The 144,179-nt window shown below is 39.5% G+C and overlaps 1 protein-coding gene across 4 annotated transcripts; it reads left to right on the top strand.

The window, feature by feature from the left end:
• Positions 1-34,055: 34,055 nt before the first annotated feature.
• Positions 34,056-121,700, top strand: LOC128654297 (retinol dehydrogenase 7). Of its 4 annotated transcripts, none has more exons than XM_053708156.1 (6): positions 34,056-34,085; positions 35,633-35,692; positions 90,856-91,191; positions 113,925-114,183; positions 114,633-114,796; positions 120,990-121,700. In XM_053708156.1, exons 3-6 carry the CDS (start codon positions 90,879-90,881, stop codon positions 121,211-121,213), a joined length of 960 nt encoding a protein of 319 aa, XP_053564131.1. In that variant the 5' UTR covers positions 34,056-34,085; positions 35,633-35,692; positions 90,856-90,878; the 3' UTR covers positions 121,214-121,700. The 4 variants fall into 4 exon arrangements, with proteins under 4 accessions (XP_053564131.1, XP_053564129.1, XP_053564132.1 ...); XM_053708154.1 differs by lacking the exon at positions 34,056-34,085 and adding an exon at positions 34,385-34,488; XM_053708157.1 differs by lacking the exon at positions 34,056-34,085 and adding an exon at positions 34,935-35,039.
• Positions 121,701-144,179: the final 22,479 nt, after the last annotated feature.

Below are 144,179 nucleotides of genomic sequence, written 5' to 3'. Positions count from 1 at the left end.
GGTGTGATTTCCAGCATATATCTATTCATCTTGTTTTTAGACATTATTGTTTGTTTTAGAGAGTGTGTGAATGGTTGTATGAGCAACTATAGTTGGGAGTGAATGCAATTTGTTTTATAATTTGATTATATAGTGTGGTTTTAGATATGTCTATTAAATAAATACATATAATTTTAATAAATTCCAGAGTACTTAACCTACAGTGCATTTGATATTATTCTTTTATGGTTATTTTAGAGATATTTCTTTTAACATATTAACTTAATCTCCCGCTTTAAGCGCCCACTGTTTTTTATAATTTTTGTAATGAAATAGCTTTAAAAAAACAGTTCTGTTTGGGACTTTCTGATCCTGTAAAGGATTTAATAGCAAGAGTCAACCTTCCTGAGACACTTGACACACTTATCAACCTAAGTATTCAGATTGACCGCAGGCTACGTTAACGCAAGTCAGAAAGAGAATCCTATGAGAGCACGTACAGAACCGGACATCCATCCTCTCCACCTGTATCTAGTTCTACAGAAGTGCCTATGGATGTAGGTTTTATCAAGGGTCCTTTAAACCTTGAAGAGAGATCTAGGAGAAGAAATAAAAACCTCTGCATATACTGTGCATCTCCTAATCATAGAGTAAATGAGTATCTTATCCTGCAGAAACAAAAGAAGAGTAAGTTTAAACCTCATAAAATCTGTTTGACTTCAAAGATTTCTAACGCATCTTATTGTATGTTGAGTCTCTCTTTACAGTGGAATCATCAGCTGAATACTGAAGCTATTGTAGATTCAGGTGCTTACAGCAATTTCATAGATCTAAGCATTGTAACCAAAAATTAAATTCCACTGATTGTTAAATCTTCACCTGTCTCAATACGTGTTATTGATGGTACACAGATTAATTCTGGTCCGATTATACATCATACAGTGTCGTTAATAGTAAAGACTTCGTCAGGACACACTGAATGCATGGTTTTTTATGTCATTCCTTCACACTTATTCCCCATAGTGTTTGAAATGGCTAAAAACTCATCAACCTATTATTAACTGGAAACAACTACAAATCAATTTGGATTTGGAATACTGTTCTACTACCTGCTATCCTCACTCCTCTGTACTACAGGTCAAAGAATTCATACTCCCAGAAGAATACTCAGAGTTTCACGACGTACTCAGCAAAAAAGAGGCAGTGGGGGGTAGTTATCAAGCCGTCTACTTTACCTGCCTTCGCCGGTCCAATACGCCCGCCTAAGCTCGCCTACCATCGCCGCCACGGACCTGAAAAATTTCGCCTACGTTATCAAAAAATCTGTCAAAAAGCCGCGCACCAAGTACGGGGCGATGAGCAGCGGACTGTGAGAGTTATCACTCATCTGATCTCGCTGCTCTTCGGATTTTCTACAGCTTTATTGATACCCCTGTCACTAAGCACCCACACTAACTACACTGTTCTACCCCCTATACCGGCGCCCCCCTGGCCCCCCGCAACTAAATAAAGTTATTATCCCCTAAACCGCCGCTCCCGGACACCGCCGCAATTCTTATAAATGTATTAACCCCTAAACCGCCGCTCTCGGACACCGCCGCCACCTACATTATACCTAGTAACCCCTATCCTGCCCCCCCTATACCGCCGCCACCTATTATAAAGTTATTAACCCCTATCCTGCGGATCCCGGACCTCGGCGCAACTAAATAAATAGTTTAACCCCTAAACCGCCACTCCCGGACCCCGCCGCAACCTATATTAAACTTATTAACCCCTAATCTGCCCCCCCTACACTGTCGCCACCTATAATAAATTTATTAACCCCTATCCTGCCCCCCCTACACCGCCGCCACTGTAATAACATTATTAACCCCTAAACCTAAGTCTAACACTAACCCTAACACCCCCTAACTTAAATATTAATTAAATAAATCTAAATAATATTTCTCTTATTAACTAAATTAATACTATTTAAAAATAAATACTTACCTTTAAAATAAACCCTAATATAGCTACAATATAAATAATAATTATATTGTAGCTATTTTAGGATTTATATTTATTTTACAGGTAACTTTGTATTTATTTTAGCTAGTTAGAATAGTTATTAAATAGTTATTAACTACTTAATAACTACCTAGCTAAAAGAAATACAAAATTACCTGTAAAATAAATCCTAACCTAAGTTACAATTAAACCTAACACTACACTATCATTAAATAAATTAAATAAATTACCTTCAAATAACTACAATTAAATACAATTAAATAAACTAACTAAAGTACAAAAAATAAAAAAAGCTAAGTTACAAAAAATAAAAAAATAAGTTACAAACATTTGAAAAATATTACAACAATTTTAAGCTAATTACACCTAATCTAAGCCCCCTAATAAAATAACAAAGCCCCCCAAAATAAAAAATTCCCTACCCTATTCTACATTAAAAAGTTACCAGCTCTATAACCTTACCAGCCCTTAAAAGGGCCTTTTGCGGGGCATGCCCCAAAGAATTCAGCTCTTTTGCCTGTAAAATAAAAATACAACCCCCCCCCAACATTAAAACCCACCACCCACATACCCCTAATCTAACCCAAACCCCCCTTAAATAAACCTAACACTACCCCCCCGAAGATCATCCTACCTTGAGTCGTCTTCAGCCAGCCGACCACCGATGGAACTGAAGAGGAGATCCGGAGCGGCAGAAGTCATCATCCAAGGGGCGCTGAAGAAGTCTTCCATCCGATGAAGTCATCATCCAGGCGGCGCTGAAGAGGTCTTCCAACCGGGCGATGTCTTCTTCCAAGCGGCATCTTCAATCTTCTTTCTTCCGGATCCATCTTCATCCCGCCGACGCGGAACATCCTTCTTCCCCGACGGACTAACGACGAATGAAGGTTCCTTTAAGGGACGTCATCCAAGATGGCGTCCCTTCAATTCCGATTGGCTGATAGGATTCTATCAGCCAATCGGAATTAAGGTAGGAAAAATCTGATTGGCTGATTGAATCAGCCAATCATATTGAAGTTCAATCCGATTGGCTGATCCAATCAGCCAATCAGATTGAGCTTGCATTCTATTGGCTAATCGGAACAGCCAATAGAATGCGAGCTCAATCTGATTGGCTGATTGGATCAGCCAATCGGATTGAACTTCAATCTGATTGGCTGATTCAATCAGCCAATCAGATTTTTCCTACCTTAATTCCGATTGGCTGATAGAATCCTATCAGCCAATCGGAATGGAAGGGACGCCATCTTGGATGACGTCCCTTAAAGGAACCTTCATTCGTCGTTAGTCCGTCGGGGAAGAAGGATGTTCCGCGTCAGCGGGATGAAGATGGATCCGGAAGAAAGAAGATTGAAGATGCCGCTTGGAAGAAGACATCGCCCGGTTGGAAGACCTCTTCAGCGCCGCCTGGATGATGACTTCATCAGAGGGAAGACTTCTTCAGCGCCCCTTGGATGATGACTTCTGCCGCTCCGGATCTCCTCTTCGGTTCCATCGGTGGTTGGCTGACTGAAGACGACTCAAGGTAGGATGATCTTCAGGGGGGTAGTGTTAGGTTTATTTAAGGGGGGTTTGGGTTAGATTAGGGGTATGTGAGTGGTGGGTTTTAATGTTGGGGGGGTTGTATTTTTATTTTACAGGCAAAAGAGCTGAATTCTTTGGGGCATGCCCCGCAAAAGGCCCTTTTAAGAGCTGGTAACTTTTTAATGTAGAATAGGGTAGGGAATTTTTTTATTTTGGGGGGGTTTGTTATTTTATTAGGGGGCTTAGATTAGGTGTAAGTAGCTTAACATTGTTGTAATATTTTTTAAATGTTTGTAACTTATTTTTTTTTATTTTTTGTAACTTAGCTTTTCTTATTTTTTTGTACTTTAGTTAGTTTATTTAATTGTATTTAATTGTAGTTATTTGAAGGTAATTTATTTAATTAATTTAATGATAGTGTAGTGTTAGGTTTAATTGTAACTTAGGTTAGGATTTAGTTTACAGGTAATTTTGTATTTCTTTTAGCTAGGTAGTTATTAAATAGTTAATAACTATTTAATAACTATTCTAACTAGCTAAAATAAATACAAAGTTACCTGTAAAATAAATATAAATCCTAAAATAGCTACAATGTTATTATTAATTATATTGTAGCTATCTTAGGGTTTATTTTACAGGTAAGTATTTAGTTTTAAATAGGAATAATTTATTAAAGTATAGTGTAGTGTTAGGTGTAATTGTAACTTAGGTTAGTTTTTATTTTACAGGTAAATTTCTCTTTATTTTAGCTAGGTAGCTATTAAATAGTTAATAACTATTTAATAGCTATTGTACCTAGTTAAAATAAATTGAAAGGTGCCTGTAAAATAAAAATAAATCCTAAGATAGCTACAATATAATTATTATTTATATTGTAGCTATATAAGGGTTTATTTTAAAGGTAAGTATTTAGTTTTAAATAGGATTAATTTAGTTAATAAGAGAAATATTATTTAGATTTATTTAATTAATATTTAAGTTAGGGGGGTGTAAGGGTTAGGGTTAGACTTAGGTTTAGGGGTTAATAATTTTATTACAGTGGCGGCGGTGTAGGGGGGGCAGGATAGGGGTTAATAACTTTATTATAGGTGGCGACGGTATAGGGGGGGCAGGATAGGGGTTACTAGGTATAATGTAGGTCGCGGCGGGGTCCGGGAGCGGCGGTTTAGGGGTTAATACATGTATTATAGTTGCGACAGGGACCGGGAGCGGCGGTTTAGGGGTTAACATATTTATTATAGTGGCGGTGGGCTCTGGGAGTGGCGGTTTAGGGGTTAACATATTTATTATAGTGGCAGTGGGCTCCGGGAGCGGCGGTTTAGGGGGTAATAAATGTATTTAGTTGCGGCGGTGTAGGGGGGGGCAGATTAGGGGTGTTTAGACTTGGGGTACATGTTAGGGTGTTAGGTGTACACATTTCCCATAGGAATCAATGGGATGTCTGGCAGCAGCGAACATGAACTTTCGCTATGGTCAGACTCCCATTGATTCCTATGGGATCCGCCGCCTCCAGGGCGGCGGTTTGAAAACCAGGTACGCTGGGCCGGAAAAGTGCTGAGTGTACCTGCTAGTTTTTTGATAACTAGCAAAAGTAGTCAGATTGTGCTGCACTTGTGTGCGGAACATCTGTAGTGACGTAAGCATCGATCTGTGTCGGACTGAGTCCGGCGGATCGAAGCTTACGTCACAAAATTCTACTTTTGCCGGTGTCTAGGGCTTCATAACTAAGGCGAATCAGCCTCGCCACAAATACGCTGCGGAATTCCAGCGTATTTGAGGTTGACGGCTTGATAACTAGGGACCAGTGTCTTTACCCCCTCATTGAATTTAGGACTGCCCAATTGAACTACAACCAGGATCCACAATACCGTATGGGCATATCTATCCACTTTCAGATCCAGAGCTTTCTCAACTCAAATCATATATTGACGAAAACGTGAGTAAAGGCTTCATTAGACCATCAACTTCCCCTGCAGGAGCAGGAATCTTTTTTGTAAGGAATAAGGATAACACTCTCCGACCGATAATAGAATATCGAGAATTGAACAAAAGAACCATAAAAAATTATACACACTCCCATTGATACCCGAACTTATTGAACATTTACATAACGCTAAAATTTATACTAAATTGGATTTAAGGGGTGCCTATAACCTTATCAGAATACGTGAAGGTGATGAATGGCTTACAGCTTTCAGGACCCGCTACAGCCTATTTGAGTATTTGGTCATGCGGTTTGGGCTCTGTAATGCCCCAGGAACTTTCCAAAACTTTATAAATTACATTTTTAGAGATCTACTCGATGTATGCCTGGTAGTATACCTTGACGACATCCTCATTTATTATAATTCTCTTCAAGAACACATTAAGCATGTCAGATGGGTCCTCTCCAGATTACGCACGCACCAATTATATGCTAAACCAGAGAAATATCTGTTTCATGTCCAAGAAATTGCCTTCCTTGGTGTCAGGATGCTAGGAATCAGACTGGGACGAAAAGTGCAAAAATAAGCACATCTTTATTAATAGCAAAAAATAATAAAAAGTCCACAAAACAAATAACAAGCCAGGAATCAAAACCAGAGCTGGTAGTCAGACAAGCCGAGTCAGGAGCCAAAGCGAGTAGTCAGACAAGCCGGAATCAGGAACAAGTAGAACAGCAGAGTCAGGAACAAGCCAGGGATCAGGAACAAGGAGGGACGTCAGACAGCCAGGTAATACACAGGAGCTCTCACAAACAGGTCTGAGACAACGCAAGGGCAAAGCATACTGAACAGAGGCCCTTTAAATAATAAGTTATGACATCACAATTCTGAGACTGCATCCTGACTCACACTGATGATGTACACCAGTCTGGCCATAAAAGGAAGTGCAGGAAAAGAGCAGCATCACACAGTATGCACCAGAGTCAGCAAGAGAGGTGAGTAAAATAGCTGCCAGCAGCACATGGCAAACAAAGGAGGGAAAAAACCCTGATACTTGGTTATCACATAAGTCCATCTGGTATCCAAATGGAGAAGAATAAGGTACAAGCGATAATAGATTGGCCTACACCTAAGAATAGGACGGATATACATAGATTTTTTGGATTCGCTAATTATTACCGTAAATTTATTAAGAACATCTCATCTATCACCAAACCTCTCAGTCGCTTGACTAGTAATACAACTTCTTTCCATTGGACACAACAGGCTCAGTCAACTTTTGATTCTTTAAAAACTAGGTTAACAGAAGCTCCCATTCTTCGTTTTCCAGACTCTTCACTGCAATATATACTGGAGGTGTACGCATCCGACTATGCCATCGGGGCAGAGTTATCCCAACGGAAATCTTTCTCTGAACCTATTCATCCTGTAGTCTTTCTTTCCAAGGTAATGAGTCCAGCCGAGTTGAACTACCCCATCGCAATCAAACTCTCTCTAGAACATTGGCGACATCTCTTAGAAGGAACTCAGCATCCTATTTTAATTTACACTGATCATAAAAATTTGGAATACCTCCGAATGAATAAAACATTAAGTGCACAACAAGTTAGATGGAGTCTCTACTTCTCTAGGTTCCATTATAACATCATATACCGCCCTGGAAACAAAAATGGGAAGGCAGATGCTCTGTCTCGAAAAGATAAAAGACTCAACACTAACACTACTCCTTCTACAGTGATACCATTAGAACATTTTATTGGCATAAACACTGTGTTTGCCTACACATATACTACAACTAGAATCCGAAAGGTTATATTATTTCAAGGGTCATCTCTACATTCCTAAAACCCTAACATCTAACATTATGAAAGAAATACATGACTCTTCTTTAGCTGGACATCCTGGTATACAAAAAACCTTGGAACTAGCTAGAAGAAATTTTTGGTGGCCTTCTATGCAAGAATCGATAACCAAGTACGTACAGTCATGCCCGGTATGCACAGTTTCTAAGTCAGAAAAAAGAAAACCTTATGGCCTTCTGATGTCTTTACCAGTCCCTTCCAGACCATGGAATCACCTTGGCATTGATTTCATTGTGCATTTGCCAAATTCTGACAGCCAAAACACCATACTTGTAGTAGTCGATCTGTTCACGGAGATGTAACATTTTATTCCCTACAGAAAACTTCCTACCTCCGCTGAAACTGCTCAATTATTTCTTACATACATTGTGGAATTGCATGGTGTTCCTGCTATAATCACAACTGATCGTGGAACACAGTTCACATGTAAATTTTGGAAGGAACTCTGCATATCCTTACAGATAGAACAACGTTATAGCACATCTTTCCACCCACAAACTAACGGAAAAACTGAAAGGGTGAACTAATGGCTTGAGATGTACCTATGCTGTTATTGCTCTTCCCAACAGGATAACTGGGCATCTCTTCTTCCCATGGCAGAGTATGCGTATAATAACACCATCAACTCCTCAACAAGATTAACACCCTTCTTTTCAAACTTTGGTTATCATCCTTCATTAAACTTAAGTTTTCAAGATACTTTCACCTGCCCACAGGTTGAAGATCTTACCAATAGCATTAAACAAAATTTTCATTTTCTCTCAAAGAATATACAGAATGCTCAACTGATACAGAAAAAAACACTTTGACATCAGACGTCGTCCAGCACCTCCTTATGTCATCGGAGACCGTGTATGGTTGTCCATGAAAAAATCTAAAACTTCAGATACCAAGCAAGAAGTTGGGTGATCTCTTTGTTGGACCTTTTGAAATAACTAAAATCATTAACACTAATGCAGTTACTCTTCGACTCCCACCTACCTACTGTGTACACCCCACTTTCCACGTCTCCTTGTTAAAACCTTACGTCTCCCCTTGTCTACAGGATTCTCATTCCCAACCTTCCATCGAGACTTCTTCGGAAGAAGTGTATGAGGTTCAAACTGTATTAGACTCAAGGATTTTGAGAAGTCGTCTACAATACCTGATTGGATGGAAGGGCTATCCTCCTGAGGAAGATTCTTGGGAACCCTTAACCAATTTGAATGCCCCTCATCTAGTTTCATTGTTTCATAGACGTCATCCAGACTGACCGAAGCCTGAAGCGCCTGAGCCGCTTCTTTGAGGAGGGGGATATGCCCTGTCCTTTTTTATATTTGCTGTAATACCCCTTTAAGACTTTGCTATAAACGTACCTTTCACCTGCACACAGGTGCTTAGTAATTTGAATCCTGATGAGACTGTCTCTGAAGCCTCACACATTCAGTTCGCTTTACAAGCTCCTAGCAAGTATTCCACCTTTCTTTTCTCCCTGGAAGAAATTCAGGATACATTTTCCTAAAGAGATCTCTGCATTTGACATATTTACTGAACCAGCAAATCTATTTTCTTTAGACTCATTGTATATATTGAGCACCAACCTTAGCCTTTACCTCTGCTGTACATACTGTTCCGGCTCACCCCAGCTTGTGACTCCACATCAGAGAAAGAGGTAAAGATATTATTTATCTTAGCACCGATCTGTTTTGTTCCGGATTGTTTTCTGCATTTTCTGCACACAAACCAAACAACCTGTTTGCCTGTCAGCTCCTGCATAACACTACAGGTTTCACAGACTGCCTAGCAATCAATCTAGGGTGTATGCTGCCAAAAATAATCTGATACCTCTAGTAACCTTTCTCAAATCTGTTTATGTCTATCAGCTCTTACAGGATATAAACTACCTAGATATTTGTTCTGCAGATGTGATGCACATCAGAAATAATTTAAGTGTGATAATTTTACACTTATTTGGGAGACTTTGTTTCCAAACATTCTACATTACTTTATTAATTCACTTCTGATTAATCAAACTACTTCCCAATAGTAGTTATTTAGTCGATAGTGATACATTCACTATTTAAAGGTATATTACCTTGATAATGTAGTTCTGCAGTTGTGGTCCACCAAATAATTGGGTGTCAATCATTACATATATCCATGAGATCTTTGAATATTTAATTTATGAAGAATTGGAAAGTAGTGGGAGCATTGCATTATCCAAACGGCATTACATTGTACTCAAAAAGGCCGTAACGGGTTCTAAAAGCGGTCTTCCACTCATCCCCACTGTGTATCCTGATCAAATTGTAGGCTCCCTTAAGGTCTAGTTTTGTATAAATGGTGGCTTCGTTCAATCATTCCAGAAGTTCAGGGATCAGGGGAAAAGGATATCGATTTTTAATAGATATGGTATTTAACGCTCTGTAGTTGATGATGGGTCGAAGAGTTCCATCCTTATTGGTAACGAAGAAAATTCCTGCACCAGCTGAGGAGGTTGAATGACTGATGAAACCTTTTCTCAAGTTTTCGTCTAAGTATTCTCGAAGGTGCTGTAATTCACGCTGAGACAAAGGAAATATTCTTCCAAAAGGAATCTTGGCATCAGGTTTTGTTTTAATAGGGCAATTGAAAGTTCTATGTGGTGGCAGATTTTCAGCCTCTTTAAGATTGAATACATCAGTAAAATCTTGATACTCTGCTGGCAACTGTTGTTCTGATTGAGCTATAGTTGTATAAGGAAAACAAGTTGTGGAACAAAAAGTTAAACTGAAAGTCAATTTGTTATCCACACAATCAATAGAAGGATTGTGTTTTAACAACCATGGATGTCCTAATATGATATGATGTAGGGAGCTGGGTATCACATCAAAAGATAAATATTCTGTATGACCATCTTTTGTAGTGATGTGTAGAGGTATGGTATGATGAGTGATAGGACCCTTTAAAAAAATAAGATCCATCAATAACCTTTACATGGATAGGCATTGTTTTTTTTCAATAAATGGAATTTTATTTGCTTTTACAATTTTTTCATCCATGAATGCTCCAATTGCTCCGGAGTCAATCATAGCCTCTGTCTGAAACTGATGATGGCCCACTGTAAGGATAACATAATGGAGTGATGAGTTTTCTGTTTATGATGGCTTAAAGAGAGAATAGATTTTATCTTACCCTTTCTTTGTCGATTCAAAATATGACAAGTTGAAAGTGAATGATCCTTTTGTCCACAATACATGCAGAGGTTTGATATACGTCTCCTAAGTTTTTCTTCTTGAGATAGTGGACCTCTGAATGTTCCTATTTCCATAGGTGTTGAATTATTGGGAATCTTATCCACATGAGTAGGTGTAGGTCTCTTGTAATTAGATTCATGTAATGACCTTTCTGCTCATCTCTCCCTGTATCTCCTGTCCATGTTTATACAGACCTTAATGAGATTCTCTATGGTCTCTGGCATCTCAATTCTAGATAGTTCGTCTTTCAAATTTTCTGAAAAGCCCAATCTGAATTGATTTTTAAGACTAACTGCGTTCCATAGTGAGTGTGCTGCCCATAATTGTAAATCATCTATGTTATCCTCTACGGGTCTTTTACCCTGTTTTAAAGCCTGTAGATTATTTTCTGCAGTATTCTGTTTATTAGTGTCTTCATATAGAATAGCCATAGCAGAAAAAAAATTATCAAGAGAGTCCAAGATTATATCATTAGTTTCAAAAAATCTATTAGCCCATGTTCTGGGTTCTCCACACAAATAAGAAATTGTAGTGCAAACTTTATTTTTTTCATTATAATAAGTTTGAGGTTTTAGAGAAAAAAATAAGTAACAGGCGTTTTTAAAACTTCTAAATTCAGAACGTACACCTGAAAATATTGAGGGTGGATTAATATGTGGTTCAGGATGATCTGTTGTCTTATGTGTTATAATATCATTAACAAACCTGTTAGTGTTGTATTCTCTCGGCGAGATTATGAGTTTTGCGGTAACAGGGGTGCGGTGCTAACGAGCAGTTTTCCCTCACCGCTCACTTACAGACAGCGCTGGTATTACGGGTTTTTAGAAACCCGGCGTTAGCCGCAGAAAAGTAAGCGTAGAGCAAAATTTAGCTCCACATCTCACCTCAATACCAGCGCTGCTTACGGTATTGGTGAGCTGGCAAAACGTGCTCGTGCACGATTTCCCAATAGGAATCAATGGGGGAGAGTCGGCTGAAAAAAAACGTAACACCTGCAAAACACCAGCGTTCAGCTTCTAACGCAGCCCCATTGATTCCTATGGGGAAATACATGAGTCTAAACACCCCTAATATTACACTAATTAACCCCTAATCTGCCGCCCCCGACATCGCCACCACCTACATTATATTATTAACCCCTAATCTGCCGCTCCGGACACCGCCGCCACCTACATTATACTTATTAACCCCTAATCTGCTGCGCCCAACATCGCCGACACCTACATTTTATTTATTAACCCCTAATCTGCCGTCCCCAATGTCACCGCCACCTACCTACATTTATTAACCCCTAATCTGCCGCCCCCAACGTCGCCACCACTATAGTACAGTTCTTACAAGTCTAACCCTAAACCTAACACCCCCTAACTTAAATAGAATTTAAATAAATCTAAATAAAATAACTACAATTAACTAAATTATTCCTATTTAAAACTAAATACTTACCTATAAAATAAACCCTAAGATAGCTACTAACTAATCGTTACATTGTAGCTAGCTTAGGATTTATTTTTATTTTACAGGCAACTTTGTATTTATTTTAACTAGGTACAATAGTTATTAAATAGTTATTAACTATTTAATAACTACCTAGTTAAAATAAAGACAAATATACCTGTAAAATAAAACCTAACCTAAGTTACAATTACACCTAACACTACACTATAATTAAATTAATTCCCTAAACTAAATACAATTAAATACAATTAAATACAATTATCTAAAGTGCGAAAAAAACCACTAAATTACAGAAAATAATAAAATAATTACAAGTTTTTTAAACTAATTACACCTACTCTAACCCCCTAATAAAATAAAAAAGCCCCGCAAAATAATAAAAAGCCCTACCCTATACTAAATTACAAATAGCCCTTAAAAGGGCCTTTTGCGGGACATTGCCCCAAAGTAATCAGCTCTTTTACCTGTAAAAAAAAGTACAATACCCCCCAACATTAAAACCCACCACCCACACACCCAACCCTACTCTAAAACCCACCCAATACCCCATTAATAAAACCTAACACTAACCTCTTGAAGATCACCCTACCTTGAGAAGTCTTCACCCAACCGGGCCGAAGTCCTCAACGAAGCTGTGTGAAGTGGTCCTCCAGACGGGCAGAAGTGGTCCTCCAGACGGGCAGAAGTCTTCATCCAGGCGGCATCTTCTATCTTCATCCATCCGGCGCGGAGCGTCTCCATCTTCAAGACATCCGACGCGGAGCATCCTCTTCAAACGACGTCCAACTGAAGAATGAAGGTTCCTTTAAATGACGTAATCCAAGATGGCGTCCCTTCAATTCCAATTGGCTGATAGAATTCTATCAGCCAATCGGAATTAAGGTAGAAAAAATCCTATTGGCTCATGCAATCAGCCAATAGGATTGAGCTTGCATTCTATTGGTTGAACCAATTAGCCAATAGAATGCAAGCTCAATCCTATTGTCTAATTGGATCAGCCAATAGGATTGAACTTCAATCCTATTTTTCTACCTTAATTCCGATTGGTGTCGGATGTCTTGAAGATGGAGCCGCTCCGCGCCGGATGGATGAAGATAGAAGATACCACCTGGATGAAGACTTCTGCCCCTCTGGAGGACCACTTCGCCCGGCTTCGTTGAGGACTTTGGCCTGGTTGGGTGAAGACTTCTCAAGGTAGGGTGATCTTCAAGGGGTTAGTGTTAGGTTTTATTAAGGAGGTATTGGGTGGGTTTTAGAGTAGGGTTGGGTGTGTGGGTGCTGGGTTTTAATGTTGGGGGGTATTGTACTTTTTTTTACAGGTAAAAGAGCTGATTACTTTGGGGCAATGCCCCGCAAAAGGTCCTTTTAAGGGCTATTTGTAATTTAGTGTAGGGTAGGGCTTTTTTTTTTATTTTGGGGGACTTTTTTATTTTGTTAGGGGGATTAGAGTAGGTGTAATTAGTTTAAAATTATTGTAATTATTTTATTATTTTCTGTAATTTACGGCTAGATTTAGAGTTCTGTGGCCAAAGGGGTGCGTTAGCTACGCTGGCTTTTTTTCTCCCGCACCTTTTAAATACCGCTGGTATTTAGAGTTCACAGAAGGGCTGCGTTAGGCTCCAAAAAGGGAGTGTATAGCATATTTACCGCCACTGCAACTCTCGATACCAGCGGTGCTTACGGACGCGGCCAGCTTCAAAAACGTGCTCGTGCACGATTCCCCCATAGGAAACAATGGGGCTGTTTGAGCTGAAAAAACCCTAACACCTGCAAAAAAGCAGCGTTCAGCTCCTAACGCAGCTACATTGTTTCCTATGGGGAAACACTTCCTATGTCTGCACCTAACACTCTAACATGTACCCCGAGTCTAAACACCCCTAACCTTACACTTATTAACCCCTAATCTGCTGCCCCCGCTATCGCTGACCCATGCATATTATTATTAACCCCTAATCTGCCGCTCCGTACACCGCCGCCAGCTACGTTATCCCTATGTACCCCTAATCTGCTGCCCCTAACATCGCCGACCACTATGTTATATTTATTAACCCCTAATCTGCCGCCCCCGCTATCGCTGACACCTGCATATTATTATTAACCCCTAATCTGCCGCTCCGTACACCGCCGCAACATACATTATAGTTATGTACCCCTAATCTGCTGCCCCTAACACCGCCGACCCCTATATTATATTTATTAACCCCTAATCTGCCCCCCACAACGTCGCCGCCAGCTACCTACAATAATTAACCCCTAATCTGCCGACCGGAGCTCACCGCTACTATAATAAATGTATTAACCCCTAAAGCTAAATCTAACCCTAACACTAACACCCCCCTAAGTTAAATATAATTTAAATCTAACGAAATAAATTAACTCTTATTAAATAAATTATTCCTATTTAAAGCTAAATACTTACCTGTAAAATAAATCCTAATATAGCTACAATATAAATTATAATTATATTGTAGCTATTTTAGGGCTAATATTTATTTTACAGGCAACTTTGTATTTATTTTAACCAGGTGCAATAGCTATTAAATAGTTAATAACTATTTAATAGTTACCTAGTTAAAATAATTACAAAATTACCTGTAAAATAAATCCTAACCTAAGTTACAATTAAACCTAACACTACACTATCAATAAATAAATTAAATAAAATACCTACAATGATCTACAATTAAACCTAACAATACACTATCAATAAATTAATTAAATACAATACCTACAAATAACTACAATTAAATAAACTAACTAAAGTACAAAAAATAAAAAAGAACTAAGTTACAAAAAATAAAAAAATATTTACAAACATTAGAAAAATATTACAACAGTTTTAAACTAATTACACCTACTCTAAGCTCCCTAATAAAATAACAAAGACCCCCAAAATAAAAAAATGCCCTACCCTATTCTAAATTAAAAAAGTTCAAAGCTCTTTTACCTTACCAGCCCTGAAAAGGGCCCTTTGCGGGGCATGCCCCAAATAATTCAGCTCTTTTTCCTGTAAAAAAAAACATACAATACCCTCCCCCAGCATTACAACCCACCACCCACATACCCCTTATCTAACCCAAACCCCCCTTAAATAAACCTAATAAACCTGAAGATCTTCCTACCTTATCTTCACCTCGCCGGGTATCACACCGATCCGTCCTGGCTCCGATGTCTTGATCCAAGCCCAAGCAGGGGGCTGAAGATGTCCATGATCAGGTTGAAGTCTTCATCCAAGCGGGAGCTGAAGAGGTCCATGATCCGGCTGTAGTCTTTTATCAACGGCATCTTCAATCTTCTTTCTTCCGGATCCATGTTCATCCCGCTGACGCGGAACATCCATCTTCACCGACGACTTCCCGACGAATGACGGTTCCTTTAAGGGACGTCATCCAAGATGGCGTCCCTCGAATTACGATTGGCTGATAGGATTCTATCAGCCAATCGGAATTAAGGTAGGAAAATTCTGATTGGCTGATGGAATCAGCCAATCAGAATCAAGTTCAATCCGATTGGCTGATCCGATCAGCCAATCAGATTGAGCTCGCATTCTATTGGTTGATCGGAACATTGATCCCGCTTGGATGAAGACTTCAGCCGGATCATGGAAATCTTCAGCCCCCCGCTTGGGCTTGGATCAAGACATCGGAGCCAGGACGGATCGGTGTGATACCCGGCGAGGTGAAGATAAGGTAGGAAGATCTTCAGGGGCTTAGTGTTAGGTTTATTTAAGGGGGGTTTGGGTTAGATTAGGGGTATGTGGGTGGTGGGTTATAATGTTGGGGGGGTATTGTATGTTTTTTTTTACAGGCAAAAGAGCTGAATTATTTGGGGCATGCCCCGCAAAGGGCCCTTTTCAGGGCTGGTAAGGTAAAAGAGCTTTGAACTTTTTTAATTTAGAATAGGGTAGGGCATTTTTTTATTTTGGGGGGCTTTGTTATTTTATTAGGGGGCTTAGAGTAGGTGTAATTAGTTTAAAATTGTTGTAATATTTTTCTAATGTTTGTAAATATTTTTTTATTTTTTGTAACTTAGTTCTTTTTTATTTTTTGTACTTTAGTTAGTTTATTTCATTGTATTTATTTGTAGATATTGTATTTAATTAATTTATTGATAGTGTAGTATTAGGTTTAATTGTAGATAATTGTAGGTATTGTATTTAATTAATTTATTGATAGTGTAGTGTTAGGTTTAATTGTAACTTAGGTTAGGATTTATTTTACAGGTAATTTTGTAATTATTTTAACTAGGTAACTATTAAATAGTTATTAACTATTTAATAGCTATTGTACCCGGTTAATATAATTACAAAGTTGCCTGTAAAATAAATATTAATCCTAAAATAGCTACAATATAATTATAATTTATATTGTAGCTATATTAGGGTTTATTTTACAGGTAAGTATTTAGCTTTAAATAGGAATAAGTTATTTAATAAGAGTTCATTTATTTCGTTAGATTTAAATTATATTTAACTTAGGGGGGTGTTAGGGTTAGACTTAGCTTTAGGGGTTAATACATTTATTAGAGTAGCGGTGATATCCGGTCGGCAGATTAGGGGTTAATAATTGAAGGTAGGTGGAGGCGACGTTGGGGGCGGCAGATTAGGGGTTAATAAATATAATATAGGGGTCGGCGGTGTTAGGGGCAGCAGATTAGGGGTACATAGGGATAATGTAGGTTGCGTCGGTGTACGGAGCGGAAGATTAGGGGTTAATAATAATATGCAGGTGTCAGCGATAGCGGGGGCGGCAGATTAGGGGTTAATAAATATAACATAGTGGCCGGCGATGTTAGGGGCAGCAGATTAGGGGTACATAGGGATAACGTAGCTGGCGGCGGTGTACGGAGCGTCAGATTAGGGGTTAAAAAAATTTAATAGAGTGGCGGCGATGTGGGGGGGACCTCGGTTTAGGGGTGTATAGGTAGTTTATGGGTGTTAGTGTACTTTAGAGCACAGTAGTTAAGAGCTTTATAAACCGGCGTTAGCCCAGAAAGCTCTTAACTACTGACTTTTTTCTACGGCTGGAGTTTTGTCGTTAGATTTCTAACGCTCACTTCAGCCACGACTCTAAATACCGGCGTTAGAAAGATCCCATTGAAAAGATAGGATACGCAAATGGCGTAGGGGGATCTGTGGTATGGAAAAGTCGCGGCTGCAAAGTGAGCGTTAGACCCTTTCCTGACTGACTCCAAATACCAGCGGGCGGTAAAAACCAGTGTTAGGACCCTCTAACGCTGGTTTTGACGGCTACCGCCCAACTCTAAATCTAACCTTAGTGTTTGTTTGTTTTCCTACTTTAGATCATTTTTTAAATTGTGATTAATTGTATTTAGTTTAGGTAATTAATCTAATTATAGTGTAGTGTTAGGTGTTAGTGTAGCTTACGTTAGGTTTTATTTTACAGGTAAATGTGTCTTTATTTTAGCTAGGTAGTTATTAAATAGTTAATAACTATTTAATAACTACTGTACCTAGTTAAAATAAATACAAAGTTGCCTGTAAAATAAAAATAAATCCTAAAATAGATACAATGTAACTATTAGTTATATTGTAGCTATCTTAGGGTTTATTTTACAGGTAAGTATTTAGTTTTAAATAGGAATAATTTAGTTAATGATAGTAATTTTATTTAGATTTATTAAAATTACATTTCAGTTAGGGGGGGTTAGGTTTAGGGTTAGACTTAGGTTTAGGGGTTAATACATTTAATATAGTGGCGGCGACGTTGGGGGCGGCAGATTAGGGGTTAATAAATGTAGGTAGGTGTTGGTGATGTTAGGGCAGGCAGATTAGGGGTTAATAATATTTAACTAGTGTTTGCGATGCAGGAGTGTGGCGGTTTAGGGGTTAATATATTTATTATAGTGGCGGCGATGTCCGGTTCGGCAGATTAGGGGTTAAAATATTTATTATAGTGTTTGCGATGTGGGGGGGCCTCAGTTTAGGGGTTAATAGGTAGTTTATGAGTGTTAGTGTACTTTAGAGCACAGTAGTTAAGAGCTTTATACTATGGCGTTAGACCATAAAACTCTTAACTACTGACTTTAAAATGCGGTACCAGACTTGACAGGAGAGGGTCTACCGCTCACTTTTTGGAAGACTCGTAATACCGGCGCTATGCAAGTCCCATTGAAAATATAGGATACGCAATTGACGTAAGTGGATTTGCGGTATTTTCGAGTCTGGCCAAAAAAGTGAGCGGTACACCTGTACCTGCAAGACTCGTAATACCAGCGGGCGTTAAAAAGCAGTGTTAGGACCTCTCAATGCTGCTTTTTAAGGCTAACGCAAGACTTGTAATCTAGCCGTCTGTTTGTCATGTGGTAATAGCTTGTCAGAGGAATTAGTATGTTAAATCCTATAAAGTAGAATGTAGACTACTCAGCTGCTGAACTTAAAATAAAAGGGATTTTACAATTAGTTGTGTTACAGATTTATTATTTTCATGAGATTACTTCTAAATCACTGAAAATGTTAATCTGTATAATTTGATATATTAAACACATGGTTATAGGTGTATGCATTAATCTCATACATAACCTAATGAGCAATTGCAGTTTAAATAGAAAATAACAAACTTGGCACCAGATATAACTGATTAAATAATATAGAAATAACGTTGAAATGTGGTCAAGCTTAAGTTGTATAAAGTTACCTGCAGGTTTATAGGAATTGCGCAAATACTTTACATTGAAAATGACTCCCAGATCAAGTGAGGAGTAAGAAAAAATAGTGGTGCTGCTAACCGCATCAGTTAGTTGTTATACCTCTGATCCGGATGGCGGTAGGCTGTGCGGCGTTCTCTGGTGAGAGTGAGCAGAGAAGTCCGGCCGTAGCTGATGACGTAAGCAGCGTCTCAGCGAAGAGTTTGTGATGAGAGTGGTTAGGAGGTGACTGGTATCCACAATCCACGGAGGAACAGCAGACAAATTGACAGCAAGGTATGTCTGAATAATTGCACAGGCGGTACTATTGCTAGTAAGGAACTTGAGCTTAGTAATCTAGGTAACAAATTAACAAGCAATGAGTGCTTGAATAGGTATTTATTTATATGCTAAGAGCTAGGGACACCCATAAGGGGCGGAACCATGACATAGCTTGAGCTAAAATATCTACCTTTTGGTTAAGGTTTTGAATCTGACTTGTTACTTCATTTGCATTCATTTTCACTCTTTCCCTTTAAGGTAATAGCCTTGATAATTATGTAAGGCTTTAACCACTTTAGATAGAAGTTAGTTATGGGATTGTAGCTTCTCAAGGTATTAAATTCAATATTGAAGGATTGAACCTTGAAAAAGAGAAGCATTTAGTCTCTAGATAAAATTAGGTTAAACGTAATCAGCACAAGCTGGGTTTATCAAGAAGTTAAGGGAAAAGAGACTTGAATATATTAAGTAAATTATAGAGTGAATGTGATTCTTCAGCGATTGCAATCTGTAACAAAGTGTTCATAAAGTTCGTAGCTTATACCTTGATGTCAGATTGTATTTAGAGAAAGCACAATAATGAATTAATGCAGTTCTAAGTCCTTGCTATTCAATTTACATAACCCAAGTTACCAAGATAAAGGGGCCAATTTATTAAAGGTCTTGCGCATTTAACATTGCACCAGCAGCTCACAAGAGCTGCTGGTTCAACACCGCCCCCTGCTGACTCGCGGCCAATCGGCCGCCAGCAGGGAGCTGTCAATCAACCCGATTGTACTTGATCGGATTGATTTCCGGCGATTCCTGTCCGCCTCATCAGAGCAGGTGGACAGGGTTATGGAGCAGCGGTCTTTAGACCGCTGCTTCATAACTGGTGTTTCTGGCGAGTCTGAAGACTCGCCAGAAACACGGGCCCACAAGCTCCGTTCGGCGCTTGATAAATGGGCCCCCAAGTGTTCAATGCAGTTACAACGTATTGTTCCAGATATGGATGAATAATAACATAGATAGTAGTTCACAGTAAGAACTAGTTTCACTTAATGCAAAGAAAATGCAGAGTACCTGTATCGGATGTACTGACTTGCTGTGACAGAGAGTAACTGTGTAAGTTGCGGCAGTGTGCGGAGTTGGAAGCGAGGCTCGTGACGTCAACACAGCTTAAGTGTATCTCTGTGAATTGGATAAGACCGCAGCAAAGTAGATTGAGTAGCAAGGGTAACTGAAAGTAATCTTGAATCAAATTAGCATTTGGTAACAGTTGAAAACAGTAGGTAAGCACATATGATGATGAACAAAGCATAAAACAATTCAAGTTGAAAAGGCTAACTTGTAATAGTGAAGTGTCCCATGAAGCAGGGAGGTAAACGTCTCAAAGAGTTCCGGATTCAAAGTAGTCGCATTTGACTCAGAGAGCAGTGAGAAACAGATGCACTGAATACACACTAATTATCAAGCAAAGAGGAAGGGGAATGAACATCCTTTTAAAGGTAGATGTGTAGGAGGAGATATCATCTTAAAGGTACATAGGTACATAACATAAGGATATGACACCTGGGTAGCGAGTAACTGTCACTAATCTTGTTGTTAACGAATATGATACAGAGTAATACTACTTATGGATAGACAATCAATCCAGTCACTCAATATTGCGGCACTTTCTTGGTCAACTTAGTCACTGAACACTGTGGGAAAAGTATATACTCGAGGACAGCACTAATACTCATATATTATCCATACACTGCCAATTCCTTAATCGGTCCAAAATTTAAGATACTGATTCCTCCTGCATTATTTGAGTATTCATTCATAAAGCACAGCCACACAACAGGTTAAATCATTACTCCTTATTATTGTTGATAACTGACATTTGTCAGTAACTAACACAATAGATGTAATAGGGTTCAGGTATATCTAGCTGCACTCTATATATTTTCCAATATATGCAACCCAGTATTAGTGAAACTGAGACCATGGGACCTATCAATCAAGCTCCATAACCTGTCCACCAGACAGAGATCGCCACAATTCAACCCGATCGAATACGATCGGGTTGATTGACACACCCCTGCTAGCAGCCAATTCAGTTGCTGGTGCAATGCTGAATGCGGAGAGGGTATTGCTCTCCGCATTCAGCGAAGTCTGTTGGACATGATCCGCAATGTTGGATCATGTCGGACCGGCCTTTCATAAATAGGCCCCTGTATTTGAGTAAACTTTCACGTACATTTCTCTCCATACAACGTCATTTAACAGGCATACAATTTTACTCCATACCACGATTCAAAATAAGTTTCACAATTAGCACCAGTAGAGCAGTGATTATATTATTTTTTTGTTGGGCAGCAAACAGTGCATCTGTTTTTCGCTTTTTTGCTGTCATTTTAATAGTTACAATAAAAGTTACATTTTAATAACAGTGTTATCTCATTTCCCTTGCTCAAACAAACTTTGTGCTCAGAGGCATTTCTCTTTAGTCTCACCCTGCTCTAGGGGTGGTTCTGTTTAATTCAATTGTTCTTAATGCCTATGCACAACTATTTGCCCGGCCTATAGCTAACTAAACAAGGCTCTCAAATAGGCTCTCAAATAGTAACACAATTTTTGAATTCAAGCTGCTTTATTTGTTTTGAATATTTATAATATCTTTTTGGCTTTCACAGAGGTTGGTAGGGCAATAATTGGAGCTGTGGAAGAAGAACCCCTGAGTCAGAGTAAGTTTAAAATTTTCTTGCAATTTTTACTAAACTTCCAATCTCTTGCAATGTTTAAAGGTAAAAGACTGCAAAATATTATTACATACATTTCACTAGAAGTCATCTTGCGTGAAATTTTGCAGCAAAGTATGAAACTGCATCATTTACAATTGTTGCATCTCATACAGACTCTGAAATCAATCTGGCCTATTTGTACTGCTCTGGATGAGCGGCCCTCTTGATGAGAGGGGCGGGACATGGAGGAGAGAGATATTCCCTTTTGCTCTTTATTGTAACCATATTAATTAGTAACTGGGCGTATTCTTACAGATAGACATGATTACCTTGGCCCCAAGCTAACCAGTATAACTCTTAGATACTGGTTAATACTAGTTTGGTTTAATATAAGTTTAGACTATAAACCCCCTTCTCTGTTGAATGCTTGTGTTTTTTATTTATTTTATCTTTCAGCTCAGCTCTTATCCTCTTGGAGTAAACGGCATAATAACTTGTGCATTAGCCTGATAATATATTGTTCTTTCATACTTCTAAAAATAACTGTTATACAACAATTTGATGAACTGCAGCAATTAATTCCTAATCTATTATTGAATGGAAACCTTTTTTTTTTATCTTATCAGATTGTAATTAGACATGTGCATGGCGAAAAAATTTGGTTCGGTTCGGATCGATTCAGATTTTTTCGAATTTCGGTTCGGATCGATTTGAATTCGGAAAAATTTGAATCAATTCGTTTCGGATTCATTCGGAATTTCGGTAAGTGTTAGGTGGGATTAGACTAGTATTATGTACTGTATATTAGGTGTAACCCATAGCAGAGTGATATAACCTAATATACTGTACAATACTAGTGTAATCCATGGCAATCCGAATCTACCGAATAAATATGAATAAATACGAACTAATTCGGATTTATTCGGTAGATTTGTCACTATTTTAATTCGGAAATTCAAATCGATCCGAATCCGAAATGAATCGCATATTTCTAATTGTAATCGCATTCATCACCTCTTTTTATTGGGGAGCACCAAAATTAGCTTTGTGACAGATAGCATGGAGCATGCTCTGACTGCAGTGAACCCGGGAATGCATTATTCTGCGGGCTACCAAAATCTTATATATCACCCTATCTTACCTTCCAACATGGTTGGCTTACTACAAGCCCTAAATTAGATGCTAAATAATAAGTAGATTGCATATGAATCCATATTTATAAAAACATATTTTATTATTCCATGACTGAAACTCGATGTTATTGCTATGGCTTGTTCATAATATGTATATTGGATATTCCAAATATATGAAAACAAATGTGAGTTTCTTCTAAATTATAAATCCTAAGAAGTTTTGTGATTTTCAAATTTACATTAAAATTTACTATGAAACACAAATTGTAAAAATATAGCTCTTCCAGATTGGAACGATTATATTATTGATGTTTATCGCATTCAGCAGCATATTTTGATCTCACTGTGGGCCAATGGTCAAAGGATTGTGATAAAAGCACTTTGTTGTAAAGGTATCCACATCCCAGATCAAAAGTACAGGTGAAATGTTCTACAGGGATTGAATTATTGTTTGGACATAGTCTCGCAAAGAGGCATTTTAGTACACTTCGCTATGTGATGAGAGGGTTTTCTGCCAGTAGCGGAATGTTCCCTGCAGCATTGCCATGTGCAGCCAGTTCCGTACAGTGAGAACTTACTTTTTAAGTTTTGTACATTTTTGGCGGCTCAATATTTTCAGTGCTAAAAAACACATCTTTTTTTAAAAAAACTAAACTTTTATAAAGCACTCTATTATAAACCAGAGAAGCTGCACCTATTTTATTCTGCAGGAGACTAATATTGTGTACACAAAAGCTTGTTCCTAAAAACAAACAAAAAATACTTACAAAATAAAATTTGTTTCCTGAGTATGTGTAAATCTGCCCTTCGGAATAATCTTTTTCCATGACGTGAGTTATTGCTGATGTAAACTATGCATATACATATTGATAAAGGCCTAGAGGGGCCGAAACGCGTAGACTGGTAAGCCTATTTTCTATTGGAGCTATTATTTAAGAATTTGCCACACATTGTCTTTATTTTTTTCTTCACAGGTATTTTTTTGCTTTTTCCTGTTTTTTATGAGTGTTTTTGTTTTGTGCACTACACCTTCATAAAGAAGAATCAGGGATAAGAAAGTTTCTACACTTCTTTTGATTAGGATTGGAAGACTTCACCAATATTTGTTTCTAGTACTAAGCACTTTTTCTAGTACTTGGTTTATAAGTACATTTTTTCACATTTTATTTTTTCATATATTTTTGCCTTTTTCTCACACTTTGTTTCAATTTTTCAATTTTTTCATTGTCAATTTTTTCATTGTTTTTTTGGATACGTTGGATACAAATTGTTTTGTGTGACACATTTTTTGGATTTGTTATATTTTAAGGAACACACTAAATTGGGATTGACTTTATTCACAGGACTTTTTTCCATCAAAATTTAGATCACCAGTATCAGGACTTTGAGGACACTTTATCTGGACATTTGCCATTATTGTTTTTATTAATTTTTTAACCATTGTTGTATCTGTTTTATACACTCAGCTTTACACAGCACCTATGGTTTTTATCTATGCAAGCCTTTGAACATACTCAGGCCATTTAAGCATATCTTTGTACTCATCTGTATTGTTCTTTTTTATACTGTATTTTCATGGATCCATGATTTAGAAGCTACAACCTGTTTAATCTTTTTAATAGTGAATCATTTTATTAGTATATTTTAATATTAGCTGTATTGTTTATTAAAGTCAACTTTTATATGTACTCTCGTCACACCTAGCCTTTGTTTATTGGCGCCTGGGAATCCCTTTGACTTGTAGTTACAATTAAACCTAACACTACACTATCATTAACTAAATTAAATTAATTAACTACAAATACCTACAATTAAATACAATTAAATAAACTAACTAAAGTACAAAAAATAAAAAAAACTAAGTTACAAAAAATAAAAAAATATTACAAGATTTTTAAGCTAATTACACCTAATCTAAGCCCCCTAATAAAATAACAAAGCCCCCCCAAAATAAAAAAATGCCCTACCCTATTCTAAATTACGAAAGTTAACAGTTCTATTACCTTACCAGCCCTTAAAAGGGCCTTTAACACTACCCCCCTTAAGATCATCCTACCTTTAGCCGTCTTCAGCCAGCCGACCACCGATGGAACAGAAGAGGACATCCGCAGCGGCCGAAGTCTTTATCCAAGGGGTGCTGAAGAGGTCTTCCATCCAATAGAAGTCTTCATCCAGGCAGGGTCTTCAATCTTCATCCATCCGGAGCGGAGCGGAGCGGAGCCATCTTCAAAGCAGCCGACGCGGAGCCATCTTCATCCACCGACGCCTACTCGCCGAATGAATATTCCTTTAAGTGACGTCATCCAAGATGGCGTCCCTCAAATTCCTATTGGCTGATAGGATTCTATCAGCCAATCGGAATTAAGGTAGGAAAAATCTGATTGGCTGATCCAATTAGCCAATCAGATTCAAGTTCAATCCGATTGGCTGATCCAATCAGCCAATCAGATTGAGCTTGCATTCTATTGGCTGTTCCGATCAGCCAATAGAATGCGAGCTCAATCTGATTGGCTGATTGGATCAGCCAATCAGATTTTTCCTACCTTAATTCCGATTGGCTGATAGAATCCTATGAGCCAATCGGAATTCGAGGGACGCCATCTTCATCCACCGAAGCCTACTCGCCGAATGAATATTGCTTTAAGTGACGTCATCCAAGATGGCGTCCCTCGAATTCCTATTGGCTGATAGGATTCTATCAGCCAATCGGAATTAAGGTAGGAAAAATCTGATTGGCTGATCCAATCAGCCAATCAGATTCAAGTTCAACCCGATTGGCTGATCCAATCAGCCAATCAGATTGAGCTTGCATTCTATTGGCTGTTCCGATCAGCCAATAGAATGCAAGCTCAATCTGATTGGCTGATTGGATCAGCCAATCAGATTTTTCCTACCTTAATTCCGATTGGCTAATAGAATCCTATGAGCCAATCGGAATTCGAGGGACGCCATCTTGGATGACGTCACTTAAAGGAATATTCATTCGGCGAGTAGGCATCGGTGGATGAAGATGGCTCCGCGTCGGCTGCTTTGAAGATGGCTCCGCTCCGCTCCGGATGGATGAAGATTGAAGACCCCGCCTGGATGAAGACTTCTATCGGATGGAAGACCTCTTCAGCGCCCCTTGGATGAAGACTTCGGTCGCTGCGGATGTCCTCTTCTGTTCCATCGGTGGTCGGCTGGCTGAAGACGGCTAAAGGTAGGATGATCTCGGGGGGTAGTGTTAGGTTTTTTCTAAGGGGGGATTGGGTGGGTTAGAGTAGGGGTATGTGGGTGGTGGGTTTTAATGTTGGAGGGGGGTTGTATTTCTTTTAACATGCAAAAGAGCTGATTACTTTGGGGCATGCCCCGCAAAAGGCCCTTTTAAGGGCTGGTAAGGTAATAGAGCTGTTAACTTTCGTAATTTAGAATAGGGTAGGGCATTTTTTTATTTTGGGGGGCTTTGTTATTTTATTAGGGGGCTTAGATTAGGTGTAATTAGCTTAAAAATCTTGTAATTTTTTTTTTATTTTTTGTACTTTAGTTAGTTTATTTAATTGTATTTAATTGTAGGTATTTGTAGTTAATTAATTTATTTTATTTATTGATAGTGTAGTGTTAGGTTTAATGGTAACTTAGGTTAGGATTTATTTTACAGGTAATTTTGTATTTCTTTTAGCTAGGTAGTTATTAAATAGTTAATAACTATTTAATAACTATTCTGCCTAGTTAAAATAAATACAAAGTTACCTGTAAAATAAATATAAATCCTAAAATAGCTACAATGTAATTATTAATTACATTGTAGCTATATTAGGGTTTATTTTACAGGTAAGTATTTAGTTTTAGATAGGAATAATTTATTTAATTATAGTGTAGTGTTAGTTGTAATTGTAAATTAGGTTAGTTTTTATTTTACAGGTAAATTTGTCTTTATTTTAACTAGGTAGCTATTAAATAGTTAATAACTATTTAATAGCTATTGTACCTAGTTAAAATAAATTGAAAGTTGCCTGTAAAATAAAAAAATAAAAAATCCTAAAATAGCTACAATATAATTATTAGTAATATTGTAGCTATATTAGGGTTTATTTTATAGGTAAGTATTTAGTTTTAAATAGGATTAATTTAGTTAATAAGAGTAATTTTATTTAGGTTTATGGGTTAATTAGTTTAATATAGATGGCGGCGGTATAGGGGGGGGCAGGATAGGGGTTAATAAATTTATTATAGGTAGCGACAGTGTAGGGGGGTCAGATTAGGGGTTAATAAGTTTAATATAGGTGGCAGCGGGGTCTGGGAGCGGCGGTTTAGGGGTTAAACAATTTACTTAGTTGCGGCGGGGTAAGGGATCGGCAGGATAGGGGTTAATACATTTATTATAGGTGGTGGCGGTATAGGGGGGGCAGGATAGGGGTTAATAGGTATTATGTAGGTGGCGGAGGGGTACGGGAGCGGCGGTTTAGGGGTTAATACGTTTATTAGAGTGGCGGTGGGCTCCGGGAGCGGCGGTTTAGGGGTTTTAACATGTTTATTATAGTTGTGGCGGGCTCCGGGAGCGGCGGTTTAGGGGGTAATACATTTATTTAGTTGCAGCGGTGTAGGGGGGGCAGAATAGGGGTGTTTACACTCGGGGTACATGTTAGGGTGTTAGGTGCAGACGTTTCCCATAGGAATCAATGGGATGTCTGGCAGCAGCGAACATGAGCTTTCGCTATGGTCAGACTCCCATTGATTCCTATGGGATCCGCCGCCTCCAGGGCGGCGGATTGAAAACCAGGTACGCTGGGCCGGAAAAGTGCCGAGCATACCTGGTAGTCATTTGATAACTAGCAAAAGTAGTCAGATTGTGCCGAACTTGCGTTCGGAACATCTGGAGTGATGTAAGAATCGATCTGTGTCAGACTGAGTCAGGCGGATCGAAGCTTACGTCACAAAATTCGACTTTTGATGGGCAGCAGGGCTTGATAACTTAGGCGAATCAGCCTCGCCACAAATACGCTGCGGAATTCCAGCGTATTTGAGGTTGACGGCTTGATAACTAGAGGCCCATGTCACTTTGGTTTTCTTACTTTTATACCCAGAAGTATTATTATAGCGTTCTGGTCAATTATAAAACAGCACTCTGAATTAAAATGTTACCATAGTGTCCCCCAAAGTATAATTAGAAGAAGATAATTTCAGTCATATGAATTATAAGCAAAAATGTAATTTAATGACAATAGTGTACCAATATTAAAGCAAATTATAGGAATATGGAATTAGTAACAGACAAAATAATTGTGGTGATAAATCATTGATCAACAACTTATGCTATGTCATAATAACGTAATAAGTGTGATTATATCATTTGCTAACCTATTATAATAACCAAGTGTTATATAGTAGGAAATATAATAATGCAAAATATAGAGTAAGTATTTGCTAAGATTTTATAAAGAGACAAAATACAATGCAATCCTTGCTTAGTGGCAGTGTACCTCTTACACTATGGGCTCCATATGTTCGCTCAGTGTGATTAACATGCCCTTCTCTCACGCTATTCGTCATGCAAGAGAAGGGGGCAGCAATACACGCTCACTTAAGTGTGTTATAATAAATATGGGCACTGGACAAACAGCAGCAAAGGCGTGTGGACAACTTCTCAAGTTGAAAATCTTGTCTGCATGTCATTTATTGCATAGAGGTCTATGTGTGATGCATTTTCAAGTGAGTTAGGAAAATGACTGCAATATAAGGCAATTAACAAGATAACTTTTACAAAATGTAGCTGTGACCATCCCTGGGGCCCTTAAGGAGAGACATGACATTGTAGAAACAACATAATTATAAATCACATTTCCCAAATAATAGGAAAGAATTAAACATGCTAAACCACCTGGATACTATGGGGCCAATTTATCAATGTCTGTCCAACATGATACGCTGTCGGAGCTTGATAATTTGGCCCAAATGTGTTAACACATTATGCAGCTAAACACCACAGCGTATAGGGTTCTCTCCAGCTGAGCATGAGGCCTACCTTGTATGCAGACAGGATTTGTTTGCTCTGGGGAATTCCCACATACTGCACTGTATTTACATTGTAATGCTTTTGCAGACCTTTTTGGTAGCCAGCATGTCACTACACTTCATTCTTGTTGATAGAGGTTCCAGTCTCAGTTCATATAAATATGGTATTGCAGGTGCTCTGAACACTTGCTGGAATGGCACATGCTACATCACGATCCATCCTGTGCCAAAGTCTTTGGGACTTGCCCCACTTTGTTTTAACTTGTTCTCCCCCAGCCTCAGATAACAGCAGGGACCACAGGACACACACCCTGCCACAAGTACAATGAGAGTAATGGCAATAACATTCCTAATACACCTGCTGTGTCTCTGCAAAGAAATGTCACAGAGATAAAGACACCAGGTGCATGAAGGGTGGAGGCATGTCGCTTGTATACATGCATACAGCCATGGTCAGCACTGGTCACAATACTCCTCTGACGCTGACACTGCATCTGTTGTTGGTGTTTTAGAAGCAGTTTCCTTTTAAGGCTGCTGGCACTGGGTCCCAGAGCTGCTCATGCTGAAAGTATGCAAAAAGTACCACCCCATCTATCTTTCCCAAATTTGTGCCATATGCACAAATCTTTTTGGCCTAAGCCATCATATGCCCCTGAGTAGTGCGTGAAATGCAGCAATTTTGGAGTCATCTCAGGTTAACACTATCTGGGTTGAGTGTAATATATTCATTATGTCAGGTTTGGTTTTGGTCACCTTGAATGACGTTTGTTGACATGACTAAGGGCCTAAGACAGGCCTGAAACATTGTATGTTTTTGTTCTCTGGACCCCATGTGAAACAATAAAGGTCTTTTTTATCTTGGAGACTGGAATATACTTTTTGTTACTGGATTACAATTGGACCTGGCAAGTCCTGCATTCCGTGCCCCTCAACAAAAGATTGGTGTGCTGTTTTCCAAACTGTTCGGAAGTTACCAGTAGTTCGGCAGCTGTCAATCGGCCTAGAGTAGTTTTGTCCCCCTTGTATTCTGTATACCCTTTTTTAGGAAGAAATCTTATAAATAAATCTTAAGACCAACTTAACCAACACTTCAAATGCAGCCTAATAATGTTTTAAGCAAAAACACAGACCCTGTGCATACAGCTGAAATGCGTTGTTGAACTATGTTTAAGTTCCACTGATTGTTTTCCTATTTATACTCACAACACAGAGCCATCTTTAGAAAGTTGGAGTTTTGCAAATAGTGCTGTCGTAACATTATATCACTTGAACTCTTCATCATTTTGTATCCGGAATACAAAGCGATAGATTTACACTCACAGTGCCCGGTAATCCAGCTTCCTGAATGGCCAGAAATCCACCACGTGACCCGGAAATCATTGCTGCACGATACAAGGTACACGCTACAACGCTGAAACACTAAAGATGTGTAAGTTTATTGGAGGGTCGACACGTGAAGGTTATAGGAGTCGCTAGGAAGTGGAGAAACCTACAGAAAAGGATTTCGCATTCTGGGTGAGTGTTCTCAATTTGATGAGCCTTTGGAGACGTTTTACATAGATGCACTTTCCACCGCAATCCACTTTTTCCCTCTCATACCCTCTTACAAGGTCTATATCATCTGACTGGTCACTGGACTTATTAGCTCTTCTGAACTTTTACTAACCTTATACATCCATTGTCTAAAGATCCGAGCATAATAGGTTTTAAACTGTCCACTATGAACCCATGGCCATTTAGGATTATATGTTGGTTACCACCGGTGTTATTACATTTTATTTTAAGCATTGTTATTTTAATACATTTCTTTATATTGTATGTGCATTTGAGTCCCTCAATAATACTTCCACTTAGCAACTTGTTTTAGTGCGCCTTTAGCTTAATTATGCAAAAAAATTTAAAAGTTATTCTAAGCATATATTCTTTTGGGGCTTCATATAGAGGTGCAGAGTCTCTAGTCTTAAAATTACATGTTCTTTAAAATAAGAGCATGTAATTTTTCGACTAAAATGGCTTTTTAGCTACTACACTATCATGCCATTTAAACTATGTATTTAAATCATTTGTGAAGTTTAAATAGAAGCATGTGGTAGTTTAATAGAAAAATCTCTACAGCTGACTATGTCCAAACCCCATTTGTATGACTTAAAAAGAAACCCTTGGATAAAAATATTGACGAAAAGGGAATTTGACCCTGCATTTGCCTTACTGGAGGGGACAGAGTTAGTGAATGGGGTGGAGTTAATACAAGTTGTTTGGGTTTGTTATCGTTGTTCCTCTACCTCAATACCTCAATTTTTGTGCAGGATCATTGTAGTTGGTAGAGTCTTTTGTATGTTGCATTCCTTGGCTACAGCAGGTGTTTAGGTGGCACACCATAGGATCCGGCTTTCTGAGGAAAATAAAGATGACCTGAGAGTGTGGCCTGGGTTTCTGTAGGACACATTGGTGCAAGGGGTAGGGGGTGTCGCACTCTGAGCTTCAATTGTTCACTGATGTATCTAGTGTGCATGGCTTTGCTGCATATTTTGGGGGGAAATGGGGGGTTGGTGCATGGCCAGGGGAGTGGTGGGAGGAGGGTTTTACAGGTAACCTGGTGTTTCTGGCATGTTGGTTGCGAGATAGGAAAGTATTTTTTATTCCAACAATATGGGGTGGTGTGTGTCAGCTAATTCATTGCCAGTTGTTAAGTTGCTGATGATTTTGGTGTTGGAATGCTTAAAATGGAATTTATTTTTTAGGGCTGTTCATGTACCTGGAAAATGTAATGACTTTGCTGACGCCCTATCCCATTACCAGTCTGTGGCTCCAGAAGTGGAAGCATGTCCAGAGGAGTATTGGAATCTTGATTTGTGTAGATGGTGGAGTTAGTAAAGGGATTTTTAGCTCCATCCACCATGGAGGGCTTATGTGAAGGTGTCGAAGCAGTGACTTGTAAGATGTCAGGCTTTTGGAAATAGGGTTGGGGTGTACTCTGGTAATCATTTGTCATTTTGGGCAGAGTTTCATGAGTGAAAAAGGTTGGGGGTATCAAGGGGTATCTATGTCAGGTGGTGAGGAGGATGGATGCCTTAGCCTTTTTGTTTCAATTGGGTTGGGGAAGTTATTATTAAGCTTTTGTGGTGGGGATGGTAGTAAGGGGCATGAAGAGAGGGAATTTGTCTAGGGATGGCAGACCACCAGTGTTGATGAGGGAGGTCTTTGGGGGTTTGGTAGCAGTTAGATTTACCATTTTGAGTTTTTGTTGTTTCAGGCAGCATTTATTTTAGCATTTGTTGCTGCTTTTAGAATTTCAGAACTGGTTGGGAGGAATAAAATCTACGGTGGACGTTTACAAATGTTTTATGTATGGGTTTATGGGGACTCTCTTTGTCTGTGGTTGAGGTGATCCAAATGAAACAAAGGGGTAAGGAAAGGTTAATCAGGCTTTTTTCTATTGTTGGGGATTGCTGTCCTGTCTAGGCGGTCATTGAATTCTTGGGGGAAGGTTCTTCCTTGTTTATGAGGAGGGGTCCTCATTATCTTGTTTTCAATTTTTCAATAGTTTTTTGTGGCATTTGGGGAGCTTGGGTTTGGGGGCAGTCCCTTTTAGGATTGGGGCAGTGACTAAGGCAGCTAGCCTGGGGCTTGGGGGTGATGTGGTGAGGAATATTGGAAGGTGGAAGTCGGACACTTTTTGTTGTATGTTAGACCGTCTTTTTGTGTTTAGAGTTACATTGTTTTTTTGTGCATTGTTGGGTAATATCTTCTTTAGGGCCAGAAGAGCTGCAGCAGTTAAGGTAGATGGGGTTCAGCTGGGTTTCCCTACAGATTAGGTTCTGTTTAGATGCTTTGGTGTTAGGTGAATAGGGTGGGACCAGGTAGTGGTCAGTATGGTGGCTAATGCCAGGTTTTTTAGGCCCCCTGGTATTGGTTGTGCATGCAGGGGGTAACGATTTGGGATGTCACAAAAAGATTTAGTTCATAGGCTCCGGAATCATCTAGAGAGGCTGGTGTGCTTGTTTCCAGGGATGGTGGTGGTGCGGTCAGAAATTAAGCCCTGTGTGATCTGGAGGTCTGCATGGGATGTTTAGAGTTTAGAGGGTTCGATAAAATAGTAAACTGAATTATTAGCAGTTCTGTGGGGAAGTTGGGTTACATTGGAGTGAGACATGTTTTAGTTTGAAGGAAGTCTCGGAGATGCTTCTTTTTAAAGGATGGGGTTCACTTAAATGAGGTAGGCTTGCCGCTCTTCAACTTTAATCTGAAAATAGGGGTAATAAAGGCCTTAGGTTTGTATGGCGGAGCTCAGTGGTAGTTTTGCACTTTGGCGGGGTGCTGGCCCAAAGTTTTGGAAGTTTTGGATAAGTGCCATGGTTTTCCTGGGTACCCCTGTTTTGTTTAATGGGGAGATATATTTACATGCATTTTAGGTGTAAAGGTGCACGTTGGGATTCTGGGGGCATATACTTTGGGGTTTTATGGTTAAGTCAGCTATTTATGGTTCAAGTTATTTATTTGTTAATATTTTATATTTTAATAAATAAACCTGCAGCCTTTATTCCCCAATTATGGTTGTCTGTGTAATTTGTTGTAATTGAGTGCCAAGTGTAAGGGTCAGTGAAACCCCGGGATGAAAATATTGAAGAAAGGAGAATTTGACCCTCCATTGGACATAGTGGAGGGGTCAGAGATAGGACATAGGATGGAGTTGATACAAGTTGACAAATAGGTGTAGGGACTGGAACTACCATCTCTTCAGGAACTGAACAGCGAGGAGAAGCTCCTGCCCTCCCCACTGGATGTGGTGGTGTGTAGTTGCAGCTTTGTTGGGGTGCTTGCCTGAAGTTTCGATAAGTGGCATCATTTTTCTGAGTACCCCTGTTTTGTTTAACGCCGGAGATACATTTAAATATTTCATGTTATTTATTTGTTAGTATTTTATATTTAAATAAACAAAGCTGCAGCCTTTATTCCTCAGTTTCGGTTGTCTGTGTATTTTGTCGTAACTGGGTGCCAAGTGTAAGGTTCACTGCACGCAGTAGTTTAAAATTCATTTTAGTATTTAACCACTCTACTATTAATTATGCTCCTTTAACTATGCATTGCCCTAGCGTAAAATCTTCTAACCCATTAGGGCATTTTACTGTCACACTATTATGTTCCTCCTTCAGCAAAGTCGTTTGAGAAAAGGAATGGCTGACAAGCGACATTTTCTCTGCATTCTTTCTCAGTTTTCTGCTAACTTGAATCTCTTCACTAATCTATAATTAAACAAAAATCTGATAACAACAGTTATAAAGTCCATCTTTATCCAGGACAGGTTCTCACTACTCCTCTCTTAATTCTGTCAGTTTTCCAGTCTTCCAGAGAGGTAAGAAGCACTGCTCGCCATGGAAGTCTGCATTTTTCCAGGGGGAAATTAAATGTGCCAGTCAGTAGATAGATAGATAGATAGATAGATAGATAGATAGATAGATAGATAGACTGACAGAGAAACAGATAGACAGATATATAGAATAAAAATCAGTAATTATCACAGGAAAAAGCTTACTAGTTTACCAGTACACTATACATTTTTGAGTCACTATTTGCTAAATTTTAATACACATTTATACTTTTTTGTGTGTGTGTGTGTAATAAAATGATTTTTGTTTTCTATCCAGACTCATTATAAATGAAAATACAGGTGGAAAACCCTTTATCCAAACTGCTGGGACTGGAAACGGTTTGGAGTTTGAATAGTTTGGATTTTGGAATATTTGCATTGTAAAATGGTACAGCTTCTAGAGGGGATAGGACCAAGTGTTAACAGCAATATCTTATGCCATTTAGATAATACTTAAATCTCATAATACGGTAACCTAAAGGTAGTTTTATATCATGGTTTATACTTTTGTATACATAGTACTCTCAGAAAGATAGTACAGTACTATAATCAGAAAAGTAATATTTGTTGCTTTAAATAAATACAGTATAGACTATTATTTGTATTTTAGAACACTAAAAACAAACCAAAGAAACAAGCAGATTGTGATTTACAGTTGGGGGGAAAAAAATGTTTTTGATAATTTTATTTTAAAAAAAAATGAATTAAAAAGTTTAGATTTTAGAATAAGTTTGGGTTTTTATATTCTGGATTTGGGGATTTGTACCTGTAGAAGGAGCAAATAATTGTTTTTATAAATTTATTTAGGGCCAACTTACAAGTTGAGGACAAATATTGCAAATGTGAGCTGGTAATACAAGTGAGGTGCGATGCGAATGCAACCTCGCGTTTGAATTGCACGGAAGCATTGCACTCATGAGAACTAGCGCAGCGAAGGGGGTAAGTCGCACAGTGATGGACAGCAGATTGTAAATATATATGTATAAGAATAAATACATATATATTTATGTGTTTACATGTGTATATACACATATTAACACTTAAATATATATAAGCATATACATATATGTTTACTGGGAACACACACAGTTCCCATAGTCTGCAATGTAAAGGCAAATTTCAGTGCCGTTTTTTTTTCTTCAAACACCCCACAGTTGCACACGTTAGCCCCCCAAAGCCCCCAAAAACTGCCTAGTGCAGTTATTTTTTTATTTTTTTTTAAGATGCTAAATTGTTTTAATTTTTGTTTATTTTTCAAAAGGCAATACACATTTTTTTGAGGGGGCAGTTGGGGCACATTTAAAATTAATTGCTGCAGCAAGCTTTATTTATCGCACCCCCGTAAATGGACAAATTTGCTAATTTACGGGCAAGCAATAAATTAGCGCTCCACTTGTAATCTAGCCCTTAGTGTTTTGCTTATTTGGGTTGTTGTATTATGCAGTTATAAAAAAAGAAAACGAAAATCAAATTAAACACAACATAAGTTAACATATAAAGCCTAAAAAGTCTTATCCTTTTTGTTTTCCCAGCCCCTTTCACTGGGTGTCCCAGCCTAACCTCATCAACAGTGATAAACTGGGAGCTTCTAAGTAAGTTTTTAAAAGGTTTTATATCTGTGCATATTCTTTTTAAAGTAGTGTCTATTACATGCAGTTATATGAAAAATGGTGTACACTGTCCCTTTAAGAACTGTGTAATTCAGTGTTTAAAGCTGTGAGCGCTCGTTAACGTGGTAAAACTAGTTGGCACAACACTGATCACTGATGTTTCCAGCTTGGTTTTGTTGTGTGGTTTTAAGAAGCATTCAGTAGCCCTCATTGATATTTAGGCTAGGAAAAAATTATACAGCTGCCTTAAAGGGATACTGAACCCAAATTTTTTTTCTATCATGATTCAGATAGAGCATGCAATTTTAAGCAACTTTCTAATTTCCTCCTATGATCAATTTGTCTTCGTTCTCATGCTATCTTTATTTGAAAAAGCAGGAATCTAAGCTTAGCAGCCAGCCCATTTTTGGTTTAAAACCCTGGGTAGCGCTTGCTGATTGGTGGCTACATTTAGCCACCAATGAGCAATCACTACCCAGGTGCTGAACCAAAGATGGATCGGCTCGTAAGCTTACATTCCTGCTTTTTTCAAATAAAGATACCAAGAAAGCGAAGAAAAATTGACAATAGGAGGAAATTAAAAAGTGGCTTAAAATGACATGCTCAATCTGAATCATGAACGAAAAAAATTATGTTCAGTATCCCTTTAAAGGGATATTAAACAGTAGGAGAATGTAACATAATATGCCATTATTTATTTTGTATCCATTTTCCAAATTATGCTTTCAAATTTCTATAAAGTAATGGGCAGCTCTATGTTTGAACAATTTATTTTTATTATCCAATTTGCTTTACTCTCTTGGTATCCTATGTTTAAATGCATAAATAGGAAGGCACATAATCAGCAATGTACTACCAGGAGGTAGCTGCTGATTGGTGGTTGTACATATATACCTCTTGCAATTGGTTCACAGATATGTTCAGCTAGCTCCCAGTAGGGCATTACTACTCCTTCAACAAAGGATACTAAAGGAATGAAGTAAATGCAATAATAGAAGTAAATTGGAAAGTTATTAAAATGTAGAGTTTATTTTAAATCACAAATAAAATAACATACCTGAGAGAATTGCTCATTCTCTGCCCCCCCCCCCCCATGCGCCATCTGTACAGGGAATTATAGCTGTTTTGTATGGAATGACAATGAATGAGAAATGTGAATGAGAAAACAGAATGCCCATAGACTTTATGGGGAGACATTAAAGGGATAGGAAAGTCAAAATGAAACTTGCATGGTTCAGAATGAATATGTCATTTTAAGACACTTTTAAATTCACTTCTATTTTCAAATGGGCTTTCGTTTTCTTGGTATCCCTTGTTGCACAATAAGACGCACATATCCTACACTAGTGGAAGCTGGTCGCTGATTGGTGCCTGCACACATTTGTCTCTTGTGATTGGCTAACTAGATGTGTTCAGCTACCTGCCAGTAGTGCAATGCCGTTCCTTCAGCACTGGATTACAAGAGAATGAAGCAAATTTGATAACAGAAGTAAATTGGAAAGTCATTTAAAATGGTATGTTCTATCCAAATCATGAAAGAAAATGTTGGAGTTTCCTGTACCTTTAAGGGCTAGATTACAAGTGGAGCGCTAAATTATCGTACATCGGGCAAACTTACCTCCTTTGCTGCGCTTAGGTTCTGTGCGGTCTCTGGCGGCATCAAAATAAGGCTCACATTGGAGCCTATGGAAGCATGCTCTTGTGCGTACAAATCTTCCTAGCAATGCGAACGCAAGCTCGTTTTCATATTGCTGACAAGTTGTAATACCAGCACACATTAGCGTGCACTGGTATTACACAGTGGAGCGCAAATATCTATTTCATGAAATCGATATTTAGCTCTCTACTTGTAATCTGGCCCTAAATGTGGAACAGAAACAAAACTTGCAAACATATCACCTAGATACTGTATTTGGCACAAATCCCCCCAAGTACAGTTGCAGATTCTTAGAATGCAATAACATAACATTAAAGCTGTTCAATGGAATGAAAAGGGTGGCTGGTAAAATAGAATCCCCCTAGACTTTAACTGGGGGGGAATTAAATATGACAAAGAGACAAACCTTTGAGACATGGATGTTTGGCACATACAATCCCTAAACATTAGCAAATTCTAGTGTGAAATTACATGCGGTTATAGCAATTTTCTATAGAATGACAAGGGTGAATGACAAATAGTGCCCAAAGACATTAATGGATTTGTCACAATGACAAAACATGGAGACACATTGCAGTAGTAGATTCTGAGAGAGATTACGTGAGCTTAGAATTTGACACATTACATCCCAAAGTACAATAGCAGATTCTAAGAGTAAAAGTAGGTTTAATTATGCCTCTTGTCACTGGAATGACAAAGGTGAATGACCAAATGGAATGCTTTTAGAGCTAGATTACAAGTGGAGCATAAATTAATGCTCCCGCTTCAGCATTAATTGCGCTAGAAGTAAGATTTTTGTGCTCGTCGGGTTGCGCTCGTATTATGAGTTAAAATTAAACTCTTTTCGCTCTCTTGCGGTAACCGGACGAGTGCAAAAATCCGATGTTAGAATATCTGGTGCGCAATCATATTCCCCCATAGACGTCGATGGAGAAGATAAGTGGAAAAAAACCCCACTCTTGCGCAAACATTATCGCATATTCTCATGTGCGCTAACACTACATGAAAATATGAATATTTCACATTGCAATGTTCTGCACATAACAGAATGTGTTCTATTTATAAATAAATACATATTTCTACATATATCTGATGGGGTTTTTGGTACAACATATGTCTATATATACAGTATATATATATATATATATATATATATATATATATATATATATACATACACATGATTATACATAGGTATAGATAGAAAGATATATATAGGAATATCTATTTATAAATACTTAGAACTTATTCTTCTATATGCAGAACATTGGAATGCGATTTTTTTACAGTAAATACATAGTTAAAACCTTTATTAAAAATTAATATTGCATAAATATACTTTTACATGTTTTCATCTACTTAATTGCAAAGGGCTTAAATGCACAACTATATATATATATATATATATATATATATACATATGTATGTATGTGTTTATATGTGTATATATTTCTGTTAATGCATATATATAAATATATACACACATACAAATACATAAATATATTGTCACGAATACCTCATGATTTAGCTGCCAAGGGGTTAATTCTCTTTAGCCTGTGAGCTAAAAAACATTTGTTTTTTCAAGAAGAACTGCGTCCTGTGTTTATGTTGGTTGTTTTTGTGATAAAACCAGACCCCAATATAAATTGTTTCAGAGTTCCACTTGAATAAATGTTACCATATAGGCATTGGTGCATTTAGACCATAAAAGTGTCGGTTTTAGAGACACAGAACAGTGCCTCTTCACGGAAACTGATAAGGTCAATAAAGGGACATGGGTATAAGGTAGATATGACATTAGATGAAGGTAAATATGACATCCATGTCATATTTGGTACCAAATTGATTATCATGATGCAACTAAGAGATTGCCTTTCTGCTTATATGAAAATGGATGCATCTAGCAGAAATTATAATGTGTCAATAATTTCAGGCAAAGACTTAGAGGCCCATTTATCAAGCTCCGTATGGAGCTTGTGGGCCCGTTTTTCTGGTGAGTCTTCAGACTCACCAGAACCAGCTAAAGACCGCTGCTCCATAACCCTGTCCGCCTGCTCTGAGCAGGCGGACAGGAATCGCCACAATTCAACCCGATCGAGTACGATCGGATTGATTGACACCTCCCTGCTGGCCGCGAGTCTGCAGGGGGCGGCTTTGCACCAGCAGCTCTTGTGAGCTGCTGGTGCAATGCTGAATACGGAGCGTCATTCAGTGAGGTCTTGCGGACCTGATCCGCACTGTCGGATCAGGTCCGCAAGACCTTTGATACATAGGCCTCTTAGAGTCTATTGACGGTCATAAAAGTATAATGGGCTTCTCAGCCCCTGCAAAGAGGGTTGGGCAAGCAACCTGATCTCCTGAAAATTGTATAACGTTTTTGTGTTTTAACATGTAAAGTTGTCATTCTTACAAGGGAGGCTGTGACAAAACAGAGTAAGGACCCATTGCTTCATGCCATCTCTCTGGCAACAGATTCCAAAGACTAGTACAGTATATGGTTTCTATTTTCTTCTTTTTATTTTAACTTGTTTGCTGTGTGTAATTTAACTTGTAACAACTGTTTATTGATAATGCATTGCGCATTTATTAAGCTTTGGCCTTTGTCTAATAATTGAACCACATTACTGAAAGAGACTGGAGTAGAACTGTATATTTTAGGTTATTTTCTGCTAAAATGTATTCTGACAGTTAATGTGTAAGTCTGGGTTTTTCCTTAGGATTTTCCCTTTAATAAATCATAAGTGGTGGCAGCTTAGATATTATAGTTAGTTTAGTGTGGGTGGCATTAAAGGAGAGTTTTGGGCATTTCTTTTACATCTAGTACAGACTAAAGAGTATTGTTAACCCTTGCAACCTCATGAGCTTGCCTGACGTGGCAAGATTGTGACATATTAGTGACAGTAGAAGGGGTCTGATAACCCTTTCTGTGCCAAACAAGTGACTGGCACAGGGTTGGTTAACCTTGGGTGTCACATACTTGTGTACACATATATAGACATATATATATATGCCTTTTTTTCTAACACCTGAGACCTTGTATCTTTGAGCCTTTAGAATTTTTGTGTACAATATTATTAAAAAATCATTTGTATTAGATAGTGTTATTACGAGTGTAACTATACTTAAAAATGTATTTTTGATGTGGTTTGTGCAACTTTATGTTTTGCAAAACAGTTAACAGAGCTCTGAAGTTGCGTTAACCATTCTAGTGTAAATCGCGATTTTGCTCCTCCAATCTCGTTTACTTTCAACTCATAATACGAGTGGTAAGTCTGATGAGAACAAGCCTTCGCGATATACCATCTGATCACTCGGGGTGCAAACGTTTGCGCTCTACTCGTAATCTTGCCCTTAGACTTTATTAGGGGAAATGTAATATGGCAGATAAACGTTTGAGACATATTCATAAATGCTTGGCAGATATCCCCCTCAAGTACAGTAGCAAAGTCTAAGAGTGATATTACATGGGATTGCAGCTGCTTCTATAGAATGACAATAGTGAGCTACAAAATGGAATGTCTAAAGACTTAAATGGGAGAGAAAGTGAAATGTGGCAAATATTCGGCACATATTTTCGCCTTATACTGTAGCAGATTCTAAGGCGTGAAATCAAGTTAGATTATAGCTGTGAAATGACAAGAGTGAATGACAAAATGGAATGTCCATAGACTTTTACAGACACAATGACAAAACTTGGAGACATATCACATAGATATTTGGAACATTTACTCCCCAAGTACAGATGCAGATTCTATGGGGTAAATTTATCATAATGCGGACAGACATGATCCGCTATAGCGTGTCCGCCGCACATCGATAAATGCTGACAGCATACACTGTCAGCATTTATCATTGCACCAGCAGTTTTTGTGAACTGCTTGTGCAATACTGCCCCCTGCAGATTCGCGGTGAATCGGCCGCTAGAAGGGGGTGTCAATCAACCCAATCGTATTCGATCGGGCTGATTGCTGTCCGCAACCTCAGTGGTGGCGGACAAGTTAAGGACTTAGGAGGAACTGAAGCGGAGTGGGTCAGAAGCAGCATCTGCTGCTTTATAAATCGACCCCTGAGAGTAATATTACATGGGATTATAGCTGTTTTCCATTGAATAACATAATCCTCACAGATTTTTAATAGGGGGAAACTAAATGTGGCACAGATAATTATTTGAGACATATTGCATCATATTTGGCACATATCCTCATCAAATACAGCAGCAGATTCTAATGGCTCCATTTATCAAGCAGCAGTTGCTGCTTTAGAGGTTGTAAGAGACCTATTTCACCAGGAGTGCTTGTGCAATGATAAATGCGGACAGCGTAAGAGTTTCATGATTCAGATAAAGCATACAATTTGAAACAACTTTCCAGTTTACTTCTATTATCAAATTTCCTTGGTTTTCTTGCTATCCTTTGTTGAAAAGCAGGGCTGTAAACTCAGGAGTGTGCACGTGTCTGCAGCACTATATAGCAACAGTTTGCAACAATGTTATACATTAGCAAGAGCACTAGATAGCAGCACTATTTTCTTTCATGTAGTGCTGCTAGATATCTCTTCAACAAAGAATAACATGAGATCAAAGCAAATGTGATAATAGAAGTAAATTGGAAACTTTTTTTTTAAAATTGTACAACCCCAATTCCAAAAAAGTTGGGACGTATGAAAATGTAAAAAAACTAACAAAAAGGGTGATTTGAAAATTCAGTTCACCCTGTACTATATTGAAAACACATTAATAACACATTATTATTTGATGTTTCACTTTGTGAATTGAATGTATTTTCAAACCTGATGACTGCAACACGTGCCAAAAAAGTTGGGACAGGGGCAATTTTGGAATAGTAGCGATGTGACAAGTTGAAATAAGAAGGTGATGTAAAACAGGTGAGGCAATCGTGTAATCATAGTATATACGGAGCCTCCAAAAAAGGCCAAGTCCTTTTAAGAGCAAGGATGGGTTGAGGCTCGCCAATCTGCCAACAGATGCGTCAGCGAATAATCCAACACTCAGAGAACAACATTACCCAAAGACAAATAAGTAGGATTTGGGCATTTCACCTTCTACAGTGCACAATATAATTAAAAGATTCAAGAAATCTGGTAAAATCTCGCTGCGTAAAGGGCAAGGCCGAAAACCACTTCTGATTGTGCGTGATCTGCGATCCCTCAGACGTCACTGTCTCAAAATCCGTCATCAGTCTGTAATGAATATCCTAACATGGTTTAGGGAATACTTTGGTAAACCTTTGTCAGTCAGCACCATTCGCCGCTGCATCCACAGATGCAAGCTAAGGCCTAGATTTAGAGTTTGGCGGTAGCCGTCAAAACCAGCGTTAGAGGCTCCTAACGCTGGTTTTTACCGCTCGCTGGTATTTAGAGTCAGTCAGGAAAGGGACTAACGCTAACTTTGCAGCCGCGACTTTTCCATACCGCAGATCCCCCTACGCCATTTGCATATCCTATCTTTTCAATGGGATCTTTCTAACGCCGGTATTTAGAGTCTTGGCTGAAGTGAGCGCTAGAAATCTAACGACAAAACTCCAGCCGCAGAAAAAAGTCAGTAGTTAAGAGCTTTCTGGGCTAACGCTGGTTCATAAAGCTCTTAACTACTGTGCTCTAAAGTACACTAACACCCATAAACTACCTATGTACCCCTAAACCGAGGCCCCCCCACATCGCCGCCACTCTAATAATTTTTTTTAACCCCTAATCTGCCGCTCCGTACACCGCCGCCACCTACGTTATCCCTATGTACCCCTAATCTGCTGCCCATTACACCGTCGACCCCTACATTATATTTATTAACCCCTAATCTGCCGCCCCCGCTATCGCTGACCCCTGCATATTATTATTAACCCCTAATCTGCCGCTCCGTACACCGCCGCAACCTACGTTATCCCTATGTACCCCTAATCTGCTGCCCCTAATACCGCCGACACCTACATAATATTTATTAACCCCTAATCTGCCGCCCCCAACGTCGCCGCCACCTACCTACAATTATTAACCCCTAATCTGCCGACCGCACATCGCTGCAACCTACGTTATCCCTATGTACCCCTAATCTGCTGCCCCTAACACTGCCGACCCCTATATTATATTTATTAACCCCTAATCTGCCGCCTCCAACGTCGCCTCCACCTACCTACAATAATTAACCCCTAATCTGCCGACCGGATCTCACCGCTACTCTAATAAATGTATTAACCCCTAAAGCTAAGTCTAACCCTAACACTAACACCCCCCTAAATTAAATATAATTTAAATCTAACTAAATAAATTAACTCTTATTAAATAAATTAATCCTATCTTCTATGTTCTTCAATCCGATGATGACCGGCTGATTTTCAAGACCTCCAGCGCGGATCCATCCATCTTCACCAACGACTTCCCGACGAATGACGGTTCATTTAAGGGACGTCATCCAAGATGGCGTCCCTCGAATTCCGATTGGCTGATAGGATTCTATCAGCCAATCGGAATTAAGGTAGGAAAATTCTGATTGGCTGATGGAATCAGCCAATCAGATTCAAGTTCAATCCGATTGGCTGATCCGATCAGCCAATCAGATTGAGCTTGCATTCTATTGGCTGATCGGAACAGCCAATAGAATGCGATCTCAAGCTTTTCTATTTTAATTTTAGAATAGGGTAGGGCATTTTTTTATTTTGGGGGTCTTTGTTATTTTATTAGGGGGCTTAGAGTAGGTGTAATTAGTTTAAAATTGTTGTAATATTTTTCTAATGTTTGTAAATATTTTTTTATTTTTTGTAACTTAGTTCTTTTTTATTTTTTGTACTTTAGTTAGTTTATTTAATTGTATTTAATTGTAGGTATTTTATTTAATTAATTTATTGATAGTGTAGGTTTAATTGTAACTTAGGTTAGGATTTATTTTACAGGTAATTTTGTAATTATTTTAACTAGGTAGCTATTAAATAGTTATTGACTATTTAATAGCTATTGTACCTGGTTAAAATAAATACAAAGTTACCTGTAAAATAAATATTAATCCTAAAATAGCTACAATATAATTATAATTTATATTGTAGCTATATTAGGGTTTATTTTACAGGTAAGTATTTAGCTTTAAATAGGATTAATTTATTTAATAAGAGTTAATTTATTTTGTTAGATTTAAATTATATTTAACTTAGGGGGGTGTTAGTGTTAGGGTTAGACTTAGCTTTAGGGGTTAATACATTTATTATAGTAGCGGTGAGATCCGGTCGGCAGATTAGGGGTTAATTATTGTAGGTAGGTGGAGGCGACGTTGGGGGCGGCAGATTAGGGGTTAATAAATATAATATAGGGGTCGGCGGTGTTAGGGGCAGCAGATTAGGGGTACATAGGGATAACGTAGGTTGCGGCGGTGTACGGAGCGGCAGATTAGGGGTTAATAATAATATGCAGGGGTCAGTGATAGCGGGGGCGGCAGATTAGGGGTTAATAAATATAATATAGGGGTCGGCGGTGTTAGGGGCAGCAGATTAGGGGTACATAGGTATAATGTAGGTTGCGGCGGTGTACGGAGCGGCAGATTAGGGGTTAATAATAATATGCAGGGGTCAGCGATAGCGGGGGCGGCAGATTAAGGGTTAATAAGTGTAAGGTTAGGGGTGTTTAGACTCGGGGTTCATGTTAGGGTGTTAGGTGCAGACTTAGGAAGTGTTTCCCCATAGGAAACAATGGGGCTGCGTTAGGAGCTGAACGCTGCTTTTTTGCAGGTGTTAGGTTTTTTTTTCAGCTCAAACTGCCCCATTGTTTTCTATGGGGGAATCGTGCACGAGCATGTTTTTGAAGCTGGCCGCGTCCGTAAGCAACGCTGGTATTTAGAGTTGCAGTGGCGGTAAATATGCTCTACGCTCCCTTTTTTGGAGCCTAACGCAGCCATTCTGTGAACTCTAAATACCAGCGGTATTTAAAAGGTGCGGGGGGAAAAAAGCATGCGTAGCTAACGCACCCCTTTGGCCGCAGAACTCTAAATCTAGCCGTAAGGCTTTACTATGCAAATCAGAAGCCATACATCAACACTGTCCAAAAGCGCCAATGACTTCTCTGGGTTCGGTATCATCTTAGATGGACAGTAGCACAGTGGAATCGTGTTTTGTGATCCGTCGAGTCAACATTACAATTAGTTTTTAGAAAAAACAGCCACCATGTTCTCCAGGCCAAATAGAAAAAGGTCTATCCAAGCTGTTATCAGCATCAGGTCTAAAAGCCAGCATCTGCCATGGCATGATTGACCTGCACATCTGTGAGAGATCCATGAATGCAGAAAGATATGTATACATTTTGAGCAACAAATGCTGCCATCCCGACTTCATCTTTTCCAGGGATGTCCCTGCATTTTCCAGCAGGACAATGCCAAACCACATTCTGACCGGATTACAAGCACATGGTTGCGTAAGCAGAGAGTGCGGGTGCTAGCATGGCCTGACTGAAGTCCTGACCTTTCTCCGATTGAGAATGTGTGGTGCATTATGAAGCGGAAAATAAGGCAACGAAGACCCCATACAGTTGCCCAGCTGAAGACTTGCATAATGAATGAATGGGGGGATATTCTGCTTGCTAAACTTAACCAACTGGTGTGTTCAGTGCCCAAATGCTTAATAAGTGTTATTAAAAGAAAAAGTGATGTTACACAGTGGTAAACAGGCGACTGTCCCAAGTTTTTTGGAGTGTATAGCAGTCAGATTTGAAATGAGTGTATATTTTCAAAAATACATTAAATTCATCAAATAATGTGTTAATAAATGCCTAGATTACGAGTTTTGTCGATAAAGACCTGCGGGGCTAACAAGCCTTTTTTTTCCAGCGCTCACTTAAGACAACGCTGGTATTACAAGTTTTCTGAATGGCTGCGTTAGCCTCAGAAAAGTGAGCGTGGAGCAACATTAGCTCCACTTCTACCTGTAATACCAGCGTTGCTTACGGTAGCGGTAAGCTGGCTAAAACGTGCTTGTGCACGATTTCCCCATAGGAAACAATGGGGCTGAGATGGCTGAAAAAAAACATAACACCTTTAAAAAAGCAGTGTCCAGCTTCTAACGCAGCCCCATTGTTTCCTATGGGAAAACACTTTCTAAGTCTACACCTAACACCCTAACATGAACCCCGAGTCTAAACACCTCTAACCTTATACTTATTAACCTCTAATCTGCTGCCCCCAACATCGTCGCCACCTGCATTATACTATTAACCCCTAATCTGCCGCTCCGGACACCACCGCCACCTACATTATCCCTATGAACCCCTAATCTGCTGCCCCTAACATTGCTGACACCTATATTATATTTATTAACCCCTAATCTGCTGCCCCAATGTCGCCGCCACCTACCTACAATTATTAACCCCTAATCTGCCGACCTGACATCGCCGCCACTTTAATAAATGTATTAACCCCTAAACAGCCACACCCCCGCCTTGCAAACACTATAGTAAATTGTATTAACCCCTAATCTGCCCCCCCTAACATCGCCGCCACCTACCTACAGTTATTAACCCCTAATCTTCAGACCCCAACGTCGCCGCTACTATAATAAAGTTATTAACCCCTAAACCTAATTCTAACCCTAACCCTAACACCCCCTAACAAATCTATTTTTAATAAATCTAGATAAAATTACTATAATTAAATAAATGATTCCTATTTAAAACTAAATACCTATAAAATAAACCCTAATATAGCTACAATATAACTAATAGTTACATTGTAGCTATTTTAGGATTTATATTTATTTTACAGGCAACTTTGTATTTATTTTAACTAGGTAAAATAGCTATTAAATAGTTAATAACTATTTAATAGCGACCTAGTGAAAATAACTACAAAATTACCTGTAAAATAAATCCTAACCTAAGTTACAAATAGGGCTGCAACTAACAATTATTTTCATAATCGATTAATCGGCCGATTATTTTTTCAACTAATCGGATAAAAAAATAAAGAAATAATTTTTTTCCTATATTTAAAATAAAATCCACATACTGAATGTTATAAATATAAACTCCCGACTAAAATTTTACATTAAAACAACTGTTGGTCCAATTTTGTAAGCAGCAGAACAAATTTTTATAATTAAGCAAAACAAAACCACAAACTGTTTGATAAGAGGTAGAACTAGAAAAGGTAAACTATCACTGTTTATAACATTCTGTTATTCACACTTTCAGAAACATTGCATTTAAAGGCTAAAAATGTCATGTCCACATGCTCCTGGCTGAGGCTGGCTCTTTTTTGCAAGCTATTTTGCCTGCAGCAGATAAGAGGCGCTCAGATGCTGTTACGGTGCCTGAAATGCCTAAGTAGGGTTTTGCCAATTTCACAAAGGGGGGATATTTATCTTTGTTAGTTCTCCACCAATGCAAGGGGCCTCTCAACAAAGTAAGCCTGGACTTCATTTTAACATATAAAAATATCTTTAATATATATATGCAATGGTAAATAACCATCTATAAGGTTAGGGGGAAAAATATCTAACCCACTCTTAAAATAACAGATATATACTTAGAGGTTGAATTTGGTACATATTCCAATTAATTAAAAATAGAAGGAAAAAAAAAGGCAAAAGGACTAAAGACTATATATCAGTAAAATGACACAACCTTACACATTTATCTATAGAGTACATATATCAGCAATAGCAAGCGATCCGCTAAAAATTGTGCAAACAGGTAATAGTAACATCAATTAATATAACAAATGCCATCAATCTAGTTCTAGGTGTAAATAACAAGCTTGGCACTATATCATGAAAAGCATAGCCCCAAATCACCTGATTTTAGATAAACAATCCAAATTATGACTCCTATTTTATTTCTGGGTTGCACATAAGCCAGGAGTAGTTGTAAACTTAAGAAACTTATAGTGTCCTAAAAAAGTGAAAAGTAAAATGTCTGTAGACGTCCTTTAGGCTAAGGGCATAACCATAAAATACAATATCATGTGCAGGAGCTCATTGGAGTGAAGCAGCTGGTGTCATGCACAGACCAACTAATTGCAAACCAACTAATCGATTATGAGATTCGTTGACAACTATTTTCATAATAGATTATTATCGATTAGTTGTTGCAGCTCTAGTTACAAATACACCTAACACTACACTATCAATAAATTAATTAAATAAATTAACTACAATTATCTAAAATAAAATACAATTAAATAAACTAAACTATATTACAAAAAAAACACCAAACACTAAATTACAAAAAATAAAAAAATATTACAAGAAGTTTATTCTAATTACACCTAATCTTAGCCCCCTAATAAAATAAAAAAGCCCCCCAAAATAATAAAATTCCCTATCCTAAACTAAATTACAAAGTTATCAGCTCTTTTACCAGCCCTTAAAAGGGCCTTTTGCGGGGCATTGCCCCAAAGTAATCAGCTCTTTGACCTGTAAAAAAAAGAAATACCCCCCCAACATTACAACCCACCACCCACACACCCCTACTCTAAAACCCACCCGATCCCCCCTTAATAAAAACTAACACTACCCCATTGAAGATCACCCTACCTTGAGCCGTGTTCACCCAGCCGGGCACCGATGGGCCAGAAGAGGACATCCAGACAGGCAGAAGTCTTCATCCTATCCGGGCAGAAGAGGACATCCAGACCGGCAGACATCTTCATCCAGGCAGCATCTTCTATCTTCATCCTTCCGGAGCGGAGTGGAGCCATCTTCTATCCAGCCAACGCGGAGCCATCCTCTTCAATCAAAGTCCTAACGAAGAATGAAGGTTCCTTTAAATGACGTCATCCAAGATGGCGTCCCTCGAATTCCGATTGGCTGATAGGATTCTATCAGCCAATCGGAATTAAGGTAGGAAAAATCCGATTGGTTGATTTAATCAGCCAATCGGATTGAAGTTCAATCCGATTGGCTGATTGGATCAGCCAATAGAATGCAAGGTCAATTCTATTGGCTGATCCAATCAGCCAATCGGATTGAACTTCAATCCGATTGGCTGATAGCATCAACCAATCAGATTTTTCCTAGCTTAATTCCTATTGGCTGATAGAATCCTTTCAGCCAATCGGAATTAGAGGGACGCCATCTTGGATGACGTCATTTAAAGGAACCTTCATTCTTCGTTAGGACTTCTATTGAAGAGGATGGCTCCGTGTGGGCTGGATAGAAGATGGCTCCGCTCCAGAAGGATGAAGATAGAAGATGCCGTCTGGATGAAGATGTCTGCCGGTCTGGATGTCCTCTTCTGCCTGGATAGGATGAAGACTTCTGCCTTTTTGGATGTCCTCTTCTGGCCCATCGGTGCCCGGCTGGGTGAACACGGCTCAAGGTAGGGTGATCTTCAATGGGGTAGTGTTAGTTTTTTTTTTTATTGGGGATTGAGTGGGTTTTAGAGTAGGGGTGTGTGGGTGGTGGATTGTAATGTTGGGGGGGTACTGTATTTCTTTTTTTACAGGTAAAAGAGCTGATTACTTTGGGGCAATGCCCCCAAAAAGCCCTTTTAAGGGCTGGTAAAAGAGCTGATTACTTTGTAATTTAGTTTAGGATAGGGAATTTTATTATTTTAGGCAGCTTTTTTATTTTATTAGGGGGCTTAGATTAGGTGTAATTAGATTAAACTTCTTGTAATATTTTTTATTTTTTGTAATTTAGTGTTTGTTTTTTTGTAATATAACTTAGTTTATTTAATTGTATTTTATTTTAGATAATTGTAGTTAATTTATTTAATTAATTTATTGATAGTGTAGTATTAGGTGTATTTGTAACTTAGGTTAGGATTTATTTTACAGGTACTTTTGTAGTTATTTTAACTAGGTAGCTATTAAATAGTTACTAACTATTTAATGTTACTAACTATTTAATAGCTATTTTACCTAGTTAAAATAAATACAAAGTTGCCTGTAAAATAAATATAAATCCTAAAATAGCTACAATGTAACTATTAGTTATATTGTAGCTATATTGGGGTTTATGTTATAGGTAAGTATTTAGTTTTAAATAGGATTAATTTATTTAATTATAGTAATTTTATCTAGATTTATTTAAATTATATTTAAATTAGGGGGGTGTTAGGGTTAGGGTTAGACTTAGGTTTAGGGGTTAATAACTTTATTATAGTAGCGGCGACATTGGGGGCGGGAGATTAGGGGTTAATAATTGTAGGTAGGTGGCGGCGACGTTGGGGGCGGCAGATTAGGGGTTAATAAAATTTACTATAGTGTTTGCGAGGTGGGAGTGCGGCGGTTTAGGGGTTAATACATTTATTATAGTGGCGGCGATGTCCGATCAGCAGATTAGGGGTTAATAAGTGTAGGTAGGTGGCGGCAACGTTGGGGGCGGCAGATTAGGGGTTAATAAATATAATGAAACAAAATAGGCAGCACAACGTTGTATTTGCAAGATAAAATAGGATGTTTAATCCATCTCAATTCAAAGTACAAACATACACACAGGTAGGAGGTAAGAGGGGGGCGTGTCCTTACGTGTTTCGTGCCTCAGGGCACTGAGGCACGAAACGCGTAAGGACACGCCCCCCTCTTACCTCCTACCTGTGTGTATGTTTGTACTTTGAATTGAGATGGATTAAACATCCTATTTTATCTTGCAAATACAACGTTGTGCTGCCTATTTTGTTTCTTTGTTTATCCAGGGGACGGCTTGGTCCCCAACCAGTGCCTGCACCTTTCCGTGACCTCAACAGCTCTGTTTTTCCTAATTTTGGAACGAATTTGCTGCCTTTCTCACAGCACCGGAAGTCTGCACCCGGCGTCTGCAACGCTTACCCGGCTGGTTCACCTGGAGCTACGCCTTCACTTTCTACACGTTAATAAATATAATGTAGGTGTTGGCGATGTTAGGGGTAGCAGATTAGGGGTTCATAGGTATAATGTAGGTGGCGGCGATGTCCGGTCGGCAGATTAGGGGTTAAAAATATTTATTTTAGTGTTTGCGATGTGGGGGGTCCTCGGTTTAGGGGTTAATAGGTAGTTTATGGGTGTTAGTGTACTTTTTAGCACTTTAATTAAGAGTTTTATGTTCCGGCGTTAGCCCATAAAACTCTTAACTACTGACTTTTAAATGCGGTAGGAGTCTGGACAGGAGAGGGTCTACCGCTCACTTCTTCCAAGACTCGTAATACCAGCGTTAGGCAAATCCCATTAAAAAGATAGGATACGCAATTGACGTCGCGGAAGAAAAGTGAGCGGTGAGCCTCTACCTGTCAGACTCGTAATACCAGCGTTAGATAAAAAGCAGCGTTGGGACCTCTCAATGCTGCTTTTTAAAGCTAACGCAGAACTCGTAATCTAGCCGAATGTGTTTTCAATATAGTACAAGGTAAATTGAATTTTCAAATGACTCTTTGAGGCCGAATTATCAAATGTCTGTCGGACCTGATCCGACTGTGCGGATCAGGTCCGATAGACATCGCTGAATGCGGAGAGCAATACGCTCTCCGTATTCAGCATTGCACCAGCAGCTCACAAGAGCTGCTGGTGCAATGCCACCCCCTGCAGATTCGCGGCCAATGGGCCGCCAGCAGAGAGGTGTCAATCAATTCCAGCGATTCCTGTCCCCTGCTCAGAGCAGGCGGACAGGGTTATTGAGAGCTTTATAACTGCTGTTTCTGGCGAGTATGAAGACTCGCCAGAAACACGGGCCACAAGCTCCATACGGAGCTTGATAAATGGGCCTCTTTTTGTTTGTTTGTTTTTTGCATTTTTCATACTGTCCCAACTTTTTCGGAAATGGGGTTGTATTCTCCACATAAACATTTTTGTATTTCATGCCCCTTTAAGTGAGAATATATATTTTTTTTTTCTATAGAATGACAGTGATGGATGGCAAAATGAAATACCTGTAGACTTTAAAAGGGAGATATTAAGGGTGGCACTGAGCCAAAACTTTGATGAATATCACATAAAAGTTTATATCATCCTTAAATACAGCAACAGATTCTAAGCGTGAGAGCATTCTGCTCTAGACATACATAGTGCCGGTGGTACAGTTCCTATTGGGGGAAAAAAGACTTTCTGGAGAGGCAAATTAGTTATAATTTAACCTAGTTGGCACTACCCTCTACTTTACATAGGGCCTAGTAATAACTAGCAAAATATAGGTTGAGATAATTAATTCACAACCTGGTGCTACTCCCTCTCCTAATTACCATATTACAAGAAAAAAGATGAAGAGAAAAGAATGGAGGGTTTGGGTGCACTACAGTTGCCTAAAACATAACTTTTACTAAATAGATTAAAATCTATTCTTAAGTGCTAAGCTCTTTCCATGAGGAAATCTACAAGTCCCAAAAGGAGCAAAAAGTACTAAAAACCTCTCCTAAATGGCAAAAAAAAAAAAAAAACACCTACACTAGAAGAGGAACCACCAAACAAAATGGCAAAAAAAACACCTTCACTAGAAGAGGAACCAACAAACAAAATGGCAAAAAAAAAATTATGGAATGGGACCAAAGCTGGCAGCTCCTAATAAGGTGTCCACCACTTTCCTGGCCGATAACTGGAAACGTTGGCGTAAGGTGGGGAAACCCATTTCAGAGCTGCCAAAAAATAAAAGAAAAAGCAGGAGGGAAAAACACAGGATAACATGTTTCGGCCTGTAAATGGGCTTTTTTCAAAACCCCAAAAAATCATATATCTTCCGTCCAGGCTGACAAGAAATTTAAATAAAGCAGCGACCAATCGGAAAAGAGCAACTCATCTCCGATTGGTCGCTGCAAATAAGTTTGCATGAAAACCAACAAGTAAAGAAAAAATAATAGCGGCTTTAAAACAAGTACGCTGTAAATTAAATCATGGTGGACCAATCACAAACACATCGCTGAACTGCATAAAAACGAATGTATTTTACACGCAGTTAATAACCATGGTAGCCAATCAAAACAGCTCCTACAAGTGCCATAGAAAATAATTGCCTAAGAAAATAGGATGATTATTGCACATCAACCTCTATACTGAAATTAAACTAGAACGTATCTTGAATGGAATATAATCACAAGCATTTAATTGTTAGTTTTATTGGAAGCGGGGAAAACTTATAAAAACATAATGGGCATCTGAGAAAATGCAGTCTTTACTTTAATACACTTTTAATTAAAACAAAATCGTTTTTTGAGAAAAAATTGTTACAAAAAAACATGGATGTGATGTTTTTTTGCCCTTTTTTGTATCTTTCTTAGCATTTCTGATGGCTGGTGCCTAAGCTTTGGGTTAACATACCTACATAGTAAAAACCCTGACAGGAAATACAGTAGATTATATTTTTGTTTGGCAATTGATATGTTGTTTGATATCATGTTTATGGCAAAGTCTATCAGTTATTTCTTGTTTATTAACAATCAGCTAGATTACGAGTTTTGCGTTATGAGTGAAAAAAGCATTGTTATGCTTCATAATGATGCTTTTTCCCTAACACCGCTATTACAAGTCTTGTAGGTATAGGTGTAACGCACACATTTTTGGCCGCCACGCAACGTCAGTACCGCACTTTTAAAAAAGTCCTTTTTCATTGCGACAGTATTACTAGTTTGCCTGGGAGGCCAAAAAGTGAGCGGTACACTCTATAACCACAAGATCCGTACAACCACCTAAAGTCAGTAGTTATGAGTTTTACGTTGCAAAGCTGTAGCATAAAACTCATAACTAAAGTGTTAAAAAGTACACTAACACCCATAAACTACTACCCCCAATCTGCCGCTCTGGACATCGCCGCCATTTAATAAATGTATTAACCCTAATTCCGCCGCTCCCCGACATCGTCGCCACTATAATAAACTTATTAACCCCTAAACCACCGCATCGCAAACACTATTTAAATATTACTAACCCCTAATCTGCCGTCCACCCACACCGCCGCTATAATAAACCTATTAACCCCTAAACCGCCGCCCTCCCGCATAACTATATAAATATATTATCCCCTAAACCTAACTCTTACCCTAACATAACCCTAAGCCTAAATCTAACCCTAACCTTAACATAAGCCTAGCCCTAACACCCCCTAACTTAAATATAATTAAAATAAATCTAAATAAAACTTACAATTACCTAAATAACCTATTTAAAACTAAATGCATACTTACCTTTGAAATAAAACCTAAGCTAGCTACAAAATAACTAATAGTTACATTGTAACTAGCTTAGGTTTTATTTTTATTTCACAGGTAAGTTTGTATTTATTTTAACTAGGTAGACTAGTTAGTAAATAGTTATTAACTATTTACTAACTACTTAGTTAAAATAAATACAAAGTTACCTGTAAAATAAAACCTAACCTGCCTTACACTAAAAACTAACATTACAATAAAATAAAAAAATTAAATTAATCAAATACAATTATCTAAATTACAAAAAAAAATAAACATTAAATTACACAAAATAAAAAACTAAATTATTCAAAATAAAAATGAATTACTCCTAATATAATAGCCCTATCAAAATAAAAAAGCCCCCCCAAAATAAAAAACCCTAGCCTACACTAAACTGCCAATAGCCCTTAAAAGGGCATTTTGCGGGGCATTGCCCCAAAGAAATCAGCTCTTTTACCTGTAAAAATAAACAACCCCCCAACAGTAAAACCCACCACCCACACAACCAATCCCCCAAATAAAAACCTATATAAATAAACCTAAGCTAACCATTCCCCTGAAAAGGGCATTTGGATGGGCATTGCCCTTAAAGGGGCATTTAGCACTTTTATATTGCCCAAACCCTACTCTAAAAATAAAACCCACCCAATAAACCCTTAAAAAAAACTAACACTAACCCCTGGCAATCCACATACAGTTTTCGAAGACCGGACATCCATCCTCATTTAGGCGGCAGAAGTCTTCATCCAAGCGGGCAGAAGTCCTCATCGAAGCCGGCAGAAGTCTTCATCCAAGCGGGCAGAAGTCTTCATCCAGACGGCATCTTCTATCTTCATCCATCCGGCACGGAGCGGGTCCATCTTCAAGACATCCGGTGTGGAGCATCCTCTTCTTCCGATCGCCGCTGTAGCATGAAGTTTCCTTTTAAGTGACGTCATTCAAGATGGTGTCCCTTATATTCCGATTGGCTGATATAATTCTATCAGCCAATAGGAAATAAAGGTGAAAAAATCCGATTGGCTGTTGTAATCAGCCAATAGGATTGAGCTTTCATCCTATTGACTGATCCAATCAGCCAATAGGATTGAGCTTGCATTCTATTGGCTATTCCAATCAGTATTGGCTATTGGCTATTCCAATTTCTTAAAATATACCAATATTTCTTTAACATTGAAAAGACACAATTAGCATGGGAAGGCTGGGTATGTTGTGGTGATAGATCTAATTGTCTCCCTTTCTTACTGTCAGCCAGGAAAGTGGCTGACACCTTATAAGAAACTGCCAGCTTTGATCCCATTCCATATTTTGTATTTTTTTGCCATTTTGTTTGGTTCTCTTCTAGTGAAGGCATGTGTTTGCCATTTTGTTTGCTTCTCTTCTAGTGAAGGCATGTGCTTGCCATTTTGTTTGGTTTTCTTCTAGTGAAGGCATGTGTTTGCCATTTTGTTTGGTTTTCTTCTAGTGAAGGCATGTGTTTGCCATTTTGCTTGGTTCTCTTCTAGTGAAGGCATGTGTTTGCCATTTTGTTTGGTTCTCTTCTAGTGAAGGCATGTGTTTGCCATTTTGTTTGGTTCTCTTCTAGTGAAGGCATGTGTTTGCCATTTTGTTTGGTTCTCTTCTAGTGAAGGCATGTGTTTGCCATTTTGTTTGGTTCTCTTCTAGTGAAGGCATGTGTTTGCCATTTTGTTTGGTTCTCTTCTAGTGAAGGCATGTGTTTGCCATTTTGTTTGGTTCTCTTCTAGTGACGGCATGTGTTTGCCATTTTGTTTGGTTCTCTTCTAGTGAAGGCATGTGTTTGCCATTTTGTTTGGTTCTCTTCTAGTGAAGGCATGTGTTTGCCATTTTGTTTGGTTCTCTTCTAGTGAAGGCATGTGTTTGCCATTGTGTTTGCTTCTCTTCTAGTGAAGGCATGTGTTTGCCCTTGTGTTTGGTTCTCTTCTAGTGAAGGCATGTGTTTGCCATTTTGTTTGGTTCTCTTCTAGTGAAGGCATGTGTTTGCCATTTTGTTTGGTTCTCTTCTAGTGAAGGCATGTGTTTGCCCTTGTGTTTGGTTCTCTTCTAGTGAAGGCATGTGTTTGCCATTGTGTTTGGTTCTCTTCTAGTGAAGGCATGTGTTTGCCATTTTGTTTGGTTCTCTTCTAGTGAAGGCATGTGTTTGCCATTTTGTTTGGTTCTCTTCTAGTGAAGGCATGTGTTTGCCATTGTGTTTGGTTCTCTTCTAGTGAAGGCATGTGTTTGTCATTTTGTTTGGTTCTCTTCTAGTGAAGGCATGTGTTTGCCATTGTGTTTGGTTCTCTTCTAGTGAAGGCATGTGTTTGCCATTTTGTTTGGTTCTCTTCTAGTGAAGGCATGTGTTTGCCATTGTGTTTGGTTCTCTTCTAGTGAAGGCATGTGTTTGCCATTTTGTTTGGTTCTCTTCTAGTGAAGGCATGTGTTTGCCCTTGTGTTTGGTTCTCTTCTAGTGAAGGCATGTGTTTGCCATTGTGTTTGGTTCTCTTCTAGTGAAGGCATGTGTTTGTCATTTTGTTTGGTTCTCTTCTAGTGAAGGCATGTGTTTGCCATTGTGTTTGGTTCTCTTCTAGTGAAGCCATGTGTTTGCCCTTGTGTTTGGTTCTCTTCTAGTGAAGGCATGTGTTTGCCATTGTATTTGGTTCTCTTCTAGTGAAGGCATGTGTTTGCCATTTTGTTTGGTTCTCTTCTAGTGAAGCCATGTGTTTGCCCTTGTGTTTGGTTCTCTTCTAGTGAAGGCATGTGTTTGCCATTGTGTTTGGTTCTCTTCTAGTGAAGGCATGTGTTTGCCATTTTGTTTGGTTCTCTTCTAGTGAAGGCATGTGTTTGCCATTTTGTTTGGTTCTCTTCTAGTGAAGCCATGTGTTTGCCCTTGTGTTTGCTTCTCTTCTAGTGAAGGCATGTGTTTGCCATTGTGTTTGCTTCTCTTCTAGTGAAGGCATGTGTTTGCCATTTTGTTTGGTTCTCTTCTAGTGAAGGCATGTGTTTGCCATTGTGTTTGCTTCTCTTCTAGTGAAGGCATGTGTTTGCCATTGTGTTTGCTTCTCTTCTAGTGAAGGCATGTGTTTGCCATTTTGTTTGGTTCTCTTCTAGTGAAGGCATGTGTTTGCCATTGTGTTTGCTTCTCTTCTAGTGAAGGCATGTGTTTGCCATTGTGTTTGGTTCTCTTCTAGTGAAGCCATGTGTTTGCCATTGTGTTTGCTTCTCTTCTAGTGAAGGCATGTGTTTGCCATTGTGTTTGGTTCTCTTCTAGTGAAGGCATGTGTTTGCCATTGTGTTTGGTTCTCTTCTAGTGAAGGCATGTGTTTGCCATTTTGTTTGGTTCTCTTCTAGTGAAGGCATGTGTTTGCCCTTGTGTTTGGTTCTCTTCTAGTGAAGGCATGTGTTTGCCATTGTGTTTGGTTCTCTTCTAGTGAAGGCATGTGTTTGTCATTTTGTTTGGTTCTCTTCTAGTGAAGGCATGTGTTTGCCATTGTGTTTGGTTCTCTTCTAGTGAAGCCATGTGTTTGCCCTTGTGTTTGGTTCTCTTCTAGTGAAGGCATGTGTTTGCCATTGTATTTGGTTCTCTTCTAGTGAAGGCATGTGTTTGCCATTTTGTTTGGTTCTCTTCTAGTGAAGCCATGTGTTTGCCCTTGTGTTTGGTTCTCTTCTAGTGAAGGCATGTGTTTGCCATTGTGTTTGGTTCTCTTCTAGTGAAGGCATGTGTTTGCCATTTTGTTTGGTTCTCTTCTAGTGAAGGCATGTGTTTGCCATTTTGTTTGGTTCTCTTCTAGTGAAGCCATGTGTTTGCCCTTGTGTTTGCTTCTCTTCTAGTGAAGGCATGTGTTTGCCCTTGTGTTTGCTTCTCTTCTAGTGAAGGCATGTGTTTGCCATTGTGTTTGCTTCTCTTCTAGTGAAGGCATGTGTTTGCCATTGTGTTTGCTTCTCTTCTAGTGAAGGCATGTGTTTGCCATTGTGTTTGCTTCTCTTCTAGTGAAGGCATGTGTTTGCCATTGTGTTTGCTTCTCTTCTAGTGAAGGCATGTGTTTGCCATTTTGTTTGGTTCTCTTCTAGTGAAGGCATGTGTTTGCCATTGTGTTTGCTTCTCTTCTAGTGAAGGCATGTGTTTGCCATTGTGTTTGGTTCTCTTCTAGTGAAGCCATGTGTTTGCCATTGTGTTTGCTTCTCTTCTAGTGAAGGCATGTGTTTGCCATTGTGTTTGGTTCTCTTCTAGTGAAGGCATGTGTTTGCCATTGTGTTTGGTTCTCTTCTAGTGAAGGCATGTGTTTGCCCTTGTGTTTGGTTCTCTTCTAGTGAAGGCATGTGTTTGCCATTGTGTTTGCTTCTCTTCTAGTGAAGGCATGTGTTTGCCATTTTGTTTGGTTCTCTTCTAGTGAAGGCATGTGTTTGCCCTTGTGTTTGCTTCTCTTCTAGTGAAGGCATGTGTTTGCCATTGTGTTTGCTTCTCTTCTAGTGAAGGCATGTGTTTGCCATTTTGTTTGGTTATCTTCTAGTGAAGGCATGTGTTTGCCATTTTGTTTGGTTCTCTTCTAGTGAAGGCATGTGTTTGCCCTTGTGTTTGGTTCTCTTCTAGTGAAGGCATGTGTTTGCCCTTGTGTTTGGTTCTCTTCTAGTGAAGGCATGTGTTTGCCCTTGTGTTTGGTTCTCTTCTAGTGAAGGCATGTGTTTGCCATTGTGTTTGGTTCTCTTCTAGTGAAGGCATGTGTTTGCCATTGTGTTTGCTTCTCTTCTAGTGAAGGCATGTGTTTGCCATTGTGTTTGCTTCTCTTCTAGTGAAGGCATGTGTTTGCCATTGTGTTTGCTTCTCTTCTAGTGAAGGCATGTGTTTGCCATTGTGTTTGCTTCTCTTCTAGTGAAGGCATGTGTTTGCCATTGTGTTTGCTTCTCTTCTAGTGAAGGCATGTGTTTGCCATTTTGTTTGGTTCTCTTCTAGTGAAGGCATGTGTTTGCCATTGTGTTTGCTTCTCTTCTAGTGAAGGCATGTGTTTGCCATTGTGTTTGGTTCTCTTCTAGTGAAGCCATGTGTTTGCCATTGTGTTTGCTTCTCTTCTAGTGAAGGCATGTGTTTGCCATTGTGTTTGGTTCTCTTCTAGTGAAGGCATGTGTTTGCCATTGTGTTTGGTTCTCTTCTAGTGAAGGCATGTGTTTGCCCTTGTGTTTGGTTCTCTTCTAGTGAAGGCATGTGTTTGCCATTGTGTTTGCTTCTCTTCTAGTGAAGGCATGTGTTTGCCATTTTGTTTGGTTCTCTTCTAGTGAAGGCATGTGTTTGCCCTTGTGTTTGCTTCTCTTCTAGTGAAGGCATGTGTTTGCCATTGTGTTTGCTTCTCTTCTAGTGAAGGCATGTGTTTGCCATTTTGTTTGGTTATCTTCTAGTGAAGGCATGTGTTTGCCATTTTGTTTGGTTCTCTTCTAGTGAAGGCATGTGTTTGCCCTTGTGTTTGGTTCTCTTCTAGTGAAGGCATGTGTTTGCCCTTGTGTTTGGTTCTCTTCTAGTGAAGGCATGTGTTTGCCCTTGTGTTTGGTTCTCTTCTAGTGAAGGCATGTGTTTGCCATTGTGTTTGGTTCTCTTCTAGTGAAGGCATGTGTTTGCCATTAAGGAGAGGTTTTTGGTGATTATAGCTCATTTTGGGGCTTTTGGAATTCATCATGGAAATACTTTAACACTTATAAGAAAAGATTTGAATCTACTTAGTAAAAGTTATTGTAACGGTAGAGAGAGTAGCAATAGCACTACACATATAGTGGGGGGTAGCCCTATTATAATTCATTTAATAGTATTTTCTGAGCTAGAGTGCTTGTGCAAAAGAGCTCATTGTAAAGTTAGAGTCAAAAGAAATTCCTAAAGAAGGGATTTGTTGACTGTGAAGAATGCACTTTTATAGCACTTCTATGCCCCCTTGACTAGAAAACATTATACTAGAGAGGCCAAGAAGGTAAGAGTGGTGAACATAAAACTTAACTTTTATTATACTATATAAGTATTGAATAAAAATGTTGGATATGTGTATGTGTATTAGTTAAAAACACAAAGGAACTCGAAATTTCATTCATTCAAATACCTGTAGGTATTAGTTGCACAAATATAGTGAAAAACTTTAGCACTGTATTGGGAATAAGAATCTAGCTGACTAAATAATCCACATTTATACAGTATTTAGGAAATTGGAGTTGTATCTGGATAATAATTCCTGAGAGTAAATTAGGATTGATTACTGTGCTCAACTAGTTCAAAAACTTCTATTTATTATTACTCATATTGCCACATTGTACATTTGTATGGTTCTATTCCATAAGCATTAAGAAATACTGTTATATGCTAGTATATGTAGATCCTATAGGTAACACAATTCGGGATATCTTTTAATGTGAGAAAAAGGAAGGGATTGTCACAATATTGTGTCAGTTGGTGTGCCCAAATGGTTCAATTTACTTCCAAATGTTAAATTGTGAGCTTATAGTTTCTATTGTATTTTAGCTTTGCTCTTGGGATATTAGGAGCTTTGTAAAAAAATTCTAATGTGTGTTTATACAGCACTTGAATGATAGTATTTGGTGTGTTGGTGTATCACATTTTTGTCAAATAATGTAACCTTTATTATTAGGGTTAGTTGATAGTGATGCATACAAACATGTAACGACACTCCAAGCAACATCCAGGGACCCGGCAAATGAACCGGAAGTAGTACCGGTCAAGGAGAAAAAGTACAACCTACTAGGACAAACGGAGTGCCGTAGCAGTGGCGAAACCAAGCCACTTAGAACAGTCAATACATACGGCAAGAAGCAGGCACTGCATCAAGGAATCCTTAAAACACAAAGATGCTTTATTAAATCAAGTTAAAAAGTACACAGCAACATCCGCTGTAATGCACGCACAAAGTACAAGGCAGGAGTGTAGGAGACACAGAAGCTGTCTTAGTTGATAGTGATTTTAGACAAATCCAACACAATGAGGTGTTTCTGCTTAAAATTGAGAATACTTAATCTATAAATATCCTTAGTTACTGCAGCGCAGTTTACTTGAATCCTCTCTGTAATTTTTATGCAACCTGCCAGATACTAGTTATTTAAAAATATATAGATGACCTAAAATGGTTATTTTAATATTATTGGAAATAGTTATATGTTATAACATTGTATATCAATGCGATGGTGTTCCGGTGGGCGGGACTTCTGGATGGAAGCAAGCTACAAGAGCTCTGCTACCACCGGCCAAATAAGTGGCCTTTTCAGGAATATTTAGAGTCCATCCAGACCCCCACAGCATACATCTTTCTGGGAGACCCTGCTCTGGTCATCGCCAGTCGATACTTTCATTGTATAGGGCGCTCCATCAGCAATAGCCCCCGGTCGCAGCATAAGAATACGAAGGCCACCTGGCGCCGTGGCGTGTGCTCTGTTGCCACGTTGTAAATAGTTTTGTACCCGCATATTATTATCCTCCTCCCTGCAATGGAATCGTATATTGGTGAGGAAACAGGAGCTAACAATTACATCTTTGCCGAAATAAAGGCCATGTTTTTGCCCAAGTTGGACAGACTACTATTGTCCTGCGCGGATCTATACACAATAGTGAGGACACCAGAACAATCTTCCCGCCCCAAGAAATTTGTACCTAGTCGGCATGGATCTACCTCACAGTCTTTGATAATAACCACTTCTATATCCCAGGCCGGGGGGACAGACAACAGCCTCACAACCTCAGTTCCCTCACAGAGTGGGGAGGAGGTAACATCAAAGATTGAGATATCACCGCACGCCTGAATCTGGGGCAGCATGTCATAATACACAGGCTTTCTCTGGTTACTGCACTAGACGGGGGCCGTGATGATACAGTTGATGCGGTCACATAGATACATCAGCCAGAGCAGATGGAGAAATCGCAGTGGCGACAGACATGGTCACAACTGTATGGCCCTTTCTCACCGGACATTGACTTACTGAACATACAAAACCCCTACTATAAATCACAAGAAAGAGTGGATAAAATCAACAGGGGTACAGGGGACGCAGTGTCACTACAGAATATCATGGCAACAGGCATTACACCTTTCCTGCAATATGACTCTGACACGCACTTGTGCGCTCAAAAGTTACCGGAGAAGGCATGCTGCCAAAGTATGTGTCTACTACGGGGCAATGGATCATTCTGTGGAATAAGCCTGGAACATATGGAGGACATAATACTAGCCATCCACAGAATAAAGGGCATTGGTTGACTGACAAGATATATACCAATACGGGTCAATTCAGCTGCCCAAGTTACCCCTGTGAAAGATGACCCGTTATAGAGTTCATACTTTATATTTCAGGGCTGTGTTAGAAATATCCTCGAAGATGCCAGTACTACAGGGAAAACCCACAGCCCTAGTCCATAAAATACTTTTACTGCATCACATTTATTCATGTCCTTAATTTGCAGCTTGTGTATGAGTTTTCCTTTTTCTTTTACAGAAACAACTGCAGTTCATGAACTGCCGCACACGAATCTGGTAATATACTTCTGTTCACCCAGATCAGCTGTTTTAGTGTAACAAAGCATTCTGAGTCATAACACCATTCTATCCTGTTCCCCCTGCCGATACAGACAAATATATTAGTAGGCTCTGAGATTTGCAAAACCAGGATCACCTATGTTCATAGCTAGCTATAATGTATGTTGTTTGATACACCTATGTCTATTTCACAGCATTGTATTTGAGACTATCATACGAGTTTACCCAGGGACTCTGGTAAATGCTATTTGTCTTAATACATGTTCCCTAACTACCTTTAAATCTAGCTTCCAGGGGAGTTATGTTTCAGTTTCTATGTGTCACGTTCTGTTTTGCAATGATGTTGAGTATACTACTCTCTTAAACACATGAACACATTTTTCTCCTCTATTAGTTCCTGATAACACTACCTTGACAACACTGGGGCTGTAATTATCTAGCCAGCGAAGCAGCTTTTCTTTCACAATTGCAGATAGCAATTTATGGCATTTTTGTACCTCCATAGGATTTTTGCATATAACGCTCTCTATAATATATCACTGATTTATGAGTTACGGGGATGAACAAAATGACTGGTAATGCATCAATACTGTGACCTTAGGAATATCCACACTTTTAACTAGCATTGAGTTATGTAGCTTAGATAATATCTGTCTCCTCTTACTAAGAGCTCGGTGTTATCTCCGAGAGTCTCATATGTCTGCTGATTTATAGTTACTTTAAGGCAGCCCTACCAGCTCCACTTTCATTATATGCCAGCTAGGTATATCTTTGCATACAGTTATTTATTCTATGTTAATGCACAACAAGTTAAAGTTATGCTTTGATATTCTCACATTGTTTAATCTGCTTGACTTTTTATCTGATGGGGTTTTTTTGGGGGGTTTTTTGTACTTGTACAGGGGGATAGTAATTACAGCTGTCACATTAGGTTGCCTTAGATTATATGTTAGTGGAGACTAGTCTGGGACCATAGGTACCAGATATCTAGATTAATGACTATTGCCTCTGCACTACCTAAGGTTATTTGAGATTCAATTTTGTATATAGAGTTAACTCTCTACTTCTGAGACCCAGCACACTGGCTTTCGGTCTTAACCCCTTCTTCCTCACAGTAGGTAGATGCCTGTGATGCAGATATTTGGTTTAGATGAAGGTTAAAGGGCCAATTATTAATTATTAACTATTAACTATTCTATTCCCCTGCGACAACAAGTATTCTGCTAGATTGTGTACCTGCATTGAGGATATTAGGATCAAATACTTTACATGAGACTCTCATTATCACTCAAAGCCACAGGCTCAATTTGTTTTAGGATTTGAAAATATGTGCACAGCCGGCCATACGTACTCAGTCCCAAATTCACCTTTCTATAAAATTGGCTATAATATATAATTTCATTTTGCTTGCCTTTTAGGGTTTATGTTTGTTTGTTTGTTTGTTTTTTTATGTTTTATAATTTGTAATATTTGTTTAGTTTAATTATAGTTAGTTTAGGTTAGTACATAAAATAATAAAATCCCAACATTGTGGTACATACAATTACCCTGGACTGTTATTCAGTCCGAGGAAAACTCCCAGCATCTTCATTACATTTGTGACTCTTATATTTTATATTTTTTTATATATATATCTGACAATGGACATGGTTACATTTTATTGTCTCGTCAATTTCCTGCCTCCGCTTTCATGTCATGCCCTGCGAGGTATGTTGTTGATACGTTGTATATTAATGTACCCTTTGTTGGTTATAAATAAAAGTTTAAAAAAAAACAAAAAAAACATTGTATATCAATGCAAGCTAATTGGCTACTGTTGTAATTCTAAATTCCTTTACAACTGTTGTGAAATGGCTGACTTAACAGTCCAACGTAAGCTGAATATTTTACCGTTACCTTAATCGTTAGTATACTGTTACATGACAGGCTAAACAATCTATTATATATTGCTTTTTTTGCCGTTTTTTTCTAATCATTGGTAAGATGGTAACTGAATAGATAATTGCACAGCTGAGTATACATCCAATATTTTACCATTAACTATGATCGTTAGTATGCTACTAAATAGAGGACAGGCTGAACATTCTAATATGGAAAGAATATTTTACCGTTTAACATAATTAATACGAAATATATTGATGCATAGTAAGTTAAACAGACTAGTATAGTGTCATTACAGAAGTTCAACTGCCTTAATATTTGATTAGAAACACGGTCTCTACTTCCGGAAACGCAAGCGCTTTGCTGGATATCGTGTAAAGGATAGTACTGTCCAGAGTTTAGGATCTAAATTTATATTCGATAGCCAGCTATGAGTTGCAAACAGACAGTGTCTTTTTTTCTATTGCGTCTATCTCATTAATAATACAAATTGAGTTTCAATGCTCTTTAAAAACTAACTGGGTATTAAGGAATACCCTCCCTTAACATGTTTCGCCGATTTTGTTTTCGGCTTTTTCAAAAGGTTATGTTATGTTGTAGGAAACTGTAGTGCACCCATACCGTGCATTCTTTTTTCTTCCTCTTTTTCTTGGCTCTGAAGTGTGGCAGCCAGGTGTACTTAAAAACTGGGAAAAAGTGTTTTGCTATAAAGAAAATACTGTATATCCTCATAATCAGATAAAATGAACCCCCCAATGCTTAAGCTTTACAAACATGTAACTCTCTTTTAACTGGTTTACCATCACTTCAACAGGTGGAAATGAAATGCAGCAAAACTTTTAGACACATCGCATAGATGTTTGGCACATATGCTACCCAGGTACAGCAGCAGCTTCTAACAGTGACATTAAAGGGACATTAAACACCTTGTAATTGCAAGATATTTATGTTGTCTTATATAACCAAGTCTAAACATGTTTAAAACAAATTAATATGTTGTTTGCTGCTATTGTTTTTCAATACCCAAACTATGCCCACTATTTTACTTATTTAAAGGAGCCAATCTGGGCTTGAGTCTGCAGACAGCAAGACTAGTCCCTTCTGTAATGCTAGCATAAAATGCATTGTTTTGCAGTCTGTTACCTGTTAAAGCTAATTAAATAAATACATTTTGCAGGGTTAGCCTTGATAGGACAAAAGTCATTTCCTGCGCCAAGAATGATAAAACTCACAGTTTTCTTAGTTAAATTACAAGAAAAGGGTGCAAAAATAATGAAAGTATAATTAAAAGATTTTTATTGCACATGACAACATTTTATATTAAAAGCTCAAGGGACTTGAGAGGTATTTTGCTGTTTTCTATGGAATGACAAAACAGAATGCCCATAAACTTTAATAAGATAGAAAATGAATTGTGACACAGACACAAAGCTTTAATATATGTAATTCCATAGATAAAAAAAGGACATTCCCATTTAGTCTCACTCTTGGGGCCGATTTATCAAGTGTCTGGCGGACATGATCTGCTGTAGCGATCATGTCCGCCAGACATCGATAAATCGGCCCCCAAGAGTGAGACTTAATGGGACAGCGAATGCTGTCGGCATTTATCATTGCACAAGCAGTTCTGGCCGCTAGCAGGGGGTGTCAATCAACCCGATCGTATGAGATTGGGCGGATTGATGTCCGCAGCCTCAGAGGCAGGTGACGAGTTAAAGGGACAGTCAACACCAGAATTTTTGTTGTTTAAAAAGAAAGATAATCCCTTTATTACCCATTCCCCAGTTTTGCACAACCAACACAGTTATATTAATATACTTTTTACCTCTGTAATTATCTTGTATCTAAGCTTCTGCTGACTGCCCCCTTATTTCAGTTCTTTTGACAGACATGCAGTTTAGCCAATCAGTGCTCAGTCCTAGGTCAGTTTACGTGCATGAGCTCAATGTTATCTATATGAAATATGTGAGCTAATGCCCTCTAGTGGTCAAAATGTATTCAGATTAGAGGCAGTCTTCAAGGTCTAAGAAATTAGCATATGAACCTCCTAGTTTTAGCTTTTAACTAAGAATACCAAGAGAACAAAGCAAAATTGGTGATAAAAGTAAATTGGGAAGTTGTTTAAAATTGCATACCCTATTTAAATCATGAAAGTTTTTTTTGGACTTGACTGTCCCTTTAAGGAGCAGCAATTTTAAGACTGCTGCTTCTTAACTCCTGTTTCCGGAAAGCCTGAAGGCTTGTGCGGAAACAGTGCATTAGGCACAATACGGGCCGTGATAAATCGACACCCTAGAATCAGCTACTATACTTGGGAAGGATATGTGCCAAACATCTATGTGATATGCTTTAAAGGTTTGTCTCTATTTCCCATTTAATTTTTTCTCCCATTAAAGTCTATGGACATTCTTGTCATTGGTGATAAAAGTAAATTGGGAAGTTGTTTAAAATTGCATACCCTATTTAAATCATGAAAGTTTTTTTTGGACTTGACTGTCCCTTTAAGGAGCAGCAATTTTAAGACTGCTGCTTCTTAACTCCTGTTTCCGGAAAGCCTGAAGGCTCGTGCGGAAACAGTGCATTAGGCACAATACGGGCCGTGATAAATCGACACCCTAGAATCAGCTACTATACTTGGGAAGGATATGTGCCAAACATCTATGTGATATGCTTTAAAGGTTTGTCTCTATTTCCCATTTAATTTTTTCTCCCATTAAAGTCTATGGACATTCTTGTCATTCACCCTTGTCATAGAAAACAGCTTTAATCCCATGTAATCTGAGTTTCAAAATCTGATACTGTATTTGGGGAGTATTTTTTTATGAAAAAACAGTTATAATTGCCATGTATCTATGTGATATATCTCAAAGTTCTGTTGCTATGCCACATTTAATTTGACATCTATGTGCATTCCATTTTGTAATTCATCCCTTTCATTTCATAGAAAACTGCTATAATGTAATGTATTCTCACTTTCAGACTCTGTTACTAAGGGGATATACTTACCAAAACTTAACAGTTATGTCACTTTTAATTTTACATCCCATTAATATTTATGGGCATTCCATTTTTTTCATTCACCATTGTCATTCCATAAAAAACAGCTACAATTCCATGTAATTTCATGCTTTCAGAATCTGCTACTGTACTAGTGTTTCATTGTGTGCATAGTGGTGTCTTTGGCCTTATAATATTAGCTGATGATGTGCTTGATTACAAATGGCTTGCTAACGTTAGCACACACAATTTGGAAATATTGTGCCCGCAATCATTTGCATGTGTATTACAAGTTGTTAGATATATATAAATATTTAGCATACATACATATTTTGTAGCATCTTTGTTCAGTACAATAATAGTTAACAACTCTATAACTGGCAGTGATGGGGATAAAGGCAGATAAGGAAACAGAAGAGTAAAGAGATGGCTTTAGCCTTCAGGGTTCTGAGAGCTCTGGAACTGTTAATCATCTAGAAGGGAGAGGCTATAGTCATTTGGTAAGAGCTGCATGGAGATTAAACAGTAGTATAAAAAACTTCAGACTCATCATCCAAGCATAGTAACTTCCTGACCCTCTTACCTTATCTTTTTTATCTTGCTGCCTTCCTGTCTAAGGCTTATAATACAGCCAGAGGGTAAAGTAAGGGAAGGGAGGAGATTGCTAGACCAGCACTGTTAGCAATCAACAGACTCTGGCTGCCTGCTTTCTCAATGCTTAATGATAAATTTTGAAATTGCAGCTCTTCCATCATGCAGACCCCCCCCCCCCTCAGGCAGTGTTATTACTAACCTGGATTGGTAACAACTCTGTGTGTGCATTCCCCACACTCCCTCTTCCCCATTGGAGCAGAACAGGTTTGCTCAGTGCGTGGCATTCTTCTTAGGTGCTCACTGCTGTGGTGTCTGCCCCTGTCCCCACCCATATCTCAATCCGGCCCTGCCTGACTTGCACAGAAGCCTGCTACTGTGCTGCTTGATGCCCCCCCTCTCGGGCCCTGGTGCCACTGCACCACTGCATCCCTGGTAGTTCCGCACCTGACCCTGACCAATGATCATTTAAACACAGCAGTTATTGTGTACCATGTAATTAATACTGGTGATGCCTTCGACCCCCAACGTCTTTTTAAATTCAAAATATAAATTAGGTATTTTTGATAAATAAATGTAGCATTGTGTGTATAGTGGTGTCTTTGGCATCATAATATTCGATGATAATATGAATTAATGCTGTAGTATTTTCCCTTTTTACTCCACCTCTTTCCTTTTTCTACAGCTAGATAATTAGAGCTCCTTTGATGTGTATAGTTTAAGTCATACTCTGAGTTAATATTGAAAGATAGCAAGGTCAACATCAGGGGTGAAAGGGGTAACTGCTGTCAGGGGCCCAATGATCTCAGGGGGCCCGCTCAGCCCTAAACGCAGGGCTGCTCTAGAAGCTGCTTCAGAGAATCGGTCGCTAGCGGGGGGGTGTCAATCAACCCGATCGTATTCGATCGGGTTGATTTCTGTATGCCGCTTCAGAGCAGGTGGGCAGGTTATGGAGCAGCAGTCTTTAGAACCTGAAGGATCGCTGGAAAACGCGGGGCATCAAGCTCCATATGGAGCTTGATAAATTGACCCCATGGCTATAGTGATATAATTCATATCTCAGTGTGCCATCAATTTTCCTGTTCACTCTGCCTGTGGGTCCCTACTCACCCTCTCTCTTACTGAGAGTGGCCAGGGTGAGTAGGGACTGCACAGGCAGAACAAACCTGAAGCTGCGCTCTTCTGCCTGTGGGGTCGAGGGTGTGTGGTTAAAGCCTGGGGTGAGACTAAGACTGGAGACAAAGCAGATATTCAGGAAGCAAGAAAGATCGGCAGAGGGGCACCAACCACACACTGCATCCCAGCCTGTAGCTACTTTAGACAAAATAAGAAGTGATATACAACAATTATAGGATTGGACAAATGACTAGGATCTAAAGTTTAACACTGCAAGCTTTAAAATTATGCATTTAGGAAAGAAAAATGGAAATGTTAATTACAGACTCAATGACACTGACCATTACAAATGAGGAACGGAACTTGGTAATTATTAGTTCAGATGATTTAAAATTTAGTAAACAATGTAGTATTGCAGTGAGTAAGGCCAGCAGAATTCTCAGATGTATTGGTAGCAGGGGCGGACTGAAACTAATCAGGGGCCCCGGGCAAACGTTAGGGAAGGGCCCTCACTCTCTCACACTGACTCAATTTATTCAAATGTATGCAAATGAACATGGTAGTCCCTGCCCTGCCCAGCCCCCACCAGGCTCCCTACCTTTCAGGGCCAGGACCCCCAATGTCAAAGACCAGAGACAAGACACCAACCTTCAGGGCCAGACGCCACACTCCATGGCCCTCACAGTTACAGACCCTCGACAGGACCCCCCACACTTTAGGGCCCCCCAAGCAACAAGCCCCACATCCAGGCACAAGGTCCACACTCTGGGGCCAGGGCCCCCAATTAACACACACTTAACTGCTTAGTTACTGATAGGGCAGCTGTCAACCCCAGCTTAAGCAGCACACCGAGAACCATGGAGATACCATTTGTGGGCCCCCCTACATGCTGGGCCCTCGGTCCAGGTCCTATTTGCCGACTGATCAGTCCGCCCCTGATTGGTAGAGATATTTCTGGCAGCAGAAATAGTAAGGTCCTTATGCAACTTTCAAGACCATAAGTAAGGCCTCATCTTGAGTATTGTGTGCAGTTCTGGGGGCCATAGCTCCAGAAAGATATTAACAAACTTGTGTAAAGGAGGGTTACCAAAATGGTACATGGTCTAAAAAATAAAATGTACCAGGAGAGGCTCAATGACCTAAATATGTATAGCTTAGAGGAGAGAATTGAAAGAGGTGATGTGATAACAAATTTCAAGTATATTAAATGGCTTAGTAAAGCTGAGGTTGTGAGTATTCTTCATAAAAAGAAAAATTCAACAGCAAGGGATCATGATCTCAAGTTGAAGGGTAGTATATTCAGGAGTAATTTGAAGGAGCACCTCTTTACAGAAAGGGTGATTGATTCATTGGGGCCTATCTATCAAGCTCCGAAAGGAGCTTGACGGCCTGTGTTTCTGGCGAGTCTTCAGACTCGCCATAAACAGCAGTTATGAAGCAGCGGTCACAAAGAACGCTGCTCCATAACCTGTCCGCCTGCTCTGAGCAGGCGGACAGACATCGGTGGAAATCAACCCGATCGAGTACGATCGGGTTGATTGACACCTCCCTGCTGGATGCCCATTGGCTGCGAGTCTGCAGGGGGCAGCGTTGCACCAGCAGCTCTTGTGAGCTGCTGGTGCAATGCTGAATACGGAGAGCGTATTGCTCTCCGCATTCAGCGAGGTCTGGCGGACCTGATCCGCACTGTCGGATCAGGTCCGCCAGACTTTGTTAAATAGAGGCCATAGAATAAACTTCCACAAGAGGTGGTAATAACAAACACTATGGAGGACTTTAAGAATGACTGGGATAAGCATAAGTCTATCTTACTAACTAGATAATATTGGGCAGATTTGCTGGGTCTATAGCTCTTAACTGCCGTCAAAAAAAAGAATATGAGAGGGTAAGTAGGGGGCCGGGCTGGAGGGATCAGAGGGCAGCTGCAAGTCTGACTGATGAGTGCGTCTCCTGAGTGCCCGGGGGAAGGGGTGGTTAACAGTTCAGGGCAGGCTGACTGCCTCAGAGAGGGGCTGGAGCTCCAGGCAGAGGGCAAAGTAATGAATCTGCCTGGGTGGCTTCTGGCCTGGCACTGTGCCCTAAGTCAGAAATAAAGGGGAGTAGGGGCCCTGAGGGCACTGATGGGGGGTACCAGTGACTGCTTTTGTGGATTGCACAATAGACCTGTCTGATCCAGTCCAACCCAAGATGACGAACCAGCAGGACAGCCCAGACCATGCCCTATTTTGTTCTATAAGGCAGTCCCACTGACTGCTTAGGTATTTTCATTGGCTAGGCCAAGTTTTAATTTTTTGGCAGGGCAAGAAGTGGCACAAGGGCCTTTTCTAGAGAATCTGACTTCCAGAGCAAAATTCCAAAATGTGTCCCCCTACATTTTAAAGTGCATCCAGTGCAAGAATTATCATCCCTGCCCCAAGACCAGTTTCCTCAGCAATGCCCTCCTCGTGCTTACTGGTCTCAAAATAAGTTAATAAATAGATGCTTCAGCCATAAAAGGTCATAAAGCCTATGACATAAATAAAAATAGATTACAGCTAGATAAAAGATGTGATAACAGAATTTAAAAAGATAAGTAAAGTTAGGACAGAGTATGACTGTAGTGGCACTAAGTAATTCATAAACTTTCATAATATATAATCTATGTTATTTATATTGCTGTTAGCAGGAGGATATTATTGAGTGCACATAGGGTTTGTAAGAGCCCTGCTTGTTTATTCACTCCAGGGTGCTCTTAGGTAAGGTTATATAAAAGTTGGTCAGTATATTGAAAGCAGATGAGACTTTACAACCTAAATGCTTTGATTTCTCAAAGCCTGTTCTCTCTTGACAACAAGCTGTGTACACCTATAGTTCACACGGGCACTTCCAAATAAGTACAGGGAAAAGTGGTGGATAGTGTAAAGCTCATCTCATGCGGTGATTCATCAAAGCTGTGGCTACTGGGAAAAGTGAGTCTATGCATGCTGGCACTGCCTCGGAGTAGCACTATAGGAGTGAGGGGCACGCAATATCAACTGTCAGATACTGCAGGAGCCTCGGGGGAACTTGCTGTTGGTGCTGCTGTACTGTTGGCCTGTATGCTGCTGAGGAGAGAGGTAAGCAAGACCAGCGGGCCCCATCTAACAACTATGGGCTAGATTAAAAGTGGAGCGCTAAATATTGCTTGCGGTAATGTGCACTTGTATTACAAGTTAATCTCAATGCAAATGCGAGCTTGTGTTCACATTGATAGGAAGCATTGCACTCACGAGAGCACGTTTCCATAGGCTCCTATGGGAGCTTTGTTCTGATGCCGTCACAGACAGCATCAGAACCTTGCACAGCGAAGGGGGTAAGTAGTGCAGTGATGGGCAGCATTTTTAAATATATATGTATATGCTGATAAACATATATATTTTTGTGTTAATATGTGTATGTATAGACATATTAACACATAGATATAACACATATACAGTATATACATTTCAGTCTATGAGAACCATTTTCTGAGCGCTAATTGTTACCGCCACCTCATGGTGGCAAAAACCAGCCACTTGTAATGGCGATAATTTAGCGCTCCACTTGTAATCTAGCCCTAAATTTTTAACAATAAAGTTAGGGGTGCTCAGGATTGTTTGATCTTGGTTGATGCTAGTCTTAGTAGACTATTTATATTTGTTATTTTCTGCACAGTTGGAGAGAAGTAGTGGTGGCAGAAAGAGGACATTTTTGTGTTGTACATAATCTGATTAAATGAAATGTGTGTTTTTCCTCCTTCTGATCCCATGTGCAACAATGATAGATAATAGAGTACTGCATTCTATGGCCTCTATTTATCAAGCTGTCAACCGCAAATACGCTGGAATTCCGCAGCGTATTTGTGGCGAGCTTGATTCGCTGTAGTTATCAAAACCTACAGACCGGCAAAAGTAGAATATAGTGACATAACATACGATCCGCTGGACTCAGTCTGACACAGATCGATGGTTACGTCACTACAGATGTTCCAAACGCAAGTTCGGCACAATCTGACTACTTTTGGAAGTTATCAAAAAACTACCAGGTACGCTCGCCACTATTCCGGCCCAGCATACCTAGTTTTCAATCCGCCGCCCTGGAGTCGGCGGATGCCATAGGAATCATTGGGAGTCTGACAGCAGCGAAAGCTTATGTTCGCTGCTGCCCGATATCCCATTGATTTCTATGGGAATGTCTACATGTAACACCCTAACATGTACCCCGAGTCTAAACACCCCTAATCTGCCCCCCCCCCTACACCGCCGCAACTAAATAAATTGTTTAACCCCTAAACCGCCGCTCCCGGAGCCCGCCATCACCTACATTATACTTATTAACCCCTAATCTGCCCCCTTATACCGCCGCAACTCTAATAAATGTATTAACCCCTAAACCGCCGCTCCCGGAGCCCACATCAACTCTAATAAAGTGTTTAACCCCTAATCTGCCCCCCCTACTCCGCCGCCACCTACATTATACTTATTAACCCCTAAACTGCTGGTCCCGGTCCCCGCCGCCACCTACATTAAATTTATTAACCCCTAAACCTGTCTAACCCTAACCCTAACACCCCCTAACTTAAAGATAATTTAAATTACTCTAAATAAATATTACTATCATGAAATAAATTATTCCTATTTAAATACTTACCTGTAAAATAAACCCTAAGATAGCTACAATATAACTAATAGTTACATTGTAGCTAGTTTAGGGTTTATTTTTATTTTACAGGCAAGTTTGTATTTATTTTAACTAGGTACAATAGTTATTAAATAGTTATTAACTATTTAATAACTACCTAGCTAAAATAAATACAAAAGTACCTTTAAAATAAATCCTAACCTAAGTTACAATTACAGCTAACACTACACCAGCATTAAATTAATTACCTAAATTAAAATAAATTAATTACAATTAAATAAAATTAACTAAAGTACAAAAAAAACCCACTAAATTACAGAAAATAATAAAATAATTACAAGAATTTTAAACTAATTACACCTAATCTAATCCCCCTAATAAAATAAAAAGCCCCCCAAAATAAAAAAAGCCCTACCCTACACTAAATTACAAATAGCCCTTAAAAGGGCCTTTTGCGGGGAATTGCCAATCAGCCAATAGGATTGAGCTTGCATTCTATTGGCTGTTTGGAACAGCCAATAGAATGCGAGCTCAATCCTATTGGCTGATTGCATCAGCCAATAGGATTTTTCCTACCTTAATTACGATTGGCTGATAGAATTCCATCAGCCAATTGGAATTCAAGGGACACCATCTTGGATGATGTCATTTAAAGGAATATTCATTCGTCAGGTAGTCGTCGGTCTGGATGGATGCTCTGCGTCGGATGTCTTCAAGATGGAGCCTCTCCTTGCCGGATAAATGAAGATAGAGGATGCCGCCTGGATGAAGACTTCTGCCTGTCTGGATGTCCTCTTCTGCCCGGATCGGATGAAGACTTCTGCCCCTCTGGAGGACTACTTGTGCCCGGCTGGGTGAAGACGTCTCAAGGTAGGGTGATCTTTAAAGGGGGAAGTATTAGGTTTTATTAAGGGGGGATTGGGTGGGTTTTAGAGTAGGGTTGGGTGTGTGGGTGGTGGGTTGTAATTTTTGGGGAGTATTGTCTTTTTTTTTTACAGGTAATAGAGCTGATTAGTTGGGGCAATGCCCCGCAAAAGGCCCTTTTAAGGGCTTATTGTAATTTAGTGTAGGGTAGGGCTTTTTTATTTTTGGGAGCTTTTTATTTTATTAGGGGGATTAGATTAGGTGTAATTAGTTTAAAATTCTTGTAATTATTTTATTATTTTCTGTAATTTAGTGGGGGGGGGTTTGTACTTTAGTTAATTTTATTTAATTGTAATTAATTTATCTTAATTTAAGTAATTAATTTAATTATAGTGTAGTGTTAGGTGTAATTGTAACTTAGGTTAGGATTTATTTTACAGTTTCTTTTGTATTTATTTTAGCTAGGTAGTTATTAAATAGTTAATAACTATTTAATAACTATTGTACATAGTTAAAATAAATACAAACTTGCCTGTAAAATTAAAATAAACCCTAAACTAGCTACAATGTAACTATTAGTTATATTGTAGCTAGCTTAGGGTTTATTTTATAGGTATTTAGTTTTAAATTGGAATAATTTATTTCATGATAGTAATATTTATTTAGATTAATTTAAATTATCTTTAAGTTAGGGGGTGTTAGGGTTAGACTTAGGTTTAGGGGTTAATAAATTTAATATAGTGGCGGCATCGTTGGGGGCAGGAGATAAGGGGTTAATAAATTGAATGTAGGTGGCGGCGGTGTAGGGGGGTCAGATTAGGGGTTAATAAATTTAATGTAGGTGGCGGCGGGGTCCGTGAGCGGCGGTTTAGGGGTTAAATACTTTATTAGAGTTGCAGTGGGCTCCGGGAGCAGCAGTTTAGGGGTTAATAACTTTATTTAGTTGCGGGGGGTCCGGGAGCGGCGGTATAGGGGGTAAACAGTATAGTTTAGTGTGGGTGCTTAGTGACAGGGTACCAAGAAAGCTGCGAATAAGCCGATGAGCAGCGAGATCGATGACTGTTAGTTAACAACAGTCCGCTGCTCATCGCACTGTACTTGGTGCGATGCTTTTTGACAGCTTTCTTGATAATTTTGGCGAATGTATTCAGGTCAGCGGCAGCAATGTTAGGTGATCTTATTGGTGCCGGCGAATGCTAGAAAGTCGACGGCTTGATAACTAGAGGCCTATCTCTGAGTTCCAGTAGTAGTTCATCTTTTAAAAAGGTGTTATTTAGAAAAATACTTACAGATTGCATGTATTACTTTGGTATTTGTTAGAAATGAATTAAATGCAACCCCAAACAACTGTAATCTATATGTATTTTCCAAGAAAAAATACAGACTGCAATACTTTGGCGTTAGGCATACAAAGTAATAAGCTTCTTAAAAAAATGAAAGCATAGTATCTTTTAAAAATGTTTTGTTATGTTAGTGTTGATTCAGATTTGGTTTGGCGTGTTAAAAAAATAAGCTGTATCTGTGCTGTACTTTTTTTTTTTTCCTTGCTATTCCAGTTAGTACAGGAAATGCTAGATTTAGGGTCTAGCTCAAACAGTCTACCTTGATGTGGGGTCAGGCTTGATATTTTTTGTCCAAAATATGAGCAGGGGGGAGCTTGCGGTAGGGGACCTGACCTCTGGTTTAGTAAATTTCTTGTGGTGGCGGCCCTGCAAGATAGTGGGTTGCCATCTCTTTTTCAAACCCATGGAACGTTGTTTAATTTGTATCCATGCAGGTATAACTCATTGAATTTGATATACAACACTTTGACCTATCAGGTGATTTTAAAAGTGTATATATTGTTCAACATAAAAGTGTATATATTGTACCTGTATGACTAGCAGTATGTATCCATGAATAAGTCTTGTTAGCCGAAACTCATAGGATAACCAAGATGCTCGGCTAGATTTAGAGTTCTGCGGCCAAAGGGGTGCGTTAGCTACGTGTGCTTTTTTTCTCCCGCACCTTTTAAATACCGCTGGTATTTAGAGTTCACAGAAGGGCTGCGTTAGGCTCCAAAAAGGGAGCGTAGAGCATATTTACCGCCACTGCAACTCTAGATACCAGCGTTGCTTACGGACGCGGCCAGCTTCAAAAACGTGCTTGTGCACGATTTCCCCATAGGAAACAATGGGGCTGTTTGAGCTGAAAAAAAACCTAACATCTGCAAAAAAGCAGCGTTCAGCTCCTAACGCAGCTACATTGTTTCCTATGGGGAAACACTTCCTAAGTCTGCACCTAACACCCTAACATGTACCCCGAGTCTAAACACCCCTAACCTTACACTTATTAACCCCTATTCTGCCGCCCCCGCTATCGCTGACCCCTGCATTTTATTATTAACCCCTAATCTGCCTCTCCATACACCGCCGCCAGCTACGTTATCCCTATGTACCCCTAATCTGCTGCCCCTAACATCGCCGACCACTATGTTATATTTATTAACCCCTAATCTGCCGCCCCCGCTATCACTGACACCTGCATATTATTATTAACCCCTAATCTGCCGCTCCGTACACCACCGCAACCTACATTATACCTATGTACCCCTAATCTGCTGCCCCTAACACTGCCGACCCCTATATTATATTTATTAACCCCTAATCTGCCCCCCACAACGTCGCCTCCACCTACCTACAATAATTAACCCCTAATCTGCCGACCGGATCTCACCGCTACTATAATAAATGTATTAACCCCTAAAGCTAAGTCTAACTCTAACCCTAACACCCCCTAACTTAAATATAATTTAAATCTAACGAAATAAATTAACTATTATTAAATAAATTATTCCTATTTAAAGCTAAATACTTACCTGTAAAATAAACCCTAATATAGCTACAATATAAATTATAATTATATTGTAGCTATTTTAGGATTAATATTTATTTTACAGGCAACTTTGTAATTATATTAACCAGGTACAATAGCTATTAAATAGTTAATAGCTATTTAATAGCTACCAAGTTAAAATAATTACAAAATTACCTGTAAAATAAATCCTAACCTAAGTTACAATTAAACCTAACACTACACTATCAATAAATTAATTAAATACAATACCTACAATTATCTACAATTAAACCTAACACTACACTATCAATAAATTAATTAAATGCAATACCTACAAATAAATACAATTAAATAAACAAACTAAAGTACAAAAAATAAAAAAGAACTAAGTTACAAAAAATAAAAAAATATTTACAAACATTAGAAAAATATTACAACAATTTTAAACTAATTACACCTACTCTAAGCCCCCTAATAAAATAACAAAGCCCCCCAAAATAAAAAAAATGCCCTATCCTATTCTAAATTAAAAAAGTTCAAAGCTCTTTTACCTTAACAGCCCTGAAAAGGGCCCTTTGCGGGGCATGCCCCAAAGAATTCAGCTCTTTTGCCTGTAAAAAAAACACATACAATACCCCCCCCCAACATTACAACCCACCACCCACATACCCCTAATCTAACCCAAACCCCCCTTAAATAAACTTAACACTAAGCCCCTGAAGATCTTCCTACCTTATCTTCACCTTGCCGGGTATCACACTGATCCGTCCTGGCTCCGATGTCTTGATCCAAGCCCAAGCGGGGGGCTGAAGATGTCCATGATCCGGCTGAAGTCTTCATCCAAGCGGGAACTGAAGAGGTCCATGATACAGCTGAAGTCTTCTATCAACGGCATCTTCAATCTTCTTTCTTCCGGATCCATGTTTATCCCGCCGACGCGGAACATCCATCTTCACCGACGACTTCCCGACAAATGACGGTTCCTTTAAGGGACGTCATCCAAGATGGCGTCCCTCGAATTCCGATTGGCTGATAGGATTCTATCAGCCAATCGGAATTAAGGTAGGAAAATTCTGATTGGCTGATGGAATCAGCCAATCAGAATCAAGTTCAATCCGATTGGCTGATCCGATCAGCCAATCAGATTGAGCTCGCATTCTATTGGCATTCTATTGGCTTTGTTATTTTATTAGGGGGCTTAGAGTAGGTGTAATTAGTTTAAAATTGTTATAATATTTTTCTAATGTTTGTAAATATTTTTTTATTTTTTTGTAACTTAGTTCTTTTTTATTTTTTGTACTTTAGTTAGTTTATTTAATTGTATTTATTTGCAGGTATTGTATTTAATTAATTTATTGATAGTGTAGTGTTAGGTTTAATTGTAGATAATTGTAGACCACTATATAGGTAATTTTGTAATTATTTTAACTAGGTAACTATTAAATAGATATTAACTATTTAATAGCTATTGTACCTGGTTAAAATAATTACAAAGTTGCCTGTAAAATAAATATTAATCCTAAAATAGCTACAATATAATTATAATTTATATTGTAGCTATATTAGGGTTTATTTTACAGGTAAGTATTTAGCTTTAAATAGGAATAATTTATTTAATAATAGTTAATTTATTTCGTTAGATTTTAATTATATTTAAGTTAGGGGGGTGTTAGGGTTAGAGTTAGACTTAGCTTTAGGGGTTAATACATTTATTATAGTAGCGGTGAGATCCGGTCGGCAGATTAGGGGTTAATTATTGTAGGTAGGTGGAGGCGACGTTGGGAGCGGCAGATTAGGGGTTAATAAATATAATATAGGTGTCGGCGATGTTAGGGGCAGCAGATTAGGGGTACATAGGGATAACGTAGCTGGCGGCGGTGTACGGAGCGGCAGATTAGGGGTTAAAAAATTTTAATAGAGTGGCGGCGATGTGGGGGGACCTCGGTTTAGGGGTACATAGGTAGTTTATGGGTGTTAGTGTACTTTAGAGCACAGTAGTTAAGAGCTCTATAAACCGGCGTTAGCCCAGAAAGCTCTTAACTACTGACTTTTTTCTGCGGCTGGAGTTTTGTCGTTAGATTTCTAACGCTCACTTCAGCCACGACTCTAAATACCGGCGTTAGAAAGATCCTATTGAAAAGATAGGATACGCAAATGGCGTAGGGGGATCTGCGGTATGGAAAAGTCGCGGCTGCAAAGTGAGCGTTAGACCCTTTCCTGACTGACTCCAAATACCAGCGGGCCTCTAACGCTGGTTTTGACGGCTACCGCCCAACTCTAAATCTAGGCCGCTGTGTGTTACATGATGTTTTGTTTAATGATTAAAGCTTTGATTAAAGAAAGCACTTTTTATGAGTTTGCTGGATTTTGTTATATTGAATATTTCTGTCACCAAGTTTTGTTGCTATGAGATTTTTCATTTTCTATCTCATTAAAGTCTATAGGCATTTCCTTTTGTCATTCACCCTTGTCATTCACACACACACACACACACACACACACACAGGTATATATGTATGTGTTATATATATATATATATATATATATATATATACACACACACACACACAGCTGCTAGTCATCATTTAGGTCCTGTTCATGACAGACCAACTAAGGGCTTGTGTAATGGAAGCTTCTGTTACTTTTGTACTTGGAGAGGACTGCAGGCCAGAAACCTCCCCACTGACTATGGACCAAAGAACTTGAGGGGATTCTATGATTTGGGAGGTGGGTGCCCAGGGTACATTTGGAGTACTTTTGCCTTAGATTCAGGGTTACCCAGTTCCCATGAATTCCCAGATACTCTGAGGACTGGAGGGAACTGATACAGAGTTGGGATTCCTGTATTTTGTTGGAGTATAATGTGACAGCCCAATTCACTATTGCCTTCTCCAACCACCCCCCCAGACTCTTTAAGCTTATTTCAACCTCCTGCTGTTATGTGTCTGTATATCTAGTCTAGGTGTGAGACACAGAGCAGGAGATTACACGCAGCACAGACAATCTAATTCTGAGACCCCCTGTTGTTATCTAGTCTAGGTGTGAAGTGTCTTTCTGTTATTGTGTGAGTCATCCATTGTCCTTTTGTAAGTCAGGATGTGATTAGAATCTTGTTTAACTAACCATTGTCTGATGTTTGTCTCATTGTATAATATTTGTTTCTATTGATTATGTAGTAACTACCCCATATGTTGGAAATGTATAAATAGCATTCAGTCTTGGCTAATGTTATTGGGGGTAGCTATAACAACTTGCAGCGGCCGTTATTCTAATAGTGGCAGGTATCCAGTGGAGGTTCATAGGTTGGCGTTTGGTGGGAGAAAGCTGACTCTAGCGGGTATACCCAGTCTGGGGTACCGAGACCCGCTACAATTGGCTGGCAGCGGTGGGATCTGCTTCCTCCTTATTGAGCAGTTCCAAACTACCAGTGGGACCTTGATGGAAATGGAGGCTGAATTCCAGCGGAGATTGCAGGCAGTGCTGGCCAGTTTGATGGCCCTGTCTTGGCAGAGGGCAAACTGGCCTGGAAGGATATAGTTTGAAGGAAACTCTGGCACAAGGCTCTCCAGTTCGAACAAGACTACCAGGGGAAGTCCCTTCCTACTCCAGAGCAGCAATACTGCCTCCAGATGGATCTACGAATGCTGTTCCTGGGAAAGCAGCCCCGGGAGGAATGGATGGCTGAATTGGACGGAGTGGTCCAGACAGAGATTGAGGTTGATGAAGGGTACCGGGCACTCTGGTGGTATGTGGCCCAGGTGTGTCCAGAGATGGAGACGGATGGTCCTACAGAGGGCTATGACTACGGCGGCCCAGGATTGCTATTTGAAAGTCTCACACAGGACCCCCACTGCGGGAGTACAGCAGAGGACATACTGGAACACAGAGAGCTGAGTCTAAACCTTACAAAAGTACCCAGGCTGAGGGACGATCTTGATTACCTAGCTGTGCACGAGTGGGAGCTAGAAAAGGCATATAAAAGGCTGTTAGATCTCATTCAGCAGCATGCCTCAGAGCCTGAAGAGGGCTATGGTGCAGCGATCAAGGATTTATTGGACTTTTTCTCAGAGGAGTGTGAACCGGTAATGGGCTACCATGAGCTGCTAGACCACAATCAGCAGCCTGGCCCTGAGCTTGCCACACCAGTAGAAGCGCTGGCAACAGGGCAGGGCACCAATGGCCTCTGTCCAGCACCTGTGATATTTCTGGAGTCCCATGCAGAGGAGGTAGTCAATTTCTCTACACAGCCACAGGCTCCAGAGACTGATAATTTAATTTTTCCTCTGAGGAGGGACAGACCGGTGAGCCTTCAGCAGAAGAGGTGGCCACAGGGCAGAGCACCCCTGGACTCTGCCCAGCACCTGCAGCAGCTCCAGGAAGCCAGGGAGAGGAGGTAGCTGACCTCTCTCCACAGCAGCAGAGTCAGTTCCAGGGAGAGGAGGTAGCTGACCTATCTCCCCAGCGGCAGAGCGGTTTCCAGGGAGAGGAGGTAGCCGACCTCTATCCACAGTGGCAGAGCAGTTTTCAGGCAGAGGAGGTAGCCGACCTCTCTCCCCAGTGGCAGAACCAGTTCCAGGGAGAGGAGGTAGCTGACCTCTCCCCACAGCAGCAGAGTCAGTTCCAGGGAGACGAGGTAGCTGACCTATCTCCCCAGCGGCAGAGCAGTTTCCAGGGAGAGGAGGTAGCCGACCTCTCTCCACAGTGGCAGAGCGATTTTCAGGGAGTGGAGGTAGCCTATCTCTCTCCCCAGTGGCAGAACCAGTTCCAGGGAGAGAAGGTAGCTGACCTCTCTCCCCAGTGGCAGAGCAGTTTCCAGGAAGAGGAGGTAGCCTTCCTTTCTCATCAGAGGCAGAGCGATTTCCAGGCAGAGGAGGTAGCAAGCCTCTCTACCCAACAACAAAGCAGGTCCCAGGGAGAGGAGGTAGCTGGCCTATCTCCCCAGCGGCAGAGTGGTTTCCAGGGACAGGAGGTAGCCAACCTCTCTCCACAGTGGCAGAACAGTTTTCAGGGAGAGGAGGTAGCCGACCTCTCTCCCCAGCGGCAGAACCAGTTCCAAGGAGAGGAGGTAGCTGACCTCTCTCCCCAGCAGCTTAGCATGTTCCAGGAAAAGGAGGTCAGCATTCTCACTCCCCAGTGGCAGTGGCCAATAACAAAAATGGAAGAAAGTTTTGGGCTGGGCCATCCGACTAACTCAGGTCAAAACCAGTGGGAGGTCTGGTACCTGGTTAGTCTACCCCAGGGGGGGAGAAATGTAACGGAAGCTTCCGTTACTTTTGTACTTGGAGAGGACTGCAGGCCAGCCTCCTCCCCACTGACTATGGACCCAAGAACTTGAGGGGATTCTATGATTTGGGAGGTGGGTGCCCAGGGTACATTTGGAGTACTTTTGCCCTAGATTCAGGGTTACCCAGTTCCCATGAATTCCCAGAGACTCTGAGGACTGGAGGGAACTGATACTGAGTTGGGATTCCTGTGTTTTGTTGGAGTATAATGTGACAGCCCAATTCAATATTGCCTGCTCCAAACACCCCCCCCCCCCAGACTCAGAATGTTTAAGCTTATTGCAACCTCCTGCTGTTATGTGTCTGTATATCTAGTCTAGGTGTGAGACACAGAGCCTGAGATTACACACAGCACAGACAATCTAATTCTGAGACCCCCTGTTGTTATCTAGTCTAGGTGTGAAGTGTCTTTCTGTTATTGTGTGAGTCATCCATTGTCCTTTTGTAAGTCAGGATGTGATTAGAATCTTGTTTAACAAACCATTGTCTGATGTTTGTCTCATTGTATAATATTTGTTTCTATTGATTATGTAGTAACTACCCCATATGTTGGAAATGTATAAATAGCATTCAGTCTTGGCTAATGTTATTGGGGGTAGCTATAACAACTTGCAGCGGCCGTTATTCTAATAGTGGCAGGTATCCAGTGGAGGTTCATAGGTTGGCGTTTGGTGGGAGAAAGCTGACTCTAGCGGGTATACCCAGTCTGGGGTACCGAGACCCGCTACAATTGGCTGGCAGCGGTGGGATCTGCTTCCTCCTTATTGAGCAGTTCCAAACTACCAGTGGGACCTTGATGGAAATGGAGGCTGAATTCCAGCGGAGATTGCAGGCAGTGCTGGCCAGTTTGATGGCCCTGTCTTGGCAGAGGGCAAACTGGCCTGGAAGGATATAGTTTGAAGGAAACTCTGGCACAAGGCTCTCCAGTTCGAACAAGACTACCAGGGGAAGTCCCTTCCTACTCCAGAGCAGCAATACTGCCTCCAGATGGATCTACGAATGCTGTTCCTGGGAAAGCAGCCCCGGGAGGAATGGATGGCTGAATTGGACGGAGTGGTCCAGACAGAGATTGAGGTTGATGAAGGGTACCGGGCACTCTGGTGGTATGTGGCCCAGGTGTGTCCAGAGATGGAGACGGATGGTCCTACAGAGGGCTATGACTACGGCGGCCCAGGATTGCTATTTGAAAGTCTCACACAGGACCCCCACTGCGGGAGTACAGCAGAGGACATACTGGAACACAGAGAGCTGAGTCTAAACCTTACAAAAGTACCCAGGCTGAGGGACGATCTTGATTACCTAGCTGTGCACGAGTGGGAGCTAGAAAAGGCATATAAAAGGCTGTTAGATCTCATTCAGCAGCATGCCTCAGAGCCTGAAGAGGGCTATGGTGCAGCGATCAAGGATTTATTGGACTTTTTCTCAGAGGAGTGTGAACCGGTAATGGGCTACCATGAGCTGCTAGACCACAATCAGCAGCCTGGCCCTGAGCTTGCCACACCAGTAGAAGCGCTGGCAACAGGGCAGGGCACCAATGGCCTCTGTCCAGCACCTGTGATATTTCTGGAGTCCCATGCAGAGGAGGTAGTCAATTTCTCTACACAGCCACAGGCTCCAGAGACTGATAATTTAATTTTTCCTCTGAGGAGGGACAGACCGGTGAGCCTTCAGCAGAAGAGGTGGCCACAGGGCAGAGCACCCCTGGACTCTGCCCAGCACCTGCAGCAGCTCCAGGAAGCCAGGGAGAGGAGGTAGCTGACCTCTCTCCACAGCAGCAGAGTCAGTTCCAGGGAGAGGAGGTAGCTGACCTATCTCCCCAGCGGCAGAGCGGTTTCCAGGGAGAGGAGGTAGCCGACCTCTATCCACAGTGGCAGAGCAGTTTTCAGGCAGAGGAGGTAGCCGACCTCTCTCCCCAGTGGCAGAACCAGTTCCAGGGAGAGGAGGTAGCTGACCTCTCCCCACAGCAGCAGAGTCAGTTCCAGGGAGACGAGGTAGCTGACCTATCTCCCCAGCGGCAGAGCAGTTTCCAGGGAGAGGAGGTAGCCGACCTCTCTCCACAGTGGCAGAGCGATTTTCAGGGAGTGGAGGTAGCCTATCTCTCTCCCCAGTGGCAGAACCAGTTCCAGGGAGAGAAGGTAGCTGACCTCTCTCCCCAGTGGCAGAGCAGTTTCCAGGAAGAGGAGGTAGCCTTCCTTTCTCATCAGAGGCAGAGCGATTTCCAGGCAGAGGAGGTAGCAAGCCTCTCTACCCAACAACAAAGCAGGTCCCAGGGAGAGGAGGTAGCTGGCCTATCTCCCCAGCGGCAGAGTGGTTTCCAGGGACAGGAGGTAGCCAACCTCTCTCCACAGTGGCAGAACAGTTTTCAGGGAGAGGAGGTAGCCGACCTCTCTCCCCAGCGGCAGAACCAGTTCCAAGGAGAGGAGGTAGCTGACCTCTCTCCCCAGCAGCTTAGCATGTTCCAGGAAAAGGAGGTCAGCATTCTCACTCCCCAGTGGCAGTGGCCAATAACAAAAATGGAAGAAAGTTTTGGGCTGGGCCATCCGACTAACTCAGGTCAAAACCAGTGGGAGGTCTGGTACCTGGTTAGTCTACCCCAGGGGGGGAGAAATGTAACGGAAGCTTCCGTTACTTTTGTACTTGGAGAGGACTGCAGGCCAGCCTCCTCCCCACTGACTATGGACCCAAGAACTTGAGGGGATTCTATGATTTGGGAGGTGGGTGCCCAGGGTACATTTGGAGTACTTTTGCCCTAGATTCAGGGTTACCCAGTTCCCATGAATTCCCAGAGACTCTGAGGACTGGAGGGAACTGATACTGAGTTGGGATTCCTGTGTTTTGTTGGAGTATAATGTGACAGCCCAATTCAATATTGCCTGCTCCAAACACCCCCCCCCCCAGACTCAGAATGTTTAAGCTTATTGCAACCTCCTGCTGTTATGTGTCTGTATATCTAGTCTAGGTGTGAGACACAGAGCCTGAGATTACACACAGCACAGACAATCTAATTCTGAGACCCCCTGTTGTTATCTAGTCTAGGTGTGAAGTGTCTTTCTGTTATTGTGTGAGTCATCCATTGTCCTTTTGTAAGTCAGGATGTGATTAGAATCTTGTTTAACAAACCATTGTCTGATGTTTGTCTCATTGTATAATATTTGTTTCTATTGATTATGTAGTAACTACCCCATTTGTTGGAAATGTATAAAAGCTATGTTTTCTGTACAATAAAGCAGTCCTATTTTGACACTCAAGCATTCAGTCTTGGCGAATGTTATTGGGGGTAGCTATAACAACTTGCAGCGGCTGTTATTCTAATAGCGACAGGTATCAAGTGGAGGTTCATAGGTTGGCGTTTGGTGGGAGGAAGCTGACTCTAGCGGGTATACCCAGTCTGGGGTACCGAGACCCGCTACAGCTTGTTTTTCAGTTGCGCGGGGAGCAATAGTTGCACTTATGTTCTTATGAAAATATTACCGTAGTATGTATTTACATATAAAAATATATGCAAGCACATATCTACAATTCAAACTAGACCTATGCCTAGGGCAGTAATGCATATAAATAGTATTTGCTTACAGTTAAATAAATTGCATTATAAATAAGTGTATATTTGTTTTTGTTTCTCTTTAGAGGTGATAACAGATAAGGAGCGCAGACGATAAATGTAAATTTTATAGTGTAAGGTTGGGTTACCATAGCAACTAATTGATTTTCAAAAAATCCGATGTCGGATTAAAGCGTTAACACAACGTTAACTTACACCTACACAAAAAGAGCGACTGCACGCAATGCACAGTGGAAACCTGGTACTAAAATGGAGCTGTAAACTACTTTAAGCTGTTGGCCCCTTCAGTAGCTAACAGCTCCATTTTTTATGGCTTAATGGAAAGAGACCTTAGTAGCCTATGTGGGGGTTAAACGCGCAGAGCCAATAATTTGTATAATAGTAAAAATGAGTAAAGTATATAACAGCATTTTATTATTCCACTAGTATTTCCCTTTAAAAGGGACATAAAAGTGCAACAATTAAAATATTTAACTATCACCTAGATTACGAGTTTTAAACGCTATAGAGAAATAAACGAATGCAACAAAAGTTATGTTATTTAATTTCATATAGCGCTGCCATTACAAGTTTTCAAACATATGCCTTTTACGTGCACTATAGTTGCGTTGAGCTCCATACCGCACACAATCAGAGCGCTGCTGAGACGTGCTGGTGCACAATTTCCCCATAGACATCAATGGGGAGAGCCGGCAAAACCTCCTAACAACTGCGATCGCGGAAACAAAAGTTCCGTAGCGCAGCCCCATTGATGTCTATGGGGAAATAAAAATACATTTTAAACCTAACACCCTAACATAAACCCTACGTCTAAACACCCATAATCTGCTGCCCCCAACATCGCTGACGCCTGCCTACAGTTATTAACCCCAAATCTGCCGCTCCCGATATCGCTGCCACTATACTACATTTATTAGCCCTAAACCGCCAGCCCCCACATCGCAACAAGCTAAATTAAACTATATTATCCCCTAAACCTAACCCTAACCCTAACGTAACCCTAACCCTAATGTAACCCTAACCCTAACGTAACCCTAAACCTAACCCTAACACCCCCCTAACTTTAACAAAATTAAAATATAGCTAAATTACATTTACAATTATTAACTAAATAAACCTATTAACCCCTAAACCACCAGCCCCCCACATCGCAACAAGCTTAATTAAACTATATTAACCCCTAAACCTAACCCCCCCTAACTTTAACATAATTAAATTAGATCTAAATTAAATTTACAATTATTAACTAAATAATTCCTATTTAAAACTAAATACATACTTACCTGTGAAATAAAACCTAAGCTAGCTACAATATAACTAATATTTACATTGTAGCTAGCTTAGGTTTTATTTTTATTTCACAGGTACGTTTGTATTTATTTTAACTAGGTAGACTAGTTAGTAAATAGTTATTAACTATTTAATAACTACCTAGTTAAAATAAATACAAACTTACCTGTGAAATAAAACCTAATTTGAATTAGCCAATAGAATGAGAGCTGCTTAAATCCTATTGGATGATTTGAATAGCCAATAGGATTTTAGCAGCCCTAATTCCTATTGACTGATTCAACTTTTTCAGCCAATAGGAATGCAAGGGACGCCATCTTGAATCGCGTCCCTTGCATTGAAGATTCAGTGTACGGCGGCGACCGTATGAAGAGGATGCTCCGCGTCGGATGTCTACAGGATGGACCCGCTCCGCGCCAGCTGATGAAGATCGAAGAGGCTGCCTGGATGAAGACTTCTTGCTGCATGGATGATAACTTTGACGGCTGGATGAAGATAGAAGATGCCGCCTAGATGAAGACTTCTTGCCGCATGGATGATGACTTCGCCGACTGGATGAAGATCCTTCAAGCGGGACTTCAACAACTATAAGTGGATCGTCGGGGGTTAGTGTTAGGGTCTTTTTAAGAGTTTTTTGGGTGTTTTTTTTTAGTTTAGGGTCTGGGCAGTAAAAGAGCTAAATGCCCTTTTAAGGGCAATGCCCATTCAAATGCCCTTTTCAGGGCAATGGGTAGCTTAGGTTATTTTATTTTTTTTTATTTGGGGGGTTGGTAGGGTGGTGGGTTTTACTGTTGGGGGGTGTTTGTATTTTTTTTACAGGTAAAAGAGCTGATATCTTTGGGGCAATGCCCCACAAAAGGCCCTTTAAAGGGCCATTGGTAGTTTATTGTAGGCTAGGTTTTTTTTATTTTGAGGGGGCTTTTTTATTTTGATAGGGCTATTAGATTAGGTGTAATTCTTTTTTATTTTTGATAATTTGTTATTTTTTTGTAATTTAGTGGGAGGGGGTTTGTAATTTAGTTAGTTTTTATTTTTTGTAATTAGATACTTTTTGTAATTTTTTAGAGTAGTGTTAGGATTTTTTTATTGGTAGTTTAGTTTTATTTAATTGGAAGTTAGTCTAATTTTATTTTAATAATTATAATAGTTTGATTGTTAGTTTAATAATTATAATAGTTTGTTAGTTTAAAATTTTTTTTTTTAATTTGATAGGTAAATTTTAATTTTATTTAAGATAGGGAAATTTTAATTTTAATATAAAGTTAGGGGGTCGTTAGGTTTATGGAGTTACTAGTTTAAATTAGTTTATTTCGTTGTAGGGCACTTTCGGTTTAGGAGTTAATAGGTTTATTATAGCGGCAGTGTGGGCGGACGGCAGATTAGGGGTTAATAATTTTGAAATAGTGTTTGCGATACGGGAGGGCGGCGGTTTAGGGGTTAATAAGTTTATTATAGTGGTGACAATGTCGGAGAGCGGCGGAATAGGGATTAATACATTTTTTAGTGGCGGCGATGTCGGGAGTGGCAGATTAGGGCTTAATAAATTTATTATAGTGTTTGCAATGCAGGAGGGCCTCGGTTTAGGGGTTAATAGTTTATGGGTGTTAGTGTACTTTTTAACACTTTATTTATGAGTTTTATGTTACAGCTTTGTAGTGTAAAACTCATAACTACTGACTTTAGATGACGTTACGGATCTTGTCGTTTTAGGCTATATAACGCTATAACTTAATTTTTGAGTGTGTGGGACTTACGTTGCGTTACAGGCTAAAAAGTGTGCGGCACACCTATACCGACAACACTTGTAATAGCTGCGGTGCTGTTTTAACGCTGAAAATGCCATATTTTCAGCGTTACAAGCCGCAACGCAAAACTTGTAATCTAGGTGTATGTGTTTAACCCCTGCAAAGGTTGAAGTCAGCTCCAAAGCAGCAATGAACTACTGGGACCTAGCTTAACATATCTGTTTGTCTAAATTAGCAGTTGTTTCTCAATAGCCAAAATCCACCCATCCGCCTTATCTGAATCTGCCACTGCTATTATGTTAGTATAAAAATACATTGTTTTGCAGTTGTTAATAGCTAAAGCCAATTAGGGAAAGATATGTAGCAGTGTGCATTTCCAGTTTTGAGAATTGAAAGGGGAGCAAAATAAATAATAAAAGTATCCGCAACTTCTTTTACCACGCATTACTAAACATTTTATACATCAATCTCAATGTGTTTTTGTCACTTTAACTCATACAAAACAACTGTTTTCATGCCTAACACATTTATAGATTAGAAAGTACTTAGAGACCACAATATACCTTTAAGTCACATCTGGGGGCCGATTTATCAATGTCTGGCAGATATCGCTGAATGCCGACATTTAACATTGCACAAGCAGTTCTGGTGAACTGCTTGTGTAATGCCGCCCCCTGCAGATTTGCGGCCGATCGACTGCTAGCAAGGGGTGTCAATCAACCCGATCATATACGATCGAGCGGATTGATGTCCGTCGCCTCAGAGGAAGCGTATGACTTAAGGAGCAGTGGTTTTAAGACGGCTGCTTCTTAACTCCTGTTTCTGGTGAGCCTGAAGGCTCGCGCGGAAACAAATGCATTTGGGCCGATTTACACTTTGATAAATCTGCCACCTGATGTTTATGAATAGAGCATTTTATGTTTTAACTATCCGCTCCCTGTAAACTGCTTTTAGCCAAAATGGAATCCACCAATCAGCTGCAGTGGCTTCAAGCTGGTTTGCTTAAAAAAAATAATTGATAAAATATAACTTTAATATTCCATCATTACATGTAAAATGAATATATTTTTATATTTTACAGCATTATATATATATTTTGTATTCCAGAAAGAAAGTGCTCTTCAGTCATCATGTGGCTCTGTCTTCTGGTGCTCTCATTGCTGGCCCTGGTGTACAGATGGTACAGACAAAGTCAGATACTAGAGAATCTCTCAGATAAATATGTGCTGATCACAGGATGTGACTCTGGCTTTGGGAACTTAGCAGCGAAACAGCTGGATCGCCGTGGTCTGAGGGTGCTGGCAGCTTGTCTGACTGAGAAAGGTGCTGAGGAGCTGAAGAAGGAGACGTCCAGCAGACTGCAGACTGTGATCCTGGATGTTACTGACAGTCAGAGCGTGAAGTCTGTAACTAAGTTGGTGACAGATATTGTCAGAGAAAAAGGTGAGCGATTAACTCATTCTAGGCGCACGTATATCTTTCAAAAAGATTTCTGTGTACCCAGAAGTTTGCATTGACTCCTTTTTATTCCATAACAGTCAATACAGTTAACAAACAGATATAACCTCCCAATTTTAATAAACTTACTTGGGTTTAAATATTATAGCATGCATTTGTTCAAAATAAATGAAATAGTACAAAAAACAGTGCTAAATATTGCATACAAATTAAATTCTTAAGACTTTTAAATACAAATAAACAGGTTAAGAATAATTAGAAATATACACGTAATGCAGGGCTTGACAAATTAGAAATGTAAAGCTTCCGGTTGATTTTTGCATCCCTGATTAACTCACAGCAGACAAAAAAGAATGTATAACCTTTCACATTTAGAAAGAAATGTTATAAAAAACTTAGGGATAGATTACAAGTAGAGCCCATTTTCGGAAACGCAATAATTAACCAGTCATTACAAGTAATTAGTGCTCCAAAAATTAACCAGAGATTAGATCTCTGGTTAATTTTCTAAAAGTGTCCCAAATGCCCTCAAAATAGAGGGCATTGTAGTTTCTTTCATGTAATTGGCAAGAGTCCATGAGCTAGTGACGTATGGGATATACAATCCTACCAGGAGGGGCAAAGTTTCCCGAACCTCAAAATGCCTATAAATACACCCCTCACCACACCCACAATTCAGTTTTACAAACTTTGCCTCCTATGGAGGTGGTGAAGTAAGTTTGTGCTTGATTTTCTTCTGTGATATGCGCTTCTCAGCATTTTGAAGCCCGATTCCTCTCAGAGTACAGTGAATGTCAGAGGGATGTGAAGGGAGTATCACCTATTGAATGCAATGGTTTTCCTCGCGGGAGATCTATTTCATAGGTTCTCTGTTATCGGTCATAGAGATTCATCTCCTACCTCCCTTATTCAGATCGATGATATACTCTCATATTCCATTACCTCTACTGATAACTGTTTCAGTACTGGTTTGGCTATCTGCTATATGTGGATGGGTGTCTTTCTGTAAGTATGTTTTTATTACTTAAGACACTCTCAGCTATAGTTTGGCACTTTATGCATTAATATAAAGTTCTAAATATATGTATTGTACTTATTTTTGCCATGAGTCAGGTTTATGTATATTTCCTTTTGCAGACTTTCAGTTTCATATTTAGGAAAAAACATATTTAGGAAAAAAATATTCTTACCTGGGGTATAGTCTTTTCTCAGTTGACTGCTTTTTCATTAAATTTTGCGGGCAAAATTAGGCTCGCGAGGGCGCAAAATGCCAAAATTTATTGCGTCATTTTTGGTGCAAGTATTTTTTTGCCGCAAAGGTACGTCCGACGACGCAAATTCGTAATTTCCGGCGTCTTAGTTGACACCAAGTTCCTTGCACAGGTTGCGTCTACAATGTTGCGATTGTGTCATTTCCGGATATTGTTAGCGCCAAAAAAAATTTTAGTTTGCGTTGTGCGTCATACTTGGCGCCAAATAATTTAATTATTTAAAACCCCATTCCTATATGCATCTTGCCTTTTTCTATGTCAGAAGGCTATGCTGTTTGCATTTTTTTCTCATTCCTGAAACTGCCATAAAAGGAAATTGGTAATTTTTCTTTATATGTTGTTTTTTATCTTACATTTGTCTCAATCTGATCCTGTCTCAGAAACCACTGTTGGAACCCTGCTGCCTGATAACAGTTCTACCAAAGCTAAGTGCATTTGTTGTAAATTTATGGAGATTATATCTCCAGCTGTGGTATGCAATAGATGTCATGATAAGCTTTTACATGCAGAGAATGTGTCCATCAGTAATAGTACAATGCCTGTTGTTTCTTCAACATCTAATGTACATGATATACCTGTGAATATAAAAGATTTTATTGCTGATGCGATTCAGAAGGCTTTGTCTGCCATCCCGCCTTCTAATAAACGTAAAAGGTCTTTTAAAACTTCTCATAAAGTTGATGAATTTTCAAATGACCGACAATATACTGAATTATCCTCCTCTGATGAGGATCTATCTGATTTAGAAGATCCTTCCTCAGATATTGACACTGACAAATCTACTTATTTATTTAAAACGGAGTATATTCGTTCCTTGTTAAAAGAGGTGTTGATTACATTGGATATTGAGGAAACTAGTCCACTTGATATTAAAACTAGTAAATGTTTAAATTCTGTTTATAAACCTCCTGTGGTTACTCCAGAGGTTTTTCCAGTTCCTGATGCTATTTCTGATATGATTTCTAAGGAATGGAATAGGCCTGGTACTTCTTTTATTCCTTCTTCAAGGTTTAAAAAATTGTATCCTTTGCCAGCAGTTAGTTTGGAGTTTTGGAAAAAGATCCCCAAAGTTGAAGGGGCTATTTCTACTCTTGCTAAACGTACTATTATTCCTATGAAAGATAGTACATCTTTTAAAGACCCTTTAGATAGGAAACTTGAATCTTATCTAAAGAAAGCTTATTTATATTCTGGCTATCTTCTCAGGCCTGCCATTTCTATGGCTGATGTTGCAGCTGCATCAACTTTTTGGTTGGAAAGCTTAGCGCAACAGGAAATGGATCCTGATTTGTCTAGCATTGTTCACTTGCTTCAACATGCTAATCATTTTATCTGTGATGCCATTTTTGATATCATCAAAATTGATGTTAAATCTATGTCTTTAGCTATTTTAGCTAGAAGAGCTTTGTGGCTCAAATATTGGAATGCTGACATGGTATCTAAGTCTAGATTACTATCTCTTTCTTTCAAAGGTAATAAGTTATTTGGTTCTCAGTTGGATTCGATTATTTCAACTGTCACTGGGGGGAAGGGAGTTTTTTTGCCTCAGGATAAAAGACCTAAGGGTAAATCTAAAGCTTCTAAACGTTTCCGTTCCTTTCTACAAAATAAGGAACAGAAACCTAATACTTCCCCCAAAGAATCTGGTTCCAATTGGAAACCTTCTTCAAGTTGGAGTAAATCCAAACCATTTAAGAAATCAAAGCCAGCCCCCAAGTCTGCATGAAGGTGCAGCCCTCATTCCAGCTCAGCTGGTAGGGGGCAGTTTAAGATTCTTCCAAAACATTTGGGCAGATTCTGTCCAAAATCAATGAATTCAGAGTATTGTCTCTCAAGGGTACCAAATAGGATTCTGAGTAAGACCTCCTGTGAGAAGATTTTTTCTTCACGCATCCCAGCAAATCCAGTAAAGGCTAAGGCTTTTCTGAAGTGTGTTTCAGACCTGGAGCTTTGAGGGGTAATCATACCAGTTCTGTTTCAGGAACAGGGTCTGGGGTTTTATTCAAATCTATTCATTGTGCCAAAGAAAGAAAATTTAATCAGGCCAGTTCTGGATCTGAAAATTTTGAATCATTATGTAAGAGTGCCAACTTTCAAAATGGTGATTATAAGGACTATTCTGCCTTTTTGTTCAGCAAGGGCATTATATGCCAACAATAGACTTACAGGATGCATATCTTCATATTCCAATTCATCCAGACCACTATCAGTTTCTGAGATTCTCTTTTCTAAACAAGCATTACCAATTTGTCGTTCTTCCATTTGGCCTAGCGACAGCTCCAAGAATCTTTTCAAATGGGTGCCCTACTCTCTGTAATCAGAGAACGGGTATTGCAGTGTTTCCTTATTTGGACAATATCTTGGTACTAGCTCAGTCTTTACATTCTGCAGAATCTCACATGAATCAACTAGTGTTGTTTCTTCAAAGACATGGTTGGAGGATCAATTTACCAAAAAGTTCTTTGATTCCTCAGACAAGGGTCACCTTTTTAGGTTTCCATATAGATTCAGTGTCCATGACTCTGTCTCTAACAGGCAAGAGACGATTAAAATTGGTTTCAGCTTGTCGGAACCTTCAGTCTCAATCATTCCCTTCAGTAGCTATGTACATGGAAGTTTTAGTTCCTGCAGCATCGGACGCGATCCCCTTTGCTCGTTTTCATATGAGACCTCTACAGCTTTGTATGCTGAACCAATGGTGCAGGGATTATACAAGGATATCACAATTAATATCCTTAAATCCCAATGTTCGACTCTCTCTGACTTGGTGGTTAGATCACCATTGTATAGTTCAAAGGGCCTCTTTTGTTCATCCAACCTGGACTGTGATCACAACAGATGCAAGTCTTTCAGGTTGGGGAGCTGTCTGGGGATCTCTGACAGCCAGCACAAGGGGTTTGGAAATCTCAAGAGGCGAGGTTAACAATCAATATTTTAGAACTCTGTGCTATTTTCAGGGCTCTTCAGGTTTGGCCTCTGTTAAAGAGAGAACAGTTCATTTGTTTTCAGATAGACATTATCACAACTGTGGCATATGTCAATCATCAGGGTGGGTCTCACAGTCCCCAAGCTATGAAAGAAGTGTCTCAGATACTTGTTTGGGTGGAATCCAGCTCCTGTCTAATTTCTGCAGTTCATATCCCAGGTATAGACAATTGGGAAGCGGATTATCTCAGCCGTTAGACTTTACATCCGGGGGAGTGGTCACTCCATCCAGATGTGTTTTCTCAGATTGTTAAGATGTGGGGGTCTTCCAGAAATAGATCTGATGGCTTCTCATCTCAACAAGAAACTACCCAGGTACCTGTCCAGGTCCAGGGATCCTCAGGCAGAAGCGGTGGATGCGTTAGCAGTTCCTTGGTGTTACCAACCTGCTTATATCTTCCTGCCTCTGCTTCTTCTTCCAAGAGTGATTTCCAATATCATCATGGAACAATCGTTTGTGTTGCTGGTAACTCCAGCATGGCCTCACAGGTTCTAGTATGTGGATCTTGTTCGGATGTCCAGTTGCCAACCTTGGCCACTTCCATTAAGACCAGACCTTCTGTCTCAAGGTCCATTTTTCCATCAGGATCTCAAATCATTAAATTTGAAGGTATGGAAATTGAACGCCTGGGGGCCCATTTATCAAAGGGCTTGCGGACCTGATCCGACACTGCGGATCAGGTCCGCAAGACCTCGCTAAATGCGGAGAGCAATACGCTCTCCACATTTAACATTGCACCAGCAGCTCACAAGAGCTGCTGGTGCAACGCCGCCCCCTGCTGACTCGCGGCCAATCGGCCGCCAGCAGGGAGCTGTCAATCAACCCGATCGTATTCGATCGGGTTGATTTCCGGCGGTTCCTGTCCGCCTGCTCAGAGCAGGCGGACAGGGTTATGAAGCCGCGGTCTTTAGACCGCTGCTTCATAACTTGTGTTTCTGGCGAGTCTGAAGACTCGCCAGAAACACGGCCCTTCAAGCTCCATACGGAGCTTGATAAATGGGCCTGCTAGTGCTTAGTCATATAGGTTTTTCTGACTCAGTGATTAATACTATGTTTCAGGCTCATAAATCTGTTTCTAGGAAGATTTATTATCAAGTTTGGAAGACTTATATTTCATGGTGTTCTTCTCATAAATTCTCCTGGCATTCTTTTAGAATTCCTAGAACTTTACATTTTCTTCAGGATGGTTTGGATAAAGGTTTGTCTGCAAGTTCCTTGAAGGGACAAATCTCTGCTCTTTCTGTTTTATTTCACAGAAAGATTGCTAAGCATCCTGATATTCACTGTTTTGTACAGGCTTTGGTCCGTATTAAGCCTGTCATTAAATCAATCTCTTAATTTGGTTTTGAAGGCTTTACAGGCTCCTCCATTTGAGCCTATGCATTGTTTAGACATTAAACTACTTTCTTGGAAAATGTTGTTCCTTTTAGCCATCTCTTCTACTAGAAGAGTTTCCGAATTATCTGCTCTTTCTTGTGAATCTCCTTTTCTGATTTTCCATCAGGATAAGGCAGTTTTGCGGACTTCATTTGTGTCCTAATCCTAAGAATTCTTTGGAGAGATCCTTGCTTTCTTTGGATGTGGTAAGAGCTTTGAAATATTATGTTAAAGCTACTAAAGATTTCAGGAAGACTTCTAGTCTGTTATCTTTTCTAGTTCTAGGAAAGGTCAGAAGGCTTCTGCCATTTCCTTGGCATCTTGGTTAAAGCTTTTGATTCATCAGGCTTATTTGGAGTCGGGTCAGGCCCCGCCTCAGAGAATTACAGCTCATTCTATTACATCAGTCTCCACTTCGTGGGCTTTTAAGAATGAAGCATCAGTTGATCAGATTTGCAAAGCAGCAACCTGGTCTTCTTTGCATACATTTACTAAATTCTACCGTTTTTATGTATTTGCTTCTTCGGAAGCAGTTTTTGGTAGAAAAGTTTTTCAGGCAGCTGATTCAGTTTGATTCCTCTGCTTATGTTTAAGTTTTTTCTTTTCATTATTAGAATAAACTTATATTTTGGGTTGTGGATTAATTCTTTTCAGCGGAAAATGGCTGTTATTATTTTATCCCCCCCCTCTCTAGTGACTCTTCTGTGGAGTTCCACATCTTGGGTATTACTATCCCATACCTCACTAGCTCATGGACTCTTGCCAATTACATGAAAGAAAACGAAATTTATGTAAGAACTTACCTGATAAATTCATTTCTTTCATATTGGCAAGAGTCAATGAGACCCACCCTTTTTATGGTGGTTATGATTTTTTGTTTAAAGCACAATTATTTCCAAATTCCTTTGTTGATGCTTTTTACTCCGTTCTTTATCACCCCACTACTTGGCTATTCGTTAAACTGAATTGTGGGTGTGGTGAGGGGTGTATTTATAGACATTTTGAGGTTTGGGAAACTTTGCCCCTCCTGGTAGGATTGTATATCCCATATGTCACTAGCTCATGGACTTTTGCCAATATGAAAGAAATTAATTTATCAGGTAAGTTCTTACATAAATTATTTAAAAAAAAATGTAGCATTTGGGGTCTAATGTTGGTGGGAGTGTTGTTGTCTGTAACAGTGTGAAACACGTCAGATGGAGTCCCCCCTCCATTGTATATGTACATGTTTTTAGTCTATTATAAAATAAAGTGAATTTTTAATCAGTCAGACTTGCGAGTGCTGCAGAATATTGTGCCTTGGGATTTCACTGAGTGTTTGTTGTTTACAGTCTTACACCCCCCTTACCACTGGTGTGGATTCGTGTTCAGCTCTCACAAAATTTATTATATCACCCAGTCCACTGCCTTTGACCAGCAGTATCCTTGTCTTATCAAAATACTGTACCCTTGTTGGTCACCATTTCACCCAATCTGAGCACTTCATCCAAATCCTCAAAATCAAGATTCTTAGGGGCCGATTTATCACTGTCTGTCCGACATGATACACTGTCGGCATTTAACATTGCACAAGCAGTTCTTATGAATTGCTTGTGCAATGCCGCCCCCTGCTGATTCGCAGCCAATCGGCCGCTAGCACGGGGTGTCATTCAACCCGATTGTATAGGATCGGGCAGATTGATGTCCGCAGCCTCAGAGGCAGCAGACCAGATAAGGAGCAGCAGTCCTAAGACCGCTGCTTCATAACTGCTGTTACCGGCAAGCCTCAAGGCTCGCGTGGAAACAGGGGCATCAGGGGCCATTCGGCCCTTGATAAATTAGCCCCTTAAAGGCAACTACAAAAACACCCTGGAAAGTAAAACATTTGAAATGAAAATGATGATGTACTTCAACACTTTAAATATTAGACTAAATGCTGACTCTGGGTTCATGACACATTACCAAAATGTTTGGGCCATTTTATATTCCCTCCCTGTATGCATAAATACACATCTTTATACATCATGATGCCATGTTGATATATAACTTTATATCAGTATATGCTCTTTGTATAGTTATATCTCTCCCCTGTCTGTTTTCTTACACTAGCTATTGTCAGCCTCTTTACACCTTTTACCTCAGGCCCCATCATGATTTTACAACACCCCCTCCTCTCCCTGTACTCAGACATCTCTAATGTTTTTGATTCTCTTAACCATCCTGCGCTTCAAGATATAGAGGCCCATTTATCAAGCTCCGAATGGAGATTGAGGGCCCGTGTTTCTGGCGAGTCTTCAGACTCGCCAGAAACAGCAGTTATGAAGCAGCGTTCTAAAGACCACTGCTCCATAACCCTGTCCACCTGCTCTGAGCAGGCGGACAGACATCGCCGGAATTCAACCCGATCCAGTACGATCTGGTTGATTGACACCTCCCTGCTGGTGGCCGATTGGTCTCCAGGGGTGGCGTTGCACCAGCAGCTCTCTGCATTCAGCGATGTCTGTCGGACCTGATCAGGTCCGACAGACATTTGATAAATATGCCTCATAATCTGTAAATTCCATTGTATTGATCAGTATTGCTTCAGACTTGAGGAACTCTTGAAAGTATGTCTATTTGTTAATGTATAGTTATTCCAATAAACAATATAATTGCTTTATGCTATACTCTTGTTATTTTGGTCTCTAAATTACTGGACTAACACGGCTACTCCAACTAACACAAATACACAAATACAGATAAGCAGAAAACTAGTTCAACATGGCGGTGCCCATTACTTTATAGAAACTAAAATACTTTATAGAAATGAAACCTTTACACTTATCTTTTTAATATTTAAGCAATTAATATAATTATAAAAATACATCTGCATGTGATTCTAAGGCTAATATTTTGCTTTTAATACATCATTATGTATAGCATGTATTTACTGTTTAACATTCCTTTTCAAATTAAAATAATAGAAAACGAGTGCAACAATTGCAACTTTCAAGGAATATTTATTCCATTTAACATTTGAGCTTGTAAGATTTTAAGGAGATTTTTTTGAGAATCTACACAGAATATAATGGGAACTAAGCAAATTTAATGATACTATTTGACAACTGCTATTACAATCTGGGTTTCCTAGATCACATCAAGAACTTCTAAATACCTGGAATAAATGAGTAACCAGGTTACACTCCATTGACACAATATACCATAGTCAAAAACTGACCTGGTCGGCTACTTTAGCAGCAGACCTCAGAGAGTCTAAGATTAGAGTCATATACCAAGACTACCTTACCCCCCATAGATTAAGTAAGTGGAGGAAACATGTATCCAATGTCTGTGGCAAATGTTCATTTCCAGACTCTGATTTCATACACTACCTCTGGTACTGCCCCAAGATCCGGAGATACTGGAGCCGTGTCTTTTTTTGGCTATCTAAAATAATGTGTCAATCACTGTACCTCACACTTGTAAACGTACTATTCCTTGATCTGGTACCATGTGAAAGACATAACCAGAAACTACTGATTACTTGTATACTCGTAGCTAGGAAGTGTATATTTTGTAAGTGGCTACACAAAGAGGCACCCTCTATTATGTTTGCGAAACAAATGTTGTTAAAATATGTAATATATGAGCAATTTGACACTATGGGGGGTAGTTATCAAGCCGTCAACCTCAAATACGCTGGAATTCCGCAGCGTATTTGTGGTGAGGCTGATTCGCCTTAGTCATCAAGCCCTAGATACCGGCAAAAGTAGAATTTAGTGACGTAAGCTTCGATCTGCCGGACTCGGTCCGACACAGATCGATTCTTACGTCACTACAGATGTTCCGAACACAAGTGCGGCACAATCTGACTACTTTTGCTAGTTATCAAAAAACTAGCAGGTACACTCGGCACTTTTCCGGCCCAGCGTACCTGGTTTTCAAACCGCCGCCCTAGAGGCGGCGGATCCCATGGGAATAAATGGGAGTCTGACCATAGCGAAAGTTCATGTTTGCTGCTGCCAGACATCCCATTCCTATGGGAGCTGTCTACACCTAACATGTACCCTCAGTCTAAACACCCCTTATCTGCCCCCCCTACACCGCCGCAACTAAATAAAGTTATTACCCCCTATGCCGGCGCCCCCGGAGCCCACGCCACTCTAATAAACTGTTTAACCCCTAAACCGCCGCTCCCGGAGCCCACCGCCACTCTAATAAACTGTTTAACCCCTAAACCGCCGCTCCCGGAGCCCACCGCAAGCTATAATAAATATGTTAACCCCTAAACCGCCGCTCCCGGTCCCCGCCACAACTATAATATATGTATTAACCCCTAAACCGCCGCTCCCAGGCCCCGCCGCCACCTACATGATACCTATTAACCCCTATCCTGCCCCCCCTATACCGCCGCCCTCTATAATAAAGTTATTAACCCCTATCCTGCCGATCCCGGACCTCAACTAAATAAATAGTTTAACCCCTAAACCGCCGCTTGGACTTCTGGAATTGAAGGAATGCCATCTTTGATGACGTCCCTTAAAGGAATATCCATTCGTCGGTAGTCGTCGGGAAGAAGAGGATGGCTCCGCGTCGGCTCGTCTGAAGATGGCTCCGCTCCGCTCCGGGTGGATGAAGATTGAAGACACCGCTTGGAAGATGACATCGCTGGAATGGAAGACTTCTTCAGCACCGCCTGGATGATGACTTTTATCGGATAGAAGATTTCTTCAGCGCCCCTTGGATGATGACTTCTGCCGCTCCGGATCTCCTCTTCGGTTCCATCGATGGTCGGTTGGCTGAAGACGACTCAAGGTAGGATGATCTTCAGGGGGGTAGTGTTAGGTTTTTTTAAGGGGTTTTGGGTTAGATTAGGGGTATGTGGGTGGTGGGTTTTAATGTTGGGGGGGTTGTATTTTTCTTTTACAGGCAAAAGAGCTGTTTTCTTTGGGGCATGCCCCGCAAAAGGCCCTTTTAAGGGCTGGTAAGGTAAAAGAGCTTTGAACTTTTTAATTTAGAATAGGGTAGGGAATTTTTTTATTTTGGGGGGCTTTGTTATTTTATTAGGGGGCTTAGATTAGGTGTAAGTAGCTTAAAATTGTTGTAATATTTTTTAAATGTTTGTAACTTATTTTTTTTATTTTTTGTAACTTAGCTTTTTTTATTTTTTGTACTTTAGTTAGTTTATTTAATTTAATTGTAGTTATTTGTAGGTAATTTATTTAATTTAATGATAGTGTAGTGTTAGGTTTAATTGTAACTTAGGCTAGGATTTATTTTACAGGTAATTTTTATTTCTTTTAGCTAGGTAGTTATTAAATAGTTAATAACTATTTAATAACTATTCTAACTAGCTAAAATAAATACAAAGTTACCTGTAAAATAAATATAAATCCTAAAATAGCTACAATGTAATTATTAATTATATTGTAGCTATCTTAGGGTTTATTTTATAGGTAAGTATTTAGTTTTAAATAGGATTAATTTATTAAAGTATAGTGTAGTGTTAGGTGTAATTGTAACTTAGGTTAGTTTTTATTTTACAGGTTAATTTCTCTTTATTTTACTAGGTAGCTATTAAATAGTTAATAACTATTTAATAGCTATTGTACCTAGTTAAAATAAATTGAAAGTTGCCTGTAAAATAAAAATAAATCCTAAGATAGCTACAATATAATTATTATTTATATTGTAGCTATATTAGGGTTTATTTTAAACGTAAGTATTTAGTTTTAAATAGGATTAAGTTAGAAATATTATTTAGATTTATTTAATTAATATTTAAGTTAGGGGGGTGTTAGGGTTAGTGTTAGACTTAGGTTTAGTGGTTAATAATTTTATTACAGTGGCGGCGGTGTACGGGGGGGCAGGATAGGGGTTAATAAATGTATTATAGGTGGCGACGGTGTAGGGGGGGGCAGATTAGGGGTTAATAAATTTAATATAGGTTGCGGCGGGGTCCGGGAGCGGCGGTTTATGGGTTAAACTATTTATTTAGTTTTGGCGAGGTCCGGGATCAGCAGGATAGGGGTTAATAACTTTATTATAGAGGGCGGCGGTATAGGGGGGGCAGGATAGGGGTTACTAGGTATAATGTAGGTGGCGGCGGTGTCCGGGAGCGGCGGTTTAGGGGTTAATACATTTATAAGAGTTGCTGCGGGGTCTAGGAGCGGCGGTTTAGGGGTTAATAACTTTATTTAGTTGCGGGGGGCTCCTGGGGCACCGGTATAGGGGGTAGAACAGTGTAGTTAGTGTGGGTGTTTAGTGACAGGCTAGCAATAAAGCTGTCAAAAAGCCGAAGAGCAGCGAGATCGGATGAGTGATAACTATCACAGTCCGCTGCTCATCGCCCCGTACTTGGTGCGCGGCTTTTTGACAGCTTTTTTGATAACTTAGGCGAAATTTTGCAGGTCCGCGGCGGCGATGGTAGGCGAGCTTAGGCGGGCGTATTGAACCAGCAAAGGCAGGTAAAGTAGACGGCTTGATAACTACCCCCCTATGTTTGATGACTCCACGAGAATCCCATGCTTCCTGGACAAATGGAAACTCTATTTAGAATTTTTGGACTAACTAGAAGACAACTTTTAACTCCCTTTAGAAACACAGTGTATATGCTTTAGGCAAATCGCAGAGGAGAATTGGAATATATGGGAGTATTAACATGGAAAATACATACAGCTAGATTACAAGTTATGCGCGCTATAGGGAAATTAAGGAACGCAACAAAAGTTGCGTTATTTAACCATCTATAGCGCTTCAATTACAAGTTTTGAAACAGCCGGCTAGTGCATGCGATATGGTGAGAAGGTGTCAGAAAAAACCTAACACCTGAAGCGTGGAATGAAAAGCTCCGTAACGCAGCCCCATTGATGTCTATGGAGAAAAAAAAAGTTATGTTTAAACCCTACACCCTAACATAAACCTCACGTCTAAACACCTCTAATCTGCTGCCCCCGACATCGCTGACACCTACATAATGTTATTAACTCCTAATCTGCCGCTCCTGATATCGCCGCCACCTAAATAAATCTATTAACCCCTAATCTGCCACTCCCGATATCGCCGCCAGTATACTAAAGTTATTAACCCCTATTCCCCTGCACCTCAACATCGTCCACACTATAATAAATATATTAACCCCTATTCTGCCACTCCCCAACATTGCAGCCACTAAATAAAGGTATTAACCCCTATACCTCTGGCCTCCTACATCACTAACAATAAATAAACCTATTAATCCCTAAACCGCCAGCCCCCCACATCGTAACAACCTAAATTAAACTATTAACTCCTAAACCTAACCCTAAACCTAACCCTAACGTAACCCTAAACCTAACACCCCCTAACTTAAACATAATTGAAATAGATCTAAATTAAAGTTACAATTATTAACTAAATAATACCTATTTAAAACTAAATACATACCTGTGAAATAAAACCTAAGCTAGCTACAATATAGTTATATTGTAGCTAGCTTAGGTTTCATTTCTATTTCACAGGTAAGTTTGTATTTATTTTAACTAGGTAGACGAGTTATTAACTATTTACTAACTACCTAGTTAAAATAAATACAAACTTACCTGTGAAATAAAACCTAAGCTGCCTTACACTAACACCTACCATTACAAAAAAATAAAAAACACAAAATTTACAAAGAATAAAAAAACCTAACATTACAAAAAATAACAAACTAACGGCGAGATTAAGAGTCTTGCGTTAGCCTTAAAAAGCAGCGTTTAGATGTCCCAACGCTGCTTTTTTCCTAACGCTGGTATTACGAGTCTTGAAATGACAGGTGTACCGCTAACACCCATAAACTACCTATTAACCCCTATTAACCCCTAAACTGAGGCCCCCCCCCACATCGCAAATAATAATAAAAAAAAATTAACCCCTAATCTGCCGAACCGGACATCGCCGCCACTATAAAAAATATATTAACCCCTAAACCGCCGCCCTCCCGCATCGCAAACACTACTTAAATTTTATTAACCCCTAATCTGCCGTCCCTAACATCGCCGACAACTACCTTCATTTATTAACCCCTAATCTGCCGCACCCAACGTCGCCGCAACTATATTAAATGTATTAACACATAAACCTGTCTAACCCTAACCCTAACAACCCCTAACTTAAATATAATTTAAATAAATCTAAATAAAATAACTATCATTAACTAAATAATTCCTATTTAAAACTAAATACTTACCTGTAAAATAAACCCTAAGCTAGATACAATATAACTAATAGTTACATTGTATCTAGCTTAGGGTTTATTTTTATTTTACAGGTAAGTTTGTATTTATTTTAACTAGGTACAATAGTTATTAAATAGTTATTAACTATTTAATAACTACCTAGTTAAAATAAAGACAAATTTACCTGTAAAATAAATCCTAACCTAAGTTACAATTACACCTAACACTACACTATAATTAAATTAATTACCTAAACTTAATACAATTAAATACAATTAAAAAAAATTATCTAAAGTACGAAGAAAAACCCCCCACTAAATTACAGAAAATAATAAAATAATTACAGGTTTTTTAAACTAATTACACCTAATCTAATCCCCCTAATAAAATAAAAAAGCCCCCCAAAATAATAAAAAGCCCTACCCTATACTAAATTACAAATAGCCCTTAAAAGGGCCTTTTGCGGGGCATTGCCCAAAAGTAATCAGCTCTATTACCTGTAAAAAAAAGTACAATACCCCCAACATTAAAACCCACCACCCACACACCCAACCCTACTCTAAAACCCACCCAATCCCCCCTTAATAAAATCTAACACTAACCCCTTGAAGATCACCCTACCTTGAGAAGTCTTCACCCAGCCGGGCCGAAGTCCTCAGCGAAGCCGGGCGAAGTGGTCCTCCAGACGGGCAGAAGTCTTCATCGAAGCCGGCCAGAAGAGGTCCTCCAGACGGGCAGAAGTCTTCATCCAGACGGCATCTTATATCTTCATCCATCCGGCGCGGAGCGGGTCCATCTTCAAGACATCCGACGCGGAGCATCCTCTTACAACTAAGTCCAACTGAAGAATGAAGGTTCCTTTAAATGACGTCATCCAAGATGGCGTCCCTTGATTTCCGATTGGCTGATAGAATTCTATCAGCCAATCGGAATTAAGGTAGAAAAAATCCTATTGGCTGATGCAATCAGCCAATAGGATTGAGCTCTCATTCTATGGACTGATCCAATCAGCCAATAGAATGCCAGCTCAATCCTATTGGCTGATTGCATACTTTAGATAATGTTTTTAAAATGTATTTAATTGTATTTAGTTTCGGTAATTAATTTAATTATAGTGTAGCGTTAGGTGTAATTGTAACTTAGGTTAGGATTTATTAATAACTATAACTAGGTAGCTATTAAATAGTTAATAACTATTTAGTAACTATTGTACCTAGTTAAAATAAATACAAAGTTGCCTGTAAAATAAAAATAAATCCTAAGATAGCTACAATGTAACTATTAGTTATATTGTAGCTAGCTTAGGGTTTATTTTATAGGTATTTAGTTTTAAATAGGAATAATGTAGTTAATGATAGTTATTTTATTTAGATTTATTTAAATTATATTTAAGTTAGGGGGTGTTAGGGTTAGGGTTAGACTTAGGTTTAGGGGTTAATAACTTTTATATAGTGGCGGCGACTTTGTGGGCGGCAGATTAAGGGTTAATAAGTGTAGGTAGGTTGCGGCGACATTGGGGGTGGCAGATTAGGGGTTAATAAATATAATGTAGGATTCGGCGATGTTGGGGGCAGCAGATTAGAGGTTCATAACTATAATGCAGGTGGCGGCGGTGTCCGGAACGGCAGATTAGGGGTTAATAATATTATGCAGGTGTCGGCGATGTCGGGGGCAGCAGATTAGGGGTTAATAAGTGTAATATTAGGGGTGTTAGGTTAATTTTTATCCTTCTCTGCCCCATTGATTCATATGGGGAAATCGTGCACGAGCACGTTTTACCTGCTTACCGCTAACGTAAGCAGTGCTGCTATTGAGGTGAGATGTGGAGCTAAATTTTGCTCTACGCTCACTTTTTTGCGGCTAATGCCGGGTTTCTAAAAACCTGTAATACCAGCGTTGTCTGTAGGTGAGCAGTGAGAGAAAACTGTGTGTTAGCACCGCACAGCCTTACCGACAAAACTCGTAATCTAGGCATAAATTATCTAAAACAAAAAAAAATATTCCTATTCTTATACCCTTTAAAAAAAAAAAAAAAAAAAAAAAAAAAAGCTTAATCTAGAATAAACTACCAAGGGCCCTTAAAAGGCCCTTTTGTGGGCCCTTAAAAGGGCCTTTTGTAGGGCATTGCCCCAAAGTTAACAGCTCTTTTGCTACAAAGCAAACACCCACTAACTTACTTTTATCACCAATTTTGCTTTGTTCTCTTTGTATTCTTAGTTGAAAGCTAAATTCTTAGACCTTGAAGGCCGCCTCTTTTCAGAGTGCATTTTAACAGTTTTTCACCACTAGAGGGTGTTAATTCATATGTGTCATATAGTTACCTGGGAACTAGCACTGATTGGCTAAAATGCAAGTCTGTCAAAAGAACTGACATAAGGGGGCAGTTTGCAGAGGCTTAGATACAAGATAATCACAGAGGTAAAAAGTATATAAATATAACTGTTTGTTATGCAAAACTGGGGAATGGGTAATAAAGGAATTATCTATCTTTTAAAACAAAAATTCTGGTGTAGACTGTCCCTTTAAGTTAAACAGCTCTTTTACCTGAAAAAAAATACTAAGACCCACTAACATTACAAACCCCCACCCCCACAAACCCACAAAATAAAAAAAACTATCTTAAAAAAACTAAGCTACCCATTGCCCTGAAAAGGGCATTTGTATGGGCATTGTCTTTAAAATGGCATTTAGCTTGTTTAGGAATAGTCCAAACCCTAAACTAAAGAAAAACCAGCCCAAAAACCCTTAAAAAAACTATCACTAACCCCCGAAGATCCACTTACAGTTTTTGAAGTCCCGCTTGAACGATCTTCATCCAGGCGGCGAAGTCCTAATCCAGGCAGCGAGAAGTCTTCATCCAGACGGCCTCTTCTATCTTCATCCAGGCGGCGAAGTCCTCATCCAGGCGGCGAGAAGTCTTCATCCAGGCGGCCTCTTCTATCTTCATCCAGGCGGCATCTTCTATCTTCATCCCGGCGGCATGGAGCAGGTCCATCCTGAAGACATCCGGCGCGGGGCATCCTCTTCATACAGTCGCCGCCGTATACTGAATCTTCAATGCAAGGTACGCGATTCAAAATGGTGTCCCTTGCATTCCTATTGGCTGATTTAATTTTGGAAATTCAAATCAGCCTATAGGATGAGAGCTACTGAAATCCTATTGGCTGTTCAAAACAGCCAATAGGATAAGAGCTTCTGAAATTCTATTGGCTGTTCAAATCAGCCAATAGAATTTCAGTAGCTCTCATCCCATTTTTTTTTTTTTTTTAGTTTAGGGTTTGGTCTATTCCTAAACAAGCTAAATGCCCTTTTAAGGGCAATGCCCATACAAATGCCCTTTTCGGGGCAATGGGTAGCTTAGGTTTTTGTTAGAGTTAGTTTTTTTTTTTATTTTGGTGGGTTGGTTGGGTGGTGGGTTTTACTTTTGGGGGGGTCTTTGTATTTTTTTTTTTCAGGTAAAAGAGCTGTTTAACTTAGGGCAATGCCCTACAAAAGGCCCTTTTAAGGGCTATTGGTAGTTTATTGTAGGCTAGGGGCTTTTTTTTCTTTTTGGGGGGCTTTTTTATTTTGATAGGGCTATTATATTAGGTGTAATTCTTTTTTATTTTTGATAATTTCGTTTGTTATTTTTCGTAATTTAGTGTTTGTTATTTTTTGTAATTTGGTCTTTTTTTATTTTTTGTATTTAGATAGTTTGTAATTTTTAGGATTTTTTTAATGTGTAATATAGTTTATTTAATTGGTAGTTAGTTTAATTTTAGTTTAATAGTTATAGAAGTTTAATTGTTAGTTTAAACTTAGTTTTTTTTAATTTGACAGGTAAGTTTTAATTTAATTTAAGATAGGGAAATAGTAATTTTAATATAAAGTTAGGGGGGCGCTAGGTTTAGGGGTTACTAGTTTAATTTACTATATTGCGTTGTGGGGGGGCTTTCGGTTTAGGGGTTAATAGGTTTATTTAGTAAATTTGGTTGTGGGGGGCTTGCGGTTTAGGTGTTAATAGGTTTATTATAGTGGCGGCGGAATTAGGAGTTAATAACTTTAGTATAGTGAGGGCAATGTGGGCGGATGGCAGATTAGGGGTTAATAATATTTAAATAGTGTTTGCGATGCGGGAGGGCTGTGGTTTAGTGGTTAATAACTTTAGTATAGTGGTGACGATGTCAGGGAGAGGCAGAATAGGGGTTAATAAATGTTATTAGTGGCGGCAATGTCGGGAGTGACAGATTAGGGGTCAATAAGTTTATTATAGTGTTTGCAATGCGGGAGGGCCTCGGTTTAGGGGTTAATAGGTAGTTTATGGGTGTTAGTGTACTTTGTAACAGTTTAGTTATGAGTTTTATGTAACAGTTTTGTAGCGTAAAACTCATAACTACTGCTCTCAGATAGAGGTACGGATCTTGTCGTTATAGGGTGTAACGCAAGCTTTTTAGCCTCACCATAAAACTCGTAATGGCAGTGCTATGGAAGTCCACCGCAACATATTAACCCTTAAAACCGCCAGCCCCCCACACCCACATTGCCATAAACTAAATTAACCTATTAACCCCTAAACCTAACAACCTAGGATTGAGCTCGCATTCTATTGGCTGTTCCAATCAGCCAATAGAATGCCAGCTCAATCCTATTGGCTGATTGGATCAGCCAATAGGATTGAAGCTCAATCCTATTGGCTGATTGCAACAGCCAATAGGATTTTTTCAACCTTAATTCCGATTGGCTGATAGAATTCTATCAGCCAATCGTTAATCTAAGGGATGCCATCTTGGATGACGTCATTTAAAGGAACCTTCATTCAGAAGAAGACATCGTAAGAAGAGGATGCTCCACGCCGGATGTCTTGAAGATGGAGCCGCTCCGCGCCAGATGGATGAAGATAGAAGATGCCGTCTGGATGAAGACTTCGGCCCACTTGGATGAAGACTTCTGCCGGCTTCGCTGAGGACTTCTGCCGCTTCGTTGAGGATAGATGTCGGGTCTTCAGAAACTGTAAGTGGATCTTCAGGGGTTAGTGTTAGGTTTTTTTAAGGATTTATTGGGTGGGTTTTATTTTTAGCTTAGGGTTTGGGCACCTAAAAAGAGCTAAATGCCCTTTTAAGGGCAATGCCCATCCAAATGCCCTTTTCAGGGCAATGGGGAGCTTAGTTTTTTTAGGTAGGTTTTTATTTGGGGGGTTTGGTTGTGTGGGTGGTTGGTTTTACTGTTGGGGGGGTATTTGTATTTTTTACAGGTAAAAGAGCTGATTTCTATGGGGCAATGCCCCGCAAAAGGCCCTTTTAAGGGCCATTGGTAGTTTATTGTAGGCTAGGGGTTTTTTTTATTTTGGGGGGCTTTTTTATTTTCATAGGGCTCTTAGATTAGGTGTAATTAGTTTAATTATTTGATAATTTATTTTTTATTTTGTGTAACTTAGTGTTTATTTTTTTTTTGTAACTTAGTGTTTGTTATTTTGTGTAACTTAGTTGTTCATTTTTTGTAACTTTGCAATTTTTTAAAGTAGATTTAAATTATTTGAGTAGGGTTAGGTTTTTAACTATATAATATAGTTAATTTAATTTGTAGTTTATTGTAATTTTAGTATAACAGTTAGGGTAGATTAATTATTAGTTTAATATAGTTTAATGTAATTTTAGTATAACAGTTAGGGTAGATTAATTATTAGTTTAATATAGTTTAATGTAATTTTAGTATAACAGTTAGGGTAGATTAATTAATAGTTTAATGTAGTTTAATGTAATTTTAGTATAATAGTTAGAGTAGGTTAATTATTAGTTTAATATAGTTTAATTTAAATCTAAAGGTAAGTTTTAATTTATTATAAGATAGGGATGAGTAAATATTTAATATAAAGTTAGCGGATTGTTAGGTTTAGGGGTTAATAGGTTAATTTAGTTCATGGCGATGTGGGGGCTGGCGGTTTAGGGGTTAATATGTTTAGTAAGTGGTAGTGATGTGGGAGGCCAGGGTTTTAGGGGTTAACACATTTATTTAGTTGCGGTGGGCTCCGGGAGCGGAGGGATAGGGGTTAATACATTTAGTTAGTTGCAGTGGTGTCGAGGAGCGGCAGAATAGGGGTTAATAAGTTTATTAGAGTTGTGGTGGGCTCCGGGAGCAGCGGGATGGGGGTTAATAACTTTATTTAGTTGCGGCGGGGTCCGGGAGGGCGGGATAGAGGTTAAACATTTTAGTATAGTGGCGGTGTTTAGTGACAGTATATAAATAAAGCTGGGAAAAAGCAGAATAGCAGCAAGATCGATGACTGTTAGTTAACAACAGTCCGTTGCTCATCGCCCCGTACTTGGTGCGCAGCTTTTTGACAGCTTTTTATATAAATATGGAGAGCGTATTCAGGTCCACGGCCGCGATGTTAGACGATGTCAGGTGAGCGTATTGGTGCCGTTGAATGCAAGTAAGGGCTAGATTTATTAAAGCTGAGGCGTACAGGGGCGCGTATACGCGCCCCTGTACGCCTCAGCTCGCCTGTGGCGGGGCAAAAATACCTGCAATTTTGCGCTCGCGTACAATCCCGCCCCCTGCCCGCGCACAGCCAATCACGCGCGGGCAGGAGCTGTCAATCTCCTCGGTCGGACTCGACCGAGGAGATTAAATTTCGCCAGTTTAGAGGTGGCGAAGAGCATTATCAAGCAGCGGTCTGGTGACCGCTGCTTGATAAATCACGGCGAGCAAGTTCTTGTGAGAACTTGCTGCCGTAGGGCTGCCGTAGGGGCTTCATAAATCTAGCCCTAAGTTGACGGCTAGCCCTAAGTTGATACAGTGTGCTGAACCACTGAGAAGTGTCAGTCTGCTCTACTAGCACCAGTGGGGTGCTTTATGTTTGTGAGTATTCACATTCTCATATTGCTGCTCATTTTACCTGTACTGGCGATATTAGGCCATGGTGGCGCCTCTGTTTTTTATTCTTTTCTAGATTCCACACTACAGGATAGCCATCCTTTGACAGAGTGCAGCCTCAAACATCTGGGAACTGTCATTACCCTGGACTCATAGACTTTCACATTATCATTATTTGGTTTTGAATTGGTTTTAATATTTTTTCCAATCTATGTTTATATTCTAGTAATATATATATATATATATATATATATATATATATTCTCATATATATATATATATATATATATATATATATATATAGTTTTTTACTATTATCATTTTCAGCATTGTGGTTACTTACTTATGTCCACATTTTAGATTTTTTAGGGTTTTATTTATAGTTTTATTATTGTTGCTATTATCATATTTTTAGATTTAGGCCTGTTTTTTTCTGTTGAGACATTACAAGCACTACCATATCACCTATTATATTGGAACTGAGGAAGCGCCCCCTAAGGGCGTGGTGTGTCCACTGAGTACACACCACTCTCTCCATACATACTCATTACGCTTCTGTATTGTCAGGTCTCACTGGGTTGTTTTGTAGTACATTAAAGTTTTAATAAAAAATACCTTTCATGTTTTTTTTTGCACGCTTTTCAAATTGTAATACATTCCAGTCTGTTTGAAAACCCCCCAAAGAATTAACCCATTTTTCAGCAGACTCAGTCAGTTGCCTTTGGAGTGTTATTACTCAATGTACCTTGCAAATCACCTGTGTTATTTCTGTCACACAATTTTTCAAAGAAATTCTGCACTTTTCTAATAAATCAGGCTTGACCACTTAATTTATGAATTAATTCATCAATCTATGTAAAGTTTAAGTAATAATTTTAAACTGTAACTCTTGCACGCAACTTATATAAGGATGTCAGAATGCTCTTTTATGAGCGAAAGGAAGTGTTGGACATTATTGTGCAGCACATTTTGGGTTACCCATGGAATTTAATAGTAAAATGCATTTTGTTGTTCTAAATGTGTGTGGATGTCTGCACTCTTTTATTGAAAACGTTGTAATAAACTCCACTCAATAGAAAAAAACTTCCTGCCTGGCAACCCACCAGCTCAGTAAACACAGCTGCAAAAAAAAAAAAAACTTAAAAAAACTGAGAAGTTTGAGAAATGCCAGTTTGTTATAGATTTTGAGTGTTTAAACAGATTTTCTTACATCATATACAGTATGTCATGCAAAGAGTTTTACTAATTCAGATGGCAGCACTAATACAAAGTAAAAAAAATTAACCAAGCGGCCGTACAATGTTTTTGAAGTTAAATTGTGTGTTAAATTGTGTATTATATTGTGTTAAATAATATAAAAAAACACTAAATTATACAATGATTAAAATTGCTGCCAGACAAGGGATCTGTGCTGGCATACAGTGAGTTTTGCTGCACAAGCCTATAAATATCAAGAAAATGGGTGGTGAAACATTTTCATTTTTAATAAATAAAAGTAAACTTACCTTGCATCACTTTAATTGAGATTCATCAGTTTAAACATTTAGATAACAGAGTTTTCTTTTTATAAGCATTTTAGATAAGTGAGGTGTAAAACTATCATTTTAACTAAAACTATCACTATGCATCTCTAGTGATACAGCAGTGTGAATAGCCGTGGAGTGTGTAATAATAGAACATGACCAACTCATAACTCATGAATACATTTCATTGGTGGGATCTAGCATGTCAGAATAGGGTGACCATATTGCCGCTTTAAAAAGGGACACATATGAAAAATACATATGCCAGGGTTCTTATACAAAACATTTCTTTAAACAGCCCTGATAACAGCCTTTAAATATGCATTTTTCTTATGTGTTTCCTTTTTAAAGCGGCAATATGGTCACCCTATGTCAGAAGCATGTCCCTGATGTTAACATGCCTGTGTACAAGTTCTAAATAATTCTTAATAAATCACAATGTAACCGTAGCCAGACATTAACGAGGATCAGTTTAGTTTGTCTTCTGCTTTTACATGGCTCACACTGTCTTTTACCAAGTCTAATAGAGTAAACTTCTTATTCTTTACTTCAGGGCTCTGGGGTTTGGTGAACAACGCAGGTGTTTCATTGCCAAGTGGTCCCAATGAGTGGTTAACAAAGGATGATTTTAGTAAGATCTTAAACGTGAACCTTCTAGGGGTCATTGATGTCACAATTAACCTGTTACCGCTCATCCGAAAAGCCAAGGGACGTGTGGTCAACATAGCCAGCGTTGCAGGGAGAATGACCTTTTCTGGTGGTGGATATGCAATTTCCAAATACGGAGTAGAAGCATTCTCTGACGGTCTAAGGTGAAGAAATCTGAATACTGTTAAATATCTTTCAAACCTAAATGATTGACTCTTTTTCTTCTTTCACTTTAATAGGTATAACACAAAAATAGGAGAAAGGGAACACAAAAATACTGTATCACTGATCTAACATATTCAGACTTGCTTTGTGCGGATTAGAATACTGCATGAGATAAAAACCAAAAACTTGCAAGTTGTATGCAAAGAATTATTACATTATTTGCTAACAAACTGGAATATGCACATATACTGTGACTATTTGTTACCATATGCAATAAAACAATCATTATGTTCTATAATTTAATAGATTACACATATTAAATAATAAAGCAAAATTTAGTTTTCTTACTTTTTCCAAACGCACTCGCTGCTTTTATTTATTTATTTTTTCAACAATTTCACCTTAGCTTTTTTTTTAATTAAAATATTTAAAACCGTGTATTTTACAGGCGTGAAATGGCCATCTTTGATGTGAAGGTTTGTATAGTGGAACCTGGCTTCTTTGAAACTACATTGACAGATCCAAAATTTCAAAAAGAGATTGTGAAAAAACTCTGGGTACGACTCCCAGACGAGATACGCAAGAGCTATGGGCAGCAGTACTTTGACACATGTGAGTATTTTTTAGCCATGTATGTCCTTGTGGTTGTATTGTTTTGTATATGTTTTTAAAACTTGGATAAAAAGCTTTTAACACAATAACAATAATATAGCAAAATATTGTATTTTTTACTAGGCGATAAGCCTGCCTAGAGGGCAGTCTATGTTTAAAAAGACACAAAACCCCCAAGCTAAAGTTACAAAAAATAAAAAAGTAAAAATACAGAAAAAAATAAACAAAGCTATCCAAAATAAAAAATTTAAACCTAAACTAATACCTCTATAAAAATAAAAAATCCTCCCCAAAATAAAAACACCCCCTAATCTAATACTAAACTACCAATAGCTCTTAAAAGAGCCTTTTGTAGGGCATTGGCCTAAATTAAACGGCCCTTTTACTAAAAAAAATACCAATTATCCCCTTACAGTAAAACCCCCCACCCAACCAACGCCGCCAAAATAAAAAACCTAACACTAAAAAAACCTAAGCTACCCATTGCTCCTAAAGGGGCATTTGTTTCGGCATTGCCCTTAAAAGGGCATTCAGCTCTTTTACTGCCCTTAAAGAGCAATCAGCTCTTTTACAGCCCATTAAATCCCTAATCTTAAAAATAAAAAAAAAAATAAAAAAAAAATCCGGCGGTGAAGCTCTTCTTCCAGGCGGCTCCATCTTCATCCGGAGTGAAGGCGGCGTGGAGCGGAGGTGCAGAGCAGTCTTCCCCGATGCGCGGATCTGGAACGGCAGTCTTCAGTAGCGGCGATCCTCAGTGGTGTGGAGGCTCCTCTTCATCCGATCTTCGGCCTACACTGAAAATTAAATGCAAGGTACCGCAATAAATTTGGGGTAACTTGCATTCCTATTGGCTGAAATTTTGAAATCAGCCAATAGGATTAGAGCTACTGAAATCCTATTGGCTGTTTAAATCATCCAATAAGATTTCAGTAGCTCTCATCCTATTGGCTGATTTCAAAATGTCAGCCAATAGGAATGCAAGGTACCCCAATAAATATGAGGTACCTTGCATTTAATCTTAAGTGTGTGGCAGACGATCGCATGAAAAGGAGCTTTACGCCGCTTTGGACTGCTGTCGCTGAAGACCGCCGCTGAGGACCCCCGCTGAGGATCACCGCTGAGGATCCGTGCATTAGGGAAGCCAGCTCCACACCTCCGCTCTGTGCCGCCTTCGCTCCGGATGAAGATAGAAGATGATGGAGCCGCCTGGAAGAAGACCTTCTCCGCCGGACTTCAGGAACGGTGAGTACCTATTTGGGAGTTAGATTTAGGATTTTTTTTTTATTATTTTTTTATTTTTAAGATTAGGGATTTAATGGTCTTGTAAAAGAGCTGAATGCCCTTTTAAGGGCAATGTCCACACAAATGCCCCTTTAGGGGCAATGGGTAGTTTAGGTTTTTTTAGTGTTAGGTTTTTTTATTTTGGGAGGTTTGGTGGGTTAGGGTTTTTTACTGTTAGGGGGGACTTAGTATTTTTTAAAAGTAAAAGAGCTGTTTAACTTAGGGGGTGTTTTTATTTTTTTTGGGGGGGGCTTTTTTATTTTCATAGGAATTAGGTTTAATTTTGTTTATTTTTTTCTGTAATGTTAGACTTTTTTATTTTTTGTAATGTTAGATTTTTTTTTTTTATTTAATATTAGGATTTTTGTTTTAATTGTAATGTAGTAGTAATTGGGGTTAATTTAGGGGGTGTTAGGTTAGGGGGCTTAGTGATTAAATTAGTTATTTGAGTTGTGGGTGGTTGGCGGTTTAGGAGTTAATAGGTTAATTAGGTTTATTGCGATGTGAGGGGTTGGCGGATTAAAGCTTAATAGGTTAATTAGGTTTATTGTAATGTGGGGGTTTGTCGGTTTAGGGGTTAATAGTATAATTAGTTTGTTGGTGTTGTAGGGTTTGGCAGTTTAAGGGTTAATATTGAAATGTAAGTAGTTGGCATTGTGGGGGTTTGGCGGTGTAACGGTTATGTTTATTTTTTTTTTATACTTTGTGCGGGCAGTTAGTTTTATTTTTTTTATACTTCGTGTGGGTGGTTAGTTTTATTTTTTTTATACTTTGTGTTGGTGGTTAGTTTTATTTTTTTATACTTTGTGTGGGTGGTTAGTTGTTTTTTTTTTATACTTCGTGCAGGCGGTTAGTTTTTTTTTCTTAATACTTCGTGCGGGCAGTTCGAGTCATAATCAAACTTTCAAGATTCAGACAAAATGCTCAAGTAAAATCATATTTAATTATATTTTGAAGTTTATCTCTTTTATTTGATATCATTTTCTGATACTTACTTCCTTTCCATGAGACAATATAAGGGCAGGCTCAAAAGCATGCTCATGACATCAGCAATATATTTCCATTATCTATTTTGCCCCTTTTTCATGTAATTTAACTCTGGAAAAATGAGCCATTTTTAATTTTCAGAACTTAAAATGCACGTTTATTACTAACACTGCTACATATATCTCCCTAAATGACTTTATCAGATAAAAAATGCAAAACAATACACGTCACACTAACTTTATGACAGTGGCTAGCCTTGTTGTCTGTAAACTAAAGCCCAGATTGTCTCCTTCAAATAAAGAAAGTGATAAGCTATTGAAAATAATTGTAGTAAAATGGATGTTAGTTTATTTTAAAAGCATTAAGAGTTGGCTAATGTTATTCTATAGCAAAACAAGAAAATTATACATAGTATGTATGTACAGTATATATAAAAATACTAGAATTGTGGATAAGGGTTGGTTGGGGTTCAGTTAAATTTATGTTTAGGGGTCAGAATTAAAAATTGGGTTTAGGGTTAAGGACGGTTAACCCCCTGGATGCCTGAGAAGACTGTAAGTGTCTAAGGGGGTAATTGACAACACAACTGCAGCATTTTTTGTTAATTCAATGGTAAAGAGACATGAAACCCAAAAAATGTATGTTGTGATTCAGATAGATCATACAACTTTCCAATTTACTTCTATTATCTAATAATTTTCTTGGTATCCTTTGTTGAAGGAGCAGTAATTCACTATGGGCAAGATTAAAAGTTGCGCACATTCGCTTTTTACGCAACAATCCTTTCCGCGATCGAAGAGCTGTAGTTAACAGTCTGTGCAACATAAAAGTTTCACAAAATACTTCAAAAATACATTACAAAGTACAGTTACACTCATATTAACACTGCCTAATAAAAAATATTTTAAAAATGTATTGCACACAGAAGTTATAATGGATCAAAGATATGAGATCTCGGGTGTTATAAAAAAAGCAGACGCAGGGATTTTACATTGACATACATGCACATACATAGAGAAACATGGATTTATATGTACAGAGATATGTTTAACTAGGGAGATAATGAAAATATTTCACATTACAATCTTATGCACATTAAACAATATCTCAGAGGGATTTTTAAAGAGATATTTGCATATAGATCTCGAGATATCTAGACATATATATATATATATATTATTATTATTATTATTATCAGGTATTTGTAGAGCGCCAACAGATTCCGCAGCACTGAATCTATATTTGCCTATATTTAGCGCTGAATTTATATTTATATAAATATCTTGCTATATATAGATATATAAGTCCAAAAATCAGAGAAATATTTATTTTGAATTAAATAGAACATATTCCGTTACAAAAACATTTTCGCAATATGAAATATTCGCATTTTCATGTACACTTTTTGAGGAGAATATTTAATGGGCTTTGCACAACAGATTAGGGTTTTAGTGGGGGTTTATCTTCTACATTGACTTCTATGGGGAATACATGAATGCGCACGCAATTTGGCTGTTTGGATTATGCGACTTAATGCGTGTGCAAAATAACGGGTAGATTACGAGTTTTGCGGTAAGCTGAAAAAGCTGCGACCTAACGCTGCTTTTTCACTACCGTTGGTATTACGAGTCTTGAAGGTTTAGGGGCACCGCACACTTTTTTGGCCTTACCGCAAACCGACTTACATAAAGTTCGTAAACCCTTTTTTCTATGGGACTTCCATAGCGCCGGTATTACGAGTTTGTCCTGAGAGGCCAAAAAGTGAGCGGTACACCCTACCCCGTCAAGATTCCTAACGCATTTTAAAGTCAGTAGTTAAGAGTTTTATGGTACAACGCCGTAACATAAAACTCATAACTAAAGTGCTACAAAGTACACTAACACCAATAAACTATCTATTAGCCCCTAAACCAAGGCCCTCCTGCATTGCAAACACTATAATACAATTTTTAACCCCTAATCTGCCGCTCCGGACATCGCAAGCCACTAGAATAAACATATTAACACCTAAAACGCTGCACTCCCGCCTCGCAAACACTAGTTAAATAATATTAACCCCTAATCTGCCTCCCCTAACATCGTCGCCACCTACATTATACTTATTAACCCCTAATCTTCCGCTCCAGACATCGCCGCAACCTACATTATATTTATTAACCCGTAATCTGCTGCCCCAACATCTCCGCCACCTACCTACATTTATTAACCCCTAATCTGCCATCCCCAACGTCGCCGCCACTATTCTAAATTTATTAACCCTTTAAACCTAAGTCTAACCCTAACACCCCTTAACTTAAATATAATTTAAATAAATCTAAATAAAATTCCTATCATTAACTAAATTATTCCTATTTAAAACTAAATACCTATAAAATAAACCCTAACCTAGCTACAATATAACTAATAGTTACATTGTAGCTAGCTTAAGTTTTATTTTTTATTTTACAGGCAAGTTTGTATTTATTTTAACTAGGTAGAATAGTTACTAAATAGTTATTAACTATTTAATAACTACCTAGCTAAAATAAATACAAATTTACCTGTAAAATAAAACCTAACCTAAGTTACACTAACACCTAACACTACACTATAATTAAATAAATTACCTACATTAAATACAATTAAATAAATTAAATTAAATTAGATAAATCACAAAAAAAAACTAAATTACAGAAAATAAAAAACAAATTACAAGATCTTTAAACTAATTACACCTAATCTAAGAGCCCTATCAAAATAAAAATGCCCCCCAAAATAAAAAAAATGTAGATTAAACTAAACTACAAATAGCCCTTAAAAGGGCCTTTTGCGGGGCATTGCCACAAATAAATCAGCTCTTTTACCTGTAAAAAAAAATACAAACAACCCCCCCAACAGTAAAACCCACCACCCACACAACCAACCCCCCAAATAAAAGCCTAACTAAAAAAACCTAAGCTCCCCATTGCCCTGAAAAGGGCATTTGGATGGGCATTGCCCTTAAAATGGCATTTATCTCTATTGAAGCCCAAAGCCCTAACCTAAAAAATAAACCCACCCAATACAACCTTAAAAAATCCTAACACTAACCCCCAAAGATTAATTTACAGTGAGAAGTCTTTATCCAAGCGGCAAGATATCCTCAACAAAGCCGGCAGAAGTGGTCCTCCAGATGGGCAGAAGCGGTCCTCCAGACGGGCAGAAGTCTTCATCCAGACGGCATCTTCTATCTTCATCCTTCCGACGTGGAGCGGCTCCATCTTCAAGACATCCGGCGCGGAGCATCCTCTTCAAACGACGTCTATTGGAGTGCAGTTTGGAGCAAAATTTTGCTCTACGCTCACTTCTTGCCTTTTAACGCCGGGTTTGTAAAAACCTGTAATACCAGCGCTGTATGTAAGTGAGCGATGAGAAAAAACTGCAAGTTAGCACCGCACTGCTCTGAACGCAAAACTCGTAATCTACCTATAAGTTATTTTGCAACTTGTAAAAGCTGCGCAACCCCAAATGCGAAAAAGCCATTACGTGCGCGGTGTTTTCGCAACTGCTTTGCCTCGTGACTTGTAATCTTTCCCTATGAGAGCTAGCTAAAAGCCAATGAGAAGAGGCAGATATGTGCAGCTACCTATCAACAGCGTCTGAGCCTACCTAGGTATACCTTTCAACAAAGGATGCAAAAAGAACAACACATTGGATAATAGAAATAAGTTGGAAAGTTATTTAAAATGTCATGCTCTCTGAATCATAAAATAAACTATTTGGGTTTCATGTCTCTTTAATTTTTTTGTGAAAATTTGGACAAGTACTACATATGCAATTCTGAAAATGTAAACCATGTGAACTAAATTATATATTGTTGCATATTGTTTTTAAATGTATTCAGTTAGATTAAAGCTCTGGTAAATATTTTCTCTGCTATAACTAACTATATTTTCTTTTCATCTAGATTGCAAAACAGTTGACTTAATGCTTTCAATTGCCAACAAAAAGCTCTACTTGGTTACCAACTGCATGGAGCATGCCTTAACTGCAGTGTACCCTTTTACGCGCTACTCTGCTGGTCTCGACGCCAAACTGCTGTTTCTTCCACTTTCCTATTTACCTACTGCTTTTACAGATTTTTTGATGGGATTCCGTCATCGTCACTATAAACCAGGAGAAAGTGCCTAAAATTCTTGAAGGGACAGTCAAGTCCAAAAAAAACTTTCATGTTACAAATAGGGCATATAATTTTAAACAACTTTCCAATTTACTTTTATCACCAATTTTGCTTTGTTCTCTTGGTATTCTTAGTTGAAAGCTAAACCTAGGAGGTTCATATGCTAATTTCTTAGACCTTGAAGGCCGCCTCTAATCTAAATGCATTTTGATAGTTTTTTACCACTAGAGGGCATTAGTTCACGTGTTTCATATAGATAACATTGAGCTCATGCACGTGAATTTACCATGGAGACAGCTCTGATTGGCTAAAATGCAAGTCTGTCAAAAACGTGTATAATTATAACTGTGTTGGTTATGCAAAACTGGAAAATAGGTAATTAAGGGATTATCTATCTTTTAAAACAACAAAATTTCAGGTGTTGAATGTCCCTTTAGTAGAAACATACGTTTGTTTGTTTTTAATTCCATTAAATGTGCCCACTGTGCTAGTATCAAATTTTGTGTTTTGAAATATATAATGGAATTCACTTCTTTAACTTTAAGGTACACTATTAGTTCTAATAAGTTTTTATATCCAAAAATATGTTTTGTGTGTATTTAATGAATATTTTCTTGGAACAATAAGTTTTGGTAAAGATCTTACTTAAAGGTACTCTTTTATATATGCATAGTATACATGTGCAATGAAGTACTGAACTGCTATTTTATGGTCAATCCATCTCAAGTGGTCCAACATACAGTAGGTTGCCTGACCATTTTTAATATAAACAAATGTTTGAGTGATTACCTCTATGTATTGGTATTGCAAATCCACAGCTCCTTGTAACAAAAACTGATCAATTGATCACATTACATTCTTTCTGCCAATATCAAATGTGGTAACATTTTGGAGTTCATTGACAAGCATAAGCTATTTAATGTCAATCATAAAGATAATTAGTGTAAAATACTGTTCATTTTTATGATGTTATGCTTATATTACATCTTGTCATGAATAAAGTAGGCTTTTCACAGGATTTCTACTAGCCCTAGCTCTATAACCAGTGGAATCTCAAAGTTTACAGCTACCTGCTACCATAGAGGACATGTATCAGTGAAAATTTCAGATTCCTATCCAGTCCCCCAACTGAGATAATCAACCTGAAAGTGGGGTGAAATGTTAAAAAAATGCACTTTCTCAGCCCATAAAAATAAAAATAAAATCTTGAACCTGAAATGTTTTGCATGCACACTATACTTATCTAAGTAGCCCCTTAAAAAATTAGGACTGAGGTTCAAAACGCTTCCCATTATAAATTGACCCTAAAAGTGGTATTTTTAGCAATTTTCATCATTACATTAGGACTTGAGTTTTAAGTCTAACGATAAAAAATGTGCAACATATTTATTTATGTGCATGTCTTTTGAAATGTGATCTAGAGATAAGTTTTTGTTCCATGGAGCTAGGACCACCCTGAGCTCAGATATTGAGGCTTCCATAAACATCTGTATAACCAAATTTTGTTGTGCACCATGACACAAAGATGGCTGCTGTGGTTAAACCAAGTAAGTTAAAAAAAACTGGTAATTTTGCAAAATAAAAATGGTCAAGCAACCAACTTGACAATTATTGGAACACTTGAGATGGAATGACCATTTAAAAACATTTACTTTTTTAATAATTTTTTAAAATGTACAAAATTCTTCACATAATGCTAACAAACTATTAGAAAACCCTGGTCAGTTTGTTTATTTTATCTTCCTTTAATGTCGGCAATTAGGGATAGCTCTATTTAAGTTTTACACTTCTCTAAGCAATTGTTGTGTCATATGTACCTGATTCTGGCCTCCATTTTAAATGTGTTTTTATATCAGGGTAATAAGTGTTTTGTGTAGGAAAATGCTTGGGAACCTGGGACCTCATTGTTTAGTTGCTGCCCGTTGCCCTTCACTGTGCTTGCAGGCACTGTGAAAAAAGTATTTCCCGCCAATTATCTCTCACTCTAAATAACTAGCGCCAATTAGAGTTCTCACTCCCTAGACAGCCACTATTAGGAAAGTCTTATTTATATGTTCATTTGTTTAAAAAAAGAGTACATTCCTGGGCTGTGCGCACTTTTAAAAGGCTTGTGCGCTTTGTTGGAAAAAGGTTTGAGCACGTACATGCACACACTTCAGAAAGAACAGTGTTCACAAGACTTGCCCAGTTTTAGATGTTTGCACCTCATCATGTTTAATGCTATGTATATTTATAGCCTGCCCTTCTGCTGTTTGTGTTTAATAGATTGCATGAAACTAAACATTAGGGATTAAATGCTCTATCCTTCATTCCATTCCTGCCCTAACCTATACCATTAGATTAACATACAACAAATAACACACAGACAACAGAAAGTTGTGTAAAAATGGAACAGGTACATTTTATTAATAATTTGAACAACAAAAACTTTGTTAACCTTAAAGGTAATGCAGCTGGTTGCATCCAGACCCTAAATACTAAAATCCTTGCTAAGCTGGTCAGGGCCCTGGCTTGTAAAGAGTGGAACTTAGCTACTACGCCATTATGAACAGGGGCATCAGTTCAAGCTCTTTGGCCCATCAAACAACCTCAGGCATGTCACTCCCTCCGTAATGGCCGTCACTCTCTCATAGTGCTTTCAAAGCCAGGGTCCAGACCAACCGCCTAGCTGGGATGTAAATAACTTCCACTCCAATTCTTTTTTTTAATTTTTTTATTTTCATTTGCAGATATAAAAAAAAGAAAAAATACATAATTCATCATTAATAACAATCATTATCGGGTACTCTGTACACAAGATACATTATAAATTTCAACGTTTATACAAAGTTGAATGTATTATATTAGTCACCTTATCTCCATCCTTCTCCAACCTTTTCATTTAACCCGAGATCAATGGAGAGTACAATTTAAATGAAGGAGTATTTCTATCCCAAAGCCTAATTCGAAATAAATATAGCTTAAAGGGACACTGAACACAATTTTTTTCTTTCGTGATTCAGACAGAGCATGCAATTTTATGCAACTTTCTAATTTAATCCTATTATCAAATTTTCCTCCTTCTCTTGGTATCTTTATTTGAAATGCAAGAATGTAAGTTTAGATGCCGGCCCATTTTTGGTGAATAACCTGGGTTATTCTTGCTGATTGGTGGGTAAATTCATCCACCAATAAAGTGCTGTCCAGAGTTCTGAAACAAAAAAAGAAGCTTAGATGCCTTTTTTTTTCAAATAAAGATAGCAAGTGAACGAAGAAAAATTGATAATAGGAGTAAATTAGAAAGTTGCTTAAAATTGCATGCTCTACCTGAATCACAAAAGAAAAAATTTGGGTTCAGTGTCCCTTTAAGGTTATCTTTCTATAATCTCCCCAAATTTACCAATCTCCATTAAGCTCTGGTCAATTTAACCAAGCCCATGATGCTAGATGTAGCCAGAGAAGAGACGATGGTAGAGACAATAGGACAACACTTACAAATTTACAGTTCTTTAAAAATGTATTAATCTAACAAAACCCAGAATACTGAGAAAATCAATGTTAAAAAGACAAACGCCTAGATTTAGAGTTCTGCGTTAGCCGTCAAAAGCAGTGTTAAGGGGTCCTAACGCTGCTTTTGGCCGCCCGCTGGTATTTAGAGTCAGGCAGGAAAGGGTCTAACGCTCACTTTCAAGCCGCAACTTTTCCATACCGCAGATCCCCTTACGCCAATTGCGTATCCTATCTTTTCAATGGGTTCTGCCTAACGCCGGTATTTAGAGTCTTGGCTGAAGTGAGCAGTAGACCCCCTACCGACAAGACTCCAGCCGCAGAAAAAAGTCAGTAGTTAAGAGCTTTATGGGCTAACGCCGGTTTATAAAGCTCTTAAATACTGTGCTCTAAAGTACACTAACACCCGTAAACTACCTATTTACCCCTAAACCGAGGTCCCCCCACATCGTCGCCACTATAATAAAACATTTTAACCCCTAATCTGTCGACCGCACATCGCCGCAACCTACATTTTCCCTATGAACCCCTAATCTGCTGCCCCTTACACCGCCAACCCCTATATTATATTTATTAACCCCTAATCTGCCCCCCCAACGTCGCCGCTACCTTACCTACACTTATTAACCCCTAATCTGCCGACCGGACCTCGCCGCAACTATAATAAATGTATTAACCCCTAAAGCTAAGTCTAACCCTAACACCCCCCTAAATTAAATATAATTTTAATCTAACGAAATAAATTAAATATTATTAACTAAAGTATTCCTATTTAAAACTAAATACTTACCTGTAAAATAAACCCTAATATAGCTACAATATAACGAATAATTATATTGTAGCTATTTTAGGATTTATATTTATTTTACAGGCAACTTTGTATTTATTTTAACTAGGTACAATAGCTATTAAATAGTTATTTACTATTTAATAGCTACCTAGTTAAAATAATTACAAAATTACCTGTAAAATAAATCCTAACCTAAGTTACAATTAAAACTAACACTACACTATCAATAAATTAATTAAATAAATTACCTACAATTACATACAATTAAATAAACTAAACTAAATTACAAAAAAAACAAAACACTAAATTACAAAAAATAAAAAAAGATTACAAGAATATTAGGCTAATTACACCTACTCTAAGACCCCTAATAAAATAAAAAAGCCCCCCAAAATAATAAAGGTCCCTACCCTATTCTAAATTAAAAGGTAATCAGCTCTTTTACCAGCCGACGGGCCGAAGTCTTCATCCGATGGGGCAGAAAAGGACATCCAGACCGGCAGAAGTCTTCATCCTATCTGGGCAGAAGAGGACATCCAGACCGGCAGACATCTTCATCCAAGCGGCATCTTCTATCTTCATTCATCCAACGAGGAGTGGCTCCATCTTCAAGACCTCCGGCGCGGAACATCCTTCTTGACCGACGACTACCCGACAAATGAAGGTTCCTTTAAGTGACGTCATCCAAGATGGCGTCCCTCGAATTCCGATTGGCTGATAGGATTCTATCAGCCAATCGGAACTAAGGTAGGAAAAATCTGATTGGCTGATTGAATCAGCCAATCAGATTCAAGTTCAATCCGATTGGCTGATCCAATCAGCCAATCAGATTGAGCTCGAATTCTATTGGCTGTTCCGATCAGCCAATAGAATGCGAGCTCAATCTGATTGGCTGATTCAATCAGCCAATCAGATTTTTCCTACCTTAATTACCATTGGCTGATAGAATCCTATCAGTCAATCGGAATTTGAGGGACGCCATCTTGGATGACATCACTTAAAGGAACCTTCATTCGTCGGGTAGTCGTCGGTCAAGAAGGATGTTCCGCGCCGGAGGTCTTGAAGATGGAGCCGCTCCTCGTCGGATGGATGAAGATAGAAGATGCCGCTTGGATGAAGATGTCTGACGGTCCGGATGTCCTCTTCTGCCCGGATAGGATGAAGACTTCTGCCTGTCTGGATGTCCTTTTCTGCCCCATCGGATGAAGACTTCGGCCCGGCTGGGTGAAGATGACTCAAGGTAGGGAGATCTTCAGGGGGGTAGTGTTAGGTTTATTTAAGGGGGGTTTGGGTTAGAGTAGGGGTATGTGGGTTGTGGGTTTTAATGTTATGGGGGGGTTCTATTTTTTTTAACAGGCAAAAGAGCTGATTACTTTGGGGCATGCCCTGCAAAAAGCCCTTTTAAGGGCTGGTAAAAGAGCTGATTAATTTTTAATTTAGAATAGGGTAGGGACCCTTATTATTTTGGGGGGCTTTTTTATTTTATTAGGGGGCTTAGAGTAGGTGTAATTAGTCTAATATTCTTGTAATCTTTTTTTATTTTTTGTAATTTAGTGGGGGGGTTTTTTGTAATTTAGTTTAGTTTATTTAATTGTATGTAATTGTAGTTAATTTATTTAATTAATTTATTGATAGTGTAGTGTTAGGTTTAATTGTAAGTTAGGTTAGGATTTATTTTACAGGTAATATTGTAATTATTTTAACTAGGTAGCTATTAAATAGTAAATAACTATTTAATAGCTATTGTACCTAGTTAAAATAAATACAAAGTTGCCTGTAAAATAAATATAAATCCTAAAATAGCTACAATATAAATTTTTGTTATATTTTAGCTATATTAGGGTTTATTTTACAGGTAAGTATTTAGTTTTAAATAGGAATACTTTAGTTAATAATATTTAATTTATTTCGTTAGATTAAAATTATATTTAACTTAGGGGGTGTTAGGGTTAGGGTTAGACTTAGCTTTAGGGGTTAATACTTTTATTATAGTAGCAGCGAGGTCCGGTCGGCAGATTAGGGGTTAATAAGTGTAGGTAAGGTAGCGGCGACGTTGGGGGGGGCAGATTATGGGTTTATAAATATAATATAGGGGTCGGCGATGTTAGGGGCAGCTGATTAGGGGTACATAGGGATAATGTAGGTTGCGGTGGTGTACGGAGCGGCAGATTAGGGGTTAATAGTATAATGCAGGTGTCAGCGATAGCGGGGGCGGCAGATTAGGGGTTAATAAGTGTAAGGTTAGGGGTGTTTAGACTCGGGGTTCATGTTAGGGTGTTAGGTGCAGAGTTAGAAACTGTTTCCCCATAGGAAACAATGGGGCTGCGTTGGGAGCTTAACGCTGCTTTTTTGCAGGTGTTAGGTTTTTTTTCATCCCAAACTGCCCCATTGTTTCCTATGGGGGAATCGTGCACGAGCACGTTTTGCCAGCTTGCCGCTACCGTAAGCAACGCTGGTATTGAGAGTTGAAGTGGCGTTAAATTAGGCTCAACGCACCCTTTTTGGAGCCTAACGCAGCCCCTCAGACAACTCTAAATACCAGCGTTGTCTTAAGGGTGCGTTGGGGAAAAAAGCTGCGTTAGCTACGCGGGTCTTTACCGACAAAACTCTAAATCTAGCTGAAAGAATTTACTAAAGAGGCGTCAATTAGAACAATATTTTCGCTCTACTAAACAATGTGTTGTCTAATTTAAATCCTAGAATTGTAATATCTATTACATTACTCCCTACTCTTTACCATGCATTTTGCAGTATAGAAAGGTGGAAGACAAATACTATGCTACGTCTGTATTTATATATATATATATATATATATATATATATATATATATATATGGCCAAGGTTCTGTTCTTTTACATTCATCTCTAGTACATTAATAAAATAACCACATTTTTTTTAAACTCATTAAGCCTTGTTTCTCTATCATATAATACATCGAATACCTCCATATTCAATTGATCTAAAAGTGCTGACTGTAAATCCTGCACACTTGGGCCTCGCTTATTCAGTCATCTTATCATTATACATTTTCTTGCCATCAAAATAATCATTGTCATTAACCCTACTTTCTCATAGTTAACCTGTCTTTTATAAACAAGTAAAATATTCAAAAAGTTTAAATCAATCTTTATTCTAAACATTTTGGAGGTCCATAAGCTAACCTTTGCCCAATATTGTAGAATTCTGGGGCATTCCCATAGGAGATGTTTCAAGTTAAGGTCGTAAAAATTACATTTAGGACAACTTTGTTCGCAATTAGACCACCTTGCCGCAATTTTAGGAGTTACATAGAATCTATGCAGGATTTTTATCTGTGACTCTCTAAAATATGAATCTTGAGTGATATTCATAACATTCTTTATACTTTTTTCAAGACATTAGCCTCCAGATGAATGGATGCTTCTCGTTGCCACGCATCAAGGATTTTCCCCCTGAACCTTTAACCTTGAATCCAATAGAGCTCTATAGAGAGTAGAGTAAGAAAAATGTCCTTTCCAAAAACGTTCTATCATGCCCTGCAGTGGATGTACCTCCCATAAAAAGAGAAAGTTTTTATAATATCCTTTATATATTGTGAAATTTGGATATAGAAGTAAAAATGTGTTTTGGGAAGATTACATTTATACTGTAGTTCAGAGAATGTTCGCAATGATTTATTCACGTGATCTAGTAAGTCTCCTATATTGTAGATTCCCGCTCTCTCCCATTCCTTAAATATCAAGTCCAATATCGAGTCAATTACCGGTCTGAAATTTGGGTTCCCTCTAATTGGTAAATAAATTGAACTTTTGATAGGGAATTTCAGCATGCTACCGATCTTAGACCAAGCTTTCAAAATTCCATTATACATAATGTTATTCCTGATAACAGTATCAATTTCATTCCTTTCTAAATGAAGTACATATGCACTGTCTATTCCCTTTGGAGATATATTTTCCAGAGAATTTACATAAAAATGCTCTTAACCCACCAGGCAATCTACAGCCAGTCTTGCTAAGGATGCCAAATTATATAAGTAAATATCTGGTACCCCTATACCTCCACCTAGCGGTGATTGTATCAATTTATCTAAACTAATACGATTTTTTTTCCTCTCCAGAGAAACCTATTAAAAATCCTATTTAGTCTCTCAATATCTTTTCTAGGAATCAAGATTGGTAACATATTCAGAGGATATAAAACTTATGGTAGGATCATCATTTTAATTAAATGTACTTTGCCCAGCAAATAGATAGGCAAATTATTCCAACTATTAAGAGTTCGCTCTATGGATAGATATATTTTCTCAAAATTAATATTATACCATTAATCTGGATTAGATGATATATTTATTCATAGATAAATTAAGTAATTAAGAGGTTGTAAAAATGGAAAATGACTAATGTTGCAATCTTCCTTCTCATTAAACCACAGCATTTCCTATTTGCTTCCATTAATTGCTTCCATTAATTTTAAAACCCGAAAATTGACCAAACCCATTGATTCAAAACTTCAAAAATTTTATGTAAGTATATCTCAGCATCTTGTATAAACGGTAGCATATTGTCCGCATATAAGGAAAGCTGATGGCTTACCCCTTCTATCACTATACCTGTAAATGTGCCTCTTAGTTTAATAGCCAGTGGTTCCAAAGCCAGATTAAACAAGAGGGGAGAGAGAGGTCAACCCTGTCAGGTACCTCTACCCAATTTAAACCTAGGGGACGTCACATCATTAATTATGACGGAGGCATTGGTATTGGAATAAACATTCTTCACAAGGTTTCTAAAAGGACCTTTTATATTATAGCTTCCTAGGCAGGATACTAAATATGGCCACTCTACCCTGTTGAAAGCCTTCTTGGCATCTAGAGCCAACAACATTGCATTCAGAATTAATTTCTTTCTAATTGGATCTTTCCTTAATAACCAAAAATGGTTCACTATCTGCAATACTTTACGGATATTCTTGCTGGAGGATCTAGCTTGAATAAACCCTGATTGATCCTTATGAATCATTTCAGGAAGTAAGAATTTTAACCTATTGGCTAAAACTTTAGTTAATATCTTATAATCCTGATTAAAGGAGTGAAATTGGGTGATATGAATTAACCATCTGTGGCTCTTTCCCACTTTTAGGAATGACAATAATGTTGGCCGCCGAGAAGGCTTCCAAAGGTATTATTTTATCAGATAGATATTCATTAAATAATAATGTTGTTACCTCTGCCAAAGGCTCCTTCAAAATGTTGTACCATTCAGTAGGCAGGCCATTCGGGCCTGAAGCTTTGCCTGACGGCAAGTTGGCTATGACTTTGCTGACCTCTACTATTGTTATTTTAGCATTTAATATTTCCTGTTGTATCAGCGAGATCTTCTGTATATTAATCCCATCTAAATAAAACCTGAGACCGTTGAGTCGTACAGCATGACCAACTGTGGGAAGTGCAAAAATGAATAGCCCGGGCTTACAACCTCTAGGTGGACTAACCCTGTGGGATCGAAACTACTAAGCAAACCCAATGGAAGCTGTTTACACTGGTTGCCAACCAAAAAACAGGGAGGGAATATCTCCTTGAACCAGCATCAGGAAAAGAGGCCAAGGCCTATGTAACTCCTCTTCACTACTGTCCACACATTATTGCAAAGGCAACTCCCGTCAGTCAGGGCCTTAACCCATTGCAGTTCAAGCTAGGCTTTACATTTCTTTAAGGGATAATGCCCTATCCATAATTCTATTGATTCCCTAAACTATACCATAAGATTGACATCCAACAAATAACACACTGACAACAGAGAGTTGGTGTCAGGGTTTTTTCCCTGTTTTGTTTGCCATGTGCTGCTGGCAGCCATTTTACTCACCTCTCTTGCTGACTATGGTGCATTGTGGGGGATGCTGCTCATTTCCTGCACTTCCTTTTATGGCCAGACTGTTGTGCATCATCCGTGTGAGACAGGATGCAGTCTCAGAATTGTGATGTCATCACTTATTATTTAAAGGGCCTCTGTTCAGTATGCTTTGCCTTTGCGTTGTCTCAGACCTGTTTGTGAGAGTTCCTGTGTATTACCTGGCTGTCTGACGTCCTTCCTGGTTCCTGATCCCTGGCTTGTTCCTGACTCTGCTGTTTTCCTTGTTCCTGATTCCAACTCGTCTGACTACTCGCTTTGGCTCCTGATTCGGCTCGTCTGACTATTCGCTTTGGCTCCTGACTCGGCTTGTCTGACTACCAGCTCTGGTTTTGACTCCTGGCTTGTTATTTGACTTGTGGACTTTTTATTATTTTTTGCTATTAATAAAGGTGTGATTATTTTTGCACTTCTCGTCTCAGTCTGATTCCTGGCACCTTGACAGTTGGGTAAAAACCAAATAGGTTAATTTTATCGATAATTCCAACATCAAAAACTTTGTTAACCTTAAAGCTAACTCAGTGTAATGCTCGTGGGATATTCCTCTATCAAACCTAACTTGGCCAGTAGTCTTCTTATCCCGGCATCAAGTGGAGTGATAGGAAATATCCCAGAGCAGAGAAAGTTTGTAAAATGAGGTAAGCAGTACTCACAGAAGGCAGGGCAGTCCTTGGCGGCAATAGGAAGGAAATCCGTCAGTATAGCAGATCAGGGGAAAACCAGGCAGGATTCAGCAATAAAGGGAAATCCAACAGTATAGCAGTTCAGGGGTAAACTAATAGAATGGTCAGACAAGCAGGGTTCAGCAATGGTATATCAATCCAGCAGATTAGGGATTAACAGGTAGAGTGGTCAGACAAGCAGAGTCCAGCAACAGTATATCAATCAAGTAGTTTAGGGGTTAAGCAGGCAGAGTGGTCAGACAAGCAGAGTTCAACAACAGAATATCAATCCAGCAGTTTAGGGGTTAACAGGTAGAGTTGGTCAGACAGGCAGAGTTCAGTAACGTAAACAGTTCAATAATACACAGAATACAGGAGAACAAATAGTAACACCTATACTTGGGCAGAGTAGTGAAGAAAAGGAGGCACTTACATAGGCGCAGATTGGCGCCAAGGAGAAACCACAGATGCGAACCAGGCAGCATCCAGGAAGAGAGAGCGAGTGGCGATGACGTCATCGCCACACGCTTATCACCGCTGTGTCAATGGCAACGGCTATAGCAACGGACGAGCGGTGGCGGCGTGACATAGCCCCCCTTCTAAGGGTTACCACCAGAAAAAAGCACAAAAGAGAGAAAGGAAAAGTGGACAAGTCTAGAGCACACAAAGAATATGTATTATTAAGTACAAAGGTAATGGCAGGGGAATCCACCAACATGGAAATAAATAAAACTTAACATCTAATAGTCATTATAAAAAATGTGTGTTAACCAGTGTGTGTATTAAAACTTAGATTAAGATAAGAGTCTTGAGTACCAGCACACACAGATTGCTAATAAAGATAACGATTAGCAATGAGGCACCACACAGACCAGTACAAACGAACACGATAGTGTGCTGTATAAGAAACCATTATCTAAAAAAGAGGATTGACCTCACAACATATTAAACTAATATAATACAGCCACAGTGGTAAGTAAGTAAAGGTCTGAGTGGTAACCACAAGGAGTATCAACCCATATAAGTGGCTCAAAAGGTATAAACACAATTATGATCGATAAGTGTGATGACTGTACTCAGAGGATACGCCTGATGCGCATTTCGCCACAACACGGCTTTGTCAAAGACTAACCCGAGTTGGGAAAGCCCCCCTGCTTTCATCTAGTGGCCAATTAGGGGTGAGTATCGTACCACACCCCTGTGACTTACCTATCACGTAAGCCTCAATGTTATTGAGTGGTAAGAAAGTCATGTGACTAAGAACGGAAGGATCAGCCAATCAGACGCTGCCAAAATTGTCAAAATAAACAATCTCTATTACTGACATGATCGTAAATATTCAAAGCTAGCAAGAAAGGGATAATGTTAAGATCACTATACATCATGTGTCATTATCTATCTGTAAGGGACAAAAGACGTTTGTATGTAAAGCACTTTCAAATTCACAAAAATAGATAGGACTTTGGGAATATGTACGAGATAACAGAAATATGTCATGCTGAACAGTGCAGTGAAAGAAGATGTCACTCATGTTACCATCAAAAAAATATAGTGAGAAAATATATAAAAAATATAAAATATATATTTGCTAAATCCATGTTGCTATAGTAAGTTAGAGAATATGATTGGATAATAAGCCATATAAATGGATGTATAAAAATTCAAGCAATATTATCACCCAATACAATATGACCATATAACATAATGGACTGCAAATAAAGAACCTAAATGTATTCCTCTATTGTAGTATTTGGCATTGTATTCTGTTATGACAGTCATGCATTTAACAATCAATTGACTTAAAATTATTGGTGTATTAGTTAAAAAGAATATTTTTATTTTAAAAGCAACATGTTTCTCAACTATGATCATAACCTGAGGAAACAGCCAGTTGTAGGATGAGAAACATGTTGCTTTTAAAATAAAAATATTCTTTTTAACTAATACACTTGCTGCTGGATTTTATCTGGGAATCCATCTATACTCCTGCATCAGTTTTGGGAGCTTTCTTATTTGCTGAAACCTTTGAAACAGTCAGCTGGGCCGCTGAGAAGTCCCAGTCTGTGTATATTGCACCTGGGAGTGCTTTGCTACATGTAAGTGTGCATATTCCCTGGATACACATATATTTGTACAAACTGTACTGGGCTATGTTGGCTCTATATCCTCCCCTTTATTAACCAGGAGGACCACACTGGTGAAGAAGTACTACAGAATTATCTCTGTGTCTGTTCAGTTTGCTGGGCAACTGTGAGGTTCCAGTCTGCTTCCTTGCACTTTTTGGTGCTATTCATTTGCGAGTATTAGTCTTACATATTTTGCTTGTCCCCTGGTATTGTGGTATTAGGCCATTGGGTGCCTCTGTGTTTCTTTTTTTCAGACCATCTGTTATCATCAGGATTTTGACCCCCCTACGACAGAGAGCTGACCTTTGCAATCTTCTGGAGCTATTGTGACTCACAGGATATAATTTAGTTATTGGACATTTATTGTGTTTCCAGTCACAAGGTTATATATATATATTTTTTTCTGGTATTCTGCTGTTTCTGTTGTTGTATACATTACTATTATTATTACATTGTGTTACATTTGTTTTGATTGAGAGCGCCCCCTTGAGGATTGGTGTGCTTCCACACACCATATCTATATATTTTGTACTTGCAAAAGCATGATCCACAAGGGTACGTGCCACAAACATTTTTGTTGCTGGTTCTTTTCCTCACAAAATGACTCCTGACCAGTTTGTTACCGATGGTAGGAGCTCTTCTCCAACTGGTATAAATCTTTTCTCCCACAAATTGGGATAGGTCTTTATCAGATTTAAGAATATCAGTATGTCGATTTAGTATTTAACTTATGATTTGATGTTCTGCATTAAATGTGCTAACAAATTTTCACCAGTGTTATTGGTTTTCTCTTTGGGTATCAATAACTGATCCCTTGGTGTTCTTTTTGCTCTTTGAAAGGCTTTACAAATTATTTGGCATGTGTAGCCTCTCTCTTTTAGACATATTTTGAGTTCTTTAGCTATTTTGTAAAAAACTACATCATCTGAACAATTCCTCCTGATTCTTCGGAATTCCCCTGTAGGGATAGCCCTTTTCGTTTGCAAAGTATGGCAGCTATCAAACTTTAATATAGAGTTGGTGGCTGTGTATTTTCTATATAAGTCAATTTTCAGCTTCTTTAGGGCATCTTTGTAGATTTTTTCATCCAAAAATTCTACCTTTTCAGTGCTCATATTATGTGTAAGCCTCAAATTCAAATCATTCGTGTTCAGTATGGTCATAAATTGTTTGAACAGTGTCTCACTGCCTGTCCAAATAATGAAAAGATCATCTATATATCTGCATCAAAGACTGATATATTGGGTATATTGATACAGATCTTCATCAAAGACAACCTCCCTTTCCCACCAGCCCAGATAAATATTGGCATACCCCTTCAACAGCTCCAGTTACCCCAGTGGAGGAACCCATTGATCTCTCCTCCTTCAAACCCTCAGAGTCTGAAAGACAGAGAAGGAGATTGAGACTATGCTTTTATTGTGGATCTAACACCCACCAACTAAAGAATTATGACATTCAGCCAGGAAAAGCCAATGCTTAGGGGATAACACTGGGGTACCTCTAAGCATGATCACTACTAAATCCCCTCACTCCTCTCGGATTCTGTTACCTGTTACCCTTACTTTCCTTCAGAATACTGTCCACACTCAAGCCTTCATTGATTCAGGGGCAGCTGGAAACTTTCTGGATCACCGTTTTATGATTCAAGCTGGCTTGCCTCTTCTGAAGAAAATAAATTGTCTCACAATAACTACTCTGGATAGCACCCTCCTTGGTTCAGGGTTGATCCATTTTGAGTCAGCACCCCTGACCCTGACTGTGGGAGTCCTTCAAACCGAACAGCTGCAGTTCAAGGTCATTCATTCCCTAGCACAGCCTGTCTTCCTTGGCTTCATATACACAATCCACAGTTCGACTGGGCTAAAGGACAACTGACCTCCTGGGTTACCTCCTGTTTCAACTCCTGCCCTGCTAAAGTCACTCCTCTGGTCCGCATCCCCATAGCCAGTATACAGCCTCCTCCAAACCCTCCCTCAGTATATGCAGACTTCGCAGATGTGTTTGAGAAAAAGCAGCCAACGTGCTGCCACCCCACCGTCCTTATGACTGCAAAGTCGACCTCTTTCCCGGAGCCCCACTTCCTAAAGTGAGGACTTATCCACTCTCCATAGCTGAAACCAAATCCATGGAGTAGTACATCCAAGAGAACCTAGCTAAAGGTTTAATTTGCCCTTCCTCCTCTCCTGATGGGGCAGGCTTCTTTTTCATCAGTAAGAAGGATGGTGGGCTCAGACCTTGCATCGACTACAGGGCCTTGAACAACATAACTATTAAGAATCACTATCCCATTCCTTTGATCACCAAACTGTATGCCTCACTCCAGAATGCTTGCTTCTTCACCAAGCTGGACTTACGTGGGGCATACAATCTGATTCATATATTCCCAGGCCACGAATGGAAGACCACCTTCAACACAAGATCAGGGCATTACGAATACCTTGTAATGCCCTTTGGGCTGTGTAATACCCCTGAAGTATTCCAGGCATTTTTCAGCGATGTCTTCCGTGACCTCCTCAATCGCACTGTCATTGTCTACCTGGATGACATCCTTATTTTTTCTTCCACTCTGGAGGAGCATCATAAGCACGTGAGACAGGTACTTCAATGTCTCAGAGACAATTCTTTAGTAGCCAAACTAGAATAATGTGAGTTTGACCAAGTTCAGATCCAATTCCTTGGTTATGTCATCTCAAAAGAAGGTTTTGCCATGGATCCTGCTAAATGCTCCGCAGTTTTAGAATGGCCTCAACCTACTTCATTAAAGGAATTACAGAGATTCTTGGGGTTCTTCAATTATTACCGCAAGTTTATAAATAACTTTTCTCAAACAGTTGCTCCACTCACGGAATTGACAAAATGGAACAAAGACTTCAAACATTGGCCCTCTGAGGCCAGATATGCCTTCATTCATCTAAAAGGCTTTCTGTTCTGCTTCTGTGCTCCACCATCCTGATCCTGACCTACAGTTCACTTTAGAGGTTGATGCCACCGAAATAGGGGCTGGAGCAGTTCTAACCCAAAGGGATCCTTTAACCTCCAAGTTGCACCCTGTAGCCTTTTTTTCCCAATGCTTTACTCCTGCAGAGAGGAATTACGATGTGGGTAATCATGAACTCTTAGCCATTAAGATGGCCTTGACTAAATGGCGCTATTGGTTAAAAGGCACTGCCAATCCCATTTAGATTCTCACCGACCACAAGAATCTGACTTACCTAGAGTCTGCTCATCGACTCAATCCTCGACAGGCCAGGTGGACCTTTTTCTTTTTCTGTTTTAACTTTGTGGTCTCTTATCTTCCTGGGACCAAAAACAAGAAGGCTGACGCCCTTTCCCATCAGTTTCCTCACTCAAGTGACTCAAGCTCCAATTGAACACATCATACCTCCCACCTGTGTGGTTGCTCAACTGAACACCACCCTTCTTTAAAGACTGCAATGTGCCCAGTCTAGTAAACCTCCTGAAGCCCCCGTGGCTTCAGATCTCTTTTTTGTACCTCTGAACCTACGCACTCCTGTGCTGTCCTGGGCTCATGATAGTAAACTCTCAGGACATCCTGGTTTGACATGGACTTTTAAGCATTTTTCCCAACATGTATGGTGGCCTACTATGAAGTCTGATGCTCAGGATTATATGAAAGCCTGCACAACTTGTGCTGCCAATAAAACTCCATGATCCTTGCCTCCCGGCTTGCCCCACCATTGTCCATTCCCAAACAACCATGGACACATATAACAATGGATTTTATTGTGGACCTTCCTCCTTCTAAACACCATACAGTTATCTGGGTTGTGGTGGATCGCTTTTCCAGACTGGCTCATTTTGTACCCCTGACCAAACTGCCTTCTGCCCAAGAATTATCGTCTCTTTTTCTCTTGCATGTGGTACGACTTCATGGCATTCCTGTGAATATTGTTTCCGACAGATGTCCACAGTTCATCTCTACCTTTTGGAGAGCCTTTTGTAAGTTGCTTGGAACCACTGTTTCCTTGTCTTCTGGCTACCATCCTCAGACCAATGGAGTAACTGAGAGAGTAAACCAGGATCTCGAGGCCTACTTTAGAGCCTTTGTCAATGCTCTCCATACCAACTGGTCTGAGTTGTTACCCCTAGCTGAGCTTGCAAGAAACACTCATTGGCACTTTTCTCTTCAATGTTCTCCATTTCAAGTCACAGCAGGGTATGAACCTTGTGTCTTCCCTCTTTCTGCTCAGTCCACTGGGGTTCCTGCTGCAGACCAACATGTTACTGAACTCACCACAAACGTATTCACTCTCAGCTACATTCAGCTGTCTCTAGATACAAAAAGTTTGCTGATCGTCATAGAGATTCTGTACGTGCCATCTCAATAGGTGAACATGTTTGGGTCTCTACTCAACATATTCATCTACGTCAACCCTGTCACAAATTGGGGCCTAGGTTTATCAGTCCATACAAAGTCCTGAAAAGACTGTCTCCTGTTGCCTACAAAGTGGCCTTGCCCAAAACCCTGCGCATACACCCAGTCTTCCACATCTCACTACTCAAGCCTTACATCAAGAATAGATATACCCAGCTCCGAGCTCCTCCTCCTCCGCTCCTGGTCCGTGGTGACCCTGAATATGAGGTTGCTAAGATCCTGGACTCCATATACAGGCGCAACTGCAGTATCTGGTACATTGGAAGTGTTACTCTGTTGCGGATCGTTCCTGGGTTCCTGCCCGTGATGTGCATACTCCATCTTTGGTCTCCAGATTCCATGCTGCTCATCCTTTGAGGCCGACTCTGGTTCCCGGAGGGAACCCTTTAGAGGGGGGCTATGCCACGCCGCTCTAGCTGTTGCTAGGGACACGGTGTCTGCTGTTCGTTGCCTAGGGGGGAGTCGGCTCCTATCTGCGTGCGGTGGTGATGTCATCGCAGCACGCTTCCTTCTTTCTGAAGCCGGTCAGGATCTCCTGTGGCACGAATCCTGCGCCTATGTAAGTTACTCACTTGCTACCTATCACTGCCCAAGTTTAGGTGTTACTTAGTGTTCTCCTGGGTGTTATTATTGCTGTATGCTGGACTGTTATATTGTTGCTGAACTCTGCTTGTCTGACCACTCTGCCTGTTAACCCCTAAACTGCTGGATTGATATACTGCTGCTGAACTCTGTGTCAGGGTTTTTTCCCTGTTTTGTTTGCCATGTGCTGCTGGCAGTCATTTTACTCACCTCTCTTCCTGACTATGGTGCATTGTGGGGGATGCTGCTCATTTCCTGCACTTCCTTTTATGGCCAGACTGGTGTGCATCATCCGTGTGAGACAGGATGCAGTCTCAGAATTGTGATGTCATCAATTATTATTTAAAGGGCCTCTGTTCAGTATGCTTTGCCTTTGTGTTGTCTCAGACCTGTTTGTGAGAGTTCCTGTGTATTACCTGGCTGCCTGACGTCCTTCCTGGTTCCTGATCCCTGGCTTGTTCCTGACTCTGCTGTTTTCCTTGTTGCTGATTCTGGCTCGTCTGACTATTTGCTTTGGCTCCTGACTCGGCTCGTCTGACTACCAGCTCTCGTTTTGACTCCTGGCTTGTTATTTGACTTGTGGACTTTTTATTATTTTTTGCTATTAATAAAGGTGTGATTATTTTTGCACTTCTCATCTCAGTCTGACTCCTGGCACTCTGACATTATTCTCGTCTCAGTCTGATTCCTGGCACTCTGACATTACGCAAAGGCCATGAATCCTGATGGTGTTAATAATACACCTTTACCTGCCATCATTTCCAGGATGGATGTACAGGATCACCGCTTGGATCAATTTGCTCTAGCCCTGCAAACCCTGCTGACTCACACTGCACATTTGGACCAAAGTGTCCCACAAGTTATGGCTCCTCCTGTTTCCGCTGCTGCACCAAGGCCTACCAGGAGCATATCTGGTTCTGCACCTCTACCTCAGCAATATGGAGGCGATCCTATTCAGTGCAGAGGGTTTTTGAACCAGTTGGGCATTTACTTTGAGATGTTACCTCAGGCGATTCCCTCTGACAGAGCTAAGGTGGGATTTCTCATCTCGTTACTCTCTGACACAGCTCTTGCCTGGGCTAATCCCTTGTGGGAGACAAATAAACCTGTGATTTCAAATTACCCTGAATTTGTGGCCTCCTTTCGAAGGGTATTTGATGTTCTGGCTCGCTCCTCCTCTGCTGCTAAACAACTCATGTCCATTCAGCAAGGTACAAGATCTGTTGCTCAGTATGCTATTGAATTCCGTACGCTTGCCGCAGAGGTAGGTTGGAACAATGAAGCCCTTGTTTCCGCCTTCTTTCATGGGCTCTCTGGTGCAAAGAAGTTGCTGCCACAGATTTACCAGAGGATCTCGAGGCATTGGTGTCTTTTTTGATCCTAATTGACATCAGACACAGAGAGAAGCCCTCTTTTAAGGAGCGCTTGCGGAAGCCTCCTGTTCTGTTGTCTCATACGTGTTCGTTCCCACCCATGCCTCCCTTTCCTCCCATGCCTCCTGGTCCCGAGTCACCAGGTACTGCTGAGCCGATGCAGTTGGGATTCAGGCGTCTCTCCGCGATGGAGAGGGCCTTTAGGAGGAGGGAGGGGCTCTGCCTCTATTGTGGGTTTGGGTTACAGGGCCACCTTTTAAAGTCTTGTACTACACGGCTGGGAAACACTCACACCTAAGGTACTGTCGGGGGCAGACCTTGGGTGGTTTATCCTCATCCCCGTAACCGCTTTAGGAGAAACCTTTGGTCACGGTTGTCCTTTCCTGGGTGGACTCCTCCATAGTCACTCAGGCTCTTGTTGACTCCGGTGCTGCGGGCTATTTTATTGACAATGCTTTTGTATCAAAGCACTCCATTCCTGTTTTGCCTCAGTCCGTTCCACTTGCTATTGAGGCCATTGATGGCAGGCCCCTTCAGCCCGCACTCTTTACTCACAAAACTGCTCAGTTTTCCATGGCTGTTGGGGCTCTCCATTTTGAAACCCTCCAGTTCTAGGTGATAAACTCTCCGCATTTTCCGGGTGTACCCTCTGTCTGTTGCAGAGAATTGTGCTATGGAGGAGTATGTTACCTATGCTCTGTCGCGGGGGATCATCCGCAAATCCTGCTCTCCTGCAGGGGCTGGCTTCTTCTTTGTGAAGAAAAAGGGTAGCGAGTTAAGACCATGCATCGATTATAGGGGTCTTAATCGTCTTACCATTAAGAATGCTTACCCTATTCCACTCATTACGGAACTCTTTGACCGCCTCAAGGGAGCTATGGTCTTTACTAAACTTGATTTGAGAGGAGCGTACAATCTTGTTAGGATTAAGGAGGGCCACGAATGGAAAACAGTATTTTACACCAGGAGCGGGCATTATGAGTATCTTGTAATGCCCTATGGCCTATGTAATGCTCCTGCTGTTTTTCAGGAATTTATTAATGAGGCCCTACGAGATATGTTGCAACAGTGTGTTGTGGTGTACTTAGACGACATCCTCATACACTCACCTACACTTGAGGCTCATCGTTCTGATGTTACACGGGTTCTTCAGAGACTACGTGAGAATGGCCTGTTTTGTAAACTCGAGAAATGTGAGTTCCATCAGACTCAAGTAACCTTACTAGGTTATGTTATCTCCGTTGCAGGGTTCTCCATGGATCCTGAAAAGTTATCTCTAGTTCTGCAGTGGCCTCGCCCAGTTGGTCTTCGGTCTATTCAACGTTTTTTGGGGTTTGCCAATTACTATAGAAAGTTTATTAAAAACTTTTCTTCCTTGGTCAAACCTATCACAGACATGACCCGTAAAGAGAATGATCCACTCCATTCGTCACCTACTGCCATTAAGGCCTTTGATAGTCTTAAGACTGCTTTTGCTGCCGCTCCAGTTCTGGCTCATCCTAACCCTGTCCTGCCTTTCATTTTTGAGGTTGATGCGTCTGAGACTGGAGTAGATGCCCTCTTGTTTCAATGTCCTACGCCTAACGGTTCCTTGCATCCTTGTGGTTTCTTCTCTAAGAAATTGTCTCCAGCAGAGTGCAATTATGAAATTGGCGACAGGGAATTACTGGCCATAATTTTGGCACTCAAGGAATGGAGGCATCTTCTCAAGGGTACTAGCGTGCCAGTGCTCATTCTTACTGACCACAAGAAATTAACTTATCTATCTGAAGCAAAACGTTTGTCGCCCTGACAGTCCAGATGGGCGCAATTATTTCTTGGTTTAATTATGTGGTCTTCTACCTGCCTGGTAGTAAGAATGTTAGGGCTGATGCCCTCTCTCAACAATTTTCGCCTCTGTCCAAGGAGGAGTCTGTACCTACTCCTGTTATACCTCCTGACCATATTTTGGCTACCATACGTACTAATTTGACTTTTCCCTTGAGGGAGGAGTTCCTGGCTGCACAAACCAATGCACCTCCTGAGAAACCTAGTGGTAAGTGTTTTGTTCCTGAGAATCTTCGCACTAAACTTTTGCACACTTACCACTATCCTAAAGCCGCAGGTCACCCAGGCAAGAACCAAATGATTTGGTCTGTCACTTGACAATTCTGGTGGCCAGGTCTTCGTTCTGATGTTGCTGCATATGTTGTCTCCTGCTCAGTTTGTGCACAGAATAAGACTCCTTGACGTCTTCCTGTGGGTCTTCTTCAACCTATTGCTAATGGTGAGGGTCCTTGGACACATCTTTCCATGGACTTCATTGTCGAGCTCCCTGTTTCCAATAGCCATACTGTTATCCTTATGGTGGTTGACCGTATTTTTTCTAAAATGTCACATTGCATTCCCTTGATGAAGCTGCCTACCACTCAGGAGCTTGCTTCAATTTTTGCCCGGGAGGTCTTCCGTTTACATGGGTTACCCAAGGAGATAGTGTCGGACCGGGGTAGCCAGTTTATCTCCAGATTTTGGCGTTCCTTTTGTGCTCAAATGGGGATCCAGCTTTCCTTCTCCTCGGCATATCACCCTCAATCCAATGGGGCTGCAGAACGGTCTAATCAAGCCCTGGAACAGTTCCTCCATTGCTATGTCTCAGATCACCACAATATTTGGTCTGAACTGTTGCCTTGGGCAGAGTTTGCTCGTAATAGTGCTATTAATGCTTCCTCCAAGTTATCCCTGTTCATGGTGAATTATGGGTTTCAACCATCCTTGTTGCCCGATTCATTCATATCTCAGGGTATTCCGGCTTTGGAGGAGCATCTCCAGCAACTCCGTTCCCCGTGGGTGCAGATTCAGGATTGCCTTCATCATTCTATGCAATGCCAAAAGTTCCAGGCTGATCGTAGGCATCTGCCCGCGCCTTCCTACCAGGTTGGTGAGCGAGTTTGGCTGTCAACTTGAACCTTCATGTCCCTTCCAATAAATAAGCTCCCCGTTATGTTGGTCCTTTTCGAATACTCCGACGGGTTAATCCTGTGGCCTACGCTCTTGACCTTCCTGATGCTATGCGCATCTCCAATGTTTTTCATGTCTCCCTCTTGAAACCATTGGTTTGTAATCGGTTTACCACTGTGTTGCCTCATCCCCATCCTATCTTTGTTGACAACCATGAGGAGTATGAGATCAGCAGCATTATTGATTCTCATATGTCCCAGGGGGCCGTGTACAGTATTTGGTTCATTGGAGGGGGCTACGGTCCGGAGGAGCATTCTTGGGTTCCCTCCTCTGATGTTTATGCTCCCGCCCTCCTCCGTGCCTTCCATGCCCGTTTCCCCAATAAGTCTTTTGTCCTCCCGCGGGGGAGGGGTCGTAGAGGGGAGGGTACTGTCAGTGTTTTTTCCCTGTTTTGTTTGCCATGTGCTGCGGGCAGCCATTTTACTCACCTCTCTTCCTGACTATGGTGCATTGTGGGGGATGCTGCTCATTTCCTGCTCACTTCCTTTTATGGCCAGACTGGTGTGCATCATCCATGTGAGACAGGATGCAGTCTCAGAATTGTGATGTCATCACTTATTATTTAAAGGGCCTCTGTTCAGTATGCTTTGCCTTTGTGTTGTCTCAGACCTGTTTGTGAGAGTTCCTGTGTATTACCTGGCTGCCTGACGTCCTTCCTGGTTCCTGATCCCTGGCT

The sequence above is a fragment of the Bombina bombina genome, chromosome 3 (genome assembly GCF_027579735.1).
Source record: "Bombina bombina isolate aBomBom1 chromosome 3, aBomBom1.pri, whole genome shotgun sequence".
Taxonomy (NCBI): Eukaryota; Metazoa; Chordata; class Amphibia; order Anura; family Bombinatoridae; genus Bombina; species Bombina bombina.
The sequence above is the reverse complement of the archived record's forward strand: the minus strand, read 5'-3'. Positions and strand labels throughout refer to the sequence as shown.

Coding starts and splice junctions, on each gene's coding strand:
- LOC128654297 (XM_053708156.1), top strand. CDS start 90,879: ATGTGGCTCTGTCTTCTGGTGCTCTCATTGCTGGCCCTGGTGTACAGA. Junction 114,184..114,632: donor GCATTCTCTGACGGTCTAAG/GTGAAGAAATCT, acceptor TGTATTTTACAG/GCGTGAAATGGCCATCTTTG. Junction 114,797..120,989: donor GCAGCAGTACTTTGACACAT/GTGAGTATTTTT, acceptor CTTTTCATCTAG/ATTGCAAAACAGTTGACTTA.